Raw genomic sequence first — 124,421 nt, forward strand, 5'->3', positions numbered from 1 at the left:
GCCTAAGAATGACTAGCCCAAGATCAGCTGGCTTCATGTCTAAGGTGGGACTAGAACTCACGGTCTCCCAGTTTCTAGCTTGATGTCTTAACCATCACACCAAACTAGTCTTTAAGTCTTTCTCAAAATACTTCCTAACATTTCTAAAAATACAAAATAATCAGACTGAACATAGGGCTTTTTATTATAAATAAACAATGGGGAAAATTGCCTTGGGCCCCACAAATGAAGATGGCCCTATGAGAAGTATGGCCCATTATTTAAAACTACCAAATGGAGCAATACTTTTCATTCAAAGGTTATTCTTGGAAAAACCAAGAATTGTTTTAATACTTTGGTTCATCCTGCACTATCCTATGTTTTGGGCCTTGAAGAATTTGACCTTGAAGAACAAGAAACACTAGAAGAAGAAAAAAATACTTTAACAATAGGATGCAGTGAGAAGAAAAGGAGGCACTTTAAAAATGTTCTGCCCCCACCCCACCCCTGGGCCTTCAAAATGCTTTTATGGATGTCTGTCTTCGAAAAAAATCACGCTCAAAGCAATTTCCATTTTGATGTGGAAGAGTGATAAAAGTCATCTTCTCTTGCTCCATCTCCAAGTCACTATACATTCAGCTAGGAATGTCAGCTTTAGCTGTCCAATCTGGTGCTTCCAGCTGTGTGGAATTTTTATCATTAATGGCCATATTTACTGGGGTTTATGAAGTTCAAGTCTAACATGTCTGAAAGGCATCACATTCAGGAAACCCAGTCTACCAATGATTTCCAATTTTGGTTCCTTTTGGTCTTCAAAATTTTCTGTTCCTTTTACAGGAATATTTCTTAATTAGTTTCAGGATATGAAATGAATGGGCTTTTTTTGCCTAAAGCATTTTAAAAAATATTTTCTTTTGAGAAGTATTAATATTGGCCTTTAGACTTAGGGTTAAGTTATCACTTTGAGTGTAGTATTGACAACACAAAAATTATGTCTTGATTTGTAAAGGCATTGCTAATCTCACTTTTATTATTTATTAATTTATTTTGCTAATGACACCCTGGATGAATGTTAGTTCTCATCTTATATCAGAATTATACCTCATGCACTCAGTAAAAATCAAAGTAGAAACAATCTGGCTGTTGTTAAAACAAAGGATGGATGGAAACAAGACAGCCCATTTGAAAGATGGGGCCAGATTGCCCATTAGGTAGGGTAGGGCAAAAACTAAATGGAAGGAGGTTTGAGCCTTAGCTTTAAAAATAGGGCTGCTTTCTGATTCACTACAGTTGCTGAAATTCTTTTGGTATGGTTGCTTAACTTCCCTCAATAAATATTACTTGCTCTCAGTTTTAGATTCTCCTGTGAATGTACCTAAGTGGTTCCAGTCCTGCTTGAGTAGGTGAAGCCTGACTTATGCTTCTCTAGAATATATAACTGATAGTTACCAAGACAGCTAAGTAGAGTATTACCTCTATGCAATAAGATGGTGGAGTTATCAAAATGTTCTTGTTACAAAGCACTACAATATACCTGATGAAGTATATGGCAGTATTTACATTCACTCCAGTTTGGTTCTCATAATCAGATGTGATCATGGCTAATGAGAAATTAGATTTAGACCTAGGCTGTTCACACAGTGCTGTAATACTTTTTGATTTCAGTTTACTGTATTACATGAATTCAGCCATTGTGGTTTATAAACCATGTATTATAGTATAACATATCATGCTACCCTAATCAATTATGGTTTATTCAATAAACCACAGTTAAACAAACTGGCATAGTGTGCTATGTGAACTAAATCCAAGAGAAGATGTATTGAAATGAGAAATACATTAATCATTATCTACTTGACATTGATTAGAATGGTCCATGTAATCTACAATGGTCCATGGTCTATTGACATGGTCTATTATCTTATATTCTGTAAATATTTGATTACAATGGTCCATGGTCTATTGTCTTATATTTTGCCTGCTTATGTGTTGAAAGTAATCAGTTAAGTAGGATCTCAGGTACGACAAATACTCAATTACCTCCTTTAGCTAACTAAATTATAATACAGTAGTATTCTGTCATCAAAAAAAAATCTCACAAAACTGGTGATTTTCATGACAGAGAAAATACCATTGATCAGTGATTATTTACAAGCCTATTTTCACCAGAGACAAAAAATGTGTTTAATTGTCCTATTTCAGTCCCAAAAATATCCAGTGGATCAATCCTAAATAGAGTAATTCTAGATGTTCTTCAATTTTATTTTATTTTCCTCTTTTCAAAGTGAATTACCAAGCTTCACCTGTAAAACCAATTTTAAATGCACCCTCACCAACTTGCCCAATTCAGAATTATTTTCTAAAATTAATACCAACCAATAAACACAAACATACAGGAGTTTGCTCAATGGCTTTCAGTTCTTCCCAGTCTTAGAACTGAGGTAGCTATCATATATACCCGAGAATAAGACTTAAGCTCAAGTAATTATGTAGGATCTTCCATAAAGTAATGCTCACCCCTGTATACATTTTAAAATAGCAGATTGTTCTCACTCTGACCAAGATCCATTTCTCCATCTGCTTCTGGGAAGCACATATCTCAGCAATTAAAGAGAATTACAGATGTACGAATAAATGCTGAACTGTTGAAACTGTTCAAAAGAAATAAAAACAGACCTTTGAATATGGTGCAAAACAGAATTCTATTTTCTACACCTAAGCCTACAAATACTTATGATGTAAGTGAGGGTAAATTCCTTTAAATTTAGTGAGGCTTACTGTCAAATTCAGATCTGAAGGATTGGGCTCTAAAAATTCTCAACTCTAAATTTACCTTTTACTTGGGGATAAATGTATTATATCATGTTGTTGATCCTGGAAAAGGGGATAATTGATGTACTATATTGGCAATTTGTCGTATAGGTTATAATTTTTTTTTTTAAGTAACTTTAAGCTATTAAATAGTACGAAATACTTGGTCACTTGCTTCTATAACTCTCTGATCCAACCTCAGCAGCAACCAACTGTCTAACCAGCCGAAACAACAGGGCATATAAAGAAAGCTAGGGAGAGAAGTAATTGGAAGAATGGGGTGGGGGAGGTAAGATATCTGCTTGGTGGAAATTAGAAAAGTTGCAGAACAAATGAAAGTAAAACCTCTGTTGAGATGCTTTTAAAAATGACTTCCACCACCCTTCCCTAGCATCTCTACACATTGTCTGGCTCTTGAATTCACCTGAAGAATTGCTGCCATCTTATGGAAGAGCATTTGAAAAACACTCTTCCCTCAGATACTGTAAATCCTATCTGCACTTTTACCTCTCTTTGCTGGCATTTCTAATACCGCAGATAAAGTAGTTAACAAGCATTTCATTGTGACATAAGCACTTTGTCTCTAACTTTCTGGAAGACTGAGTTCTGTTCATAAGAACTGAGTTGGGGATTTAAAAAAAATATTTTTGATGAATTAATGTATTTCAAAACTAAATGAACAGCTATAGTTTCATTTTTTAATAGCCTACTGCAGAGATTTTAGCAGTGACACAGATTCTCTTCAGCTGTGATTGGGTATTTACATTTTTTTCATCTGGATTCATAATAATTGTCTACATATTTTGAGCCCCAAAATCTTTCCTGAACTGGAGATCCAGCTCCTTGGACTAAGAGGTCATATTTGATATTGTATTTTCACAAGGCATCTAGATGAGTTTTACAGCACATCTAAATGTGCCAGAATTTCATGACCGTGGTCTTTCTTTTTTCAAATAAAGAATTCCAGTGAATACCAGATTTTATATTAAAAAGGTAAAATAAGGAAACAACTTTTAGTTTCGAACACTTCCTAACAGAGCAGTTCAACCAGAACTAGCCTTAGAAGCTGCATGCATAGAGATTTCCATGTAGTTTCTTTCCCAGACAGATACAAGATGTTAGACAGCCTGATTTTAGGTATCTCCTTCTTGCCAGTATTGTCATCTTCTCAATCTGATGGACATCACTTTGCCAGAATTACTTCTTTGGGATCTTCTAAGTTTATGATCACATTATCAGTAACAGTATCCAGCCATCTGATCCTCTATCAGCTTTTCTGGTTCAGCTTCTGGTTCTTCATTCAGCCTGATGATCCAGCTTTCACAGCCATACGTTATGACTAGAAAAACAGCTTTGACAGTTCACATCCTTATTGTCAGTGTGATGTCTTTGCCCCTGAGTATTTTGTCTAGATCTGCCTAGTCTTTCTTCAAGTAGTAGCTGCCTCTCTATTCCATGGTTAGTTCATGGTTAGTCACCATGCCTGTGAACTTTAGAAGATCCTATTTCAAATGTTCTCCCCATTTGATTGGATTGGCATGGCCTGTTGACATAATCCACATTAAATAAATATTTTCGACACTAAATGACCCCACTGTTTATTTATTCCTTGCATTTTAAGAAATAAGCCTTTTTAAAAAATCCAAACCTGGCTTCAGAGAAATGTAGAGCATGTAATACTTTACATAATTGCAACTTCAAAAGCAGAAATGAATTGAATGCTATAAAAGGATCACAGTCAAAAAATCACACCCCTGATTTATGGGACTATTTAACCCAGTTAGCTCCAATCCGTATCTGCACATTAACAGTGCAGCAGAAAGGACTGTAGACAGCTACAGCTCCTATAATTGCAGAGTGAATTGACGAGAATCCTAATCCTTTCTAAGTATCCCCTTGTAAACCTAGCTTTTTGTGTGAAAACCTTTTCTCCATGCTTCAAATGCACAGACAGCAACAATTAGGGCAAGGAACAAGTTAGTATGTGTATTCCTTTAATGAGGGGCACCCTCCAATAGTCAATGTTTTAGAGAAGGGTTGAGGGGAAATTCTGAATGACACCATCAACACTCCTGAGCACAAGCCATGAGAACAAGGAGCCATGGTTTAGCAGCCTCTAAACGGGCAGATGTTTCAGAAGCTTATGCACAACTGCTAATGTGAGCAGTCTTCTCCCATGCTGAGGGTGGAGTCGAAAAGAAATTTTTCCTCTTGGTGAGAAATGCTCTTGGTGAGCTGTTTCTGCTGGTAAAAGAAGCTACTATGATCTTCCATAAATGTTAAGATTACATGAGTAGATCATGATCAAAGGATGGTACACAATGTACTCAGTGCCATTTTCAGGAGTTTTGCACAGTTCTGTCGGAAGAGAATATCATTTATTTCATTTCACACCAGCTATTTGGCTCTCTCTTTTAAATTTACAAAATGTAGAAATAAAGAAGCAACAAACCAAACAACAAATGTTAGAACACCATTTTGCATGAAATATTCACTTCGTCACACTCTGGGCAACTTCAGCTAGTGAATCAGAGGCCTCCACTCTTTATAGCCATGTTGGGATACTTGGAATTTCAACAGCATGTCATAGGGTCATTCACAAAATGGCTGCTATGATGGGCTGGCATGCAGGACTTCTAAATTAAGGATTGGGCCATCCTGTTTGTTTTTTTGAGATGAGGTGGGATTCTGAAGCATGCCAGCTTCACATCTTATTATTTATCAAACAATCACATAATAGATTTCCATCAGTTAATAAAACATAAAAACAGACTAATCCATGACAATAAATATCACCAAATCATAATATATGACAATAGCCTAATCCACTAAGCCAGGAGTGCCTTTCCATGATCCCTGTAAAGGCCTTCAGAACTATTCAGTGTTGACCAGCTTTGGAGGAAAAAATACCAAGATATATACTAGTCTGGTTTCGGGAAAAACGAGGGGCCATCACCAAAACACTGCTTCTGACGTTTGTTTCTCTTCTCTCCTCAAAATGAAGGCCCAAATTTTCCCATGAGAAGTATGTCCATTCCAGTAGGAAGAGGTGATCCTAAAGGTACAATAAGGCCATCTAGGTATTGCAGGTTAAAACCAGCACTTTGAATTGTACCCAGAAACCTATTAGATGTTGTGTGCTTGCAGCAGCTTTCACCTACCATTACAGGCCACTGCATTCTGTACCAGCTGCAGTTTCTGAGTAGTCTTCAGACATTTCAGTAAGTACTTTGAAAAGAAGGTAATAGTTCAACGTGAAGGAGGTAAGGACTTACATCCACATAAAAGGGAGTTGGAGGGAATGATCTGCTTCAGTGTAAAGACTCAAAATACAGTTGCCTTCATTTTTCTCCATGTAAGATAGAAGCAAGGAACCTGTTGCTTCAGTGATATTTTTGAAAAATGTAAGCACTTCGGTTTGTACAACCATTTGCATATTTTTCAGTGAGCATCCTCTCAGACCAAATCTTGTGTTACGCTAACTCGTTCACCGAATAGCAAAATGCTATGTTGGATTGCAGTTTGTGTACATTGCTCACAGATGTCTACATAGCAAAAGGATACAGCTTTGCTTATCATGTAGCTGTGCATACTATATTGCCTGTCCCTTCTCTGATTTGCTATATACTGTTTGTACAACCTATTTCAGTTTTACCTATCTTCACAGCTAAGAGACAATTATGGACAAGTATTTACTGCTCATGGCAATAAGTCAAAAATGTTCATCTTGCAGCTGTACGTCAATTGGCAAGGGAATAGATGCAGTATTCCCAGGAACTGTGGATTTCAGTTCAAAAAGTGGGTTCAGTTGAACTTTGATAAGGAAAGAACTCTGCAAAGCCAAATATTTAGAAGCTTTCTATGAGAAAGCAATTTTAATATTTCAAGATGTTAATTCATTTCCAGAAAAACCACCTTATACCACATGTCAATCGTAGTCTTAAATCATGCAATTATTTCAGATAGAAAACAAAATACTAGATTGAATCCAGTTTCTGGGAAAGACTTGAACAAGTACAGTAGCTCAGTTTCAACAAAGATATACCGAAGAGCCATAGAGGACTGAAAACCTTTGTGAAGCGACTTTTGTAACATAACTATCCATTTGATTGCACCGTTTTTCCTTACCGTCTAACGTAATTTGAATAGTTAGCTCCCCATACTTTTCAAAAAGGTGTTGATGTAAGCAACAAGTCTGCTTAAAAGGCCAGCCTTTCTTCCTATAAGCAAAGGGTACGCTTTTGAAGTGATCAAAAGGGTATCAATTTTAACCCTCTTTCAAAGATGCCCCTTACTTGCCCCATTAAGTCTTAATAAACTGAAATGAGTACAACTTTGTGGAGGGGTGGATGAATTCTGTTGGCTCAAGGGCTTCATCAGTCTCTCCACGGCACATTGAGAGTAAAATGGGCAAGGCCTAGAGTCATTTTGGGATGTAGCCTCTAGAGCTTAATGGATAAAATTAGTGCCTTAAGTAACTGTAAAGCTTCATCCATCAATTTTATTGCCCCAGCTCCCATTCCCCTGAATATATACCTTCTGGAAGAAATTCTGGTGTGGGGTTTCCGCATGGATTTAAGATTTTATCAAAATTGGATTCTCTCACATTCTCTCAGTGTGTATCCTGTTCACACTGAGGATAGGTAAAATGATAATTAACTGTGGTCTGCCCTTTTTATCTCAAAAACTGTGTTTATACCATGGTCAAGCAGACACAGGACATTTGTTGGAAAGAACAGTACATTTTCAACTTTGTATTGTCAGGTGAGATAAACCGATTTATTCTTAATTTCTACAGAGGTACTTCAGTGAGCGTCAGCAAAGGATCGTTACCTTGTTGTGGTGCTGGAGCTTGAGCACCTCAATGATGCCATGAGCTAAACCATGAAGGGCCACCCAAGACGGGCCACCCTCTCTCATGACAGAGAGGTCAGACTAAATGCGATCCCTGGGGAAGGTAATGGCAACCCACCCCAGTATTCTTGCCGTGAAAACTAAATGGATCAGTACAGCCAGAGATATGTCGGTATACCATCGGAAGATGAGACTCCCAGGTCGGAAGATGGTAAAAATGCAACTGGGGAGGAACAGAGGATGAGTTCAACTAGCCCCAGACATGATGACGCAGCTAGCTCAAAGCCGAAAGGACGGCTAGCGGCCGACGGTGCTGGTGGTGAACGGCGAATCCGATGTTCTAAGGATCAACACACCATTGGAACCTGGAATGTAAGATCTATGAGCCAGGGCAAATTGGATGTGGTTATTGGTGAGATGTCAAGATTAAAGATAGACATTTTGGGCGTCAGTGAAATGAAATGGACTAGAATGGGCCACTTCACATCAAATGACCACCAGATCTACTACTGTGGACAAGAGAACCACAGAAGAAATTATGAAGCAGCCTTCATAATTAATAGTCAAGTGGCTAAAGCAGTGCTTGGATACAATCCAAAAAACGAATGATCTCAATTCGAATTCAGGGCAAGCCATCTAACATCACAGTGATCCAAATATACGCCCCAACCACAGATGCTGAAGAAGCTGAAGTAGAGCAGTTCTATCAGGATCTGCAGCACCTACTGGACAACACACCTAAAAGAGATGTTATTTTCATCACGGGAGACTGGAATGCTAAGGTGGGCAGTCAAATGACACCTGGAATTACAGGTAAGCATGGCCCGGGAGAACAAAACAAAGCAGGACATAGGCTGATAGAATTTTGCCAAGACAACTCACTCTGCATAACAAACAGTCTCTTCCAACAACCTAAGGGACAGCTTTATACATAGACTTCACCAGATGGACAACACCGAAATCAGATTGACTACATCCTTTGCAGCCAAAGGTGGTGGACATCTGTATAGTCGGTAAAAACAAGACCTGGAGCTGACTGTAGTTCAGATCACGAACTTATTGCACAATTTAGGATCAGATTAAAGAGATTAGGGAAGACCCACAGATCAGCTATATATGAGCTCACTAATATTCCTAAGGAAAATGCAGTGGAGGTGAAGAATAGATCTAAGGGACTGGACTTAGTAGGTAGGGTCCCGGAGGAACTCTGGACAGATGTTCGCAGCATTGTTCAGGAGGCGGCAACAAAATACATCCCAAAGAAAGAGAAAACCAAGAAGGCAAAATGGCTGTCTGCTGAGACACTAGAAGTAGCCCAAGAAAGAAGGAAAGCAAAAGGCAACAGTAATAGGGGGAGATATGCCCAATTAAATGCAAAATTCCAGAGGTTAGCCAGAAGAGACAAGAAATTATTTTTAAACAAGCAATGTGCGGAAGTGGAAGACAACAATAGAATAGGAAGGACAAGAGACCTCTTCCAGAAAATTAGAACCATCGGAGGTAAATTCCAGGCCAAAATGGGTATGATCAAAAACAAAGATGGCAAGGACCTAACAGAAGAAGAAGAGATCAAGAAAAGGTGGCAAGAATATACAGAAGACCTGTATAGGAAGGATAACAATATCGGAGATAGCTTTGATGGTGTGGTCAGTGAGCTAGAGCCAGACATCCTGAAGAGTGAGGTTGAATGAGCCTTAAGAAGCATTGCTAATAACAAGGCAGCAGGAGATGACAGCATCCCAGCTGAATTGGTCAAAATCTTGTGAGATGACGCTGTCAAGGTAATGCATGCTATATGCTAGCAAATTTGGAAAACACACGAATGGCCATCAGATTGGAAAAAATCAACTTATATCCCCATACCAAAAAAGGGGAACACTAAAGAATGTTCAAACTATCGAACAGTGGCACACATTTCACATGCCAGTAAGGTAATGCTCAAGATCCTGCAAGGTAGACTTCAGCAGTTCATGGAGCGAGAATTGCCAGATGTACAAGCTGGGTTTAGAAAAGGCAGAGGAACTAGGGACCAAATTGCCAATATCTGATGGATAATGGAAAAAGCCAGGGAGTTTCAAAAAAACATCTATTTCTGTTTTATTGACTATTCTAAAGCCTTTGACTGTGTGGACCATAACAAACTGTGGCAAGTTCTTAGCGGTATGGGGATACCAAGTCATCTTGTCTGCCTCCTGAAGAATCTGTATAACGACCAAGTAGCAACAGTAAGAACAGACCACGGAACAACGGACTGGTTTAAGATTGGGAAAGTACGGCAGGGCTGTATACACTCACCCTACCTATTCAACTTGTATGCAGAACACATCATGCGACAAGCTGGGCTTGAGGAATCCAAGGCTGGAGTTAAAATCACTGGAAGAAACATTAACAATCTCAGATATGCAGATGATACCACTTTGATGGCTGAAAGCGAAGAGGAACTGAGGAGCCTTATGATGAAGGTGAAAGAAGAAAGTGCAAAAGCTGGTTTGCAGCTAAACCTCAAAAAAACCAAGATTATGGCAACCAGCTTGATTGATAACTGGCAAATAGAGGGAGAAAATGTAGAAGCAGTGAAAGACTTTGTATTCCTAGGTGCAAAGATTACTGCAGATGCTGACTGCAGTCAGGAAATCAGAAGACGCTTAATTCTTGGGAGAAGAGCAATGACAAATCTCAATAAAATAGTTAGGGCCGACCAAGGGCAAGGTGGATGGATGATATTCTAGAGGTGATGGACTCCTCCCTGGGGGAGCTGGGGGTGTTGACAACCGACAAGAAGCTCTGGCGTGGGCTGGTCCATGAAGTCACGAAGAGTCGGAAGCGACTGAACAAATAAACAAACTTGAGTGAGACTGTAATTCCTGTATTTGCTACATCCCACCCAAAGATTAGTCTTGTCCATTCATACATGTAGTGTCTAGGACAATTTCCAGTTAACCTTGGGATTGGTTTTGTATATTCATTGTATGCAGAAAGTTTCAATGTGCGGAGGCAAGCTTGGTGCCTTGGAAGATTTTGCATCTCCTTTTTACAAAGAAAGTAGAAAGTTTTATTATTTCTATAATTCAAAGGACTTCTTTTTTCAACATACAATTTGAGTTACCTTGGGGCAGAAAATGGGGCTTTATTTTAAAAAAAGCCTATTACTCAAATTTAATCCAAAACATCAAGTGGGTCACAACATTGGGGAAAAATATAAGCAAATAACCTGGCAATTGCTTTAAATGGGATATGTTCCTGCTTCACAAATCTTTATTACAATGTTAAAAACACACTTTTCTACAATAAAATTTCATCCTGCCCTACCTGCATTACAGAGAAATATGGCCATCTTTGCTGATCCATAATTTGCTCAGCAAAAGTGCTGGAAACAAAATGGCAATATATAATGTGTACTGCAGTGCATTTGAACATTTTCAGAGTTATTTTAAATACAATTTTTGGTTACAAGTAAGTTCTGTGGTTTCCTAAAACTGTAAAAACTTAAATATTTTAAATGAAGTGCATTTAAATGGCAACAGCAGTCTGCTTGTTGAAAAACCAACAATAGTTTGTAGCACTAAAGTATACAAAAACTAATAATATAAAGATGTTTCTGTATTTACAAAAAATTGCACAGTAGTTCCAACTGCCAACTAGATTATTAATTTCTAATAGTAACAGGGTACCAGCACAGCATGTTACAGAAACAGTCCTTGAATAGTGATTTACAAAATTCATCTATACATGAGCAAGATATTAGGGGGGGAAAAAAGAGTATTGTGGAAAAAATTTATTAAGAATACAAGTTCTCTGAAACAAGCCAGCCACTGGCTGATTGTTACAGCAAAACCTCAACAAAGCATATTCCTTATACAGACACACACATCCAGAAGACATTTTTAACAGTTAAGGTTCAGAACCAATAGCCACAAATATAGCAGCCATTTAATTCAAGCCTTTCACACATCAAGGAGCAATAGTTTTGGGTTACTGAGTCCAAATTACAATAGTAACACACAGAAACATTCAAAACTTGGCAAACTGATTTACAGTGGGATCCTGTGAAGCCCATAACCAAAAAGCACTCTCCTGCAGACTCGCACCATGAACTTTGTGGTGCAAAGTACCATTCCATACCTTTCAGGGTTAAAACTCCAATGGCTACTTACTGCAGGGATCATTTTAAAAGTTATCCTTTCCCTTCCCTTGTATTTCAGAAGCACCCAGGACAAGTTACAAGCTAGAAAAGGTGTTGCTTATAGCTAAAAAAAGATTGTATCATCATGCTGTTAAACAGGTAAGAAAAAGTATTTGCCAATAAAAAGTATCAGTTTTAATTCTATCTGCTTGCATCATTTGAGATACAGTCCTGTAATTTGAGTTGGAGACCAGTCAGAGTATATAGTCAACATACGATTTTGCAGATTTTCCATGATAAAGTTATGAAATCTGAGTGTGCATGTTCCTAACAAAATGTGATGCTACATATAAAAAAATCCAGAACATTGCAATTTAGGCATGCTTACCATAGCATTTCTCAACCAGAAAAGCTGCAGAATACATTTTCCTAGGAAAATGTTCACTGCCATACTACACAAATATGTGCAAACTGCAAGGTCCCTAAAATAGCAGATATGAGTTTATGTACAAAGGACATCTCCACCCTTTAAATAAGAACAATCCTACAGAGTTTATAACACAGAACAATAGCCACCACAGGCACCTCGATAGCCCTCTTCATTGTTTGATAACTTTACACCTCTGTTTTGGCTTTCACTTTCCCACAGTCCGGGAGTCTGAATTATTTTCTCAACAAGTTCTTCAAAAGCACATTGTACACCATCGCATGTTTTTGCACTTGCCTCTAAAAGGGGGAGGGGGGGGAGAGAAAGAGTGGAAATGTTAAAAAAAGATTTCACTGTACATTGTTGCAGCTTCTGTAACATGAAAGGATGCTATCCTCTAAAAAAGTAGCATTAAATAAGATGCACCACTACTGCAGGAAAACACACACCTTTTGGTAAAACTGCATTCTTTTTAGTGTATTTTTTCAAGCCAAGGAACTCAAGGTATACAGATCATGAAACAATGAAACAGTACCACAGACTTGATGCACCCATTTTAGTCTTTATTTTAAAAGGCAAGCAGAAGAGTGAACGAATGAAAACCCGTGGCTTGCCACTGAATTTCAATGCCACATTTTTTATTTATTTATTTATCATATTTTTATTACCACCCATCTCCCCCACTCGGGGGACCCTGGGTGGTAGTTTATAGGCTGCCAGGCCTTTACAAAGTGGCTGGAGCAATGTATGCAGGCTGCAGATTACCCATCTCTATTTATTTGATATGAGACTACCACAGGAAAAGTCTTGGTCAAATTCAAGACCCATCTGGGGAACAGGTTTGTTTCATGACAAACCAAAAATCTGTACTTTTTCCCCACAGATTAGATGTTATGAAAATTAGTGAAATATTTAATTTAGTTACTTCTACAGTTACCAACATTTCTGTTTTCAAGGACAATAGATTAATTTGCCATTAAAGCCACTGTATCGCTGAAGATTTAGAAACATATCTAAGGCACACATTCAGGTTAGACTACTTGGCTTCACTGGAAGCAATTTCATATTATCCATCTCTCAAGTGGCTATACATTGCAGGGGAAAATATCTGAGGACAAACTAAAAGGCAAGCTTCCTTGGTTAACGCCTTCCAGTCTTTTCCTGAGTGTTTATGGGTACACTTACGCTTTCATGACAGTTGCAAAGGATCAAGGCAGGTCCTGCCCTGGGAAGTTTAATTTAGACCTTAAAGAAAGTTCTAAAAAGGTATCAGTGAAACTGAAAATCAGAAACTGGAGGCAAGTAAAAACCATGAACAAATATGCTTTCAGCAGAATGTGTTTAGGCTTTGTTCCAATTCATCATAAGAGCCCGTTTCCAGGCTAACACCCATGAATTAGGAAGACAAAACAAAGTTTAAATCTTTTCTGTAGCAAAGGGGCTACAGAATCACAGAAAGGGTTAATACTCCAAAGATTGAACCTTTCTATCAAGCCATCTCACTGGGATTACCTTTGATTGCTACGGGGACGATGTATAATCAAAGCTGAACACTGCATGAAACCAGGAGACTGCTGTTATCACTAGTTGAAACATCCTGCTCTGAATACATATTATGGGATAGCTTTGTGACATCTATCAACTTTAGCCAAAAGGTCTGCACAGCAAGCCATGATTAAAGCAGCTTTATACTCTTCTACTGTGTTTTACAATTTAATACTTAGTTTTCTATCCAATTTCAACCTTATCAAAACTATCCATCTGATTCTGTCAGGCTGTAACCAACTAACATGGTCTAATGCCTTTTGGGATAGAAACAGATTGCTTATTGTTTTGTCAGAAGAAAGGAGCAAGTCTGTGCCTGGAAGAGACAACAATAAAATGCATTCTGCTATAAGAATATTGAAACCTCAACAGCAACTGTATCTGTGGATCTTTTTTGAACACCTTGAGGCTTAATATGTTTCATCTATTAATTTATGTAATTCAGTTAGTCTACACTATTGCTGCTACTGTACCATACAAGATGACAATAAAATCTGAGCCATGACAGCAGTATAAGAACAAGACTGTGATGATAAATTGCTTTACCATACTTCTTTTCTAGAACTCACCTATAAACAACATGGAATGTTTTCGGGCAAACTTAAGACCTTCATTTCTGTCAACTTCTCTGTTTTCCTATAAAAAAGTAAAACTATTAGATGATCATACACACATATACACATGAAGTTTATATGCCACCAGTAATTTTTAGATCTACCTACCTTATCTATTTTGTTTCCAACTAGCATTTTAACTATATCGTATCTTGTGCAGTATGTTTCCAATTCAGTTAGCCAATTGTCTAGTTTAGCAAATGTGTCTCTTCTTGTGACGTCGTAAACTGAAATAAAAATTAGCACGGCGATCAGTAAAACATTTCAAGTCTGTTAACGTAAGTCAGTCGCTTTCAAATTCATGCTACAATACCACTGCCTTCCTCTCCTGTTCCTCAACCGTTTAATTATTGCATCACCATCATTATCAAGATAGTCATTACTCAAAGCTATATAAATCCAACTAATCAGTTATACTAGAGGGTTTTATTAATGCCCAAAGCTCTTCTAAAATCAGTTTTATTATGAGTTTGAAGTCTAAGCTGCAAATCTAAGGCTCCCCTGAACTGCTTGATCTCAGTGAACAAAGCTAAATTGTGTTAACAACCAAGTATCTGAATAACTTCATGAAGCCATATGCAGGCACTGTCTTACATAATACACTGTTGCTTGTATATAGAGATTCCATCTCTAGTTCGCTATTCGATTTTCCAAGGTTGCAGAATCAGCAAACCTGAACCTAGCAAACTTCAAGAAGTCAGCAAATGAGACAGCGTGAGACGAGGCTGAAGCTGCCATTACCTAAAGATGGAGCAGACATGTAGGCAGAGAGGACAAAAGCCAGGAAACTTGTCTAAAAGATCCCTTCAGGGAGGTAGATAAGAAGGAAGCAAATTGTTAAGGAAACAAAGGAAAAATGTCACCTGAACCAGACAAAGGAAGTTGGGCCTGAGCGCATGGAGAACCACCCCCCAATCCCATCTACAGCTACCAAACTTGTGAATCAACAAAGCAAGGACTTTTGGGGATAAAAGGGGTCCCGCCCACTCCTCAAGTCATCTTTGGATCCAGACTTGGTGTCTTTGGATCCAAACTTGGCAGCTTCCATCCCTCTAGCTAGTGCCTGGCAGCTCAGTTGGACATGGGTAAGTGTGGATGTGTGTGTGTGTGTGTGTGTGTGTGTGTGTGCGCGCGCACGCATGTGAGAAAGAGCAATGCACCTTGTAACCAGTAAAGTTTTGCTGTTACCCTAAATTCCCTGGGTCTCCGTGCATTTCAAAGAACCTGTTGTGCCTCAGTGTTCGACTGAAAGTGATTTGTGTGTGTCCCTAATTACTTCCCGGCTGTTGCCCAGGGCTGTGTGTCTTGTCTGCCCAAGCTGCACCTATCTGAAAAACCCAGGTAGAAAGCAAGGGGAGCTGACAAGATCCACGTGCCTCAACAGCCTGTGAGTCTGTGAGCGAGTGACCATAAGCCAAACCTGGGAGCTTGTGCGTGTAACAACTGACAGTAAAATAACTTTTTATACCAAGATGACATTTTTTTTCAAGAAAGCAGCTACTACTACAGGAACACAAATCCCCCAAATATTAATTCTGAGGAAACTATGGTACAGATTCTATGCAATTCCTAACAATGCCTTTCTTACTATGTAAAATACCTGTCTGTACCTTCAGATTAAATGAATAACCATCAGAGAAGCAATTATTCCATCATTCCCTTCCAATTATTTGCCAGTCCCAAGTCTCCTCTCCAGATATGCGTATTAGAAAGGAATTCTGAGCAAGGAATTTGCTGAGAACTAATACCACCCCCATGTCAAACTGAAACCAACTGCAGCTGCTTTGCTATTTAAAAAAAAAAGCCTACTGCATTTGGAAGAACGAACCACCACAGGATGAGGACAGAGAGCAGAATCATGAACAATAGTACCACCTTCTAGCAATTCCCATAGGACTGGTTTACTACTACTTAACTTAATTTCTTAGAGTAATTAAGTATTAAATATCAAAAGACTGACAGATACTGTGCAGGAGTTTCATCCAGGCAAAAGAATTAAAAACTTAAGTCTTAATACAAATCAGAGTATTTCAGATAAGCAGAGACTAGTCACATATTTACCTAATATAACTCCTTGTGCTCCTCTGTAATAGCTGGGAGTGAGTGTTCTGAATCGCTCCTGACCTGCAGTGTCCTAAGGAATTTGGAAAGCTGGGTCAGTATTTGGTTTAATAAAGTATTGTCCTGCTCCGAGTTCACCTCTTTAAAAAAAGTTTTTCGTACACCTTTGAACTACAATGTTTTAGCCTAATATGTTATGAGAACCCAGCCTGTATGATTCATATATGGTTATGCAAACTCAGAAAACTGGATTCAGGAAACAATGATTACATGTAAACAGAGCTAGTATGAATCCTAATGTTAATATTTCCACCTTGCAAGATCTTTCAATTTATATCTATAAGAGAGAACTTAAGCCAAGAGCAAATAAGACAAAGTTCTATTCAGCAATCATAAATGGAATTTGGAACTATTTATTTCAGCAAGAAGAAAGGCAATATGGAATGTTAGTGTCCATTACTAATATGCTTTTCCTGCTTTCTTTTATTTACTTCTAAAACCTGTTACTGTACAACACTATATAAAAGCAATTCAAAAGAAGTCAGTACTTCTTTCTGAATATGCAAAAAACCATTAAGATTTTATAAATACTGTATGACTATTTGCAAAGATTAAAATCTTGTATTTACTCATCCCTTTTCCAGATTTACAAATAAGAAACACAAGAAAATGAGTTCTAAAAATGTAAGAGCCTCTGACTGCACCAAAAGAATATCAGAAGGTGCCAGATGATCCTCTTTGGGGAAACTATTCCATAATTCAAGTCCACAATTAAAAGGGTAAAAATACCCAAGGAGAATGGGCCTTCAACAGGAACCTTCATATGTATTAACAAATTCACTGAACTGGAAGTCAATTAAGATAATATCACATTAGGTAAGCACATAACATTGGTTTCATTACCCAACCTGTTTCATTTTGTACTGATATCTGCTGTATGCCTCTTCAAGAGCAATTTCCCAGATAGTATCATAAATAATCTAAACATCTGGTTACCACACTTGGCTCACTGATGCTAAGCATTATCTATGCTAGAAGAGTTATACCTAGCGAACCAGACTGATTTGGGAAAAAGTTAGTACACGCCACAGAGGTCATGTCAACTTCTAATGATAGAATAGATCTGTAAGTCTGCCAAATTATTAGGATAATCCTTCAGGGCAGAAGTCTTAAACTTGCAGCCTACAGGCCACATGCAGTCCTTGAGGTAATTTTCTGCAGCCGCTGCCTCAATGACACATATAGCAGGAGAGTACGGCAGCAGAGTGCTGACCATGGCTAGGCACTACAGGCTGTCTGGCTAAGAAGGAAGTGCAACTCTGAACCTAGAGCTCCAGGATGGAGAAAGCTGCTGCTAGCAAGGAAGTGCTGTGGGCGAAGCAGGCATCCCTACCTTCCTTTCAATTTTCTCCCCAGCAGCTTCCCTCCACCCATTCCAGCTGGATGGGAGGACACAGAGCAACCTCCTTGTGATCCTCTGCCACTAGTTGTGTGGCAAGAGAATGGCCATTCTGGAAAAGCAGTACAGGGCTGGGCAGCAACAGCAGTGACACCATCTCTCAGCAAATGCTGATGAACTAGGGCAGGAAAGGACCTTGCCTCCCAATGGGAAGGAGGGCAGAACACCTTCCTGCCCAAGGGTAAGGAACAAGGAGGCAGTCTTGGGGTGGCCTTTGCCAACCCATGCTCTGTCACTTGGGGCTGAGGTGAAGAAACTGCTGCATTCTCTACTGAATTCTCCTTCCCCTCTGCCTAGCAGCTGTGCCACATGGCCTCCCTGGCAAAATACTGACTTATCCTGTTCCTAACCCCCCATAAGCATATTCCACAGGGGATGCTTAGTTTCTGCCCCACTTTTTTCCTCTGACAGCCCTATAAAATAGCTAAGGCTCAGGTTCAAATCTTAAACCTGACTCAACCTACCCCAAACAAACCTCCATGTCTTCCTATTAATTAATTATTAAAATTATTAATTAATTAATTAATTAATTAGAAAGCGCCAAATGGACATTGCTTTTTTTCTGTGTGATAAAATAAGACTTTTTAAAAAATAAAAATCTGCTTTCCTCACTCTGAGGCATGAAAGCCAGCTGGGTGACGTTGGGCCAGTCCTTCCCTCTCAGCCCAACTCACCTCACAGGGTGGCTGTTGTGGGGAAAATAGGAGGAGGAAGGAGTATTAGGTATGTTCCCCGCCTTATTTATAAAAATAATAAAGGCAGGATAGAAAATAAAATAAAATAAATTACATAGGAATGGAAGAATAAAAAAATATCCATGAAAGAACACATTTTGAGTTATTCATATAACTTGTTGCAATCATGCTGAAATTCTGAACAACATGCTAAGTGAAAATACACAAACCCTCCAAATATTAAGTATTTCTGCTTTCCTTCAACCCAAACAAACTATGCATACTTATTTACCAGTGTTCTGAAATCTCACTTACCAAAATAAGATAAACTATTACTTACAGGTAAAACCTTTTATTAGCAATATATTCAGTTAGTAACCTTGGCATAAGCTAATGGAGTCACATGTATTATTATTAAGGCTTACCCAGATTGCTAGCTTAGCCTTATTTCCATCAACGGAGATTGTTTTCACTTTGAAGTCAACCCCTAAAATAGAGCACAATATGTTGCTTCAGACACAGCGTTCAGCTGAAAGGCAGGGGAAAAAAATTGAATATAACAGATTGTTATACACTAATTCTAATTCACACGTCCTTATCGTTCCATTGTTCTGGTATAATGATTCGGAAGAACAGAAAATACCACTAAAACGCTAGATTTAGTTTAACACAACACTCAATAGGAACACATCTTTTCAAGGAAATTCAGCCCTAAAGAGCTAACTACGGAGAATTATCATTTTTACAAACATCAATTCGACACAGGAAAAGTCTTTTAATTGCAAGCAACACATGGAGGGAGCTATGAAGTGACAGGAGACACGGCGCATGGTTTGCAGGATTCATGCTGCTTCTAACACAGATCCTTTTTATAATTTTGTGAGAAGCTGGTTCACAAATGAGCTATGGTAAAGGTATAAAACGACCAACTCTGTAGTTCTTGCCTTGCCACATCCATTCACAAAAAAGCATCTGACAAACTGATGCCCACTCATTTTATGAACCTCTGCAAGGCACGCAAATGAGAGCATGTAAAACCAGTACAAATACAGGGGGCAAAGCAGCCGCTTCATACACCATCTGTCCCATACAAAGTACAGCCCTGCATCCAAGTAAACGGTATGTCTTCTTGCAAATGTGTGCACCTACTGAGGGTGGAGCAGGGGAATGTTTCTTCATACAATCAGTTTAACCAGAGGCATTCTGGTATAAGGTAGGCAGGACACCAGCACATACAATGTATGTCACACCACCTTATTTTGCTTAGTTTGGTTTGGTTTAGAGTAAGAGATCGAGGTATTATATATTTGTATTCATATCTGCGTTGGAGAAGGTCAGAAGTTACTTTCTTTGTATTTCGTTCTAAGTATATCTGCACCTTTTTTGTCTTTCTTTTAGTTCTTTTCTCAAACTTGTCTATATTTTGTATTTTATCTGTATTTTGAAACTCTAATAAAGTTTTTAAAAAGAAAAAGAAACACTATAGAGGTTTGGGACCTGCCTTGTCTTTGATATATCAGATCTTCTTACAGTTGAAATATGCAATCCAAAGTCATTAACAACTTCACTCAATTTATTTGATTTCCTTATTTCTCAAATACTAAATATAGCTATTAACTCTGTATTGCTAGTGATATATAAACATGCAAATAAACTCAAAAATAAAGTCTATTACACTGTTTCAGAAATATTTACTTTAACACTTTAAAAACTTAGAAAATGGAATTGTCTTTAGAAAAAAACGTTTTTTCCCCTTCTGATTAACAGCGTCTTTAAGATTACAGTGCTCCTTTATCAAATGTGTCTAATTACAGTGGCAAACCCACTAGAAAAACAAAACTTTTCAAAGCACGATAGTCATCACACTGATCTGTCTTTGAATCAGATGTCCTCTTCCTGTTTTTGAAGTTATTGGACTTAATCATACGTATCTTTGCATCTAAAAAAGTGCTACAGAATTTGGAGACATTTATTTCCAGGTAAACATGAATAAGACTAAACTGTAAGAGATTTGAAAGGTTTGCAAACTATTCTAAAATGAAGAGCAGAATTTTCATTTGTTAACTATTAGCCAGGCTAGAGCTTTAATGAAGTATTTTTTTTAAAAGAGAGCCAGTTTGGTGTAGTGGTTAAGGCACCAGGCTAGAAAGTTGGAGACCGTGAGTTCTAGTCCCACCTTAGGCACAAAGCCAGCTGGGTGACTGTGGGCCAGTCACTCTCTCTCAGCCCTAGGAAGGAGGCAATGGCAAGCCACTTCTGAAAAACCTTGCCAAGAAAACTTCAGGGACTTGTCCAGGCAGTGGCCAGGAGTCAACATTGACTTGAAGGCACCAAATAAAATTAAAAAAAAAAAAGGTACTAGCTTAAAACTATGGTACCAGGCAGGAAAGCTTATCCTGTAAAGATACTACTTAATATTAATAACTTTTTTTTTCACGATTACAATAAGAATAGAGAAAATGGGCCTCTCAAGTATATTTATGCATTACTGCATTATCATCAAGAAATGGTAAACATATTAAAGTTGCAATAACATATAAACCCTCTTACAGTATGCAAATAATTAAGATAAAAGCAAAGGGCAAAAAATAGCAGAGTACCATTCTACATGCCGTTCAAAAGGTGCTTCTCAATGTATGTGAGTGCAAGTGAAACATCTCCCTTCAAATCATTAAAGTAGGCAGTTTTTCCATAACTGCATGGCTGATTTGGGACTTGCTCCAGGCTGTCTTTGCATGCATGTGCATTCAAGTCGCTCTGTGACTTGCATGCTTTAATGATCCATCAGATCGGGGAGGCACAGTATGGTACTGCTCTCCCCCCACCCCATTAAGGAGGTACATCTAGTGGGACTGAGGAGAAGAGCCTTTTCCATGCTGGCTCCCTCCCTGTGGAACATCATCCCCGCAGAGTAAGATTAGCTCTCACCTTAATACTCTTCCAAAAGGCCCTGAAGACATGGTTTTGCAAGTGGGCCTGGGGATTCCAGGTTGATGCGAAGCCTATCAAGTGGTTTGTTTGAATTGTATTGTTGCTGCCAGGGAGGTGGGGGTGTAGTGGGTTTTCTATTTGGGGTTTTATTTTTGTAAGCTGCCCAGAGTCACCATGAGTAAGTTCGGCGGCCATATAAGCCTCTCCAATCAATCAATCAATCAATAAAATGCCTCACACATGCTCCCACACTTTTGAAGGATTTTTACTCTTTGCAAAAACTTGTAGCATGTTAGCTAAATCTAAACAATCATGTTTGTTGTTTATTCGTTTAGTCGCTTCTGACTCTTCGTGACTTCATGGACCAGCCCACACCAGAGCTTCCTGTCGGTCGTCAACACCCCCAGCTCCCCCAGGGACGAGTCCGTCACCTCTAGAATATCATCCATCCACCTTGCCCTTGGTTGGCCCCTCTTCCTTTTGCCTTCCACTCTCCCTAGCATCAGCATCTTCTCCAGGGTGTCCTGTCTTCTCATTATGTGGCCAAAGTATTTCAGTTTTGCCTTTAATATCATTCCCTCAAGTGAGCAGTCTGGCTTTATTTCCTGGAGGATGGACTGGCTGGATCTTCTTGCAGTCCAAGGCACTCTCAGAATTTTCCTCCAACACCACAGTTCAAAAGCATCTATCTTCCTTCGCTCAGCCTTCCTTATGGTCCAGCTCTCGCAGCCATATGTTACTACGGGGAACACCATTGCTTTAACTATGCGGACCTTTGTTGTCAGTGTGATGTCTCTGCTCTTAACTATTTTATCGAGATTGGTCGTTGCTCTTCTCCCAAGGATTAAGCGTCTTCTGATTTCCTGACTGCAGTCAGCATCTGCAGTAATCTTTGCACCTAGCAATACAAAGTCTTTCACTGCTTCTACATTTTCTCCCTCTATTTGCCAGTTATCAATCAAGCTGGTTGCCATAATCTTGGTTTTTTTGAGGTTTAGCTGCAAGCCAGCTTTTGCACTTCCTTCTTTCACCTTCATCATAAGGCTCCTCAGTTCCTCTTCGCTTTCAGACATCAAAGTGGTATCATCTGCATATTTGAGATTGTTAATGTTTCTTCCAGTGATTTTAACTCCAGCCTTGGATTCCTCAAGCCCAGCTTGTCGCATGATGTGTTCTGCATACAAGTTGAATAGGTAGGGTGAGAGTATACAGCCCTGCCGTACTCCTTTCCCAATCTTAAACCAGTCTGTTGTTCCATGGTCTGTTCTTACTGTTGCTACTTGGTCCTTATACAGATTCTTCAGGAGGCAGACAAGATGACTTGGTATCCCCATACCACTAAGAACTTGCCACAATTTGTTATGGTCCACACAGTCAAAGGCTTTAGAATAGTCAATAAAACAGAAATAGATGTTTTTCTGAAACTCCCTGGCTTTTTCCATTATCCAGCAGATATTGGCAATTTGGTCTCTAGTTCCTCTGCCTTTTCTAAACCCAGCTTGTACATCTGGCAATTCTTGCTCCATGAACTGCTGAAGTCTACCTTGCAGGATCTTGAGCATTACCTTACTGGCATGTGAAATGTGTGCCACTGTTCGATAGTTTGAACATTCTTTAGTGTTCCCCTTTTTTGGTATGGGGATATAAGTGGATTTTTTCCAATCTGATGGCCATTCGTGTGTTTTCCAAATTTGCTGGCATATAGCATGCATTGCCTTGACAGCATCATCTTGCAAGATTTTGAACAGCTCAGCTGGGATGCCGTCATCTCCTGCTGCCTTGTTATTAGCAATGCTTCTTAAGGCCCATTCAACCTCACTCTTCAGGATGTCTGGCTCTAGCTCACTGACCATACCATCAAAGCTATCCCCGATATTGTTATCCTTCCTATACAGGTCTTCTGTATATTCTTGCCACCTTTTCTTGATCTCTTCTTCTTCTGCTAGGTCCTTGCCATCTTTGTTTTTGATCATACCCATTTTGGACTGGAATTTACCTCCGATGGTTCTAATTTTCTGGAAGAGGTCTCTTGTCCTTCCTATTCTATTGTCTTCTTCCACTTCCGCGCATTGCTTGTTTAAAAATAATTCCTTATCTCTCCTGGCTAACCTCTGGAATTTTGCATTTAATTGGGCATATCTCCCCCTATCACTGTTGCCTTTTGCTTTCCTTCTTTCTTGGGCTACTTCTAGTGTCTCAGCAGACAGCCATTTTGCCTTCTTGGTTTTCTCTTTCTTTGGGATGTATTTTGTTGCCGCCTCCTGAACAATGCTGCCAACTTCTGTCCAGAGTTCTTCCGGGACCCTATCTACTAAGTCCAGTCCCTTAAATCTATTCTTCACCTCCACTGCATATTCCTTAGGAATATTAGTGAGCTCATATATAGCTGATCTGTGGGTCTTCCCTAATCTCTTTAGTCTGATCCTAAATTGTGCAAGAAGAAGTTCATGATCTGAATTACAGTCAGCTCCAGGTCTTGTTTTTACTGACTGTACAGATGTCCGCCACCTTTGGCTGCAAAGGATGTAGTCAATCTGATTTCGGTGTTGTCCATCCAGTGAAGTCCATGTATAAAGCCGTCTCTTAGGTTGTTGGAAGAGAGTGTTTGTTATGCAGAGTGAATTGTCTTGGCAAAATTCTATCAGCCTATGTCCTGCTTCGTTTTGTTCTCCCAGGCCATGCTTACCTGTAATTCCAGGTGTCATTTGACTGCCCACCTTAGCATTCCAGTCTCCCGTGATGAAAATAACATCTCTTTTAGGTGTGTTGTCCAGTAGGTGCTGCAGATCCTCATAGAACTGCTCTACTTCAGCCTCTTCAGCATTTGTGGTTGGGGCGTATATTTGGATCACTGTGATGTTAGATGGCTTGCCCTGAATTCGAACTGAGATCATTCTGTCATTTTTTGGACAATCATAGTAACAGATTAAAAGCCAAACCGCAGTTATAAAGTTAATGCTTTTTATTATTCGTATGCTGCAAACATAGGGGAGTTCTCTAGTTAGTACATACTTCACCAGATTCTTACCATGCTTAGTTATGCCAGCTTTCTGTGAAACAGGTTAATAAGATATCCTTCCCAAATTTCCACAGCATCAGACTGTGTATTAAAAAACTCTAACAGATAAATATGCACAACAGGTTCATGTAAACAAATCAAGAATTAGATTTTGTTTTGGGATGTTTATACTGCATATAAATAATATGTAATAAAAAGGAATGCAAAAGAAGAAGCAAATACTAGTCATCCAACATCTGTAAGGAGAAGACCTAGGTACATTTATAACATGGCATTTTGGAATCAAGTTTAGTGATTTTAAGAAGAGACACATCAAAATTAATGGAACTTCTTTTAGATGAAGACTCACTGATTTTTGGGGGTCTATTCTAGGTATAATTAAACTTGGATACAATGATGTATGCAGATATTTCAAATAATGTTCAGTTTGCTAACAACCACTGTAAACAGAGAAGCTTACTAAGATAAATTACTACATGATAAAAAGATGAGCAAGCTACATGATGAATTTCTTTATTCTGTTAGAAGAGTAAAATTTTGTAAGGTTAATGAAACGTTTGCAGTCCAACTGGGTACATCAGTACCGTATTGCAAATATACTTGTATCAAGATGAGCTTTTTCAATTACAATGATTCATTTTTATCAAGCAACAGAATAATGTTACCAGCACTTCTTCCTATTCTATATTTGACCAAGCTAATACAATCAATACAAACTTACCAATTGTTGCTGCAAGTTCTGGATCAAATGTATTATCTGTAAACCGTAACAAAAGGCTGTACAAAGGAAAAGAAAGGAAGAGAGAAAAATGGAGTTTTACAAATTCGGCTGGAAATATTCATTACCAATTCAAAATTGTATTAAGCAATTATAGCTTTAATGAAGAAGACCCTCTCCTTCAAGGCAAACACTCTTCTAGAACCAGGGCCTGCATACATAAAGTTGCCCTGTAACCTGTCCATTTGGTGCCAGGCTATCCTGATTTGCATTATAAGTTTTAAAATTTAAAGGCAAACAGGAAGTTGGCATATTGTGAATAATCTTTCCCTTCCATATGGGCCCCCATTGCCATTCCTAGAAAATAAAATGCACCAGATGACTACAGCCAGTATTCTGTTTGGAAGTATGTTCACACACACCCACAAAAAAGGGGGGGGCACGCTGCAGCAATAGAGAACACTGTAGGGAGGAGAACAGGGTGTCCTGGAACAATCTCATTAGCCCGCCCTCTTAACTGTGATCTTTTTATGACTGGCCACACCTACCAAAGCAGTCATTTTGTGATTGTGCTCACAACACACTCTCAGCATTTCAGATGTGCCTATCAGTCTAAAAAGGATGGGGGATCTCTAAGATACCAAATTATATATTCTTTAAGTAGAAAAGGAGCTGCTCTTCTTTTCAGTAACACTGCTATGACTATGATCTGGTACAGCTTAAGGTTATGTCATCATACAGCATGGTTTTTCCTTTGTCTGTAGGATATATTTCTCACTTTTCCTCCAGGAATTCAAGGGGGTATATGCTGCACTCTTATTTTTTCCCTTCACAATAACCCAACAAGTTAGGCTGGGCTGAGAGGCAGCGGCCCAAATTCACGCCAGTGAGATTCCATGATTTAGAATAGATTGGAACCAAAGTCTTCCTGGTCCTAGCCCAACACCTTAGCCACTACACCACAACTTAGTGAGCTGTACAAGCCTATTCATAATGGCTTAGTTGTGTGTGCAACCAAGTTAGTATAGTTTTTCAATTAGCCAAGATTAATTCTGTAATTTAAAAAATACCAGCAAAGCAGCAACCTGTTGCTTTGAAAAGTCTTGTCCAACATAATCTTAGAATTTAATTCCACATTTCTAGAACTTGCAGAAGCATTTTAAGCTGTGATACATATCGAATTGTTTTTTTCAGTTTTATTAATTTTACAAGTACAACCAATGAGCAAAAGAACAAAGGAATTAAAAAGGAAGTGTTTATGTAAGAAAGACTACTTAAAATATCTGAAATCAGAATTACGCACTAGAAATTCAGAAACGCATGTTAGCATATCTCCATCTTCCCTTATCACAAAATAGCTGGTACAATATTATTAACATCGGCTTACTGTGTTTCTTAATCCAACCAGCAATTTGTGAACCTAGTCAGTATATTACTGTAATGTAATTACAATATTACTATATATTATTAAAGTACTGAGATCAATTTACTTTCTTTTTAGACTATAATTTAATATCTATTCAGAATTTTAAAACCCACTTATATTAAAACTTCACTGCATATTTACCAGGCAGTAGCAACAGCGCATCTGAATGTTAAGTTTTAAGATGTCAGCAATGAATCTGCAAATACCCATGGGAACAGAGTATCTGCAGATACAGTACTCATGGAATAGAAATAATACTGTGATCCTGGAAGTTCATATTGCTGATCCAAGCTATAAACTCATTCAATAGCCTTAAAAAATCACTTCAACCTCCCCATACCAAAGACATGCAGCTTATGTGAATCAACCTTGAAGGACTGCTGCAAAAAAAAAAAGTGCTGAGTAATGGAGGTTTACACACCTGCCAAAAGTTTGTTCCAGGGTTAGGCAATTCATTGCTCACTAGATCTTTAACACTAAAATTCCCATAAATCAGCAAATCCAACAACTAAGGATTGTAGCTCAGGACTCCTTAGGAACACCATGTTGCCTATTTCATCCCACTGGGAGTCTGCTGTTGCAAAATACCTAAGTTTCAGCTGCAGCAGAATCCAGGAGACCAAAAAAAAAAAGAATAAGAGATCATGTTTTACCTGTTCAATTATTCTCGACAACACCCCACGATTATATAAAAACACTCTGCATTAAAAAACAAAACAAAAAAACCCACTGCTTCTAGTCCCTTGCCTTTCATCTTAAAGAAATTAAAGATTCCACAAAGTATCTTAATTTTATACCTAATACAGTCTCAACTTACCTTCCAAGAGGCTCTGGAGCTTGCAGTATGCCTTGCATCACTTATTTACAGATAAACAATACCTTTCAAAATGTAAACTTTTAAAGTCATATACTTGGGGATGACCTAATCCAAAAGATATTCTGGAATTATGCCTGCCAGCAGAGCACTTGCAACATTTTACAGTATATAAAGGCAACGGAGGAGGAGGAGGGGAGAAAGGATACAAGTGTGCGTGCACATGTAGGTTCCCCCCCTTCTCTCTGGGTTCTGTAAATTCTGAATTGCAGTTTATTAAAGACTACTTAAGCAGCATATATTCTATCACATAACCAATGTCGTACTAAACATTGGTTATATTGCTTCCACAGGCCTAGCAAATAGACAACACAAACATCTAGGATCAAAATCCAACAACTTAACGCACATTATCAGATAAACTGATTATGGAGTTTATCACTGCTTCCAGAACATGTTGGCCCTCCCTAAAGCCTTAAAGACCTGGTTCTGTCCCCAGGCCTGGGGGTCAGCAGGTGGGGTTGATCTAGTGCATTGGCTATGTTAATTGTTATGGATGAATCTGTTTTCACGCAAGCTAGTGTTTTATGTTTGCTCTTTTTCTTTTTCTGTTCTTCATAGTTTGTTAACATTGTTAGCTGCCAAGAGTCATTAGCCTGAGATGGGTGACCATATAATATAGAATAATGAACATGAAATAATCTTTAACTGTAGTTATCCATACCTCTATACACCACTCTTATGACATCTTGTTTTGCATTGTTAGTTGTTGTTTTTCTTGAAAACCTGGATCAAGTACTGCTCACAGCAGTAAAGCTAAGCCATGTCATACCACTATGGAAATTACTCCATACCAAGCAATGATATCAAGGGGATTAAGAGAGATGCAATAACCTTTGCCTTGCTTGTGATGTAAGTAATCCAAGATTCACCAATCACATGTACTATGGACTGAGCAGGCAGCCCTGAACAAATCACCACCCCTCCCTCTCCCCAAAAGCAAGGCCACTCCTCTGTGAAGTCAGCAAGGGCAAAATTATAGGGAGAACCCCAAAATTACCACCGTTCACCCTACCTCCGCTAAATTAAGTGCAGCCTTCCACTGGCTTCCAAACGCAGCCGAGCAAAATAAGGACGTGCCAAAAGCGCAGTGCCTCTGAGCATTCGCAGAGTGCGACACTCCTCCGAGCCACAGGTGAGCTTCAACCGCAGAGAAGCGATTCGGGGGTGCGGCTTTCAGACGTGCTTGACCCCTCAAACCTTCCCTCCCCCCACTTTCCACACACCCCCATCCGACGCACCCTTAGTGAAGAGCGAGTCCCACCAACACTGAGGACTTTCTCGTGAGTAAATGTGAATGACCGTCGGGGAACAAGCTGCCCCCCCGGCACGATCCTGGCAGAGGAAATGCCCTCTAGATCGAAGGGGCGGCCAGAATGGGCCTAGCCGGGGTGGGGCAGGGAAGGCCGGCGGAGGGAGAAAGGGCGCTAGGACACGGCGGGCCTGAAACTGGCCCGAGCCAAGGAGGGAGTTACCTGGACTTGCCCACGCCGCTTTCGCCGATTATGAGGATCTTCAGCGTAGTCAAAATATCCTCGTCCATCCTGACCGACAACGACACCCAGCTCAGGCGGCGCCCCCGTCTCTACGCCAGCTGCCACGTCTTCTGCGCATGCGCCCCTCCGTATCCGCCCCTTTGCCTCCTCCGAAGTCCTGTTGTGCGCACGCGTCGAGAGCACCTTCCGCGTCTGGATGATGCCCGCGCCCCTTCTCCGGTCCTGGGTCAGGAGCTGGTCCGGGACTCCGGTGGCGCATGCGCACATTGGGTTTGGGGGGAGCTGGGCAGCAATTCCTTCGCTTGTTGAGACAGGCGGCGAAAGGTGGAGGAGGGGTGACTGGGGTGTCGTGTTTAAAGGAGGCTAGGGCTGCAGGTTAGCATGAGTCATGAGGCCGTTTTAGCAAGACCAGCTGTTACGTACATAAGTTGAGTTCGATTGATCGAATTATCTTACCGCCGGCAATTTCATCACCTATTAGTTAGGGTTAATTTGTTGCACTTAATTGTGTGTGTTCTAAGGTTTGTTAGCTTGCTTTGAAAGCATAGTAAAGGTTATCTCCTTGGTTGAACATCACCTGTATTGGACTTCTAATTTCCAGATTTGCCTGCCATCATGGAATGTATTACTGACATATTTGGAGGCCTCAGAAGGTTTGAACACACATAGTTTAAGACATTGACTGGTATCATTCTACTATTGCATTTTTTCTCTATGAGTGCAGAGCTGTTCTTGCATAGGTGGGAAAAAATGAAATTTATTAGAAGGTGGATGTATTAGGGAGATACCTGTAAAAGGAGAAAATACTACGTATGTTTATTTTTCATTGGCTTTCCTTCACATTACACCATCATGTGATGCCTTTCAGATGTGTTGAATCTTCTGTTCCCAACCAGCTTCACCAAAAGGCTGGCTGGAAGGTCTGAGATTTTCAATTTGTAAGTAATATCTTAACATAGATAACTTATCTAAAAAGATATGAGATGCCATGGTGTGTCTACATATACAAAGTTCAGAATTGTGCAGGCAGTGGTTTTCCTGTGGTACTCTATGGAAGTGAAACCTGGACTTTGAAGAATAGGATAGACAGAACATTGACACTTTTGAACTTGGTGTTGGAGAAGACTCCTGAGAATACCATGGATAGCCAAGAAAACAAAAGGTTCCTAGAGCAAATCAATCTAGAGTTCTCACTTGAGACACAAATGACCAGACTCAAATTATCATGTTTTGGACACATTATGTGAAAACCTAGTTCTCTTTAGAAATCTATAATGCTAAGAAGGAAAGAGAAGAAGACTATCAGCAACAAAATGGATGGACTCAGTCACAGTGATGATGGGTGCACCATGGAAGACCTGGAAGGTCATTGGGGACAGATAATTATGTGATTGCTAAGAACTGACACCAACCTGACCATACATGATCAACTAACTATGGAAGATAAAGGTACCTCTGAGTTAATCTGGACTCCTGGTGCCTATATCCATGCAAATTTCTTGGCAGTATTATGAATGTGGTTTGCCATTGGCCTCATCCAAGATGTATTTGTGACTTTCTAGTCTAGCCAACAAGGTGAAATTCCCCGGTAATTCCTCATCCAAGTGCTAACCACAGCTGACCCTGTTTAGCTTCTATATCAACCAAGATCAGCTAAATGATATTACCCCAAAGGCTGCATGGCAGATATTCCAATCCTACAATGGAAGACAGATGTCCCCAGTACGTTCATGGTGTTTTTTTCATTTCACCAGCCTGTTGCAAGCACCAAAAAAAACCCAAACACCCTGTGTGGAACTGTCCCTCCCTTGGAGAACCATGTTTTTGCTTTGGAAAGGGATGAAAAATTCAGGAGCCATGCTGCCTCCTTTAAGATTCTGTTCTTAATTATACAGGAGACCCCAAAAGAACCAAACTAGGCCTCCAATTGTCAAACATGGATCATTTTTCCCCACCTCAGAGTTTGGGTAACTAGATAACCACAACTGAAAGATGTCCCGGAAGAGGAAAATGTGGGGGAAAGTCTTGCTAGTTTTATAGTGAGTTGAGTTTGATTTGTGCAGTGGCAGAGCTCAGATCACGGAGAAGCTTTTTTTTTTGGTCCTTCCTCTATCCATTGGGAATCAAGTGGAAATTACCAAGGCACAGGATCCAGACTTTGGATTTCAGTTACTTGTTATTTTACGCTAGATTTTTGTTCAAGTAAAAAAATGGATTAAAAAGGTGGTGGGGGGGGAGATTCATTTACCAGAATGATTGCTTTTGCCCACATGAAAATGACTTCCACAAAATTAATCCTTCTAGAACATAGGTTCCATTTTCTTGAAAACCTTTTATGCTATAGAATAAATGGATAAGTATAGGAAATAGCCAACTTACACATTGAGTTAAACAATGAATAAGTGTGTTGATTTGTAACACTTTCTGAAGCATTTTTCTTCCACTGTTAACCTTGGCCTTGTTTTCTTCAAGGAATATAATTACCAATTAATTGCACTACATAAGCACAATAATTATGTTGTATGAAATAATGGAGACGTATACATTGCTTGAACATTCACCAATAGCAAATTGTGAAAGAAATATAAAGGCAATGATGATAAATCACATCATAATGTTGTCCATCCAGGATGCACAATCCCATAATAATAATAAGCTGAAGGATTTAAGCAAAAATGGAAATACATGCATATATGAGTTTTTAAAATTGTATGTGTGCTTGTATGTATGTATATATAATTTGCGTCATTCACCTTTCTCAAGAATGAAGTACATAGTGTATTAAAAGTGTGGTATAATTATTAAAGTGTTGGACTTCTGTTCTTACCCATGGAAGCTAATTGAGTTTGGACCCATCATCTCGCAACTCACCCTGCTTCATATGGTGATGTGGGGATGATATTGTTGTGACAACTGATACTTTTATTTTCTTCACAATGACCATTGTTCATTCCTCTAGCCCTTACCTTTATATTGTGAGAGCCTCTTTTGTGCAGTATATATAGATATATAGAGACTGAAATAATTTAGAAGGCTGAAGAGGTATACAGTGCATGCTTCAAGTATCTGTTATGTTTTGGAATGATGGTCCCAAGCTACAAGAGGAAGATAGATTGCAAGTTAAGACAAAGTTCATGACAATAACAGAAATTTGATAGTAGAACTAATTAAATACTAAAATGGTGGGCTGGATATGCTCAGGTAGAGGTTAGACAATCATTTGTTTTGGATGCTTTAATCTGGATTATTGCATGAAATGGAGTTGGGTCAAATTGCTTCTTTCAGGTGTGAAGTCCTTTAGATCTTTCTCAATTAACACTCTGATTTCAGGGCAGGTCAGAATGAGGGATTTGTGATAATTGCTTGTCCTCTTGTTTTGGATTCTTTTCAGTTTGTGGCTCTCAAGGATGTGGGCATAGTGAATAGAGAAAAAATGTTACCATTTTTTAAATCAACTTCTGACTACATCAGTTTGCCAGGGATCAGTTTGTCCCCATCATTAAGGGAGGTAACTAATGTTCCTTGTGAGAAAGAGATAATAAGGCAATTATTTAAGAAAACTTCCCTTTTCTTAAAAAATCTGGTCTGTAACGCTTTTAGTCTTTCTTATCAAGCCAAATTAGGGAAGTGATGCTACTGGGGGTTACTCTTCAGCATCTAGGCCTCTACCACCTTTATTATGTCAGGGCAGCCACGCTCCAAATAAACCACAGACTCACTTAGATAGTCTAAGGATTTCAGGATTTATTAGGACGGATTGCATGCAAGAAAAAAGACGGGAATACTTGTGCGTTGACAGGTTGCCCTGTTTATACTTTGTTGGCGGACGTTGTGCTTCTTCACCCTCGAGCCAGGACTCGATGGGTGCTTGAGGCTGTAATGAGTTGGTTGATGGGCGATGCCGGTGCTTTCCTTTGTCTTTCTGCCTTCGTCCGGATCAGATGTGTTCAGTGAGGAAATGTGGAGATGTTTCCTTGATCTTTTGCTAAGTGTTTAAGTTCTGTCTGATGGGTGCCCCCATTATGTGAGATGTGTGACTGTGTCCCCTGTGAAATGATGTGTTGGTTCCCTTGTCTTTTTTAATGGTTGTTAATATGATCCGAGGGTCTTCCCTTTTGTGTCGTGATTTCCTTCCAGACATGGGTGCTTTAGGGATTATGCTTTCCTCTTCCTATTATGCATGTTTCCCGTTTGTGATGCCCATAGGCCTTGCAACGGGGAGCATGACATATTGTCCCAGAAAGTTCCTTATTTTTTCCTGTGCTAGTCAATATTTATAGTGCATATATTGAATCATTGGGATAAGCGCTATCAATGTGTTCCAGTTCTGCTTCTTGCTGTCAAATTTCAGGAAAGCAATTAGTACTCTTGAGAAATGCCTAAGTTCAGTCATAGAATGGATGAAGGTAACGTGTGGGCGGGTGGGTGGGTGTGCGTGTGTAGAGGCCACAGAGGCCACCCAACTCCAAATGACTCTTGAGTAGCTTACACTTTAAAGCAAGAAACAATTTTTAAAAAATTGTCCCTAGGCAAGATTGCAGCACAGCTGATCAATGGAAAAGGAACTCTGGGATTAGAATTCAATGAATTCTGGATTGGGCAGCCTTCCCACTGAAATAATAGATCTACCGTCTGGGAATTTGAACTAATACAATATAATTTGATTAATATTCATGTGTTTTTGAATACATTTCATATTTTTTCTTAATATATAGTTTTCCAGAATTTTCCATTGGCAATCTATTATTTCAATAGTAATAAAATTAATATTAAAAAAAATTAATTTCACTTAGGGTGGTTTTTTTTTCTGATAGACCATTACTTAGCGGTATGTTTGAATCCTGCAAATGCTTGTCATGACGTTCCATTTCCAGATCTTCAAATGCCACTGAATTAAGTAAAGGAAACAAGTGACCAGCTGTGATGTACTTAGAAAAGTAAAACAAAACCTATGCTAACAAGCATTGACTGAGGCTTTCATTTTTTTTTTACAATAACACATTGTTCTTTCTTCCACCTGTTACTATGTTTCAAATTTAAGCTGCAGGCTACGCAACAAAGGTTTGGTGAATTTAAGACTGCACTGAATATATTCACACATTACAAGGTTATAAGTCTTTCTGGTTGCAAAGAAAGGTTGCTCAGTGTTAAATGCTGAGTGTCAGAACAATAGCAAACTGATCTGACTTTTGCTGCCTCAACCCCTGAAGGCACAGTGGTTTTTGGATTTCAACTGTGTGAGCCTGTGGTTAAGGTGCTAGGCTAGAAACTGAGAGATCATGAGATTTAGTCTTCCATCAAACATGGAAGCTGGCTGGCTGGGTTTGGGCCAGTCACTTGCTCTCAGCCCAACCCACCTCACAAGCTGTGATGGGAATAATAGGAGGCAGGAGCATTACGTATGCCATCTTGAGTTTGAAGCCATTAGCGGACAGCAAGGTCCACTGAATGGAGCAGAGCTTAACACAGTGGAGAAACTGCACACAGAAAAAGAATATTATCTTAAATAGCTTTAATGAGCACATCAGAGAAATACAGGTTATTGATCTTACACACTCAGCCCTCCCAAGCATAAAGAACCACACACTTAGACAAAGTAGATTTAAAAGTAAAAAGAGTCTTACTGATTTTATTCTTGGTCCAGTTATATCCCTCTTTGGTGGAAAAATGATTCTTTGTTTCTTCTGTTCCCTAAACGTAATGAACTCTTAGCCCTCATAGCTGCTAAGAGCTGCATGCAGATGGGGGCAGAATCCTTCCCTAGGCCAAGGTAGAGGGAGCTGCAAAACATGCTGCCTCCTCGGTTGGTGGAAGAAGGGGGAAGAGTGAGGAAGTGGGAGTGGCAACAAACAGCTTCCTTGCACATAGAGAATTGCATCATGGGATCAACTCATCTATATGCTAATGAAGCATGCTGATTTGTTTACATCTCCAACATAGTTGTGCAAAATAAAGGTGCGATATAGAATGAATGAATTAATGAATGAGAACCATATATTGGTAATCACAGGAGAAATGAGTGCCAGTTAGGTGGCAGCCCCTGATTGCTTTTGAAAAGCTAAGCAGAGTTTGATCTAGTTGGTGCCTGGAGGGGAGACCAGCAGAAAATCCCCAGGTGTAATGACTGCCTATTCAAAATGACAATCAGACTCACACAGGTATTCTATGGATATCTAATTTAATAATGAATAGTATGCAGAAACACAGGCAAAGCTGAGAATATTAAAAGCGCGGGATTTCTCCCAATTAATTCCCAAGCAATCTCAAACCCCTCCCCCCAGAGTCAGTACAATTCCATCCCCCTGCAGGTGTTCCTAATGGTTGCCAGCAGTCTTCGGGTAATGTCCTCGACCAGTTAAGATAGCCCTAACATGCATTCCTCTAGACTCACATCATCCAGCTCGCTGCCTGGCACCAACGAGCAGTAGCAGCCCCCTCCTGTACAACAACACGTGTCAGCACCGGCATGGCATAGGAACGCGTTGCAATGTTTCAGGAACATTGGAACAGGAACCATGACACCAGGCTTTAGGCTAGACATGGAAATCGACAAAATCTCCTGAAGGAAGGCAATGGCAAAATACTGCTATATTACTGCCAAGAGAACTGCATGGATGTGCCCAACAAAGTCACCAGGAATCAGGCTTGATTCAAGTGAGGCATTGCCTTTGGTCCACTTCTGCAAAAATGTAAACAACCCTTAGGAAGTTTTCACAGGTGATATTTTGAAAAGCATTTGAACTGAATGCATTCTTAACATAGGAATATCACTGGGAAGTCATGCAGTGTGGAATGGAGGCTTCACCACCACGATCACTATACTTTCTGTCTTCAAAACATGAAGAGTGAATCCCTCATCACCAAGTGGTGACAGGCATGCAGAATTTTCCCTTCTATCCAACAAGCAGCCCATTTATTTGGATCCATCAAAGGACCGACATCTATAAAAGCCTTGGCGTTTGCCATTGCAAAAAAGGAAGACTCCCTGCTGGAATTATACTTCTTGGAATTCTTATTTTTGGCCTCCAAGGACTGTAGGAGGATGTGATGTCAATGAGGTGACACCACCAGAGGATGGGGAGGGGGCTGAAAAGTAAAATAGGTGCATTTCAGCCCAGTGAAAGCTGCTTTGCTTCCTGTTTTTTTTAAACAACTGGAAGAGCATATTGCTGAATTTCTGCAGTACAACTTGGGGAGAATCTGGAGTTTGCAAAAAATTGAGTTTTTCTTTGAACAGTTGGCTAGACTTGAATTAATTTAATTTATTGGTATCTACCTTTTCTCTTGGAACTCAAGATAATGCGCACAGGGTCTCTGCTAATTTTTTCTTCACAGGAACTACATTGTCCAATAGGCTGAACTTTGAGATAGAAGCCTTCTTAAAAATCACATGGAGATGAATACTGTATTCTAGTTGTAGATTCTTACAAGTTAATTTGAGGAAAAGGGGTTGTCATAAAAGAGGAGAAGCAAATCATGGCCTATAACTTTTGGGTGGAGGCCTAATTTTGAGGGATGCAAAGATGCTTTTAATATTGTTGTCTATTTGGGACCTGGGAGAACAGAATACCACAGTTTTAGAAGAAATTGAACAATTTTTAATATTTTTTTTCTAAATAGTTTAGAGAATAGCTGAGGCACCCAACATAGGCTAGCTATTCTCTAAACTGTTTAGAATTTAGTTGGCTATTTCACAGGTACGCTGAAATTAACGTACAGAAATATGTATAACTTTCCACTGAATGGTGGCTGAAATAAACAACTTTAAAAGCAACTTCAGTTTGATTAAACTGTATAATGATCCCAGGGATTATATTTGTCAGCATACCCCCAGGCCTCTTGATTACTGTTTCAACTACTGTCAACTAGTCTCCTTTTTATAACATTCAACCTTGTGTCCTCCAGACAGAAAGAGGTTATGATCCAATTTATCTAGCAGGCCCAGGTTAAGGAACTCTGCATCACACAATACCATCTTCTAAACTAAATGAGATGAATTCAGGATGGATGAAAAGGGTTATATAGCTACCCTTTTAATCATAATGCTGAGAATTTTGTCTTCTAAAGAAATTTGTCGCAAAGTCAACATTGCCAACTTCATGAAGCCCTAGAAATATGTTGCTGCTTCAGTAAGAACAGCTGCTGAAGGTGCTACATAGAAACTGGAGTCCAAAACATGTTTACCACACTGGACAACTGCTTTAAGCTATCCGATACATCCTGCCCTGCAGTTCCTGGAGTTAGTAGTTAACACTAGACCATATAACTGCTCCCTTGGAAAACAGATTTAAATAACTCTTGTATGCTTCAGCAAAGGATCGTTACCTTGTCGTGGTGCTGGAGCTTGAGCACCTCAGTGATGCCATGAGCTAAACCGTGAAGGGCCACCCAAGACGGGAAGGTCATGACAGAGAGGTCAGACTAAATGCGATCCCTGGGGAAGGTAATGGCAACCCACCCCAGTATTCTTGCCGTGAAAACTAAATGGATCAGTACAACCAGAGATATGTCAGTATACCATCAGAAGATGAGACCCCCAGGTCGGAAGATGGTCAAAATGCTACTGGGGAGGAACAGAGGATGAGTTCAACTAGCCCCAGACGTGATGACACAGCTAGCTCAAAGCCAAAAGGATAGCTAGCAGCCGACGGTGCTGGTGGTGAACGGCGAATCCGATGTTCTAAGGATCAACACACCATTGGAACCTGGAATGTAAGATCTATGAGCCAGGGCAAATTGGATATGGTTATTGGTGAGATGTCAAGATTAAAGATAGACATTTTGGGCGTCAGTGAACTGAAATGGACTGGAATGGGCCACTTCACATCAAATGACCACCAGATCTACTACTGTGGACAAGAGAACCACAGAAGAAATTATGAAGCAGCCTTCATAATTAATAGTAAAGTGGCTAAAGCAATGCTTGGATACAATCCAAAAAACGATAGAATGATCTCAATTCAAATTCAGGGCAAGCCATCTAACATCACAGTGATCCAAATATATACCCCAACCACAGATGCTGAAGAAGCTGAAGTAGAGCAGTTCTATCAGGATCTGCAGCACCTACTGGACAACACGCCTAAAAGAGATGTTATTTTCATCACGGGAGACTGGAATGCTAAGTGGGCAGTCAAATGACACCTGGAATTACAGGTAAGTATGGCCTGGGAGAACAAAACGAAGCAGGACATAGGCTGATAGAATTTTGCCAAGACAACTCACACTGCATAACAAACACTCTCTTCCAACAACCTAAGAGACAGCTTTATACATGGACTTCACCAGATGGACAACACCAAAATTAGATTGACTACATCCTTTGCAGCCAAAAGTGGCAGACATCTATACAGTCAGTAAAAACAAGACCTGGAGCTGACTGTAGTTCAGATCACGAACTTCTTATTGCACAATTTAGGATCAGACTAAAGAGATTGGGGAAGACCCACAGATCAGCTAGATATGAGCTCACTAATATTCCTAAGGAATATGCAGTGGAGGTGAAGAATAGATTTAAGGGACTGGACTTAGTAGATAGGGTCCCGGAAGAACTCTGGACAGAAGTTCGCAACATTGTTCAGGAGGTGGCAACAAAATACATCCCAAAGAAAGAGAAAACCAAGAAGGCAAAATGGCTGTCTGCTGAGACACTAGAAGTAGCCCAAGAAAGAAGGAAAGCAAAAGGCAACAGTGATAGGGGGAGATATGCCCAATTAAATGCAAAATTCCAGAGGTTAGCCAGAAGAGACAAGAAATTTTTAAACAAGCAATGTGCGGAAGTGGAAGACAACAATGGAATAGGAAGGACAAGAGACCTCTTCCAGAAAATTAGAAACATCGGAGGTAAATTCCAGGCCAAAATGGGTATGATCAAAAACAAAGATGGCAAGGACCTAACAGAAGAAGAAGAGATCAAGAAAAGGTGGCAAGAATATACAGAAGACCTGTATAGGAAGGATAACAATATCGGGGATAGCTTTGACAGTGTGGTCAGTGAGCTAGAGCCAGACATCCTGAAGAGTGAGGTTGAATGGGCCTTAAGAAGCATTGCTAACAACAAGGCCGCAGCAGATGACGGCATCCCAGCTGAACTGTTCAAAATCTTGCAAGATGATGCTGTCAAGGTAATGCATGCTATATGCCAGCAAATTTGGAAAACACAAGAATGTCCATCAGATTGGAAAAAATCAACTTATATCCCCATACCAAAAAAGGGAAACACTAAACAATGTTCAAACTATCGAACAGTGGCACACATTTCACATGCCAGTAAGGTAATGCTCAAGATCCTGCAAGGTAGACTTCAGCAATTCATGGAGCAAGAATTGCCAGATGTACAAGCTGGGTTTAGAAAAGGCAGAGGAACTAGGGACCAAATTGCCAATATCCGCTGGATAATGGAAAAAGCCAGGGAGTTTCAGAAAAACATCTATTTCTGTTTTATTGACTATTCTAAAGCCTTTGACTGTGTGGACCATAACAAATTGTGGCAAGTTCTTAGCGGTATGGGGATACCAAGTCATCTTGTATGCCTCCTGAAGAATCTGTATAAGGACCAAGTAGCAACAGTAAGAACAGACCACGGAACAACGGACTGGTTTAAGATTGGGAAAGGAGTATGGCAGGGCTGTATACTCTCACCCTACCTATTCAACTTGTATGCAGAACACATCATGTGACATGCTGGGCTTGAGGAATCCAAGGCTGGAGTTAAAATCACTGGAAGAAACATTAACAATCTCAGATATGCAGATGATACCACTTTGATGTCTGAAAGCGAAGAGGAACTGAGGAGCCTTATGATGAAGGTGAAAGAAGAAAGTGCAAAAGCTGGCTTGCAGCTAAACCTCAAAAAAACCAAGATTATGGCAACCAGCTTGATTGATAATGGGAAATAGAGGGAGAAAACGTAGAGGCAGTGAAAGACTTTGTATTCCTAGGTGCAAAGATTACTGCAGATGCTGACTGCAGTCAGGAAATCAGAAGACGCTTAATCCTTGGGAGAAGAGCAATGACAAATCTCGATAAAATAGTTAAGAGCAGAGACATCACACTGACAACAAAGGTCCGCATCGTTAAAGCAATGGTGTTCCCCGTAGTAACATATGGCTGCGAGAGCTGGACCATAAGGAAGGCTGAGAGAAGGAAGATCGATGCTTTTGAACTGTGGTGTTGGAGGAAAATTCTGAGAGTGCCTTGGACTGCAAGATCAAACCAGTCCATACTCCAGGAAATAAAGCCAGACTGCTCACTTGAGGGAATGATATTCAAGGCAAAACTGAAATACTTTGGCCACATAATGAGAAGACAGGACACCCTGGAGAAGGTGCTGATGCTAGGGAGAGTGGAAGACAAAAGGAAGAGGGGCCGACCAAGGGCAAGATGGATGGATGATATTCTAGAGGTGACGGACTCTTCCCTGGGGGAGCTGGGGGTGTTGACGACCGACAGGAAGCTCTGGCGTGGGCTGGTCCATGAAGTCACAAAGAGTCGTAAGCGACTAAACAAATAAACAACAAGTATGGATCTTCTTATATTTTCAAAAGCTTTAGGCCATGTGGCTGAAGTATTTTTAGGGTACCCAAATCATGATCCCTGTATCAGACCTCAGAGCTAAAGACCATACAACCAGATTTCGGTGCAAAATCCCAAGTCCATTCATAGCTGAAGCCCCAAATGACTGTTTCCCAGTTTTAACAGAGAACACTTATTATAGATAATACGCTTTTTAAATATCCAACCTCCCGATCCATATTGGTTTAAGCTTAAAAGTAGATTATAAATGAAAAATTCACTTCTGTGTCATGTAGTTCATGTGTTATGAATTCTAGTTCAGACTCTGGGACTTGGCCTTTGTAAACAAGGTGCTGTGGTTAAATAATTTCCCAGTCTGTTGGGGTTTTTTTCATGTCAGCAAGCCTTCTGTTTAGTGCATTGCCTTTCAGCTCAGCAAGAGGACTGTTGAAGTGGGTGAAATAAGAGATTTGTCCAGACAGCTCCAGTTCGTTTTTTGCTAAAGATGGGAAATGTTATAGGTTCATAAATTGTTTCATACATATTGAATTGGTCTAGTGGTAGACTGCCTTTGGGCAGGATGGGGGGGAGGAGATAGGATTTTTCTCCCTCTTCTCAATAATTCTTTCCTTTTTGCTTCCATCCCACACTGATTGCAAGCCCAGACCATGGCCTGTCTCCCTCAAGTTGAGAAAGGGAGAGAAATTCCCCCTAGTGCTCATAAACAGAAGTTTCATCTTTAATGTACGACATCACTGAGGACAGAATTAGAGCCATTTTCTGACAGAGATGTTTTGTTTTGTTTCTTTGAATGTCAGCCACACTGATTTAGTGTGCCCAAAGCCTGCAGCTTACACAGGAAATATGAAATCTGAGATAGGATAAAGTCTGCTCAGTCACATATTCTGTAACATTCCTCAGAGGAAAACAGACTAGGAAGCATTTGATGCTCTCCTATCAAGACCTTTCACTATTATACATTGCGGGACACTGGATTTCTGCACACAATATGAACTTACTTTGCAATATCAAGAACTAATATGCTTTGGTGCTTATCTGCAAGGACTATATGCAACATTTCTTGAACTGGCCATATTCAGGCGAGTTGAGGAACACATCTGGACACTGAATGTTACAGCAATCTGATAGCACATGTGCTCCTGCTGTTCCTATTTAACAAGTACAGACTTTGTATTCTTGCATACTTTTCCCCAATTCAGTGCTGTCCAGATATTGGGGCTATAGTCCCTAATCATTCCCCAGCTAGCATGGCTGTCTTGATTTGGAACTCGGTGGGATTGGAAGGGCATCAGACCTGGGAAGACTCCAATAATATCTATCCCTGATAAGTCACTCCTTTCCTTATTCGTGCTTTAGGGAATTTGTTATAACTTTGTGAATTGCTAAATTGCCATATTTCAGGGTTCAGTCCTGGGGTCAGCTATTGCAAAGGATCACAGACATGGTAATTTCTTATACAGAGATTCCCATGGAGATTCTGGTTTTGTTCTGGAGAGGCAACTCAGTAGAATAAAAACTAGAAGAAATACCTGGAACAAAGAGAGTTTTGTTTGTGTTGATTTAGCAATGGGCATCTTTAAAATTGAGGAAAGACTACATGTCTTTACTCTCTGGCTGAGTCTGCATATCACAAGAAACCACAGTGTGGTTTAATTTAGCACAATACGTGAACACATTGTATGGTTTTATGTTACATGCAATCTAGTCTGTAACAGGCAATATAAGCATTTAGAAATTCTCATTAGGTCAGAATGCATCCACAATTCACCTATAGACCTATCCCTTCTACCTTTAGTAAAGTTGACTAATCTTGAGCAAGCCCAACTCTCTGCCCTTGAGATCAAATAGTAAGAGAGGAGTTTGCTGGAGGCTATTTATTTATTTATTTATTCAATTTCTATAGCCACCCATCTCAGCAAGTGACTCTGAGTGGCTTACAACAATAAAAACTATAAAACAATTAAAACATTTCAATTAAAACAATTAAAATACAAAATAAATATACATAGCCACCAAGTAAGCAATGCATGGATGTTAATATAACCAAGAAACGGGACCATTCACACGCTCAGGGCCCCAGACCTGGGCACATAACCAGGTCTTCACAGGCTTATGAAAGGCCAACAGGGTCAGGGACATCATGTAGGGAGAATATTCCAGAGGGCAGGTGCTACGGCAGAGAAAGCACACCTTCTAGTTCCTGCCAACCAACATTCCTTGGCTGACGGGACCTGCAGCATACCCAACCTACCAGATCTGATTGGACGGGCAGAAACAACTGGGAGAAGACAGTCCCTTAGGTAACCCGGTTCCAAGCTATAAAGGGCTTTAAAGGTGACAACCAGCACCTTGAATTGCACCTGGAAGCACACCGGCAACCAATGCAGCTCACGTAGCAGTGGTGTTACATGAGTCAAATATCCAACTCCATGTACTACCCGTGCAGCCTCATTCTGCACCAGTTGAAGCTTCCAAATGCTCTTCACGGGCGGCCCCATGTAAAGCACATTGCAATAATCCAGACAGGAGGTCATGAGGGCATGAGTGACTGCGAGCAGAGCCTCTCAGTCCAGGTATGGGTGCAATTGCTTTTTAACATTTCCCCAGGATCTAAAAAATAAATCTGATGTGCAATTGAATCTTATTTAGAAATTATTTCTGGACTACAATCATACATGGAATTATGCCACATCCCAAATTTGGGTTCTAGAATTTATATCTTAACCTAATATATGGTCTACACATTATTTACAGTATTCTTTCAATATACTGTTTCTTATTTATAGCTTTTCTTTTTCCTCTTACTGATTTCAATTGTGCCAACCAAATATTTTTGCAGTTCACTCAAGATACCTCTGGACTAAGAAATTGGTATGAATTCTCTTATAGTACTCTAAATTGTTAATGGTGTATTAGAATATATTAGCCATATGATACTTTAGATCTGCTGGTTATTTGAGATTTGTTGATCATCCACCTGTATTTTATTGCTTATACAGGTAGGTCACGATTCATATGAGTTCGAATAGTGTGAAATTCGATTTACTGTGCTTTATAAATTGATACCAGGTGTGTTTAATGTGATCCAAAAATCAGTTCGTGCGAGGCTAGTGCACGCTCGTGCATGCGCAGTTGCTGTTGGGGTTTTAGACTCTAACCGTTGTTTGTGCAAAATGGAGAAAAAGAAGATTCTGGTCAAGGAAAGCTTAAAAAAGAAGAGGCATATTTTGAAGAACTGCAGCAGGAGATAGCAGGTACACTTTGGATATGGGTTTATCCTCTTTTACTGTTATACTGTATTTCATTAATAAACATATTAAAAATTATGTTTAAACATTTTAATTGCCTATTTCCATCGAGTTGGAACCAGTTACCCTGTTTTCCATAGAAATATCTTTCCGAATAGTGCAAATTTGAATAATGCGATCATTTTGTGGGATTTATTAATGCACTAATCGAGATCTATCTCTACTGGGGGTTTTTCTATATTTTCTATATTCTTTCAAAGGTGTATTTGTATCAGCATTATTTCTATTCCTTTTTTCAATGGAAGAAGGAGAAATAATAATAATAATAATAATAATAATACATAAAACTAAAAAAAAATAAATATATGTTTTCCCCAAAAGTTGTAAGATGGCTGTGTGGGAACGGAGGGAGGAAAAGGAATCTAGGCTGCCCATCTCCCAGTTATGGAGTGGTATCTTAGGCTACCTTCCCTGCACCTTTCCAAGCATTCGAAATGTCTATATTGGTAATGGTTGCTCAATTGCAGCCTTCATTTTTGAAGCTGCATTCATGCTCCTTGGCAAATATGGCATGATGTTCAAACATGGAACAAACTGTGACACAGTCCATTCTTTCTTCTTTCTTCTGTATCTCCCTTTTTCTTTTTCCCTGGCTCCCACATGGTTGAGTAGCCTAATCTGCTAAAGTCTAATCGTGCCATGCCCAGGAAATAGTTGATCATGTGTAAAGATGATAAATCTTTACAAATGAATGAATGTGTAATAGATGCCTGGTTTGCCTAATGCAGTAACCCTGAATATTGACATCTTCTGTGTATGTTTGGTATTAGCAGCTGTATTGGTCCTAATCTGTTTCCCCATCAGAATTTACCAGTGAAAGACAAAATGGCAGCTGTGTCATTCTGTGGACCGTAGTACAGTAGATCAGATTGGTATGGAGTCTAACCAGCAGTGGCCCTCACTGATGGTCAGATACTGTCTGCTGCTGTATCAGGCTACCTTGGCAGAACCTACAGCTTTTTCTGCTGCCCCCTCCCACCTGCCTGAGGCAGCTGTCTCATTCTAGTGGTACAGTCCATACTTTTCGGCCCCCTCCTCTGGACTTGAATATTAAATGTCTCCATATCCTGATATTATCCTTAGCACGCCAGTTTGTCTCTGTTGAGCATGCATGTAAATACACAGTCTTACACGGGAAGGTACCATAGAAAGTATAATTTGAATGAGTCCGCAGAATCTAGCACTTCCACAAAAACGATGAAAGCAGTGGTGTGCTGTCGCACTGCAAACTTAGTCCCTTTTGTCTGTGTCAGCATGTGACATCATGATAGACATACAAAAGGGGTGGAGCTTGTGGAGCAACAGCTCACACTGCTTTAGTCATTTACTCCCCCTGAGGATGCCTCTGATTTAAATAGTAAATAATGTAAGACAAATGATTCACAATATAGTAAAGTGGCGGTACTAAAGCTACTGATGCAAGGACTGAGTCAAGGGAGCCTCAGATGGTTTTAAAACTAGGAGCCATGGAATTAAGATTCAGATTCAAAGTATCAGCCAGGGCCAAATGACCAAGCCAAAAAGAACAAGCTGGAAACAAATCTGGATGTAAAGACAAAGGGTACACCAAGAGATGACAAGAAGCCCACTTTGCTGGCACTCCTTCAAGATAGACCAGACTAGGAAACTAATGCCATGTAGGTCAGCATTACTTTTATTGTAAAGCTACAGTAACAGAACCTTGCAAATCTGAGTGTGCCTCCCCCTCTCTTCCTTCATCTTCATGAAAACTAGGGGGGAGCTTGTATGAGACACTAACTCACACTGCCCTCTACATCTACTCTTTGCGGTTCAGGAGGATCCAATATCCAACCAAAGTTTCGGGGAGGGGGTTAGAGAGTAAGTCCATGGCTTAAGAAAAGTAAACTGTTTATGCAGCACTTGCAACACATGGTTCAGTAGCCCATTCTTGGGGCAATTATATAGGTACCCAGCATTCCCTGTTCAAATTCAAATAGTTCTTGACAAGAGCAGAGAAAATGTATTTAACTTGCATGAAGAGTAGAACCTTCAGCTGCTGGGCGCTGGAGAAGAAGTTGTCCATCCCTAGATAAGCAATTAGCACAAGAAAGTTCCCACCCTTCAGAGCTGTATTTCAGAAGTTATCCTCAAGATCAGCTGGGGAATCTGCGTCAAGGGCGGGCCTGATCTTCACTTCACTTGTTTTTATGAAAAAGAGTTTCCATATACCCAGCGTTCGACTGTCTCGATGAGCAGAATGTCATTCTGTGAAAATTTGGTGCCAAAATCATGAAGTTTCATTTTTCTCTGACCTTGATTTCAGCATTTTCTTACTCGCCACGGTTCATTTCATATTTGTTTTGTTTTAAAATCTGGAATATTTTGCATTTCACCTTAATAGTTCCACTCTGTTTGAAATGTTTATACAGTGTGATTTACTACAATATGGATGTGTAATTATGTGATGATTGGACAAAACATTTCTGACAAGAAAGGAAAACAGTAGTTAATAATGTTTTCCATCTGTCTGGTAGAACTTTGCTGAAATAGCAGCCCTTTGCATGGACTAGAGTCCAAGGTTACACCTAGATGAGAGGCTGGAGATGTTGTACCACCTCCATAAATTCATTCTGATCACTGCTCACATGTTTTGGAAAGCATTACCATCTGTTTTGCAGATAAATATTACAATAATTAATGTCAGCATATGTTTACATTATAAAATCTTAGAAGACGTCCTCCCTTTCCTCTGCAGAAGTAACGATGCCTTTTAAATGACTGAAATGAAACACACTGTCATTATTAGGTAAAATGAGTCTGTCAATAATGCCTTCTTTTATTGCACTACTATGAGACATTTAGAAGTTTCTGTTCTCCATTTAGACCAGAATTTTTGGCTGTCATTCTTGTAGATGGACAAAAAAGAGCCAAAAATCTGCAGACCTAGCAACTAACGCTGCACCATCTGTGGTCCCCTGACCCCACATTTGCAAATCTTTTGCATTTTTGTTTCTCCACAGAAAACTGACCTGAGGGTGAGGAAGGGAGAGTGTGCACCTTCTTCAGGCAGGAGTTCATTTCCTTCGAAGACTGAGTCTTTCTAAGGGGACCTTCTTCACCTAGTGCCTGCCTGCCTGCCTGCCTGCCTGCTGTGCTCAGGGCCGCAACTGGGGGGGTAACCAGGGCATGTGCCCTGGGTGCCACACTGGGGGGGTGCCAAAATGAGCTCGGGGGGGGGCAAAATGAGGGGGGGTGCCCAAATGGGCACGAAATCCATGTTTGCCCCAGGTGACACAGACCCTAGTTGCGGCCCTGGCTGCGCTAGCCAGGATGTGGGGTCCAATCTCCTTTGGAGACCACCATGTTGCAGAAGGTTCCCTAGGACATCTAGATGATGCTCTCTGTGCTATCATAACCATTTTAACCAAAAAAGGAGGGTTAAGGTTTGTGAATTGGGTTCCTGAGTCCTCTCTTTCAAAGAAAGGAACTACTGGCAATGTGCACTGGGTAATTCCCAGAATAGTTTATCATTCTCTTGACTTGGAAATCAACACTAAAAAGCCAACCTAAGGCCAGTAGTATATGCAAAGGGTGCTTCTAAATGAGTCTTCAGTTGTGTAATTTCTGTGTTTCCTTCATTGAATTGCATACAATGCCTTCCATTAATAAACCTCCATTGTTTTACCACTGTGTGTGGTGGCGCTGCGGGTTAAACTGCTGAGCTGCTGAGCTTGCCGATCAGAGGGTCGGTGGTTCGAATCCGCATGACGGGGTGAGCTCCCGTTGCTAGTCCCAGCTCCTGCCAACCTAGCAGTTCGAAAACATGCAAATGTGAGTAGATTAATAGGTACCGCTTCGGCGGGCAGGTAACGGCGTTCCGTGTAGTCATGCCGGCCACATGACCACGGAAGTGTCTACGGACAAACGCCGGCTCTTCGGCTTTGAAACGGAGATGAGCACCGCCCCCTAAAGTCGGACACAACTGGACTTAATGTCAAGGGAAACGTTTACCTTTACTTTAGACTAGCAGAGGAGGAATCACTGAGAGGGTTGATGATACCCCTTTCACCCTTTACCTTCTATCATTCCATAATAAGGATGGCAACATATTGGAATTTTTGCTATAGGAGCTAGAAATGGCCATGAATATGAAATGACTCATCCAGATTCCTCATCCTTTCGGAGGGAAAGAGACCAAATGTGTTCAAAGAGAGGCTGCAGTTTTGAGATCTAGGTTTCTTGTATGTTTCCTCTTTATTATTTCATGCTCAAAATTCAAGGGAGTGTTCCAGATAATTTTAGGAGACAGGAGATAGTTTTTTCCCGTATCAGTGACCAGAGACTGAAATACTCCCTCTGCAATTCAGAGTAAAATGTATCTGGATATTTCATTTTCAACAGTTTCTTAGTACAACAGATGCTAGCCAAAATTTAGCTAAAATCTAGGGGAAAACTGGTGTGAGGGAACCATGGTTGACAAAAGTTCCCTTTGTTTTATATACATAATTAGGTAGCATCTTCCCTCTTTTTTAAAAAAAAAAAATGTTTTTAATAGAAGAGTATAGCTTCTAAAAATGGCTATTTGACCACACAAGACTTGTCATCATTTGAGAACTGATCTTGCAAATTTCCGGTCCAGTTTTTAATTGAAAAAAAAAATAGACTAGAAACTTGCCAGATGGGAAACCATTCCCAGAAATGGAGTCCTGATGTACTAATCTTAAAGGGTGACTGTGTCCCATAGAAGATACAAAGAAGCACATGCAACTATTATGACAGAATCTCATGGAGAAAGAATGATAAGTTGATGACCATTTTATGTAAGGGCAAAGAAAGGTGGAATTTATTATTTTTTTCAGTTCCTCCTTTATTATTTTTTCCACCAACGGGTGTGTGTATGCATTTCTTTTGCCCCATTTTCTTCTTTATAATTAAGGTTTTCCACTGAATACATGAGGCATATTTATAAATGAATATTTTTGCATCTGGAACATCCTGTTCCAGATGCAAACATACATGTCTTGACAGTCTTGAAACAACATTTTATACTTGGTTCTTAATAGCCTCTTTGTCCCACAGAAAAAAGAAAGTCATCTCTGATTTTTTTTTCTTTCTTTGCTGTTGAACTTTTGTGCACCTGTTGAGGAAGTGAGATGAATTTTGCATCTAAATAAGTTATTCTTACATCACACACCCAGTAAGTAAATTGCCAGTTTTGTCCCGCCTTTCATACCAGACATGCAAATCTTTGAGGTCTTTGTATGTTTTATTAGCATCTCAGCTCTTTCCAATCAGTTTTTTTTTAATTTGTAAGAGTAATGCAGATAGAGTCTTTTGTTGAATCAAGTCTAAAGTTAGGCCTCTCCAGAGAAAGTTAAATCTATTAATGTTACAACTTGGTGCAAAAAGAGCAGCCAAAATCTATTAATGCTACAACTTGGTGCAAAAAGAGCAGCCAATAGATTTTTCCTGGACAGTTTCCACTATGGATTCAGCAGACAAAGGCTGTAAGTAGCCATCTGATTTTCCATTAAGGTAATTGCTGATGTGATTGTTTGCAGAGAAAGGATGCATGATACACGTTTCCACTGGAAAAATTATAGCTTTGGAGAGATTAGGCAAAGAACTTCACAGCATACCCTTTTTGTAGTTAGTACCGAGTTTTACTGTCAGTCTGATAAAACACAGGAGCAATGGCATATCTAATGATTCTCCACCGCCCCCTACTGGCTTCTATCAAAACAGAAATTCAGAAAGAGAAAGATGGAAACATTTTTCCGATCCAGAATTGTCAGGGCTAAAATAGACTAATAATGTCACGAAATTGCAGCAGAGATATCCACAGGGTATGGTTAAAAAAAACCTCAAGATGGTGACTGCAAGGGTTCATCAAAACTCCACCCATTTTTTAATGTGCTTTGATTGCACCACTGTCACCTTGTCTTTTTCGGCCACACCCTGTGGACACCCTGCACGGCGTTAGTTTCACTTATTTATTTATGTATTTATTTATTTAATTTATATCACCACCCATCTCCCCCAATGACATATCTAATGATTCTCCACTGGCCCCTATATGCCGTGCAAATCCAGGAAAAGTTATCCATGGATATTATTATACCCCAATAATCCTTCCATTGTTTATAACTGCACTGAAACTCACTCCACAGGTTATTTTTCTTCTTAATCTAATCCTTTTCTGCCAGATTCAAGGTGTTTAAAAACCTGTAAGACTTCAACATTGGTTATCTTGGAAATAAGGTCTGGTGACCTGTTCTGGGAAGGCTGGGAGGTGTGTAGGAACGCCCTCTCCCTTTCTGGGCATAGCCAGCCACCCCTGTGGCCATTTCTCCCCCAGGATTTGACTTCTCCATTTTATGTATGAGCAGGTATTTATGTTAAACACATGCCTAGTCCCAGAACTGGCCTATGTGCTATTTTGGTGGGGGTGAGGGAGAAGCATGTCATTATCTTCTAATGGATAATACATATGAAGGGATGATGCAAGAGGATGGCCAGAATTTTTTTTTCAAACCACCACCACCACCACCAAGTCTTCAACTGGTTCTCTACATTCCTTCAGAGAGAAGAATTACAAGTAGTCCTCGCTTAACAACCACAATTGAGACCAAAATTTTGGTTGCTAAGCAAAGCAGTCATTAAGTGAATCCAATCCAATTTTATGACCTTTAATGGTGGTCATTAAGCAAATCACAAGTTGTTAAGCAAACCATGCTGTTGTTAAGCAAATCACGTGTTTCCCCATTGATTTTCCTTGCCAGAAGCCAGCTAGGAAGGTCAAAAATGGCAATCACATGACCACGGGATGCTGCAGCAGTCATGAATGTGAACCAGTTGCCAAGCACCCAAATTGTGATCATATGACTGTGGGGATGCTGCAACGGTTGTAAGTGTGAGCACCGGTTGTAAGTCGGTTTCTTCAGCACCGTCATAAGTCTGAACTGTTACTAAACTAATGGTCATTAAATGAGGACTACCTGTACTCAGCTTGTTATAACTTTTTTAAAAAAGAGCGAAGGGCCTTTTTATAGCTTTTAGATGGCAGCAATAAAGCAGGACATGCATTCAGTTTTCTGCTGTGAAATACAGGATATTTTAAAGGGCTTCACTTTGCCTGGATCATCCCACGATAGCAGTCCACAGAGGTCTTCCTCTAATTAAATATGCATTGAAATTTTACATACTGTCTGATCTGGATCCCTTTCTGAAGGATCTACTTGTTCCTTGGATAGTTTTTATCTACATAGGTACCCAGAATACTTTTGCACAAGATGGCCATATTATTTATTTTTACAAAGCATGTTTTCTAGTTCGTACCTGAAAAACATACTACACTTCTGAGAACTAATGCCATAACTTTATTTTATAACACCATATGACACTGAAACAGCTGGTTTGATATTCAACATAATATGTGTCTGCCCAGTATAAAAAGAATGATGTCACCCTACAATATAGGTTTTAGGGTTCCTTGAACAATATGGAAAAAGAGAGCAGGAAGTAATCATTGTAGCATGTACTTTAAGAAATATAGAACTTTCCTAAATACTGTGATGGAAAGCAAATTACGGGTCAGCGTTACACCCACAGATAATACCATTCCAGCCAATTGTTTTCCTGTGTGGTTCAACTGGGATTTTCGCACCAATATGGTGTAAGAGAGGGATGAGATCCAATAGTAATTATGGCAGGGTGGGGGGAGAAAGAGAGATTCCAATTAAGTGAATTCATATTTTAAATGTAAAAACACAAACTAGATTCAGACATTATGCTAAGATATAGTTTGATTAATGGAGCTGTTTGAAAAAAACACTCTAGCTGTGTTCACAAAGCCCAGAAGTCATAAAACATGGTTTACAAACCTCACACAACACAGTCCTGGACAAAGAAATCACTTTGCATGGCCAATGTGAAGTACAGTACACTGCTTGGGTAATGTCATCTTGCATGTGATGTCACCTGCCTAGCTCCTCCCCCGGAACACCTTTTGGTGTATCTTCCTAAACTGGATAAGCAGGACCGCTCTTAGGGCAGCCATGTTCCCCTTGTACTCAACCACAGCACAGGGATTCCTTGACAATGTCAGTCTTCCCATCCCACCTGTCTCCCAACATTGTCTTCTTCTCATTCCCAGCCACTGAGTGAGACAGGCTTAAGCTGTACCCTTATTAAAGTCATACATTCCCCTTTATTCAAAGAACAATGAAAAATAGAGAAGTAAAGTCTGAGACACATCATGCTTAACAGAGAATGTTGGGCATTTGGTACACAAATGTGCATGCTACTTCCATCAAGTCCTGACTGAAGTGCCTATACAGGTAGTCCTCGACATACAACCATAATTGAGACCAGAACTTCAGTCGCTAAGTGAGGCAGTTGTTAAGTGAGTCACACCCGATCTTACAACCTTTTTGCCATGGCCGTTAAATGAATCATATGGTTGTTAAGCGACTCTGGCTTTCCCCATTGACTTTGCTTGTCAGAAGCTGGCTGGGAAGGTCACAAATGGTGATCACATGACCCCAGGACACTGCAACTATTGTAAATACATGCTGGTTGCCAAGGGCCTGAATTTTGATCACATGACCACAAGGACACTGTGATGGTCGTAAGTGTGAGGTCTGGTCACAAGTCACTCTTTCCAGCACCATCATAACTTCAAACGGTCACTAAACAAATGGTCATAAGTTGAGGCCTACCTGTATCTGTTTGCATTGAAGAAGATGTTCCTATTTGTTCCAGTGCAGGCTTTCCTTCCACTTGATAAGAGCAGTCCTTGAAAGCTGTTGGTTGGAATTGCAGTAGAAAGCAAAGGGTTAAAGCCTCCCTTCTCATTCCTCCCGTCTTCCAACATCAGAATCCTGAACTGGATTGGACCCCGTATGGACAGCATCTTAGTTAGTTTACCCCTCAGCAGTAATTCATTCGATGGAAGAGCCATAAAATTTTGTGGTAGTTTACCTTTTCCCCTTCATGTATCTCTTCCAGGAGTTTTACCATTGTCATCTATAATTGCCATCTAAGAAATTGGCTATAATTTCAAACATGATTGACTTATTTTTCATTCACTCTTTCTGGATATTTTCCTTAGTTAATCTTCTCTGATTTGAATTCCTAGCCTGAAATTTAAACAAGCAAGGTAGCTACTGCCAAATGCATACTCACACATGCAATTTCCATTAACTCCAATCAGAGTTCCAGGAAGAAAATGCATATTTTCTAATGTCATGAAACATTTCCACAATTTCTATAGCTCAAATAAAATATTTGAGCAATGCTATCAAAGAAACAATGTACAATATAAAATGTCATGCAAGCAAAATTTACCAAGTGAGATTTCAGAGGAACGAATGGATCCATGTATTTATTTAAAATAAAAGCATAGTTTCAAAACACGATCACCTTAGGCATTTTATTACTATTTTTATACTCAATGGTTTAGCAGATTTAGCTGACTTTTTGTGGCTGCTTCAAGGCTTCTGCTAACTAATAACTAGAAATCAAACAAATAAAAGCAATACAGTACAGTATTAAACATCTCTAGTGCTATCGTTTTTCTTTTTCTTTTCCTCTTGGAAAAATGAAGAGACATATTACAAAAAAATTGAAAAGAAAAATAATCCAGTGTCAAAAATAAAAGCAAGTGGACAAAAAAACTTGAGGATGCACATCCATATATGTATGGATGTACATTAATATGTGATCTTAATGGGAAATGCAACATTTTAAATACCCATGTCCATTATTTGTCCAGAGATACGTGTACAGGGGAAAAAATTATATGCCCAATAATGATAAAGAGTTTTGAATAAAAAAATGTTCTATTATTGTGGGGTTTCTTAGAGCTCTGCTGTTGTGTCATTTTTTGTCAGCCAAAGTTATTTCCCCACTCCAAGTTTTCCCTGTCCAATGACAGCTGGATTTTACCTTTCTAAGATTTTGCAATGACAAATCTAGCAATAGGAATTAAAAAATTTTTATTTATTTATTATTCAAATTTTGTTACCGCCCATCTCCCCCAAGAGGGATTCTGGGCGGTTTACAATAAAATTCATACCACAACAAAAAACATTAAAATCTGATAAAAATAATGTATGTATGTAAATAATGATGTGTGTAAATAAATGGATGCATTGTGTTGCATGAATTTATATTTACTGAAAAAATGGAACAATAATCTACCCTTTTGAAAGGATGGAGATTGTCTCAATTTCTTCAATTTTTTCAAAAACGTCCAGGCAACAGGACTAATTGAGTTTTGTCATCAAAGACAGTTAAGTGCCAATTTGTTTACAGGCCTACCAAAATTATCTAGAAATACTGTTAATATCATTAATAATAATAATAGTTAATATACATCAATTCAGTACAATTCAACAGGGGAGACCACCACTAATAGATTATCCCAGTGACTTGCTGAAATATACTTAATAGAATTCTTTGCCACAAAGAGTTCCAATCAGTTTCAAAAACGAAATCATACTCTCAAAGTTTTAAAAAGCATTTCAAGGAGACATGCAATATGAATATTATATCATAGTGATGAGATTCCCTTGTTTGTAAATGAAGTAGACACACAAATCTTCAAATGTTGCTATGGATGAAATAATTTGTGCTACCTGGAGTAGACATTTTAGGGTAGAATTATTGAACTTGGTTCATCTGAAACTAGTCTGGCAGTAGTGACCATTCCTTTTGTGAAACATATTCAGTAATAGCAGGACTTCCATCAATAATTATATCTCTGAGTTGATAATATCCTCTTTCTTCCCATTCCATGTATTGAACAAAGTTATCCTCATCAAAAACAAAAAAAAACACAGATGACCAAGGGAAAGAGGGAAGAAAAGATCAGGAGCTTAATGTTGTTTGCACTTTCACTAACTTCTAAATAAGATTTAAATATGGATTTGCAGTAATTGATAATAAGTACGATTGCTAAGTAAAATATTAATTAAAATTAATGGATATTGAAATGTCAGTAAAAAAAATGTCACCATCCTAATCCAGTACTAATCAGAGTATTTGATTTCCCAATAATGTGAATCAATTATCTTAGCTGAAAACCATAAAATTAGTGTTTTTTAAGTAAGGTGCTACTAAACCATTCTGCTTTTTTAAAGATTGTTTAGTTTGCCTAATCCTAGTTTTTTTATAGTTACAGTATGTATAAATGAAAAGCTCTTTTTGCACAAAAAAAGGTCATACAGTCATTAATATTTTAAGTTTAGAGTGACATAAGTACATTGTAATAATTATTCCAAAATATCTCATTCTCCCTGGACCAACATAGAATCTTATAACTTGCTTATGCCATTTGCTTGATTCTTTATTACTGTTAACAGACATAGCAGAAGTTTAATCAAATTAATTTCTAAATCTGCCACTTCAGAGACAACTCTTTTCAATGGTGTTCTTCATTAATCTGATAATTTTATAAACATCTGATGACATGATCAATACATTTTCAGCATTGGATTTTTTTTCATTTAAATAAAAGTAGAGTTTTTCAAATTATGTTCCATGGAACCTAGGTTTGCAGAAAAACTTAAAGGGCCCTGTGACAAAAAACAAAACCAAAAAAATTTCCTCAAACCTGGCCAGGGGCACCCATAGCGGAAAGGTTGGGGTACATTCACCCATGAAAAATGCCACAGCCACCATTTTGCAGATCAGGAGTTCTGGGGATTTTTTTTTTAATTAATACTTAACTAGGTAGTACAGCTTGAAAAAAAGTTTGCAAATCTGTGGTCTAAAATAGATGCAGTCAAATCTTAAACATACTTATTCAGAGGGGAAAGAAAAACCAGACTGGGTTGAATGAGATGGACATCCTGTGAAAAAAAAATTACAATGAAGACAAGGTTAAACATGTTTTTTTTTTAAATAATAAACTTGCTTAGCATTGCAGTCTTAAATCTGCTTTTTTTTGCCACAGTCACATCGGCTATGTTTTCTCTAGTTGATAGCGATATTTCCTACGGCAAAGCGTATGAACAGCAGCAATCCCTGCACACACACCAAGAAACTGCAGTTCACCAGGTGTGTGTATGTGTTACCATTGCCATTCACAGGTTTTTATTTATCAGAATGGGATATACCAGTGTTTCTCAACTTCAGCAACTTTCAGATGTGTGGACTTCAACTATTTTTTCACCGAAGAGAGTGTGATATAGTGATTAAAGTGTTAGACTAGGACTGTGAAGCCGCAGGTTCAAATCCGCCAGCCACCAAGATTCACTGAGTGACTTTGAGCCATTCCTTCTCTCTCAGCCCCATTTTCCTCATACGGTGGATGCTGTAGAGAAAGGTTGGACAAGGAAGTGCTACACAGGCCACCTTTAGCTGCTAGAGCAGTGTTTCTCAACCTTGGCAACTTAAGAGGTGTGGACTTCAACTCCCAGAATTCCCCAGCCAGCGTGGGGAATTCTGGGAGTTGAAGTCTACACATCTTAAAGTTGCCACGGTTGAGATACACCGGTATATACATTCCAACTTCCCTTAAGCTCTGAGAGAGAGAGAGAAAGAGAGAGAGATGTTAGCTTACGTCCCGGTGTATGAGGTTTTCCATGACTTCCACCCCTTGCCCCTTGGAGGAGGAGGTGGGGGGATTTCTTTATTTTTACCTAGTGTATATTCTGTGTGGTATTTTTACCTATACAGATTACTGGGAGGCAGTACATGATGAAACCGATCATGTACTGCCTCCTGGTGGTCTACATAAGTAAATTCACAGGTTTAGTGGTCTAAAATTGTGATAATCGCTGGAAATATTGCTCCAGAAAATAAGATCATTTCTACTCCTCTTCTATACACATCTACTTAGAAATAAGCCCTGTTGAGATTAGCAGGGCTCCGGTACACAGCACTATAGCCCAACAGCACAATCTTGTTATTTCCTACAGTATGTAATCAAGGAGCCTTAGTTCCCTATAAGGCTGTCTAAGATCACAGCCATAAGACTTGAAACCTCACCATTTCTGCTCTGGTCAGGGTTTTTGTGGATCCTCTGTGCAGTCTCATGGAACAATAATGCCCAAAGGATTCCAAGCAAACTAGACCATGCTTGCAACACGCAACTAGAATTTGGTGAACGGGAATAATTTTTGAAACTTTTGAATCTACAGGGAAGGGTATTACCACAATATTGTTCCAGTGAGTCTTTGGCCCTTAGAATGGAGGCTTTGATATACCAGGGTTGTTTTGTTTTATATATTTTTTAATTTGTATTATTTCTGTTTTAATTTTTTTTGGATTTTGTTGTGTCCCACCAGAGTCCCTTAGGATTGGGGCAAGCTATAAATATTCTAAAGTAAATAAATCTTTACCCAAGGACAGTGTTTCTCAACCTTGGCAACTTTAAGATGTGTGGACGTCAACTCCCAGAATTCCCTAGCCAGCATGGGTGCTCTAGTAGCTAAAGGTGGCCTGTGTAGCACTTTCTTGTCCAACCTTTCTCTACAGCATCCACCATGTGAGGAAAGTTGGGCTAAGAGAGAAGGAATGGCTCAAAGTCACTCAGTGAATCTCGGTGGCCGGCGGATTTGAACCTGTGGCTTCACAGTCCTAGTCTAACACTTTAATCACTACCACACTCTCTTCAGTGAAAAATAGCTCTGAGTGGCTTAGAAATGCTTTAAGTGATCCTTCTTAATGTGACCCATTATGGTGTAAGAATGGTTCAGAGGTAGCATGCTGGCTAGAAGAAAGGAGAGAGCCCAAGATAGCTGGTCATTTAGCAGAGTTAGCAGACTATCTCTGCTTCTCTTTTCTCCTGTTTTTTCTGCTGGAACAAATGCTTCAAGGAGCCTTTTTTCCCAATTGCAATCCATCATTTTGTAACCACTAACTGTGGGGAATGATGCACATCAATTATGGGGTGTGCCATGGTGCATGCTACATTTCCTTGGCTATCACTGCCAGGAAAGTCAAAGAATGTGAGCACCCTGTGTCCAGTAATGATCAAGCAAGGGTGGAAATCATAGTCTAAAGAAATGAACTTGTGATTTTTGTAGCATTGGGATCCACAGGGAAGGGATGTTCAAAAGGTCAGGATAGTGGCCGTGGCCATACAATCAAAGCCACAGCCACTATCCTGACCTTTTGAACATCCCTTCCCTGTGGATCCCAATGCTACGAAAACCACAAGTTCATTTCTTTAGACTATACTAATAGGACAATAAACTATCGAACAAAACTGATCAAAGTATATAAAAGCTGGATGATAAACCTTTAGTGGTATTTTACAATTCCTAGCAGTATGTCTCAGCTGATTTAAGAGCTGTTTCTTATCTCCTCCATTTTTAATATTGACAGTTTGAATGAAAAAACATACTAATATTTCTTTATCATTGAGTTCAACATTCCACTGAGACTCTGGATTTATTGAGAACAAGGTAGGTAAATTTGCAATGAACTTGTTACAATCATCTATATTTAGAGAAAGGCGTTTAGCAACTGTCTGATAAATTCTCAGCCATGACTCTGACAAAGACCTGTCTAGGTCCTCCATGCATTCCTCAAAATCTCTGCATACCAAGGGGTCCCAATATGCTATGCTTTTAGTCACAATGACCATAACTTTCGGACCATACTTGGAAAAGTGTTCATCTTCCCAGTCATAATATGAAAAGACATAGCAATTGTCTATAGCTACATTTCGAGGATTTAGTCCTTCTGTAATTTGAGTACATCCATAAATGCTAGTACCCAAGTATATGAGATATAGCACTACAATAAATACATTTGTCCAGGTGTGCGTAAGAAATGGACCTCAATTTCAGTTCCAGTGGACTCATCAAAAAATCCTCCTACACAGCACCAATTATACATCAGGCTCCAAGTATCTTGAGGCTCATGCTTCACTTTCATGAATGTCAACCAGTGTTTGTTGCTTTCTTCTCTTCTTCCATTTAAAGCAAGGACAGCTCCAAGGAAAGTCAAGTTGTATATGAAACAAAACATGAAAGCTGTTCCTGTGTACATGCAAAATTACTGTACTGAGACAAAGGAAGCCTTACTTCCAATACAGAAGGCTAAAACATCAGTCAGAGTTGTGATGGCAAATGAAACAGCTGCCTCGGCATAGATGTCAGCCATTCTGTCCTTGACACTATCCTTCACTTTTGTTTGTTGCTAACAGGACACAAGGATGAACATGTCATCAACACCAACTCCTGGAGAACAGAAGAAAGATAATGTATCGCTTTTTCATAGGCCAACAACAAAGGTAAAAAAAATTACATCAGAAATACAGTTTCACATCAACATTTATTAGGGAAAATGTAGGATTCACCTGAATCAGACTACCTGGGATCAATTATTTAGCCCCATAAGCTGAAGTGAAATCTCTGTCTCAGGACCATCATAATACAGTATGTAATTCAGTGCTACTGCTTTTTTGGATAAAAGCACATCTAGTATAAAAATAATCATTAATATGAATGACACAAAGTAGTAGTTCTGGCCATTCCATCTGTAGGAGAGATAGAATTGATCAGAGACCTGATGTCACAGTGTGAAGGCATCTGATGAAAAATATACACAAAAGCCAATCATGCTTTATAGACTGTGAGCATTTTGTAATTACTTATGGACCAAGCTACAATAATAGTTTGACTCAAACTATTGACTCAATACAATAAATAATACAATAAATAAAAATACAACAGACTCAATCCATAAATAGACATTCTGGGCGTCAGTGAACTGAAATGGACTGGAATGGGCCACTTCACATCAAATGACCACCAGATCTACTACTGTGGACAAGAGGACCACAGAAGAAATGGAGTAGCCTTCATAATTAATAGTAAAGTGGCTAAAGCAGTGCTCGGATACAATCCAAAAAACGATAGAATGATCTCAATTCGAATTCAGGGCAAGCCATCTAACATCACAGTGATCCAAATATACGCCCCAACCACAGATGCTGAAGAAGCTGAAGTAGAGCAGTTCTATGAGGATCTGCAGCACCTACTGGACAACACACCTAAAAGAGATGTTATTTTCATCACGAGAGACTGGAATGCTAAGGTGGGCAGTCAAATGACACCTGGAATTACAGGTAAGCATGGCCTGGGTGAACAAAACGAAGCAGGACATAGGCTGATAGAATTTTGCCAAGACAACTCACTCTGCATAACACACACTCTCTTCCAACAACCTAAGAGACGGCTTTATACATGGACTTCCCCAGATGGACAGCACCAAAACCAGATTGACTACATCCTTTGCAGCCAAAGGCGGCGGACATCTATACAGTCGGTAAAAACAAGACCTGGAGCTGACTGTAGTTCAGATCACGAACTTCTTATCGCACAATTTAGGATCAGACTAAAGAGATTAGGGAAGACACACAGATCAGCTAGATATGAGCTCACTAATATTCCTAAGGAATATGCAGTAGAGGTGAAGAATCGATTTAAGGGACTGGACTTAGTAGATAGGGTCCCAGAAGAACTATTGACAGAAGTCCGCAACATTGTCAAAGAGGCGGCAACAAAATACATCCCAAAGAAAGAGAAAACCAAGAAGGCAAAATGGCTGTCTGCTGAGACACTAGAAGTAGCCCAAGAAAGAAGGAAAGCAAAAGGCAACAGTGATAGGGGGAGATGTGCCCAATTAAATGCAAAATTCCAGAGGTTAGCCAGAAGAGATAAGGAATTATTTTTAAACAAGCAATGCACAGAAGTGGAAGAAGACAATAGAATAGGAAGGACAAGAGACTTCTTCCAGAAAATTAGAAACATCGGAGGTAAATTCCAGGCCAAAATGGGTATGATCAAAAACAAAGATGGCAAGGACCTAACAGAAGAAGAAGAGATCAAGAAAAGGTGGCAAGAATATACGGAAGACCTGTATAGGAAGGATAACAATATCAGGGATAGCTTTGACGGTGTGGTCAGTGAGCTAGAGCCAGACATCCTGAAGAGTGAGGTTGAGTGGGCCTTAAGAAGCATTGCTAACAACAAGGCAGTAGGAGACGACGGCATCCCAGCTGAACTGTTCAAAATCTTGCAAGATGATGCTGTCAAGGTAATGCATGCTATATGCCAGCAAATTTGGAAAACACAATAATGGCCATCAGATTGGAAAAAATCAATTTATATCCCCATACCAAAAAAGGGAAACACTAAAGAATGTTCAAACTATCGAACAGTGGCACTCATTTCACATGCCGGTAAGGTAATGCTCAAGATTCTGCAAGGTAGACTTCAGCAGTTCATGGAGCGAGAATTGCCAGATGTACAAGCTGGGTTTAGAAAAGGCAGAGGAACTAGGGACCAAATCAAAGCACGCAAGCCAGGACTTGGGCAGCCAAGGGAGGGAGACGGATCCCCGGACAAGCGATCGCCGGGCAGGGCCGCCTCCATGCTTTGGCAGCGGTCAGATTCAGGGCGTCCAGCGCTTGGGGGATGCACTCCAGAAAGGCCTCCAGCCAGAGCGCGCTGGTCGCCCGCTCCGAGGGGTCGTCCTCACTTCCTGCAAGGAGTAGCTGAGGCGCAGCACTCGGGCCGCGAACAGCGGGCGCGCAGGCTCAACGCCCGGGCCCAGCGTGACCCCCTCCCTACCAAGGAAGAAGCCCAGAAACGGCCGCCCACGGAAGACCGGGAAGGTCAGGTGGGGCAGCAGCGCCTCGACCTCGGCCGGGGTGCCGCGGACGGCGCTCAGGAGCCGGTCGGGGCTGCCGCAGGAGCCGTCGCTGGGCGCACAGAGGCGGTCGAAGGGGAGCCCTGCCGCCCAGATGCCGCGCACGGCCCGGGCCAGCAGCTCGGCGAGTCGCCGTCTCGGGCCGCCACGGCGCTGAAGGACGCGAAGGAGCCCTCGTGCTCAGCCTCTGCGCAGGAAAGCGACGGGCCTCGTCGGATGGGAAGTACGCCTGCACGAAGCGCCCTTCCCTCTTGGCCGAGCCGTCGACAGGCGCGAATTGCCTCTCGATGTCGGTATCTTTACGGAGGGGCAAGACGACGAAGCTGCTTGCCAGGGCGCCCGAAAGCAGCAAAGGCCCTAGGGGGAAAGGCCCCGGGCGGGAACCCACAGAGGCGCCAAAGGCGCGGAGCGCGCGTAAGAGGGGCCTCTCCGCGCGGTCGGTGTGGCAGCCGCAGGCGCGGGATGGTATCCTCTCCGTTTCCTGGAGTCGCCCTTCCCAACTATTCCAGCCAGGCCGCTCCCTTGGGGCTTTATTTTTATACTCTTACCATAATGCTGATAGCTGTGCCTTTTTGCGCTAAGTTAAAGTGGTATCCATTCGTCCTGAAGTCAGCATGAGTGCCAACATAAAATTTGCTTTCCCCATTTCCATTCCCTGTCCTGCCTTGTTGACATGTTACTGTTGAAAGGGGCTGTCCTAATTAGAGAGACTATCACTAGTTATAAGCTACAACCTGATTATCCCCTTATTAATTGCCAGAGTCCTCTTGCTGCAGAACCCAAAGGATCAGGTGCTCTTTTTGCCATGAGCAACTCTGTGACTGTCTGTGTCCCCCTTTACAGACATCAAAACAAGCATAGACCTCGCAGAAACTCTGGAAAAGTCTCAGCAGCAACAGCTTTGGTAGGTCAGGAGTGGAGAAAGGGCAAAAGGTTGCACCAAAATTCCTAAAGGGTTGTCGGTTTCCCCAGCTAGGTTGGAATAACGTTAACATGATTTTTTTCATCTTGTTTTTCTCCCCATGATCCAATATGGCAGGTCACTTGTTTTACTTCCCTATCCAGACAAAGAATTTGATAACATCTCTAAGGAAGTGATACCACTGTATTTCTTGACCATACTCTTTTCAATTATGTCATGTGCAAGGTAATATTTTCATTCTAATTCACAGAAGAAAATTACTTTTTTCTTTAAGCAGATTAGTTATATGTCTTCATTAATTATATCATTTCTTCTTTCCAAACTTTATTCAATCTCATCAGAAAAAATACTATTAAGTAATAGCTGTAAAAAGGTTCTGTCTTTGTTGGGTCCAGCCCAAGGACAAGTCAGTGCATTCAACTCCAGTTCTTTATTAGCTCTCGCTGTACAGACAGAATGTTGCCGGACTAAAACTATCCTAACTAACCAAAGGGGAAACTGTTGAGGTTTTCCTACTAATAGATTAAGCTGCTATTGTACCTAATCATTTTGGCCGGTGAAGAGGTTGTATTTGATTGTCTCCTCTCAGGTGCTTCATGCAAATCACCTGGGGGAGGAAACCTGCCCGGACTTGTTCTCACTTCCTTTTTTTTTTTCTCTGCCGGCAATGTAGCCAAGCAAGGCTTGCTCCAAAGGAGCTAAGTCCTTTAAATATGTTTTGTTTTTGTTTTGCTTTCTGTAAATAAATTATTTTTATAGAAATGCTTGGTGTGTGACTTTTTTGACCTCTCCTGGGCTAAAGGCTTTCCCAGCATCTGCCAACAGAAACCACCAGGGAGACTCTAGGGCAGGGCTATTCTCTGTGTCTCCCTGCCAAGGCTCTCCAGACTTCGAGTCCTCTTATCTCCTTGGAATGCGCTCCCTCCTTCCTGAGAACCAGCGGCAGCTTCAAGAATCCACCAAAATCTTGTATTCCTTCCTTCCTTCTTTCTTTCCTCCCTGCTGCCCATTTCATTACGCTAAATCTCCCATCCAAAAGCTATTTGTGTGGGGAAAGGGAATTAAAGGGACACATGCATAGGGGGGCCGTGTACTTGGCACTAACTCCCTTGTGTTTGGAGTTAGCTGTCCTGTAGCATCCTTATGTTTCTTTTGAACCTGAAACAAAGCATTGCATCCTAGAAGTTTCTGCTGAACTGTTTGGGATCAGCTGTGGTGCAGCAGAAACAAAACCCAGAATGTTTTGGAAATTGGAGGGATCCTGGAGTGATTTTATGAGGTGAGTAGAACAAGGCTAGTGCCCATCATTCCTTTTCCAATCATTCAGAAACAATACTTCCCTGGCATTGCCATAGCTTCCTCTGCATTGTGAACATGTTCCTCTCTGTAACGGTTTCAGCAGCTCCCAGCACAGCATACCCGTTCAGCCAGCCTTTCCCCTGTCTTCTTCCCCTTAGCTGCTGTTGCCCTGATGTCTGTGTTTCAAAAGAGCAGAGGGAACTCTGTGCCATGTGGGGGTAGCACATAGCGCATCCTTGATATTACAAACAGCCACATGACAAGCTAGCCTTTTTTTATCTTTCACTGTTTCCTCCATCGCCAAAGCATCATTTACACACCATGTAGTGAAGGAACTCCCTAAGCTGTGGCTGTTTCCTATGCTTATTCTCCTGCCTCCACTGCTCAGAACATCCATGTTTCAGCCTGTCCAAATCAAAATAGACCCCTTTCATTCCATGTACAAAGCAAAACAACTGGAACATGTTTTTGTTCACACGCAGACCACTGAAACAAGCTTTTCGAGGCACAGAATAGTTCAGGCATGAAATGTTTTACATATTCCTAGCAAAAAGAAGGTTAAAAGTTTAGAATGAGGTTGGTGAAGCATACTAAGAAAAAGGCTGCTTTATTCTTTATGTTCAGAATATAAGATAAATGAATCAGTATACCAGATGCTCCATAATGACGACAAACTGCTAATACTGTAGGTAACAAAGGAAAGGCAGTTACTCAGATCCTATTCTGTATCAGTCTTCTCCAATATGAGGCTCCTGTATTGCACCAAGCATTTATGAATAACAAAATGAAAAGGAAGAATTGAAGCCTGAGACTGACAGAAATGTAGTTAGGCAACACTTGTCTACTTTGAATGAGTTTAAATCTTCAGGACCAGATGAATTGCATCCTAGGATAGTGGAGGAACCTGCTGACAGTCTGGTTAAGCTTGTATCACCTTTGAGAAATCCCACACTGCTGAAATACCAGCTGAGAAGAGAAGCCAAGTGGCAAACCATTTCTGTATTATTGCCAAGAAAACTACAGAGATGAATCCGTGAGGTCGCCAGGATCTGAGCCCAATTCCAGGGAGATTTTACTTTTTCTTAAGAGTGTACATTTGCTAATTTCAGTGCAGTAAAGGAACAGCATGTTACTTCATGTCAGGTGTACTCTGTGTGTGTGTATTTCTGCACAAGAGTGAAAAATAGGAAATTTTTTAAACAACCAACAAAACTGCTGAAAAAATAAAACCAAAATGGACAGAAGAGAAACTAATAGTCTGACTGTACAATCTCTTTTTCAGTTTGTTGCCTATTAAATAAAGTTAATTTAATTTTGTAGAGTAGAACTAAAACCCTTCATTCTTCTTGGTAGGTTGTCTGGATTAGGAACTGGGACACACTGTTTGATGGTACTGTTAAACAAATTTAGTGACTCTTCACCCCCTCTAAGGTTACAAACATGTATCTCTTCATCCCATATCCCATCTCTCATCTATAAACAAATCCATAAAGCATCATCTTTTCAGTCCTGATGTCAGCAGAAAGTCCATAAAGGGTTGCCAGAAGTAACAACATATCTTGTTTTAACCTTGATCAAATAAACCAACTTTATATTCCTTCCTTTTACTTCCAACAGTCTTAATCTTTAGTTCATTCAAATATTGTCATAGGATTTAATTTCTCTTCATTTGTTCTTTGTCCCATTGTGCAGAGTTCCTCTCTTGTATATCCAATAGGAAAAAATTATCCAGGTCACTCTCTTGGTTTGTCATTTGTATTTCTTTTCTAAATTTTAAAATCTCAGCCAGTTTCTTTTGTAGATCCAGTGAAGCATCTTTTTCTAAGTCATTCTCTTGGCCTGTCAGTTGTAAATCCACTTTTGATACCATCTCTATCTTGTCAGATAAAATTTGTTCTACATCTGGCATTTCTTCAATAATATCTTTTGGACACAGTCTCCATAGAAGCAGGCATCATTACTGACATTGTTGATATGCAGCTACTATTTTCTGATTCCATTCTTCAAAAGTCTCCTTCAGTATTTTTATTGTTATAATGTTTTGCATCATTTTATAGGCTCGTAAATCTTTCCCTTATCTAAAAACCTAAGTCCACTCTAGTGTCATTTTTGAAATCATGAAATTGCTTCTTTGTTATGTCTTGTTAAAAACAAAACAGAATCTATTTCCACTAGAAGCTGTTTGTTCTTTATACTTAATTGCAAAATCTTACTGTAAAAGTTTCAATATTTCAATTTTATCTGGACCCATTTATACATTTCTAGGATCAAAATCTTATTTAGTGTGAGGTTTGAGCCTGCTTCTGACTCTGAAAACAAAACTTATCTTGAGTCAGAAGGGGAAAACGAAACTTATCAGGAAGGATTTGGAAAACCAGAAGTAACTCAGCAGAGCAGGAGAAACCAGAGACACTGACTGGACAAACTTTGGAGGGAGGTTTGAATCCTCCAATCAGTGCCCGAGAAAGAAGAGCAGAGAAGCGCGCTAATCAAAAGGCAGCTCAATTGGCTGCAGGTGAGAAAAGGTGCCAAAAGGATCGTTTTGAAGGGCAGTCGCACCAAGAGCAAGCTGCAGAAGACAACCGATCCTTCAAGCTCACAGCATCTGCAGAGGAGTCCTTACCCCAGTCAGAATCCTTGCCTGTAGCCAGCGTGGAACCAGAGCCAGCCCCTTCTGTCATCACAGACCTACTTCCTGCACATGCTGCTCCAGTCGAGCCTCTCCTTGCCATCCCTGCCGAGCGCAGCCTTGCATCTAGTTCCAAGCCTCGTCTCGTTGCTCCAGCCAATTCAGTCTTGCCTCCAGCTTCAAGCCTCATTGTGACGTTCCTACCAAGTCCAGCCTTGTCTCCAGATCCAAGCCTTGCCTAGACGCTTCAGTCCAGCCTTGCCTAGCCTCTGTGCTCCAGCCTAGTCCAACCTGTGCACCCATTCACACACTCGTGCCTCAAGCCTCCTCCTTGCCACATGCTCTAGCTTCACTGAGTCTTGCAGCTTCAATAAGAGAATTAGCTAAGTTCTGCCTCGCTCTTTTGCCACAATCTGAACCTGCAGCCTTGCCTGGTCATCCTTTACTGCCTGGGTGGTCCTGATTGAATTGCATTGCCTAATCTATTACAAGGACTTTTTGCTGTTGTAAATAGTTATTGTAAATAAAGAATTTAATAATGTAGTAATTCTGCCTGGCCATCTCAGTTATTGTAAACAAATAATTTAATACAATATTAATTCTGCCTGGCCGTCTCATAGTCTGAACAGGACATTTAGCTTTTTGCTGTTTATTTCAAATTCTTTAAATTCTCAAGCTTATGATTAAAATTTTCTTTCATTCAGGATTGAAGGCAGACTCACCTGGCATTTTCAAACTTGTTATTCCGAAGGTTTCTACTAGCTTAGAAGTAGTTAATGAGCAATTTCCAAAAGTGATTAGAACGTGAGGTTTGCAAACTTAGTGTCCTTTAAAAGGCTTTGCTGTGGTTGCAAGCAAGATGGAAGACCCCTTCATCTCTCAGTGCTCAAACCTGTGGGAAACCACTCCTAAAGTCTCTTTATGGGGAGCAGCCATCTGGAGCACATGTGGACAATCCCCTGTCCTCTACTTATCTGGAGAGGTTCCAAGGGACCGGTCTACTCACCTGTCCCTTGGTCTTTGCCGCAGCCATTGGCTCTGCTTTTGTGGAGCAGTCTTCAGTTTGTCATACCTCCCCTGGAAGTCTGGACCATCCGTCTTCTGAAGGAAAAACACATTCTTTCGTTACGCTGCTGTACAGTTTGCTGGTGGCTGCAGAACTCCCAAACATGCATCCTCTCATCTCCACCCACACCTGTGCTAAGGTTGCAGCTTTATTGGCAACTCTGCTGTGCTGATGCTGGGGGAAAGGCTCAAATGGGAGAGAAAGAAGGCAGCACAAGTGCCTGCAATTTTGTTCAAGCAACCTGCTCTTCCACATCCAGCTTCATGGATCACAACTGTATGTGTATTAGAATGTTCATCCTTTGAAGACAATACAGTCCAAATTCCTTAGGGTCAATACTGGAGTGCCTAATGTGTTCTTAATGTTGTGTTCTGGATAGAATTGGGAAAAATCTATTAAGGCACTTAATCACTTAATTACTCACCAGTTCCTCGGTCTTTCCTGTGGTCTTCGGCTCTGCTTTTGTAGAGCCATCTTCAGTTCAGCATACCTCCCCCAAAAGTCTCTTCCTTACTAGTCTTCAAGCTTCAAACAGTACCTCTGTTTCTGAAATCTTTACACAGCATAACCATCATGACTAACTCCCTTTCACAAACTAGTCTAATCTGAAGCCACTCTTTTTTGACAACAGAATAGTTAATACAGGTGTTTCTTAAACTTTTTTCTCTCAGGATCCCTTCCCACTTTTAAAATTATGGAGGACCCCAAAAGAACTTTTCTTTGTCTGGGTGATATTTACCAATATTTACCATATTAAAAATTAAAATTGATGCCGCTGCTGCTTCTCACAATTAGTTGATTAGATTTTAATATTGTATAGTTTTTCAACATAGGCTGGCATATAATTTTGATTTTACAGACCCCTGAGAGGGTCTTGGGGAATCCTATGGGTCCTAGGTCCACACTTAAGAAACACTGGTTTATACTATGCACAGGATGTAGCCTGTAATCAGCATTACTGGATGACCCTATTAATATTTCCAGCTGGCAGGAACAGGGTGAAGGAGGAGTGCTCAAGATTCCCCACCTGGAGAATTTAAAAATAAATGTATCTGTACAAGAACTACCTAACCAGGGAGCAGAGTGGGCTACAGGCTCTTTCTCCAAAGGCCCGGTTACTCCAACCCAATTTTCCCGCCCGGCATATTTCACCAGCGCGAGGGCAGCCGCGCCAAATGGAACGCCCTCCGCTCCTGCGGGTAACGGTCGCTCCGCCAGAGAACGGGAGAGGAGACAGAGGCACGGAAACGGTCGCGCCGGGTCCTGTGGCAAGACGCCCCGGCTCGGAAGCGGCCGGCGACGGCGCAGATGGCGCCCCGCGGCTGCCAAACCGACTGCGCGGAGAAGCCCCTCTCACGCGCGCTCCGCGCCTTGGGCGCTTCCGTGGGCTCCCACCCGTGGCCTTTTCTCCTGGTGCCTTTGCTGCTTTCGGGCGCCCTGGCAACCGGCTTCATCTTCCTGCCCAGCCGCCAACCCAACGACCTGGAGGAGCAATTCACCCCTCTCCACGGCCCGGCCAAAAGCGAGCGAAGTTTCGTGCAGAGGCATTTCCGGACCGACGACTCGAAGAGCTTCTCTGCAGAGAGACTGAGCACCCAAGGCTCCTATGCCACTTTAATCGCCGTGGCGGACCGAGACTCGCTGCTGACGCGGGCGGCTTTCGCCGAACTGCTGGCGCTGGACCGGGCCGTGCGCGGCATCCGGGCGGCGGGGGTCCCCTTCGACCGCCTCTGCGCGCGCAGCAACGGCTCCTGCGTCAGCCCCAACCCGCTCCTCAGCGCCGTCCGCGGCAACCCGGCGGAGATCGAGGCGCTGCTGCCCCACCTGACCTTCCCGGTCTTCCGCGGGCGGCTGTTCCTGGGCTTCTTCCTGGGGAAGGTCACGCTGGGCCCGGGCGCTGAGCCTGCGCGCCCGCTGCTCGCGGCCCGAGCGCTGCGCCTCATCTACTTCCTGCGGGAGCACGACCCCTCGGATCGGAAGGCCAGCATGCTGTGGCTGGAGGCCTTTATGGAGCGCATCCCCGAAGTGCTGGGCGCCCTGAACCTGACCGTTATCAAGGTATGGAGGAATTGGGAAATGCATTTCCCTCATCCTCCCTTCTTTTAGTTTGAAAAGAAACCTGCGTACATACTATATCGTGCTATTCCATTTGAGAACAGGCAGGTTATGGAAAACACTTAACAATTCCTGAGCAGTATTCTTGTGAACCTTCCTTGCCTCCAACACCCCGTGCATACAACAGTTGTGTATTGCCTTTTGTTCTTTAAACTTCTCACCTCTCTTTCTGAGGATCTCCTCAGTCTGTGCAAAGTTTCTCATCCTCTCCACCCATTCACTTGACTTGCTTCACCCTATTCACTCTTTCTTCATGTATTTTTTATAGTTCTATTCTATTTACTGTCCCTGTATAATAAAACCATCTCAGCACCCATTTCTTTAATGCTGGTTGCACGAGAGCAGCTTCAGTAGTGAAGAGATGAAGATGCTTCTCCTTCAAACAGAGACAAGCCTCCACCCCTGTACATACCTGATCAACATGTATAACATCATCAAAGCATTCCTGATACACCTACCCAGAAATATATTAAACAACAACATCTTTGTTATACTCCCTGCTCAATGTCCTACTACTCACTAAGCATTCCATTTAGACTGAAATGCTTTACTTCCATAATTCCAGCATTCATCAACCAATCAGCATCCTTTGTACAAATGTTCCATCATTCAAGCCTATTCACTTCCTCATATGCTTTCTCTAAATCCACAAATGTGGAGCAAACTTTCTCAGAACCATACATTTCTCAGTGATCTGTTGAAAGCCAACATCTTGTTTGTGCATCTCTTGCCTGGTCTAAAGCTACACAGGCACAATAATGTCATTCTTCCAATTGTCAGGCACAGATGCAGTCTTTATACGGCTATTTTATCAAGAGCGTTATTTGAATTAAGTATAATGGGCAGAAGAAATAACCTTGAGGAACAGGAGGAAGAGCCACAACCAAGACAATGGTCAGATAAAAGAAATCTGACTCCAGGCCAGAACTGTAATCTGAGAAAGCATCTCAGACAAGACCCTCCCTAGTTCTCACAAAGATAAAGGAATGGAAGGGGGAAGCACATTGAGACTTGCAAGGTTGATGTCAGCCCTTCAAGGCAGACCAAACTAGGAAACCAAAGTCATGCGTGCTAATACTATTTTTATTATAAGGTTATAGTAAAAGATATTGAAAAAGATTTCAAAATCTTGAAAGTCTGAATACGCTTTCTCTTCATTACATCAAGCAACATCTGGATCCAGTAATTACTTGGAGTCTCTGTTATTCCCTCCCCCCTTTTGTTTGCAATGGAACTGCCTAAGTACATACATTTATGCCTCATTAAAGTCAATCCATTGCTATTTTCTTTCTTGCCCCTATCCCCAAGTACAGGAGACCAGCTGCAGTGCTTATACTGTTCTCACAATTCCACTTTTGTACAGCCTGATGAAAGCATGATAATTCCAAACTACAGAGCTGTGAGGGAGTCCTCCTGCACAAGATAGAAAAGGCTCAGGAAGCACAGCATTCAGGCTCCTTGGAGAGGACATGCAGGTTCAGTGGCAGACCCAGTGTAACACCCTTCAGCCCAGGAAGAGTAGAAAAAAATTAACAAGCAATTCACAAGAATCAGACTTACATCACCACTGCATTCTGTAAGCAAACTACATCTATATTTAAACATTTGTCCAGTTACATCATCTAAGCCTACAGTCTTAGCATTTTTTAACATTCTCATATTTATGAAGTGCTTTTCATCCGTATTTTCTCTGTCATTAACATTTAAACCATTTCAGTTTTACTGTTCAATATATAGCTATCAGTGCTGTATAGATGTCTAAAATATTCTTCCAGCATTTTATCATTTCCGTTTCATCCCAAATAATTTCATTGCTTTTATTTTTAATTCCATTCATTTTGCTGGAGGCTACTTGTTCAGCCTTCTTTACCCATTTCCAAAACAATGAATTACTTCCATCAAAATCACTCTCCAGTTTGTCTGCTTCTTCTAAGTGCTCTTTGCTCTCTTTCACTGCACTCTTTGCAACTATATTTTCAGGGGCATCTGAAGAGGGGTGAGTGTGTCAAAAACAGAAGTCCAAATGGCAGCCACAACTTCACACTCTTTTCTTAGATGAATCTCACAAAAATGCACATTGAAAAGTGTGGGGGAGGGGCCTTAATCTCACAGTAATGGCTACCTTGTCTTCTGTGTCTTTTCTTAAAACACATCATGCAATATAATTCTTCCTTATTTTTTATAGCAATCAATTTCATATTCACATTTTTTCTCTTCCATCATATTTTGCAGTTCATTATTTCACCAATACTACTCTCCGTTAATGTAACCTCACATGTTTCTGGGACACTTGACAACATTGCTCTTTCCAGTCTGTTTCAGACAGCTTCCACATTCTTTTTCCTTGTGACTACTTTCTATTCATTCACTTGATTAATCAGTCTTCTCATACTATTTTGTATAACTCATTTCCCTTTCTGTAGTTGTTCAACTTTCATTTCTTTCACTTTTTCTTCTGTATCCTTTTTCTTCCTGAGATCTACCCTTGACAATACCAAAAATGGACTGTCTTACATTCAGAACCTCTCACCACCTTTGTATCCTTATTAATTCTCTCAATCTTCCGTCATAAATTATCGATCAGTTATGTTTTTAATTTATATTCCTAGTGTGGTGTAATGGCTAAAATGTCGGACTAGGAGTGGGGAGACCTAAGTTCTTGTCCACCCTCAGCTCTGAAAGCTCTGAAAGTGACTTTGGGCCAGCCACTTTCTCTCAGCTTAAACTGCCTCACTGGGTTGTTGATGCAGGGAAAAATAGGAGTGAGTGCTCTGTATGTCATCTTGTACAATGTGTATGCATGTGTATGCATGAATAGTCTTATGCTTAAACCATCTTTTCCAAACATTTTTTTTTCTAAGCAGATACTCACCAGTCACCATTCTCATTCATGCTTGGGATTCCAAATGGCCCAATCACTTCTTTTGTGTTTTCTTGTCTCTTTTCTACCCTTCACCGATGTCATTTAAGGGAATACAATTTCCCCCAGCACATTAATTCAGAATGTCACCCAGTTTTTACCCACATTCACCCCAAATCCTTTCATTATACCATTCACTAGAGTATAACATGCAGCTGTCATCTGTCTGTGCATAATAATCTGGATGACATTAATTCATACTTTCCAATATAAATTTTAGCCTTTTTATTCATAATGAAAGTTATATCATCACCTCCATGTCTACAGCAACTTCATTCATCAACTTCATTTCACAGGATTAAACTATCCTCATTCATCTATTATATTGTTCTCTTTCTTGGTTTCACAAACATTCCCATTGTTTCTTTGTTAATTCAGAGATATATTCATTCACACACACATTTATTCATCTTACATTCCAAATCACAATCTTCCATATGCCATGGCCACCCCCAGCTGAGCCCATTGATATTGACCTCTACTGTCCATCATAGCTTTAGTCAGTTGAGACATTCACACAGCGGTTTTTAGTATTATGGAAAAGGCATAGAGCGGATCACCAGTCTTAGTCACACCTGTGCCACATGTAGCCAGTCCCTGCTACTGGAATGGAAATTACCAGCCCGTTTGATCATATTTTAGCCAGTATGCCCTTAGCTCTGCCAAACGCACAGTTCTATCCCAAGCATGTTCATGTTTTATGCAAGCTAAGAACTCTAATCTACAGACTATTCTGCAAGTTAACATACTGTTACTTGCATCCCACCTACTAAGTATGCATACTAAGTACATACTAAATATTGACATACTCAGGAAATGAAGCAATATCAGAATATACAGATTTCTTTAAATATTCTAGCAGTGCAGGGCTTTTTTCCCTATGGAAAGATATTTTTACATTTTATGTAAAAGTTTCCACTAACTATTCTTTGTAATATGTTAATGCACACTAAAAATGGATAGTAATAATGAAATTTATTTTATCTCAGCCTATTTTTAAATCCTCTGGACAATTACAATATATTTTAGAAGGTAAAATAATGGAAAGCTTATCTTCTTCCTTCTCTCTCTCCTTCCCCCTCTAACCTGGCAGGTAGCCCATTTTACCTCACTGTCAAGACAAAAAGAATTTGAAAAACTTGCTACAGGTGTGATCCCATTGGTCTCCATCGCATATATTTTAACAATATTATTTTCAATTGTTTCATGTACAAGGTAAATTTTACCTCTCTCCCGCTCTCATTATCTTTGTATGTTTTTCTCACTGAATAAAAAGTTTTCATACTTTCAAAAGTCTACAAATATATATATTAATCAAATTACATTATTATAGATAATTATATCAAAAAAGGAAATCTAAAAACTATCAAATTGTAATTGTTTTTGGAGCAAAAGATACACTTTCCATTAATATTTTTCAACAGTATTGTTAATAAAAAGTATCCTGCCAGTATAATTATATATATGGGTTCTTAGAAGCAAAGTCAGTAGAATTCAATATAACTTATTCCCAAGCAACTGCACACATAGCAAGACATAATTCTTGATCCTGTAAAGACTTACAGTATTTCCCAGTAATCCTTATAATTATAAACAATAGGACTGCATCAATTGGTGCAACTGGTGTATGAGTGGCCCTAGATCTAGCAGATGTACTTGTTAAAAATAGACAGTTACACCCATGCAGATGTAGTTTATTTGCCCATCCCTAATCCTAACCTATCCCAACCTCAAGGAATGCAATCATAGCTCTTTTCTTAGATTTCTGGCCAGATTGTACAAAGGGTATAAGCCAGAATGTGATGTGAGACAAATGAATAATGAAAGAAGGGGACAGGTACTGAAGAAACTGTCAGCCCCACTAGGTAGACCAGACCAGGAAATCAACTTCATGGGAAGGTGAAAACTACTTTTATTGAGACTGACTATAATAACAGAATCTTGCAAATCTGATTGTTCTGTACCTCTTCCTCCATTTAACATTTAATATTCCAGTGAATTAAAAGGGTTGTCTGCCTGAGCCGCTTCAGTCCCTTTTGCCTGGGCAACAGATCTGTATATTTCCTTCAAGGTCATCTTCCTTACTCCCTGCAGAAACAAATGAAAGAAGATGGAATCCCAAGTGCAAGTTTAAAAAAAGCTACTATTCAGCCAAAGTGTTGTAGAAAGGACACTATATTAACAGAAACAAACTAAATTTATAGTTATTTGCTTTTCTAATAAATATTATTATAACTTACGTTTGCAATATATTTTAGTATTTATGTCATGTTCACCGTTTCAATGTGCTTGGTACATCGTAACGTTTTGCATGTCATTAGCCTGATACGTGTTTGATCTCCGGGGGGAGGACGATTCCTGTTCAGGGAGTTCTTATCTGTTGGCTGCGGGCTTGGAATGTATTTGGGTTATCTCATGTATTCAAGGTTGCTTTCCCAGGCTGGATGGAAGACGGTTACGAGCACCTGGGATGGGGGGTGATAGCTCTGCTGGTAGGGGGGAGGGATTACGTTTGCAGCCGAGGGTTTTTAGTTTGTATTTGGTGCGCTTTCTGTCATTCTCAGCTTTCTCTGTATTTGCCTTAGTTTCCTTAATAAATCAGATTTCATTTAGCAACCTCTTGTGAATCTGAGTGTTTGGGATAGGCAACCATTACATAAAGCTGAGAATCCAAAATTTCAAATCCCGCTGGCCCCTTTCCAGGAGAAGACAGGTTGCCCGACCCTGTGAGGGGGAGTGCCAGCGATGATCGATCCCGACGTGCTACTGGTGGAGAGTGAGGGGTCGAGTGAGGGAGAGCCCAATTCTACCGTGGTGCGCCCCGACCGACCCCCCCTGGGCGAACTCTCAGCAATTCGGGAGGAGGCGAGCTCGGGGTCGGAAGGCGAAGCTGCGGGCATGAAAACTGCGCCCGAAACCACGGTGACCACCCCGAGGGAACTGGTCACCTGGGATGAAAGCCGGGGGGACTTCTCGGAGGTGAGGGGTTCGTCCTGGAGGCAGAGGTACCCGCTATCGCCCACGGTCGTTCAGGTGCCGGCGAGAGGGGACTCCCCCACTCCAGACCGAATCCGGGTGCTGGAGTCGAAGATGGACTCTCTGGAACTTATCCTGCAGAAAATGAGCATGGACCTGAATTCGCTGAAAGAAGGGCAGGAGGGGTCAAGCCAGCGGCATTCGACCCCTTCCTCCCAGGTGCAGTCCCCGGAACGGCGAAGGGCAGCGCGCCCAAGAGAAGGGGACCGGGCTCACCGAGTGGAATTAGCCTCGCCACCCGTTCCGAAGCGGAGGCAGGCGGGAGCTGTCAGAGCAGCCGAACCCTCAGTGGGGGGGCGCAGCCCGTCGGGCGGTGAATTGAGGGACTTCCCTGTCAAGTTCGACGGGGACCCAACAAAACTCTCGTTCTTCCTAACGAATGCCAAGGCATACATGGAGGAGTGGGGGTCGCTTTTTCGATCGGAAAAAGCGAGGATCATAACCATTGCTACCAAGCTGAAAGGGAGGGCAGCGGACTGGTATGTACAGATGTGCCAGTCGGAAGCTCCCGAACTGGAGAAGTTTGACGAATTCCTCTGGGCTCTACAGCATCATTTCGAGGATCCCTTAGCCAAAGAGCGGGCGAAGCGTGCCTTGAGAGAACTCAAGCAGGGATCGAGATCGGTGGCTGACTTCGCGCTGGAGTTTAAAGCGCTGGCGGGGAAGGTGGAAGACTGGTCACAGGCAACGGTCATAGAACTGTTCAAGGATGGCCTAAACACCGAAGTACTGCGCTGGTCGTTGAGACGAGATGACCCTGATAGTTTGTACGAGTGGATCCAGCTCGCTGGGAAGGCTGAGCATGCCCATGAGGTGTTTGCGCAGAGAAGAGCAGCGAAGTTGGGGCGAGACGGAAAATCCAGTCGCCCGTCGGGCTCCGTGGGAAGATCCGGGCAACGGTCCTGGGAAGAGGAGAAGGAGCGTCGATATGCGAAGGGGCAGTGCCTGCAATGCGGTAAGGAGGGGCACCGCGCGGCGGCGTGCCCGAGGGCAAAGGGTGACGACCAGCAGGGGAAGTCGACTGCGAAGTCCCCTTCCCTACCGAGGAAAATGAAAGCAGCGGTGGCCGACAGTGAGCTGGAAGGCGTACCATTCTACGAGGACGAGGGGGAACCCGAATTGCTACAGCCGGTGGGAAACGCCAGCCACCTGCTCTAAAGGGCGCCGCAGGGCAGGTGGTGGAGGAAGGGCGCGAGCCTGTGTCGGTGAGTGGCAGCTATCGCATTCTCACGGTGAAGTTAAAATTGGGATCCCGGTCGAAGACGATAGAAACGTGGGCAATGATTGATTCGGGGTGTTCACGGTGCTTAATGCATCCCGACGTGGTAGCTGCCTTGGAGCTACCTACCTTTCCGTTGCAAAGACCCATTGCGTTTACCCAACTGGACGGGTCCATGGCTGGGGGCAAACCTGTCACGCAATTCACCGGGCTAGTGGCCCTGCAAATGGGTACCCATCGGGAAGGTCTGTCGTTTGTAGTGGCTCCGGTGGGGGGTCCGTTGGTGGTTCTGGGTGTCCCATGGTTGGTCCAGCAGAACCCACAAATAAATTGGGTTTATCGAACTGTTACCTTTAAGGACGGATTTTATCAAGCACCAGAGGGATGTGAAGCCACAGAGGAGGTGGTGGGGGTAGCGGCAGCTGCGACTCCGCAGTACCTAGCCCCTCCTCTGGAGGGTCTGCCGGAGGAGTACCAGGCATTTGCTGATGTGTTTGGGGAGAAAGAAGCGGATCAACTGCCCCCCCATCGGAAAACGGACTGTGCCATTGAGCTGGTGCCTAACACCCAATTACCTAAGCCAAAGATTTACTCAATGACTCAAAAGGAACTAACTTTGTTACGGGAGTTTGTGGACAAAAACTTGGCACGAGGGTTCATCGAACCGGCTAACTCACCAGTGGGAGCGCCGGTTCTCTTCCGCCCAAAGAAGGACGGGACATTAAGACTCTGTACCGATTTCCGTGGGCTCAATGCAGTATCAATATCCAATAAATATCCCCTGCCTTTGATAAAGGATATGCTAGCACATCTGGCCAAGGGGAAAATCTTCTCAAAACTGGACTTAAGGGAAGCCTATTACCGGGTACGGATCCGGGAGGGGGATGAATGGAAAATGGCATTCAATTGCCCATTGGGAGCGTTTCAATATAAGGTTTTACCCTTTGGTTTGGCTGGGGCCCCTGGGGTGTTTATGCAATTGATCAATGAGGTACTTCATGAACATCTGTTTAAAGGGGTATTGGTGTACTTGGATGATGTACTGATTTATACGGAAACTCTGGAAGAACATGTATACCTGGTTAAGCAGGTGCTTCGCAAGCTCAGGAAAGCTGAGTGGTATGCCAAACTGTCTAAATGTGCCTTCCATCAAACACAAATTGATTATTTGGGGTACAGGATCTCAGATCAGGGCATTGAAATGGATCCTGAAAAAATTCAGGCTATCTTGGATTGGGAAAGACCCCGCACCCGCAGGCAACTTCAAAGTTTCCTGGGGTTCAGCAATTACTACAGGTTATTCATAAGGGGGTTCGCTGAAATAGCCTTGCCACTAACTGAGTTGCTTCGGACAAAAGGGGTGGGGGAGACTCGCAGAGTAAAAAACCCAGGCGCGCTGCTGAGATGGACGCCGGCTTGTCAGGTGGCGTTTGATAAGCTGAAAGAGTCTTTTACCCAGGAGCCGATCTTACAACACCCTGACCCCTCTAAGCCGTTTGTGGTGCAAGTTGATGCCTCTGATTATTCCATTGGAGCCCTGTTGATGCAAGCCGATGAGGCAGGGTGCTTAAAACCCTGCGCCTACCTATCTCGTAAATTCTCTGAAACCGAAAGACGTTGGCATGTGTGGGAAAAGGAGGCGTTTGCAGTTAAAGCGGCTTTGGACTCTTGGTGCCACCTGCTCGAGGGGGCTAATCATCCGTTCGAGGTGTGGACTGACCATAAGAACCTGGAAGCCCTTAGTACCCCCCGCAAGCTGAGCCCTAAGCAAGTGCGGTGGGCTCAGTTCTTTAATCGATTTAATTTCAAACTGAAGTTTATCCCGGGGAAAAAGAACTTTCTAGCAGATGCATTGTCCCGGCAACCCCAAGATTCTGGCTCAGCGCCAGAGGTGGTCAGCACACTGTGGACTCAGCCACATTTGGGAATGCAGGCTGTGACTCGCAGCCAAGCCCGTGCTCAGCAACCGGCCAGCAGTGATTCAGCGCCGTCAGGCACTTTGTCTATTCCCTCTCAATTGCAACAAAAGTTTCTAAAAGAACTAAAGACTGACACTTGGTTGCTAGCTAATAGAGACAGTGTTACTTTTGCCCAAGGTTTCGCTTGGAAATCCAACCGTCTCTACGTCCCTGACAGTTTGCGAAAAGACGTGTTGCTCCGTTCGCACGATGATAAGGTTGCGGGACATTTTGGGTTTGTGAAAACCTTGCACCTGGTTCGCCGACAGTTTTGGTGGCCCACACTGCGCAAAGATGTGAAAGACTATGTGGCTCTTGTTCTGTGTGCGCTATGTCAAAACGCAAAGTGGGCAAACCCCAAGGACTGTTGCAACCGGTGGCTAGTCCTGCTTGCCCCTGGGATGAGGTGTCCATGGACTTTATTGTGGAGTTACCCGCCAGTCAACGTAAAACTGTGATTTGAGTCGTCAAGGACTATTTCTCTAAACAAGCCCATTTTATTCCGTGCGTGTCCATTCCTTCTGCACAACAATTGGCCCGCCTCTTCCTTGTACACGTGTACAGGTTACACGGATTTCCCTCTCGCTTGATTTCGGACAGGGGCACACAGTTGACCTCTCAATTTTGGCGCGCATTCCTAAAACTACTGGGCACTAAGCAGGCATTGTCCACGGCGTGGCATCCTGAGACTGACAGAGCCACGAAAGCTCTCAACTCCACATTGGAGCAATATCTGCGAGCTTTCGTGAATTATCAACAAGACAACTGGGTTGACCTCCTCCCTTTCGCTGAAGTTGCCTACAACAACGCTGTTCATCAAAGCACCGGTCAAACCCCTTTTCGCACTGTACATGGCAGGGATTTTGTCCCTATCCCTGATTTGCCACAGCCTTCCATTTCGCCGGCCTCGCCGGCCGAATGGTCAACACAGCTGGCGGACTCTTGGCCGGTCATTCAGCAGGCACTAGCTGACGCTCAGTCGGATTACAAACAGTATGCTGATAAGCGTGCCCCTCACCCTGCCTTTCAAGTGGGGGACATGGTATATCTGTCTACTAAGTTCATCAACTCCTCTCAACCGTCAAAGAAATTGGCTCCTAAGTTTGTGGGTCCTTTTCCCATTGTTGCCCAAATCAACCCTGTGACTTTTAAACTTGATTTGCCACATAACCTAAAACGCTTACATCCTGTCTTTCATTGCAGTTTGCTCAAACCCCTTACTCGCTCTGACCGCTGGCATGATCAACCTCCACCTCCGCCTCCCATCATGATTGACGGGCAACAACACTTTGAAGTTAAAGAAATTCTGGACTCTCGCCGCATTCGCAACATGCTACACTAAGTTCGCTGGAAGCATTTCCCTCATCCTGAGTGGGTAGCCGCTCGAGATGTGGCTTCTCCTATCCTTGTTACCCGTTTCCATACTGCTTACCCCTCTAAACCGGGTCCTTAAATTTTTTTGGGGGGGCGGTATGTCATGTTCACCGTTTCAATGTGCTTGGTACATCGTAACGTTTCGCATGTCATTAGCCTGATACGTGTTTGATCTCCAGGGGGAGGACGATTCCTGTTCAGGGAGTTCTTATCTGTTGGCTGCGGGCTTGGAATGTATTTGGGTTATCTCATGTATTCAAGGTTGCTTTCCCAGGCTGGATGGAAGACGGTTACGAGCACCTGGGATGGGGGGTGATAGCTCTGCTGGTAGGGGGGAGGGATTACGTTTGCAGCCGAGGGTTTTTAGTTTGTATTTGGCGCGCTTTCTGTCATTCTCAGCTTTCTCTGTATTTGCCTTAGTTTCCTTAATAAATCAGATTTCATTTAGCAACCTCTTGTGAGTCTGAGTGTTTGGGATAGGCAACCATTACATTTATTTTTTGTTTCTGTTTACACAGCGCCCTTAAAAAAGAATACATTTTCCAAAACATGTCATACCATTAAAGCTTATTTACTGACCCTTGGGATTCCTCCCATTCTCTTTCATTTAATGTGAGTGAAAGGAAGAATTTCCAGTTCATCATTTGGGCGGAAAATGTAACTTTTACATTTCCCCACAAGAATTTACTTTTGGAATTGCTGCAGATGGGTGAAATATACATTGTCAGCACAATTCTATACAGATATGCTTAAAAGTCAGTCCCACTGAAATCAATGTGATTTAGTCCCAAATACACATCAGTACTTTTGAATATAATCACCTATACTTCCTCTTTTCAAGAGAGCAATGGATGGTATTATGAATAAGTTGGCTTTCCCACAACCCTATGTGAAATTGAGGTTCTGTGAATCCTGGGCATGGAAATAGTGTCAGAAATACATGCTCTGTGAGTCCTTTTCATGATCTGAATTGCAAATGCTTGCTATATGCACTAGAGGCTACAAATAATTCTATGAAATATTTTCATTACCTAAAGCAACTTGATATATTTCTGAGAATGTAAGTTTCCATTTCTCACATTAAGTATATTTCCGCTTATACATGTTCTGCAACATTTCTTTAATATTTAATACCTGCATGTGGTTCTCTAATTTTGTTCAAGCTGGGAGATATTAGAAATGCACAATGAAACTCAGATCTACTGAACTGTTCTCCATCCATTTTATAGGCTAGATTGTGTCCGAACAAAACTCTGGGTTGCATTGTTTGGAGTGATTTCAGCAGGCTTATCTGTCATCAGCAGTTTTGGATTATTGCTGCTTTATGGGGTGCCATTTGTCATCACAGCTGCAAATTCACCATTTCTTATACTTGGTAAGTAGTAAATGTATTTCTTGCTTTGAGCTTTCAACAGGTAGGTATGAACTAGAAGTTCCATCTCTCCCAACTATATTTCTCCTTAGCTCTGGTAGGCATTCCAGATTTCTCTGTAGCTTTGTCAAGATTATCCTGAGGTTACAGTCTTATATATGAAGTAATTTTTCCTGACATAATCTCTTTTGAGCTCAGTTGTATATAATTCTGTGAACATCTCAGTGAGAGATAACTGTTACTCATGAATTGTACCACCTTGATTTCTTACTTTTGATTCGCTTACCACAGAGTCTATGACAAATTGATCTTTTTCTCATCTGTACCTTTCTGTTTTCCCTGGTTTCATTCTGCCCAAACCATTTCCTCTTTCATTACCCACTTACTTTCATCCAAATTGGATGTTTTCTCATTTCCTGACTTTTCACTGTTGAAATAGAATTTTTTTCCTTCAGTCACAAATTGTACTCAGATTAGTTATGAATGTTGGCTGACTTCTACTCAAATACTATATTCAAAGAGAACCATAGCATTTTTGATACTAAGTGTATCCAGGTACAAAATACATACAGGTAGTCCTCACTTAGCAACCATAGTTGGAACCAACAACTGTTGCTAAGTGACATGGTCGATAAGCAAGACATCACATGACCATAACTTGCAATTTTACTGCCAGCTTCTCCATTGACTGCTTGTCAAAGCCGGCTGTGAAGTGCACAAATGGCAATTGTTGTAAATGTGAGGACCAGTCATAAAGCTACTTTTTCAGCACTGTCATAACTTTGAACAGTCACTAAACAGTGCAGTTGTTAAGCAAGGTCTACCTGTACAGCTTTGGGAAATATGAATGACACTCATGCCCATATCTTAAAGCATCCTTCAAAAGACTGAGAATGGAAGTATGTTTATTTTCTACAAGTGGGACAGGGAGTGGTCAAGTCAGTAAAAAAATAAGTGTGTTATGGGCAAACAGGTAAGAGGACAAGTGGTAATACATGTAAGAAGATGAGGGGACAAATAACAGAATAGGCAAATGAGAGAAAGGCAGATAGGTAAGACACAGGTAAGTAAATATACAGACAATACATGGACAAACAGAAGAGGCAAGTGGGCAAGTGAGTGAGCAAGATGGCAAGTGAAATAACTAGTGATCAAGAGGGCAAGTGACTGAATGGGTGAGTTTGAGAATATTTGATCTTGTGTTTGTATGCATCTTTGTGAGAATGTAGAGTCTAAAGGACAACAGGTACAAGAATATAATTATTGCTATGTTTTGTGGGGGAATCCATTGCTGTCTTTTTTTAAAAAAAAAATGGTAATCTGGGTGAATGGCAGCAATTGTAGCCATTCACTATTTGTAAAAAAATATTTTCCCCCATTTTTTTAAAAAAATGGCTTCATTATGCATTTAAATGATTTGTGTTTATTGTGGCTAAGGGACTGCATCTTTTGCTTGGCACTCATGATGAGGTTTAAATTATGCTTAAGTTAATATGCATATAGGGTTTTTATTGTGGAGTAATGCAATCTGGAAGCTAGGATGTCTGCCATGGAAGTGGTCTTGCAGCAGGTATCGAGAACTCTGGAGACCATGGCATACCCCTTGGCAGAAATCTCGACTCAGCTGTCGAGAGCAGAGTCGCAAATCGGGTGAGGGAGACGGTGTACCCTAACCCCAACACGGGATTTCGAATCTCCAGTGAGATGCAGGCGGAATGGAAGCCACCCAGAAAGCCAAGGAGATGGGGGAAAAGCGCTATCCAGCTGGGCAACCCAGGGCACAGCCCCAAAGGATATACAGGTCAAGTTTGATGGCGACCCACGACAGTTGGCATTTTTCCTGACCACAGTTTCCATATACATGAGGGAGTATGGTTCCTGTTTCCCCACGGAGTACAAGAAAGTCAGCCAAGTGGGTGCCAGGCTCAGAGGGTGAGCTGCTGAGTGGTTTGTGCAGCTGCACAACGCAAATGCCCCAGAACTGGGTAGCCTGCGGTAGTTCATGAAAGCCGCTTCGAGGACCCACTGGATAAGATGAGAGCAAAAACCGGCATCCAACAGCTTAGGCAAGGAGGGCGAACTGTGGCAGAGTATGCCATGGAGTTCAAAGCCCTTGCTGGAAAAGTTATGGACTGGTCTGAAACCACTAAGATTGACTACTTTAAGGGGGGATTGCAGCCAGAAATGCTAGAGTGGGCACTCTGCCAAGGAGACCCCCCCCCCCTCTGAAAGATTGGATCTGCCTTGCAGGTGAAGTAGAGAATACCCAGTACCAATTCGGCAGGCAGCTTCAAGCTCAAGCAATGGGAAAAAATACAGCAGCGTCAAGTCAATTTCCTTTTGCCCAGCAAAGACCTTTCCGTGAGACGGATGATCGGAAAGACAGAACCGGAAAGAAAAGCGCCTGTTTCAAGTGTGGGAAGGACACACACAGAGCAGCCGAATGCCCAGAAGCCATAAAAGGAGCAACTAAACCAACTAAAACCCCACCACCCAGATGCAAGGCAGCAGCTGCAAGCGCGCTGGCTCGAAAAGAACCCGAAATGGAAGCTCAACTGGACTCTGGAGAAGACTCTGAACAGTAAGTTCGGGAGCCGGCAGGAAACGAGTTTCACCTGTTCTAAATTGCGCCCGCAAGCAGGTGGCAACTCCAGGGCGCAACGCACCTATTTCTGACATTGATGACAAAGAAGACCCTTTAGTGAATGATGATTGTCCCACCTTATTGGTAAAAGTAGAATTTAAAAACTTAACTCGGCACAAAGCCATTTTGACGGCAATGTTAGACTCTGGGTGCACCAAATGTTTAATACACCCTGCCCTCCTTGACACTCTGAGCCTAAAAACCAAGAGACTTAAAAATCCTATTATTTTCACGCAGATGGATGGCTCAATTGCCCACGGGGGTCCCGTGGAATTCAGGACAGAGACTTTAGCCATGCGGCTGGGGGGGGGGGCATAAGAAAACCTTGCAGTTCATTGTAGCCCCTATTGCCAAGTACTCTATCATACTGGGACTCCCGTGGCTGAAAAGCAGAAAGCCACAAATCGATTGGGACTCAGGTGCTTTATTGTTTAACAAAGGAGTTGGCAACCTTTTTTTTGGTACTCCAACAAAGGGGGGAGGTGGCTGGAACCCTTCTTAACCACTCCCCCTTGCCTGAAGTTTTGCCACAGTCTGGCATTCCACCTGAATACGCAGACTTTATTGATGTCAATGAGAAAGAGTGTGATCTCTTGCCTCCTCATAGAAAAACTGTGCCATTGAAATAGACCCAAAGGCTAAACTACCAAAGCCTAAAATGTATGCCATGTCCGAGACTGAAAAAAACGTCCTAAGGGAATTCATTGACAACAACTTGGCGCGGGGGTTCATTGAGCCTGCCAATTCATCTTTGGCTGCCCCTGTGCTTTTTCAAGTGAAAAAAGATAGTTCTTTTAAGACTTTGCATGGACTATCGGGGAATAAATGCCATCTCAATTACCAATCAATACCCTCTCCCACTAATGAAAGACATGCTTTCGCACCTGTCCAAGGGGAGATTGTTTACCAAACTTGACCTCAGGGAAGCCTATTTCCGAATTCGCATTCAGGAGGGGGATGAATGGAAAACGGTGTTTAACTGCCCTCTTGGTTCCTATCAGTACAAAGTCCTCCCATTTGGGTTGGCAGGAGCTCCTGGCATCTTTATGCAATATATCAATGAAGTCCTTCACAAGCATTTGTACAAGGGGGTCCTGGTTTACCTAGATGACATTTTAATTTATTCTGACAATTTCAGGGACCATGTTAAACTTGTGAAAAAGGTTTTGACCAAACTGAGAAATGCTAAACTGTATGCCAAACTTTCTAAATGTGAGTTCCATAAGTCACAACTGGACTATTTGGGCTACCATATATCCTCCAAAGGGGTTGAAATGGATCCTGCCAAAGTCCAAGACATCATGGGTTGGGAACCCCCACGCACCCGCCACCAACTTCAAAGTTTTCTCGGTTTTGTCAATTATTATAGAAATTTTATCCCCCAATTTGCTCAGATTGCTTTGCCTCTCACTGACTTATTAAAAACCAGAGGGAGGGGAGAAACCTGCAAAGTTACCTCCCCTGGGGCCAAACTTACATGGACTTCTGACTGTCAAACAGCTTTTGACAATTTGAAATTGCTTTTCACTCATGAACCTATTCTCGCCCACCCAGACCCAACTCGCCCTTTTATTGTCCAAGCTGATGCTTCTGACTCAGCTATTGGGGCAGTTTTAGTGCAAAAGGATGACACAGGTTTTCCTCGTCCTTGTGCTTATCACGCAAGTTTTCTGACGCTGAGCGCAATTGGCCAATTTGGGAAAAAGAGGCTTTTGCTGTAAAAACTGCTCTTACACACTGGAGGCATCTCTTGGAAGGTGCCCTTTGTCCCTTTGAAGTGTGGACTGATCATAAAAACCTCCAAGCCTTGCAAACTCCCAGAAAATTGAATGGAAAACAGATTCGTTGGGCTCAATTTTTTAACCGTTTCAATTTTACCCTTAATTTCCTTCTGGGGAAACGGAACTTTTTGGCTGATGCGCTTTCTCGCCTCCCTCAATATCACACAGCACAAACACAAATTGTAGACACTGTTTTCTCACAAAAGCAGCTTGGAATGGCGTGTGTAGCGCGCAAACAAGCAGTAGCTGGGAAAGTGAACGTGCAGGCTGACTTAAAAGAGGAACTGCTTCAGGTGCTGCCTAATGACCCCTGGTACAATGTAACAAAGTTCAATTGACTGAAATTGACAACGTCTGGTACTCTAACAGAAGAATCTATATTCCTGAGTGTCTTCCCAAAACCATTTTGCAGTGTTCCCATGATAGTAAATCTGCAGGTCATTTTGCCTTTACTAGAACTCTGCACTTGGTGAGACGCCAATTTTGGTAGCCCTCCCTTCAGGCTTGACGTGCAATCATATGTCACATCATGCCACGTCTGTGCCCAGGCAAAGAGGAAGGGGAAACCGCAAGGACTGCTTCAAACGGTAGCCTCCCCGAAGGCTCCCTGAAAGGAGATAGCCGTGGATTTCATTGTGGATTTACCTGAGAATAAGAATAAAACTGTAATTTGGACTGTCATTGACTTGTTTTCCAAACAAGCTCATTTTATACCATGCACTAAAATCCCAGCAGCTCAGCAATTGGCCAAGCTCTTTCTCACGCACATCTATACAATTCACGGGTGTCCCATGCATGTAATTTCTGACAAAGGCGTCCAATTTACTTCTAAATTTTGGCACGCATTTTTGAAATTAATTGGGGTCCAACAATCTCTCAGCTCATCGAGCCATCCAGCCACTGATTGGGCCACTGAACGGGCTCAATCTACTCTAGAGCAATTCCTTTGCTGCTACATTAGTTTTCAACAAGGCCACTCGGTCGACCTTCTCCCTTTTGCTGAGGTTACTTACAATAATGCTGTTCACCAAAGCACCGGGTTTTCTCCTTTCCACATTGTTTGTGGCCAGGACTTTGTTCCTATACCTGAATTCCAGCTGCAGTCCCTGCCTGACTCCTCCGTGGCAAACTGGGCTGCACAAATCTCCACTAATTGGCCTGTCATCCGCCAGGCACTGGATCACATTCACGAGACTCAGAAAAGATTCGCTTACCGCCACAGATGCCCTGAGTGGAATTTCAAAGTGGGAGACTTCGTTTACCTCTCCACCAAATTCTTGCACTCCCAACAACCTTCGAAAAAGCTTGCTCCCAAGTTTGTTGGACCATTTCCCATTACTAAGATTATTAACTCTGTAACTGTTCAATTGCAATTACCCCCCACCCTAAAAAGACTTCACCCTGTTTTTCATTGCAGCTTGCTTAAACCTGCACCGGACCATTCTAAGTGGCACCAGCCTGCAGTAACCCCTCCACCCATCATGATCGATGGTCACCAACATTTTGAAGTTAAAAGACATTCTGGACTCATGTTTCTTTTGCAAAACTTTACAGTATTTAATTCAATGGAAACATTTTCCAGATCCTGAGTTTCTTGACTGTGTGTGTGTGAATGCTCGAATAAGCAGGTGCTGACACTTGTATTCTACTATCCCCTAGTATTGCCACATCAATTATCCACACTTCCTTCTTTTCAGCCACTGTTAAATCTGCTGTATTATGCGCCAAAACTTTATCAGTTTGTATTCAGAAATCCCACAATATTTTAACCTGCTCATTTTTTTAAAAAAGAACTTTATTGATTTTTAAAGTAAAGTTAAAATACAAAATACAGAGTATAGATAAGATAGAATACAGAACTAAACAAAAAAGAAAAACTAAAGAAAAACTATAAAGGTGCAAATATTTTAGCCTGCTCATTGTTGACTACTTTTTCATTTATATGTTCCCACCAATTTTTCATTACTGGCACATGATAATTTTTACAGATGTTCCAGTGAATCATTTTGGCAACTGTGTTATGTCATTGTTTATAATCAGTTGTGTGATCTTGCACTAACTGGGTATATTATCTACTGTTTCTTCTGCTTCTTTGCACAATCTGCACTTGGAGTCATTTGATGCCTTTTCAGTTCTGGCCTTGATTGCATTAGTTCAAATAGCTTGCTCTTGAGCAATCAAAATCAAGCCTTTAGTTTCTTTTTTTAATGTTCCAGTTGTAAGCCATTGCCAGGTTTTATCTTTATCCACTTTCCCCTTGATCTTTTGTAGACACTGACCATGTAATACTTTTCCTTGCCAGCATTCTATTTCTGTTTTTATTACGTTATTTCAATATTCATGTTTTGTTTCCTGTACATTCAGTAAGTCCCAATTTTTAACTTGCATCAATGCTTGTTCTTAGCTGTCTTTTACATAATCAGCCAATGCATGCTTTTCTTCTTTGACACTTCATTTGACTTGAAGTAAACCTCTGCATCCATTTCTGCAGGGCAGATATAATCTATCAGTATCACTACAGGGATGTAATGTATAATGAATAGTCATCAGTTTTCTTGCTTTTTGGTCCAAACTGTCCCGTTCAGCTTGCGTCCAGTTAATAATTCCAACAGTATATCCTATCACAGGTATGACTCAGGTATTGATAGTTTTGATGGTGTTTCTACCATTCGATTTTGTCTGTAGCAGTCTTCTCACTCTTTGGATGTATTCTTTACTAATCACATTTTTAACTTGTGCACACTTGATGTTATTCAATTGTAAAATGTCCAGATACTTGTAGGCTTCGTCCTGATGGCTCCTGATGGTTTGGCCATTTGGCATTCCAATTCTGTTACTGTTCATGATTTTACCCTGATTTATTGCTACTGTAGCACAGTTCTCTAGGCCAAATTCCACTGCTACATCTATGCTAAAAATTCTTACAGTATATGTCAATGACTGGATTTTAATTTCTGATTTTCCATAAAGCTTCAGATCATCCATATAAAGCAAATGTGAGATTTTATTAGCATTTTTTGCTGTTTGATAGCCAAGATTTGTTTTCTTCAAAATCACTGAAAGTGTGATCACGGCAATTACAAATAATAAGGGTGATAATGAGTTACCCTGGAAGATGCCTCTCCTGATGTTGACAAGCCCATATTTTTCATTTCTAACCACCAGTTCTGTCTTTCAGTGCTTCATTATTTTTTCTACAAACATTTAATGTTTTTACTGATACCAGTTGTTTCCAATTAAAATGAATTATTATTATTATTATTATTATTATTATTATTATTATTATTATTTGTTGTCAAATTGGTAAAATAAATCTGGAATCATGATTGATAGTGTATAATTTTTCCTGAACTGTGGGACATGCTTTAGCGTATTTCAGGCTTCAATACAAAAAGGGAGAAAGGCAAAATAGAAATAAGTGGGTGAGCCAGGATAAAAAGTAAATTTTATATTGTATCATTTAAATATAATTATTTATAATTACTCTGCATATGTTTACTAATTGCAATGATTATTAATCTCACCTTAAAAATTACAAGTCAGTGATAACTAGAGGGGGAAACAGGTGCCTCATCTAAGTCTCTGTTGAGCAGCATGCAACAATAGAACTGCAGATTTGTACCACTCACCTAGTCTTCATGATTCTTTGAAAAATATGGAACAATAATTACTTTGCCAACTGCTTTGAAAACTATGTATAAATAAAAATTAAATACTGCTTCTCTTATACTTTTTCCTTTCACACAGTTCATGTGAGAATCAACTGAACCTTTTTTTTTTTTTTTTTTTTTGCTATTCTTGAGTTGGGGTTGATCACGCATTCATCCTGGTATCATGTTAGTAACACACAAATGGTTTGGAATCTCAGTATCTGAGGAGCATTTCTGCCTGTTTACACTTTCCTGAGTAATAGGATCTCCTGGGATAGTCTTTTGTCTGTACCAGAAGAGAGGGCAGACAAGTGTAAGACGGCCTTCTTGGGTTTGCAACTCTGATTATAAAATGTTTTCCTCCGTAGAGCTGGACTGCCACTCACGTGTTTTTCCTTCCTGCACCCAGTGAAACTACTGGAGCTACTGAATTGATCACAAACAGCTTGATATATCTTAGGATTTGTTATCTTAAGAAATATCAGTTGCAAAGCATGTTCCATGTGTAATTTGCTCTTTTTTGTTGCATGTGAAAACTGACACAACTTTTCACTATTATCTAGGAGTTGGTGTCGATGATATGTTCATCCTGGTATCCTGTTGGCAGCATACAAAAGTGAAGGATAGCGTCAAAGACCGGATGGCTAACACTTATTCAGAGGCAGCTGTATCAGTTACCATCACAACTCTGACTGATATTTTAGCCTTCTACATTGGGATTGCAACTTCCTTCCCATCAATTAAGTCATTTTGCATCTATACAGGAACAGCTTTCGTTTTCTGCTATATATACAACCTGACGTTTCTTGGGGCTGTTCTAGCTCTGAATGGTAAAAGAGAAGCAAGTAACAGGCATTGGCTGACATTCATGAAAGTGACAGCAGAGCCCCAAGATTCTCGGAGCAATATGTATAACCGATGCTGCACAGGAGGACTTTATGACGAAGCTACTGGAACTGAGAATGAACATCCCATGAATGGTTTCTTTAGAAGGTATTATGGTCCCTTCCTTATGCACAATTGGAGTAAGGTGATTGTGGTAGTGCTGTATGTCACATACCTAGGAACTAGTATATATGGGTGCGCTTTAGTCCAAGAGGGAATAGATCTTCGAAATGTAGCAATAGATGATTCTTATATCATTCCATATTATGACTTTGAAGATGCATATCTTTCAGTGTATGGCCCAAGGATTATGGTAATAGTTACTGAAAGTATAGCGTATTGGAATGCATCGGTTCGTGCAGATCTTGAGAACTGTATGGATATTCTAGAAAATGCATTCCATGTGGAAAAGAATTTTACAGAGTCATGGCTGAGAATTTATCAGAATGTTGCTAAAGTCATGTCTCTGGATTTAAATGATCATGATGTATTCATTGCAAATTTACCTTCCCTGTTCCAAGTAAATTCAGAGTCTGAGTGGAATATTAATATCAGTGCAAAAGAAATAATAGCTTCTCGGTTCTTTATACAGACAGTCAATGTTGTATCTTCAGTGGATGAGAAAAATATCTTAACCCAGCTAAGACGTATTGCTAAGGACTGTAAGATACCACTAATGGTTTATCATCCAGCTTTTATACACTTTGATCAGTACCTTGTTATAACTAGTAATACCATTCAAAGTGTTCTGATTGCAACCGGAGCCATGTTAGTTATTTCTTTGCTGCTGATTCCCAGTCCTGTTTGCTCTTTGTGGGTAACTTTTGCTATTGGCTCTGTGGTTGTAGGTGTGACTGGTTACATGGCCTTCTGGAATGTGAATCTTGACTCCATATCTATGATCAATCTTGTTATTTCCATAGGATTTTCTGTAGACTATTCTGCTCATATATCTTATGCCTTTGTTTCCAATAGTAAACTCAGTGCAAATGATAAGGCAATAGATGCCCTTTTCCACCTTGGTTACCCAATTGTGCAGGCATCTTCCTCCACCCTTATAGGAATTTTAGTTCTTTCTATGGCAGCCACATATGTCTTTAGGACTTGCTTTAAGATAATGTTTCTTGTTATTATTTTTGGGTCTGTTCATGGTCTCGTATTCATTCCTGTGTTTTTAACATTTTTTCATTATTGTGCTTGATTGTCAAATAGACACTACCAAAACAATGGCCAGTACTCTGAAAATTACTCAGTGTAGGAAGGAGCTTGTTTTAAATGAAAACATGGGACTGCTAATTACTAATAGAGAAAAATAAGCTAAAACTTCCTCCATTTCAGGAAGATCAAATTGCCCCTAACAGTCTTATGAGTTGTTGTATATTAATCAGAAAAAATGGATGGAGAAAGCCTATTTTATAATAGGCTGTTCAAGATTAATTAGAACAATTCTTATGGCATATTGTATTTATTTATGCATAGTGTGGTATACTCAAGATTAATGTAAAGTGGGATCAGGATTGTTCAGATGCCCATAAAATGAAAGTATTCAGTTTAATGCCATGTGGTGGTGATTGTCACCAAGTACATGTGGAAGAATGAAGTTAAGCACAGAAAGAAAAGTGTGATGCCTGGTAGTATCATGACCAGAGGGCATGGCAAGTCAGATTTGTAAAGAATTTAGGCTCATCTGATATTGAGGTAAGGCTTTGTGCTTAGGGAGTATATTGTAAGCTTTCTCAATTTGTACTTCATGCCCATCAGTAATGGGAAGAGGACAAGCAGGCCATATTCTGGCAACAAAGCAAGCCTAGCTTTTATTGCAAACATTGCAAACAGCTGCAGACCACCCATGTGTTGTCTTATATTTCCCATGTCATCAAATTTTTCTGGATGAAATACACCTAAAGTGAATCCATGTATTTTTTTTAAGTTTCTCTCTGCAGCTTGTCTTGGCTGAAAGAAGCATTGTACCATATTTAGGTAATGTGGTAACTACAAATAAATAACAAATGGATAGTTTGTAGCCACACAGAATGCATGGTGGGAATTTCAGATACATTTATAGGTAACTGTACTGTAAACCAAATTGATATATTATCCAAAGATGTTCTCAGGACAAGGTAGCAGATGGAAATATTGGCAAGCATCATAGACTTGACTCCTTATATGTTGAAGATGTTAGATTAAGAATACCCTATGCAAAATAATGAGCCTAGTATCAATAGAGTAGAATTTTACATGAATCTGAAAGCTGAGATAGGTTATTCAGCTTTTCATGATAAATTTCATTTTGTTATTTATTTCATTTGATATTTGCATTTTCCTCCCTCTCTTTTCAAAGGTGAATGAGTATTAGCTGTCTAAACACAAATACCACTAAATGGTACTGTGGGAAGAAGATATGAGCAAGAAAATAGCTGCTTTTTGGTTTTCCCCCCCAGTATTGTGTGTGGCCAGGCTTCCTATTTAAATATCATTCCAGATACTTTTTTGATAATGGAGGACTGACTCTTCATTACCAAAATACTTTACACACTGTAATAATGATTCCACTTCAAGAAAAGTTGTAACAGCTTTTGTTTGTTTGTTGTTTGATTTCTGTCCTGTCTTTCATCTGAGAGCTCAAGGCAGACTTATGTGAGGACATATAAGCCTGCAGGCTGGTGGTGGTGGTGGTGGTGGTGGAGAGATACCACATGGATCATGATGTCTGTCCTGTCTTTCATCTGAGAGCTCAAGGCAGGCTTATGTGAGGACACACAAGGCTGCAGGCTGGTGGTGGTGGTGGAGAGATACCACATGGATCATGATGTCATTGTGGTTTCTGCTAGATGCCTCTGCGTGGAGACTTCCCTTCATGTTATCCCACAGCAGAACCCTGTGACTTAGGAAAGTCACATTTTTGTCATTTATTAACATATTTACCCTACCCAACAATAAAACAGAAAAAAGCCAACACATCATTTAAAACATAATGAAAACACAAAAATCTTAATAAAGCAGAACTTGTTCAACCAATTTAATTGTTTAGCTAACATTAGCTAAGTTTATCAACCAATAATTTGCTGCATTAAATGTTGGCAGAAGGTTAACAAACAGGGAGCATGCCTGATTTTCATTGGCAGGGAGTGGCAAGCACCAGAGAGAAGGCCTGCTTTCCCACAGGTGCACCTCTGATGACCAAGGGCTGTTGCCAAAGGCCCATGGAGACCCGCCACCTGAGGCAGGAGGGGCTTTTTGCTGCTGTTTTTCTACCGCTGCCTTGATGTGCTTCTCGTATCTTCTTTCCTGGTGGTGGCAATGCCACCTCCCACCCTCCAGCTGGCCATCTACAGAGGCTGCTCTGAGGCAACCATCTCACAATGTTTTTCCTGAGGCTCCCCCAAAGCAACCAACTAGAGGGTGGCCAGCAGTGCAGCCAGCTGCTCTGGAGAACTGTCCCATAGGTACAGTGAATCAGCTGCTCCAGGTAGCAGACTGGGAAGACGGCACATAGAGGGCTTGGCCCAATTCATTGCCCATTCATCCTGGTGTGCCACTGGAAGCTCCTGCCTTATTTTGCCAAATAGTAGGATCAGCCCTGCCTGCAGATCTTAAAGCTTAGGCAGTCCATAAAGAAGGGCATCATTTTCCAAAAACAGCTTTAAAAATGATGATCAACTGTAAGGTGTGCCTGTAAAAAAAATAAATTAGCCAGGACAGGTTGCATATCTAGTTTAGCTAGACGTAACTAAGACATACATTGCCATGAGTATATCTGACATTTATGGGAATGCACAAGTTAGCATGCTAGCCTTTGCTGCATGGATGCATGCTTATCCAGCATCAAATCTAGGAATTCAGACTTTGAGCTGAATCTAACAGTATCTTCCAACTATGAACATGGCTCTTACTGAGAAGGTGCATGTGGTAAAAACCTCTACAACACAGATTCCTTGATCTGCCTTCTGGCTTACAAGAAATACTCCTGTCTTACCTCAGTTAAGCTTCACATAATGTACAGTATATGACATTAATTGAGTTACAATGGAATCTCAAACCTGGAAAACAATCTCTTCTTCCTTCATGCCTGACTATGGTGAAATGCCATCTGCTGACATGTCAAGAGGTATTTGTATCTTCTCACACTGCAGGAGAAACAGGTGGGTATGAGGGAATAATTTTCACTTCCACCTCCTTCTCTCTGCACAGCAGCCAAACGAGTTCCCATCTGTATTTTAAAGTAAAAGAATCCAGAAACAAGTTTCCTAGTTTAATGAGCACCAGAAGTGAGCAACTTTTCAGTTGGAAAAGTCTGAATGGGCAAGAGAGATACCAACTAACTTGGATAGCCAGAAAAGATGAAATTCAGGGAAGACCAAATTAAAGGCATATAAAAGAAACATTAAATAAAAATTTACTTTAGGAATTGCTCTTTCTCACAGGGTGTCAGCCACTTCTGGCTGGAGCTGCTTTCTCATTGAAAGAACAGGACCATAGCTTGGGGATCCTCTTTAAAGTAAAGGGGAGCAATGCCGCTTCTCCAGCAGATGCTGTGCAGTGAGGCCGGCTGCGCTGAACAGAGCTTGCTACCCTTCTGTGCACAACACTGCGGGGCATCTGACAGCATGTTGGCTATCGCAAGGAAGGCTTCCAAACGGGGGGGGAAATCCCTTCTAATCTAGGATTTAAAAAGCAGTCTCGTTTCGGGTTCCTGGGAAATTCCCTCAGGAAGGTAAATGTCACCGGAGGTGAAGCGGGAATTGAATTAGTTTGACTTTGGCTCCCTCCTCCACATTTCTGGCGCATCCACAGCCTGCCAGCAGAGCATTTCCCCAACGACGAAGACAACGCTCAAACCGGCTGCCTAGCTGGGCTTTTCCCCGTCTTTCCTACGGCCGTGGCTGTATGACTGCAAAAAACAGCGGGCCGCTTCCTCCGCCAGAGTGGGAGGAAAAACAGTAAAAGAGCAGCCCTTACCCAGGCTTATTCCGAAGTCGCTGCGCAGCTTCACGCCGCTTCTTGTGCACCGAACTGAGAGCGCCCCTTCACCGGCCGCGAAGTCCTGGTGGTGGCACCAGCCCGAAGTAGCGCCGGAAAAGACGCTGCCACACCGGCTGCGTGCAGCGGCCCCTCTCGCGTGCGCTCCGTGCCCTGGGCGCCCTGGCACCACTCGTGGCCCTTCCTGCCATTGCCCGGGGCGCTCTCGGTCGCGCTAGGCACCCGCTTCGTCGGCCTGCCCGGCCGCGCGGTTGACCGCCTCGAGGAACAAGTTCGCGCCTGTCGACGGCCCGGCCAAGAGGGAAAGGGCGCTTCGTGCAGGCGCACTTCCCAGCCGACGAGGCCCGTCGCTTTCCTGCGCAGAGGCTGAGCACGAGGGCTCCTTCGCGTCCTTCAGCGCCGTGGCGGCCCGAGACGGCGACTCGCTGCTGACGCGGGCGGCTTTCGCCGAACTGCTGGTGCTGGCCCGGGCCGTGCGCGGCATCCGGGCGGCGGGGCTCACCTCTGACTGCCTCTGCGCGCGCAGCAACGGCTCCTGCGGCAGCCCCGACCGGCTCCTGAGCGCCGTCCGCGGCGCCCCGGCCGAGGTCGAGGCGCTGCTGCTCCACCTGACCTTCCCGGTCTTCCGCGGGCGGCCGTTCCTGGGCTTCTTCCTTGCGGGGGAGGGGGTCACTCTGGGCCCGGGCGTTGAGCCTGCGCGCCCGCGGCCCGAGCGCTGCGCCTCAGTTACTCCCTGCGGGAAGAGAAGACGATCCCTCGGAGCGGGCGGCCAGCGCGCTCTGGCTGGAGGCCTTTCTGGAGGCATCCCCCGAGCGCTGGACGCCTGAACCTGACCTCAATCCAAGTAAATGATGTCTTCCTGTAGCCTCACTCCATAAGGAACTAGTAGGTACTTTTTAGATACGGTATCGATCGTTATAGAGCATGCATACAGTTACCTTCAATTGAAATAAAAGCCTCCTATGGTTCTTTCACCTATGGTTCTTTCAGATTGAAAGAAGCACTACAAATTATCAGCAAACAGAACTTTCTTTTCATTTCTTTAAAATTTGGCAGGATTCATCTCTTTAGAATAATATTTTTGCCTGGAAATTCCATCTCATTTTGTTGAAGTTTTTTCTTTCTTAAAGGGAAACACAGCCACATTTCATATTCCCATGGAAGACACAAAACTGAATTTGATGCTTATATTGCTCAAATAAAGCTTTTAAAATCTACCAGCAATCTCCTGTTATTACTGGGTGATTTTCACTGACTTTGCTCTAATACTGTATAAAACGAATCCTAATTCTATAGCAAAGGGCAAACCTCTTGTACCATAAATTTGTAGTAAGGGTCTAGAAGGAAATCAGTGTCCCAACCATAAAGAGGTTTATAGATACTCAACAGCATCTTGAATCGGCCCAGAAGCCAAGTGGCAGCCAGTGCAGCTCCTGCAGAAGGACTGGGTTTGGTTTTTGTAAACCAGCTAATCTGGTCAGGAAACAGGCCGTTGCATTCTGTTCCAGTTACAGCTTCCCAGTAACCTTCTATGGCAGCCCCACAGAAAGCAAATAGTAGTAGTCTAACTGAGAGATGAGAAGAACATGAGTTAGTGTCCAGGAAGGGGCATAACTGACAGACCTACATTTTTTACTTAATTTTAGGTAAAGAAGCAAAACATCGGGTGGCAAGCAATGTTGTTAAATCCTTGTTGCCATTTCTTCTAATGTTTGTTATACAAAACAAAAACAGGAATTATAAAATATATTCAAGGGCCCGCAAAATCAAATTTATTTGCCAGATGTTGAAGATATTTGCAAAAATTTACAACAGTGTCACTCTTCTCATTATTTTTTATTTGTTAAAAATATATAGGTTTTTTTTTCATGAAAAATATTTTATTTATGTTAATATCTAATGAGTTTCATATTGTTATTTTTGTTGTTGTTGTTTATTCGTTTAGTCGCTTCCGACTCTTCGTGACTTCATGGACCAGCCCACGCCAGAGCTTCCTGTCGGTCGTCAACACCCCCAGCTCCCCCAGGGACGAGTCCGTCACCTCTAGAATATCATCCATCCATCTTGCCCTTGGTCGGCCCCTCTTCCTTTCGCCTTCCACTCTCCCTAGCATCAGCATCTTCTCCAGGGTGTCCTGTCTTCTCATTATGTGGCCAAAGTATTTCAGTTTGGCCTTTAATATCATTCCCTCAAGTGAGCAGTCTGGCTTTATTTCCTGGAGGATGGACTGGTTGGATCTTCTTGCAGTCCAAGGCACTCTCAGAATTTTCCTCCAACACCACAGTTCAAAAGCATCGATCTTCCTTCGCTCACCCTTCCTTATGGTCCAGCTCTCGCAGCCATATGTTACTACAGGGAACACCATTGCTTTAACTATGCGGGCCTTTGTTGTCAGTGTGATGTCTCTGCTCTTAACTATTTTATCAAGATTTGTCATTGCTCTTCTTCCAAGGATTAAGCGTCTTCTGATTTCCTGACTGCAGTCAGCATCTGCAGTAATCTTTGCACCTAGGAATACAAAGTCTTTCACTGCTTCTACATTTTCTCCCTCTATTTGCCAGTTATCAATCAAGCTGGTTGCCATAATCTTGGTTTTTCTGAGGTTTAGCTGCAAACCAGCTTTTGCACTTTCTTCTTTCACCTTCATCATAAGGCTCCTCAGTTCCTTTTCACTTTCAGCCATCAAAGTGGTATCATCTGCATATCTGAGATTGTTAATGTTTCTTCCAGCGATTTTAACTCCAGCCTTGGATTCTTCAAGGCCAGCTTGTCGCATGATGTGTTCTGCATACAAGTTGAATAGGTAGGGTGAGAGTATACAGCCCTGCCGTACTCCTTTCCCAATCTTAAACCAGTCTGTTGTTCCGTGGTCTGTTCTTACTGTTGCTACTTGGTCGTTATACAGATTCTTCAGGAGGCATACAAGATGACTTGGTATCCCCATACCACTAAGAACTTGCCACAATTTGTTATGGTCCACACAGTCAAAGGCTTTAGAATAGTCAATAAAACAGAAATAGATGTTTTTCTGAAACTCCCTGGCTTTTTCCATTATCCAGCAGATATTGGCAATTTGGTCTCTAGTTCCTCTGCCTTTTCTAAACCCAGCTTGTACGTCTGGCAATTCTCGCTCCATGAACTGCTGAAGTCTACCTTGCAGGATCTTGAGCATTACCTTACTGGCATGTGAAATGAGTGCCACTGTTCGATAGTTTGAACATTCTTTAGTGTTTCCCTTTTTTGGTATGGGGATATAAGTTGATTTTTTCCAGTCTGATGGCCATTCTTGTGTTTTCCAAATTTGCTGGCATATAGCATGCATTACCTTGACAGCATCATCTTGCAAGATTTTGAACAGTTCAGCTGGGATGCCGTCGTCTCCTGTTGCCTTGTTATTAGCAATGCTTCTTAAGGCCCATTCAACCTCACTCTTCAGGATGTCTGGCTCTAGCTCACCGACCACACTGTCAAAGCTATCCCCGATATTGTTATCCTTCCTATACAGGTCTTCTGTATATTCTTGCCACCTTTTCTTGATCTCTTCTTCTTCTGTTAGGTCCTTGCCATCTTTGTTTTTGATCATACCCATTTTTGCCTGGAATTTACCTCCAATGTTTCTAATTTTCTGGAAGAGGTCTCTTGTCCTTCCTATTCTATTGTCTTCTTCCACTTCCGCGCATTGCTTGTTTAAAAATAATTCCTTATCTCTTCTGGCTAACCTCTGGAATTTTGCATTTAATTGGGCACATCTCCCCCTATCACTGTTGCCTTTTGCTTTCCTTCTTTCTTGGGCTACTTCTAGTGTCTCAGCAGACAGCCATTTTGCCTTCTTGGTTTTCTCTTTCTTTGGGATGTATTTTGTTGCCGCCTCCTGAACAGTGCTGCCAACTTCTGTCCAGAGTTCTTCCGGGACCCTATCTACTAAGTCCAGTCCCTTAAATCTATTCTTCACCTCCACTGCATATTCCTTAGGAATATTAGTGAGCTCATATCTAGCTGATCTGTGGGTCTTCCCTAATCTCTTTAGTCTGATCCTAAATTGTGCAAGAAGAAGTTCGTGATCTGAACTACAGTCAGCTCCAGGCCTTGTTTGTACAGATGTCCGCCACCTTTGGCTGCAAAGGATGTAATCAATCTGATTTCGATGTTGTCCATCTGGTGAAGTCCATGTATAAAGCCGTCTCTTAGGTTGTTGGAAGAGAGTGTTTGTTATGCAGAGTGAATTGTCTTGGCAAAATTCTATCAGCCTGTGTCCTGCTTCGTTTTGTTCTCCCAGGCCATACTTACCTGTAATTCGAGGTGTCATTTGACTGCCCACCTTAGCATTCCAGTCTCCTGTGATGAAAATAACATCTCTTTTAGGCGTGTTGTCCAGTAGGTGCTGCAGATCCTCATAGAACTGCTCTACTTCAGCTTCTTCAGCATTTGTGGTTGGGGCGTATATTTGGATCACTGTGATGTTAGATGGCTTGCCCTGAATTCGAATTGAGATCATTCTATCATTTTTTGGGTTGTATCCAAGCACTGCTTTAGCCACTTTACTATTAATTATGAAGGCTACTCCATTTCTTCTGTGGTCCTCTTGTCCGCAGTAGTAGATCTGGTGGTCATTTGATGTGAAGTGGCCCATTCCAGTCCATTTCAGTTCACTGATGCCCAGAATGTCTATCTTTAATCTTGACATCTCACCAATAACCACATCCAATTTGCCCTGGCTCATAGATCTTACATTCCAGGTTCCAATGGTGTGTTGATCCTTAGAACATCGGATTCGCCGTTCACCACCAGCACCGTCGGCCGCTAGCCGTCCTTTCGGCTTTGAGCTAGCTGCGTCATCACGTCTGGGGCTAGTTGAGCTCATCCTCTGTTCCTCCCCAGTAGCATTTTGACCATCTTCCGACCTGGGGGTCTCATCTTCCGATGGTATACCGACATATCTCTGGTTGTACTGATCCATTTAGTTTTCACGGCAAGAATACTGGGGTGGGTTGCCATTACCTTCCCCAGGGATCGCATTTAGTCTGACCTCTCTGTCATGACCTTCCCGTCTTGGGTGGCCCTTCATGGTTTAGCTCATGGCATCATTGAGGTGCTCAAGCTCCAGCACCATGACAAGGTAACGATCCTTTGCTGAAGATTGTTATTTTTACATGATTGAATAAATATTCTACAAATGCATCAATTTTAATTTTTTAATTTGGTAAATATTAATAAATATAACTCATGCAAACAAAAGCTCTTTGGGCATCTGCCATAATTTTAAAAAGTGGGAAGGAGTCCTGAGAGCAAAAAGTTTAAGAAACACTGCCCTAGCGACATCCTCTCTGGCACAGAGAGAGTAGATAAAGTGATGAACTTCTTTCCTTCCCTTCTGTAGCTTAAATGAGCAGGAAGATGCTGTACAAAGGTAAAAGTCCTTTCAGTATGAGAGTGCTGAGTCAGTAAGAATTCAAGTCTTTAATATGTATATCAGGATTAAGGAACTTGATGAGAGTTAATGATGAAAGAAGACAATAAAAAAGAAAATAAGATTGTCCCAGCCACTACAGTACTTCATCAGTCAGGAGCACATTCATACACAGAAGAAAGTCAGTGTCCTGTTCAGACTATGAGACGGCCAGGCAGAATTACTATTAATTCTTTATTTACAATAACTATTTACAATGAAAGTCCTTAGAACAGATTAGACAGTGCAGTTCAATCAAGTCCACCCAGGCAGTGGAGGAAAACAAGACAAGACTGCAGACTCAGAAGTAGAAAGAGATCTTGGCAAAACAGGCAGAACCTGGCTAATTCTCTCAATGAGGTGGCAAGACCCAGTTTAGCTGGAATGTGTGGCAAGGAGGAGGCTTGAGGCACAAGTGTTAGGCTTGGCACAGAGGCTAGACTAAGCTTGGCAACGGAGGCTAGACTAGGCTTGGCAACGGAGGCTAGGCAAGGCTTGGCAATGGAGGCTAGGCAAGGCTTTACTGGAGCGTCAAGGTGAGGCTTGGATCTGGAGACAAGGCAGGACTCAGCTGGAATGGCAAGGCTTGAAACTGGACGTGAGGCTGGACTTGGCTGGAGCGGCAGGACAAGGCTTAGAACTGGAAGCAAGGCTATGCTCAGCTGGAACAGCAAGACTAGGCTTGACTGGAGGAGCGTGTGCAGGAAGCAGATAGGCGACAGCAGGAGGGGCTGGCTCTGATTCCATGACGGCTACAGGCGAGGCTCCCAACTCCAGTAAGGACTCTTCCGCAGAGGCTGTGAGCTCAAAGGATCAGTTGACTCTGGCAGCTTGCTCTTGGTGCGCCTGCCTTTTAAAACAATCCTTTCTGTGCCATTTCTCCTCTGCAGCCAATCAGGCTGCCTTTTGCTTCACACGCTTCTCTGTTCTTCTCTCTCGAGCACTGATTGGAGTTTTCAAACCTCCCTCCGAAGTTTGTCCAATCAGCGTCTGCAATTTCTCCCGCTCTGCTGAGTCACTCCTGGTTTCTATTTCCCCAATTCCCTCCGGATAAGTTTCATTTTCCCCTTCTGGCTCAAGGTAAGTTTTGTTTTCAGAGTCAGGATCAGACTCAAACCTCACAGTCAGAATGGATTAGAACAAAGGCACCACAGCTCAAATCAGCTTCCATAAAATACCTAAAATTCTAATCCACATTTAGTTTGCATTAGTCCCTAGGCTGCTATATTTTTGCTGGCTTTCCAACCTCAGATTTCTGGGGATTAGGGCTTCTGCTTATCTATCTTTGATTCAAACTGAGAAGAGATTTTCCTGCTCCTTCTGTGAGAGAAAAGGCAGAAGATGAAGAAAAACTGGAGCAATTATTTTTTCTTTTTAAAAGCCCTCCTGATAGTAGAAACATCCCACTGCTGATGGACTCTGTAGCAATTGATTTTCCCATGATTTGATTCTCCCTGTCCATGTGTTAGTCTGATAGCTTAGATTTGATTGAGGTATCAAGTTTAGGTTTTGCTTTAATTGTTTCAAATCTGGGCTTCTTTGGGTGAGATCCTCCACCTTTATTATACATACATTGTGTTCTATATTATTCATGTCTGTAACTAGAATATTATGTATGTCAAGATCCTATCATACATAGAGGTTTATTTCCACAACAATAACTATTAGCATGGTAATTAAGCTATTTTCGAGGTTTAAATTTAATTAACTGATAAAACATTAATTCAGCCATAGCTGAATTAATTTGGAAAAAAGACCAGGAAAAGGATTCCTATAACCAGCTCCCAGCATCAATATCTTCACCTACATTAGAATCTGTTTTTTGCAAATTTTCTTTCAAGAACAAGATTAACATTGATACAGTTGAATGAGGATCAAGTAGCTTCACAAGCGGTATCTCCACTCCCTTTTCCACAAAGATACGGTGCTGCAGAGTAATGGCTAAGATAGAATCTATACCCAGTGATGAAAGTCGTGTGCGCATTGAAAAGCCACCAGGTGATGTATTAGTCAAGCTTTTCAAAAGTGAGATAATGTAATCTATAGGTCCTAGATTTGGGGGTATAGTTTCAGAAGTAAATTCAGAATTACTACCCATCTCTTCAAAAATAAGGCTGCAGAAACGGTTCTTCAGTGACAAATTCTGAGATGAAGTATGGTCAGCTAAGGTTTTCAAATTCAGTTTCACCACTGCTTGCTGACAGTTGTTTAGAATTAAGCTTCTTTTGAGCTGTTCATGAATGTCATTTACTTGAAGTTCCTCTAAAACTTGGAGTTGTAACTTGTGGTGCTGATCGTGACGATGACCATGTAGACTTCCAGTATTTATATCTCCCCAGTTAATGGACTGCCCTGCAAGGCCAGAGTTTCTCCTGTAATGGCAGAAGAGATCCAGAAAAGAATTGGCAGCCGCGTAGTTTGACTGTGTTGGGCTTCCAAGAAATGATGAAAAAGATGAGTAGCACACAAAGTGGTCGAGGTCATGGCCTCTCATGACATGATGAAGATTGATTGCTCCTGCTATCTTTGGACTTAGAACTTCCTCAAAGTGAGACATTGTGAGGGTTTCAAGACGGCCATTATTTAAAACCATAGCACTGTGGAATATCCCTTTGACTGGACAGTTTGGAAAGATTTTGCTGATAGATTTGATAGCCTTCTCAACCTCAGAACTGAAAATCACATTGCATTGCAGGCTGATTATTCTGCTCCAGCCACAGTGATCCTGAAGATCATTTATTTCTTTCTGCACCTGAGGACTTGATTTGCCCCGTGAAAGTATGACAACGTGGCCTCCACCATTCTGAGCTACAAATTTTACTGTTTCAAAGCCAAGTCCAGTGAGTCCCCCTGTGATTATATAAATGGCATTCTGTTTAAACAAACTTTTACCTGATTCAATGATTGATATATCTGAGATCTCACTGTTCTCATTCCTTTTCAGTACTGCAATGGGGACTTGTTTACAATTGAAATAAGATGTTTCAATATCTGATCTCTCTGGCATGCCTGTATGCTGAAAAATGGAGGACGGAAGATGCTGTAATTGTTTCATATTTATTGATTTAAGCCAATAGTCAATCTCCTTCTGAGACCGTATCAGAGATGCTTTCTGAAAAATATTGATCAGGTTGATACTATGGAGGCGGATATTTTCATGATCAATCAGATATTGCAAGCGTTCAGGCTGTTTATTACCGTAAATCAGTACAACATCTTGAAGATGGAAGAGGCAGCTTAATCCCTCCTTAAAGATACCATTCAGTGGAGGTAGGAAAATCAGAGCACTGCTCTGATTAACACGTTGCCATAGTCCAGCCATATGGTCTGTAACAATAGTATGCCATCCGGATTCCTGGGCTAAAATGGTAAGCACTTTGCACAAAACTGACTCAGGCTCAGTAGAAATAATACCTAACACCTCACTATGTTTGGGCACTGGCAGTCTTTGGAGCAGAATTTCCCTTGCTAGCCAGAAGAATGACATGCATGGTGAATTTCTAAAACAGGAAAATTTTTGTGTCCTGAAACACACTGCTTCAGGAATACTAATTTTTGTAGCTGCAGAAACTGGGTAGCATGAAACAATATGGTCCCCTACTTTTACTTTTTTCACTTCAGTACCAATTGCAGTTACAGTCCCACTAAAATCTAATGCTAAAACCTGATGTTTGCCTTTTGTGTAGGAGTTCCAATACAAGGTTTCCCTGTATTTACAGCTGGACACACTAACAGGAAAATAGTCTTCTGAATGAATGGTCATTTTGTCCATTTGAATCTCCACGCTGTGACTGCCAAGCTGAGTATGTGGACTGGTGACTTCTGCTGAGAGCTTGTTTATAACATATGGATCACTGGTGTACAAACTGCACAATTCTGAATTCTGAAGTGACTCAAAAGGTACATCGAAGGCAGTGGATTCAGTCTGGGTGCGCCTGATTTCAGAACAGTAAATTCTTCCTTCGTCAATCCAAACTTCTGGGTAATCTTGAGCTTTATATTGTACTAAAACATCAGCTAAAGCTGAGATATCTATTGAGTTTGTAGAGCTGATATCAACTATCTGAAATGTGATTTCAGGGACTTCAACCATACAAGTTCGAGTCATACCATACAAAACAAAACCAGTATTTATGTGGTCTACTTTTCTTCCTGATGTCCTATAAGTGATTACTGTAATGGAACAGTGGGACTTCTTCTCCCTTAATGCAATAACAACTTGCCGAAAAGCCTCACAACATCGTACTGAATACTTCACCACTTTCTCTGGTAAAGATTCATTCAGTTTTTGGATACCCCACATAAACAAAACATTATCATATCTTTGCAGATCCATCTTCATTTTAGCTTGTGCACTGGTGTTTGTTCTCTTGGCTAACAGTAATTTCTCCCATTCCTGGTATGTAAGAAATTTAGATTCACTATGTAAATAATTCTTGAGTTGCTGTGCAATTCCAAATTTGTCAGTGAACACCACAGCTCTGGGTGCTTTGGGTAAATTTTGCATAGTTTGATCAAAAGTTATTTCTTTCCAATTATTTTCAAACAATGTATCATTTTCTTTCTTAGGAATTTCCTTTATAAAAGTGGCCTGGACACATTTCAGTTCTGCTAAAACAGATCCATTTTTATCTGTAAAGCAACCACAAAACTGTAAGCAATTATTGGTGGACATGCTTGTTTTTAAATATATAACCATTTCCTCCTGTAGACATTGAGCAACTACCAAGCTGCTTATGCTGGAAGGAAATACTATTTTGTTCTTGGAAATAAGTGAAGCCAGAACACCCACCATTTGTAGAAAACAGTCTAAGAGTACTGGATGGATATAATACTCATGCATTTCTTCAACCATTTGTGTGTTCAGCTGAACAGTTGTTACAACTTCTTTCAAGTTTTCACAATAAAACAAATCATTCAGCTGCCTAAAATGATCGCCATAATGGAGCCCCAGCTGTGCCAATGCTTCATAAACCTCATCTTTGTTAACAGAAGAGCTACACCTCTGAAAAATATCTTTCAGATAAATTTCTTTTTCTTCAATCAGTGTTTCTGGAGTTTTTGTGACTTGTCCAGATGCATAAACTTTATGACCTGATTCAGAGTGTATCCTGAATACTGACCAGTTTTGCTGTGGCTCAACTTTTATCTTCAAAGCTTGTGAATTTTCATGTAAAATACATGACTCAGTAAAAATTATATTCATCTGACAAAAACGTAAGGGTACCTTTGGTTTTGAGCTGGTCATCACAGCTGCCAAAGCAAGTTCCACAAAAAAAGAATCAGGAATTAAAGCTCTACTGTGGTGCTTGTACTGAAATAAATATGGCATGAGGGACTCAGAAATGGTACAGATGAATTCTGAGTTCTCTTCATTTGCCCTGCTAATGAAAGGGTGACTTGAATTTGGACTTTTATAGCTTTCTTGCTGATTAATGCTCCAACGTGACAGGAACTTCTGATGATCGAACTGATACCTGGGAAAAGCTGATGGTATGCTTTGATACCCTTCATAAAAATGTTGCCAATCTACATTGAATCCAAGTTCAAAACAATCTTTTACTAGATTAAGAAGGGCTTCATATTCTTGGTCAATTTGCATGGAATGGAAAACCTTGGTTTTTGATCCTAATGTTTCAGTGATGTAACTCTGCAATACACTTTGGGAGCCAATTTCTACAAATGCAATATCATCCTTATCTTTTGCTAATGTAATTAAAGCATCTGCGAAAGCCACAGTATCACGAGCCTGTCTGGCCCAATAGTTGCCAGTAACAAAATCACCATTTGAAGCCGCCTTCCTGGTTGCTGTAGAAATTAGTTCAATGGCTAACTTCCCTTTCTTTAATTCAGATAGACTGGCTTCCATCTCTGTTAGTACTGGATCCATCATATGGCTGTGATACGCAACCGGCACATTTAAAACATGAAGAAAGGGATTTCTTTTGCTGAATTTTTCAGCCAGATGTTTTTGGAGGGCACTGATGGACTCTGCCTCTCCTGACAATGTACAAGACTGAGGGCTGTTAATGGCTGCAACAGAGATTTGTCCTGAATATGCTTCAAGGGCTGCTGACACCTGCTGAATGGGGATATTACCCACCACCAGCATCTTGCCTCTGGTGACCTTAGCCTGTAGCCTGCTCCTGTGATAGATGATTCGGACAGCATCCTCCAAGGAGATCAAGCCCGCACAATGGGCAGCAGCCACCTCTCCAACGGAATGTCCCACAGTGGCAACAGGCTTAATTCCCCAGTGCCGCAGAAGCTCAACCAGGCCCACCTGGAGCATGAAGAACAAGGGTTGGGCAATTTCAGGTCTGGACAAATCCGCGTCTGCGCTCCTTGTTAATTCAAAATTTGGAATGGGTGTCAACTGTTGATATAATTGTTTTATTTCAATGCACTTGTCTCTGAAAACTGGCTCCAGTCTAAGCAAGGTTTTGCATATCCCTTTGAAATTCAGCTCATTACTGGAGAATGCAAAAATTAGTTGTGGAAGCTTCTTTAATGGAACTGTTTCTACGTCAGCACCAGAGACCAGCTGATTTTTTAAGTGCTGAAGAGAGGATGCCACAAATGCTTTTCGATATTTACAGTTTTTGTGGCTTCTTCTACATGCAGACGTATAGGCCAGATTTGGGAGAGTTGTTGAGTCATTTATGCTGAGGTGTCTAGCAGTGTCTGCCAGTGTCTTTCTGAGAGAATTAGATGAAGCTGCTGAGATTACGAACAATTCCGTGGGTCTTTTGACTAGAAGTGAATCCTGTGTTTGTTTAATTTGTCTGACAACCACATGGGCATTGTTCCCATTACTTCCAAAACAGTTGATCCCAGCTATTCTGCCAAACTCACCCGAGTCATCCCAGTTTTCCACTCTGGTTGGAACGGAGATATTTAATCTCTCTATATTTGTGCTATTCATTCCTTCCAGAAAGCGCACGGATGGGACAATCTTTCCATGGTGCATCATGAGAAGAACTTTAATCAATCCTGCTGCTCCACAAGCTGATTTTGTGTATCCTATGTTCCCTGTAACTGAACCAATCTTGAGAGGGGGAAGATAAGGAGATCTTTTTGTCCCAAGATAGTTGCCTAGTCTGTCTGCCACAGTGGCATCTTCAGCAAAGTTTCCTGTGCTTTGTGTTTCAATGTACTGAACTGCTGATGGATCAGTACATGCTGGATAAATGCTGAGCAATAACTTTTCCTGTTCTGTTGGATTTCCTTGGGTGGCTGAAGCAACACATCTTCCATTCTGACTGACTGCACTGGCGCTGATGACACCCCAAATTTTGCTGAATTCTTCTTGGGCCTGTTTTTGATAAGAAAATTGTAAAGAATCCTTTATGTAATTTTTATTTTATTTATTTATATTCGAATTTTGTCACCACCCATCTCACTCAAAGAGCAACTCTGGGCGGTTTACAATAAAACTAAAAATAAATACAGATGAAAATACAATAAAAACAGTATTTCTTAAATATAAATGTAAATATAAAATATAAAATCCAAGATGAGGATATTAAAAATTCTTAATTTAAATTCATGTACTGTATTTTTTTTATTTGACTATATATTGACATTTATTAACAGTATCAGCATCAAATTACTAAAATTCATCCTTGTCCTTTTGCCCAGTATAGTATTTTCTTTCTTGTATTTATCAATTTGTATCATATTTTCTTTATTTATATTATTACCCAGATATATTACCCAGATATATTCAAGGCATTTGTCTCAAAGCATATTGGAGCAGATGGTAATGTATGTTATATATCTAGTATTGAATACTGAAGGCTCCCATGTTTAGGACAAGAACACAAGTTTAAGGATATTTCACCTGCAGGTAGTCCTTGACTTACGACCATTTAGTCAGCAACTGTTCCAAGTTATGACAGTGCTAGACAAATGGTGCTTATGACTGGTCCTTGGAGTCTCCGCGCCCCTGAGGTCATGTGTTCACAATCTGGGTGCTTGGCAACCTGTTTGCACTTATGACCAGTTGCCAAGCACCCCGCAATCACATGCTCACCATTTGCAAGCTTCCCTGATGGCTTCCCCAGAAAGTCAGTGGGGAAATCGGCAGGGAAGGTCACAAGTCACTGGGGTAAGTTTCCCCCACCCACGTACCCTCCCACAGCTGCTCTGTGCTCGCACTGTGCTAGCCACTCATGCACACCTGCACACCCTCCCTGACCGGCATGGCACCTCTCGCGCACCCTCTCATGCCCTCTCCGACCAGCGCAACACCTCATGCAACCCTCACGCACTCTCCCCAACCCACACGGCACCTCTCGCGCACCCCCTCACACCCTTGCACCCCCTCCCCAACCTGTGCAGCACTTCTCACACACCTCCTTGAATCCTCATGCCCCCTCCGTGACCTGCACAACACCTCTTGCACACTTCCCTCATATCTCACACACCCTCTCTGACACCCGCACACCCACACACCCTCTTGCTCCCTCCCCCACCCAGCAGCAGCCACATACCTGCCTGCAGGCCTGGGACTTGCAACTTGCAGCTGGCTTCCCCACTTCGGTTGTGAGAAGCCGGCAGGAAGTTCCCTCGCCTAATGACCATTGGATTCAGTTAATGACGGCAACCAGGACTGCAGTGATTGCCATCACTAAGCGGATGTGGTCGCACTTTACAACCACATCACTTAATGATGGAAATTCCAGTCCCAGTTGCCATCGTAAGTGGAGGACTACCTGTATGTGCGTTAGACCAGGATTTTCAGTTAGTCTTTCTTGTTTTGGGGAGAACATGGAATTTTAGGAATTTTCTTTGTTTTTGTTTTTTTCAAGTAGGTTAAACTGAGTTTAGTTTCCATGTGTTTCTAGACTCAAACCACTAGGAAATCAGATGACTGATTTTCAAGGGGCCAGAGAGAGTTGTGGGGGCTGCCAAAAAAAGGGCCACCTTCAACCCTCACAATTCTTTATCCTGTGATATAGTTGAGAATAAATGATTGGCCCAAACCATGCAATGAACTTCCATGGCTTAGGAGAGGTCTTAAACCCTGGGTTTTACAGTTCTGCTATCATACTATTCACTACAGGATACTGGTTTGGACTGAAAGGGGAGAATTTTGGGATCACATGCAAATGTGTTGGTTTGAAAGCAGGTTTCTCTATCTTAATACGTCCTGCTTATACCTATTTAAATAAAGAAAACATTGAAAACATTGCAAGAATATAAAGTTATGATCTTTGGGAAGAAATTCCAGGACCATTTTCTTCCTGATTTCCTGTTTGAGATCAGGTAGAGAGTTCTGATCTCAGAAATGAAGATCAAATTTTGGATACCAACTTTCACCACCACCCTGCCAAGCTTCAGAATCAGTTGTTTTCTGGAAAGCCTGGTTGTCACAGTGGGAACAAAATAAACCAGCCAGGAGCTAGAACGGTAGGATTATTTGGAAGGGTGTAGGATCTGTTGGATCCAAAGCTCTTTATGGTTTGTGATGGGAGAATATACAAGGTTAAAAAATTGATAAGGGAAGGAGAAACCTAAACCTTGCTCACTTTTCCCTGTCAACAAAAGGGGTTTCAGGACTTTAGGAAACTCAGAAACTCTTTGTTCAACTCTGGGATCAACTCAGCCAAAGGAAAATCAGGGTACTTCCACATGAGGATTTGGTACCATTTAGACAATATTTCCAGTCTTCTGTAGTACCATTATGTCAGCTGTGTTCAAAAGCAGAGCCAATTTATTCCTACCTCTGCTGTGGTGTATTTGAACCCATGATAAAACTAGCCTTTTTAGTTTAAATGCTGTAGCTCTGGGGAGCTTCAGGATGGATTGTTTCCTTATTTGCAGGAACCCCTGTGTTACCCCAGCTTCCAGCTGTTGAACCTCAGATCTTTCAAGGGGAAAGGTAGTTTGACAGCTTTGCAGCTTGCCCTCATGGGAACCACTTGGATATTATTATTACTATTACTATTATTATTATTATTATTATTATTTGCACAATCAGAGTAACACATACATATGAAGTAACAAAGTGTGCATTACAGAATGCATCTCTGAAGGGGGAGGTGACGTGGTGGATTTCGGTAATGCCACTGGTTCTCAGGAAGGAGGGAGCACATTCCAAGAAGGGGGACAAGATAAAAGGAATCATAGTCCAGGAGGCAGTTGTGGGAAAACTAAGAGATTCAGAATAGCTCTGCCCTAGAGCTTTCCCAGGTTATTTCCCCTTAGGTTAGGTAGAGTTGCTTTAGTCTGGCAAGATTCTGTCTGTACGGTGTGAGCAAATAAAGAACTGGAGTTTGGCTGGACTGATTCTTTGTCATTCTTGAGCTGGGCCTGACAGTGTGTGCAGGGGTGGGGGTGGTATAATATAAACATCTCTATTTTATTTGCTTTTGCACGGAGTGGAGATGAGAGGATTCTTGTTACTGTAGGACTTGAAGGGGCTTAGGACAGGGCAATGATCTGGGCTCATACAGTGTTTTCATACTGCTTAGGTATAGAACTGCTAAAAGTTTGTAGAATATTTCTGAGAATTTCCTACTTTTGGGGAAAATGGGCAGTCCAAAATAACTACCTTACCTTTTTCAGTGGTTTTAACAAAAGAATGCCACAGCCTTCTCCTATTTCATAGTCATCTGTCTTTCTGAATAATGGTTTATTGGTCCTTTCATCAGATACTTTTCCTTTGTTAAGATACAGAAACTTCCCAGGATCCATAATACAATTCACTCCTCCACAAAGTGCAGATTCACAGTCTCCTGTATGTACACAAAGCACAACAGAGTTTTAACATCAGCAAAAACGAAACACTGTATCCCATTTGTATTAACACATGGCATGATGACCTTTTCTGGTTAAAGTTTTGCAAGATTAATTTTTGCTACTTCTCAAGATCCAGCTCATCCTCAGACAGAATTTTAAATAATCAAGAAAGTTTTGAACTTGTGTCTTGTCAGAGCTGTATAGCTGTATTAAAAAGATCAATCATTCCACTGAACTTAACAGTTTTATCTGCTCTCCTACAGCCTTGCATTAAGAATTGCAATCTCAATGTACCAAGAGAGCATCAAAATGGTGAAGGTGAATGCTTTCCTCTCCGATGTGTTCCTTTCCAAACAAGACAGAATGTAATGTAACATACAGTCTCACACCTAACGCTTCCTTTAATATCTGTCAGTAAGTCTACCCCATCGCTCTGTTCATTCTTTCCTCCTCCTCCTCTCTCACCTTGCAAACAACAGCTGTGTTGTGCAGATACAACACTCCTCTAAGAACTTCACGCCACACATCTGATGAAGGGGATTGTGATCCACAAAAGCTCATGTGATAATAAATGCGTTAAATTTTAGGGTGCTACAAATTTGCTGTTTTTGCTAAAAACTTCTCCACTAGGAAGTCTAAGCTCAAGGTAACCCAGACAGTGTGACGACCAAAATTAAATTTTTAAAATCAATATTTATGTGTTCCCAACATGCAATGAAATGTTGCAGTACAAAGCACAGTTACTGTGTGCTGCATTTCACATACAGATATTTCATCTTTGTCTTTGGATGGGGTTGTTGCACTCTCTAAGCCGCCTGCTCAAGGTGTGTTCAGAGGCCATAGTCCCTTGGCTCTTTGGCATAGCCACTTCAGGGGCCTCCTTATATTGTTCAATCATGCATGTACTTGGACAGAAGACATTTTGCTGGGATAGCCACAGTCTACTGCAGCAATCCTGGTAGAAGAGTGAATGAGTGAGTGATTAAATTTATATAGCTGCTTATCGCACATTGTGAATATGAGTAGTGTACAGAGTAAAAAAAAACAAAAAATCAAAACAATTAAAAACAGAACCATTAAAAATACAATTAAAACAGTTAAAAACTATAATAAAATATGGGAGAGTGTATTCTGAACTTAAACATAATGCAATCATTTAATGGGCTCCACACTTCCATGGGATCCCCGGGCTGGATGACAAAACTAAGATTTAAGGGCCTTCCAGAAGGCGACAGGCTTGGGGCCAATCTCACCTTGGGGGGGAATGATGTTCCAGAGGGTGGGTGCCCCAGCCGAAAAGGGTCTCCTCCTGGGTCCTGCCAAAAGAAACTCCTTGGCTGACTGGACCCACAGCATGCCCCTCCTGCTGGACCTAATGAGATGGGTAGATGGAACTGGGGAGAGGCGTCCCTCAGATAACCTGGCCCCATGCCATGTAAGGCTTTAAAGGTCATAACCAGCATATCTAAGTCTGTTTATATATGGCCATGCATGCTCAGACTATGTTGGCAGGGGAGGCAGTCAAAGTGGCTATGATTTCATAATGAGAGGACGGGGCATATGGATGCTTTTAACAATGCATTTGACAAAGCACCTCTCTGAATGGTTTGCGTTAATATTAATGCTACTAAATATTAAATTGTAAGTATAGCTATTAAACAACAGAACTATTAAATGCTGTAGCTATTAAGGAGTCTCAGTTTTCCCTGTGCTAACCTTCCATCTTCCTGTTTTTTCCTAATTTATTTATTTTTGCTGCAGATCTATCACTTCTGCATAGGTGGTGTTATTTTACTCACCGACTGAACAGTGGAAATAGAAAAAATGATATGAATGAAAACATGCAAGAATAGGGCACACTTGTGAAGCTGTCCCCCAACTGATGGTTCCCAAGGTGTCATAGCTGAAGATCTTACAGTATCCTGAATGCAAAACACAACAGCTGATTAGCGTTCTTTAGGTCTCTATTCCAATACCTTGTTTAATGGCTTTGCAGCCAAAATGTAAAGCAGAGAGGAATGATGAGCAAACTGTATCAATAATTAGCGACGGTCCAGTCAGATTAAAAGTGCATGAAATCCTGTTAGCTGTTGTGCTTGTCAGTGTCCTTGTACCATCATCGTGATTTCCTTTGGTAACTGCCCTGCACCCACAGTTTTCATTCATTAGACCTGTAGGTAGAAAAATCACCATTTTTAAAATCAGTATGAAGCCAGCACAAAATCTATGTGTAGCACTGTTGTTTTATTCTTGATTTTCACTTCTCATTTCAAATGGTTTATTTTGTGCATCCTTCCACTAAAAGATTTGAGCAATGCAATCTTCCAGCACTCTAATCTAAAGGATTCTCACGATAAACCTGTAACTTGGATTTTGAAGATTACAATACGTAAATGACTCATTTTTAATCCCAAGAAACGGGGTTGTTTTTCCCTACTAAATAGTCAGAGGAGAGATGAGTTTTACCAGATCCATGATGAGAGTTGATTTTAGACCTCTGCTCCTTCTGTAACATTTGAGCCAGAAATCCACCATTCCTTCCACGTTGCTGTTTGTGAGGTTTATTCCAACAGAGTCCATGGTAAGAACAACTAGCTAATGCCTCACTCCCTATGCAGTGGGTCTAATCCAGCTTCCTACTTCACTGGCACCCAATCTTTTAAAAAAATGTTGAACACTAGTGCTAAAAATGTAAATAGTTAAAAATCTAGTTTGGCACTCATAGATCATGGATCTATCAATGTTCAAGTAGGAGAGCTTAGCCTCCCCCATATTAAAATGGTGAAATTAGACAAGCCTTATGGATCAGAATACATTTTCTTACCAAGAAAAACCCCTGTTTTGGTGCCACTGATCTTTTCAGTAGGAATTCCTGCATCTTCGAGTGCTCGGTAGGTACATTCCAGGAGAAGCTTTTCTTGAGGATCCACGTGCTCAGCTTCCTCATTGTTAATGCCAAACAGTTTATTGTCAAATGCATTAAACCTTTTTTTAAAAAAATCAAAACCTGAGACATTACATGATATATCACGTACACATAAGTGGTCACAATAGGACATTCTTGCACTATTCAGTATTATTTGACAGCAGCGTGTTGCAGCTTTTTTGAGCCACCAATAACCAGATTGACCCAGACTCAAAAGACACACAGCACTGGAAATACGGACATTTGCTTGGGTTTTTGTATCTCCCTTCGGTGGCTGGAGGAGATACTTTTATTTTACAAAAGGAAAGCTTACAGATAAAAAAGGAATGATAAATTATATGTCTCTTCAACTAGTACAGAAATTAATCTTAATAAAAAAGTATTTTCTACTTTAACTATTTTTATAAGCTCTTTATCTACACTATATTCTTTGAAGTCCAATTTTACTATATTTTCATATCTTTCCATTCTGTATCCCCAATATATTTGTTCATGGCTGATGTTTACATTTTTGTGGTCCTAATCTCTGTTTATTTCTACTATCACTCTTTGTAGAGCCAAACTCCTTTTTTCTACAGAGTTCAATCTGTTTTTTATCTTTTTTAGCTTCTGTTTTCTATTTCTGTTCTGTCAAAGTCTTTACTTCTTCTTCTTTCTGCTTGTTTGCTGCTGGCTAGGCTTCTTGATTCTTCTCTTCTTCCAAATCTTTGCCCCATCTGAGGGCAACATCTCAAAGATACACTCTGGCTTGATCCTTCCGATCAGGCCCAACCACATAGTTTTAGGCCCATGAGTACCCCCTATGTTTCTCTTATCTGCCTATCCTTATGAAGCTGGGAAATTATATGTCCTGTGAGGGCTTTTCATGTTCGTTTTTCTGCAGCTGGAAGCCAGGGAGCCAGACAGAAGAAAATGCTAGCCTTACAAAGTTTCCTTCCCCAAGTACACATGAGTTGTCCAACAGCAGCAAACTACATTTCGCTGCATTGTACAATGTTGCTTTCATTGACATCTCAAATAGCACATCTAATGTGGATAAAAGTAGTTTTACACACACACACACACATGCACGCGCACATGCACGCACAGTATACATATAGTCTGTTTTGTACAAGCAATTATACAATCTATTCAAAAAGAAACACATGGACCATTTTCTGTCTGCAAGCTTACAAGGCACAAATGATTTTTTAAAGTATAAGACTTACTCTTCAAGAAGAGCAGCACAAGGCAGACCTATTTTATTGTGTCTGCCGTCATCACCAAGCTCATGCCGCTCTGTAACATTAAATCTTTCACGAGGTATTTCTGTAGCACAATTTTTGCCACTTTCCAGGACTCTCCACAAACGGTTGTAGCCTTCACCTAGGCCATGAAGATTCAAAGACACACGGAGAGAAGTAATTAAATATATTGACTAATTGCCATCTCAGTCTTGTCCCTGCTACCTGAATTTTTAAGGGAAAATAGGTGGGGCTTTGATATCCCTGTCCCATCCCTGTTCCAGGTGGACACCCCTGCTTCCAATGCATCTGGAATCACCCCTTTTTCTCAGGGGGCACTCTAAAATGTAACCCAGAGACCAGGAGGCCTTGCTTTTTGCCCTGTCTGAAATCTATCAAGCGTTTGAAAATATACTAATAAAACATTACGGCAAGATTATTAAATGCACAGAAATGGAAACATTAAGAAGCCCCAGATGTTGAAGATTGGATATTTAAGGTTATGGACTTGGCAGAGATGTCTAATGAGAGAGAGATCTACAGAGGCTTTTATTAAAGACTAGAGTCTGTTTATGGATTATATTACAACAGTAGAGAAAAATAGCTTGATGATAAAGGGTTGTATAGATTAAATAAAGGGAGATAATGGAAAATTTAAATAGTGATTACAATGGTATAAAAGAATAAGAAATGATTAATGGATTGGTGAGGAAATTGAAGGGTGGAAGTGGACTATATGGATTTTTTTTAGTTAATGTTTAGTTTTGTATTTGCAGGTTTATGTTTCTATATATGTTTCTGTATTGTGTTTTTTATTTTTATGTGTAGAATTTTAATAAAGTTTATATAAACAAAGAAAATATACTAATAAAACATATTGAGCATAAATCCATACCAGAAGCTGCTTTGTTTTCCTTGCGATTAAAACTGGCTCACCTGTGCTTCACAAATCAAATCAAATCAAATCAAATTTTTATTTGGTCATGGACCAGCAGATAAAACAGAAGATTCACATCTAATTAGAATAAGAGGAAAAACACTTAAAATTCTAAAAAATCTAAGAAAAATTAGAAGAGATACTATGGTATCTACACTTGTACTGTACGAACTATAGAACAATACTTGGCTGTGGTCAGTGAAATAAAATCAGATTGGTCTGATAGTAACAACTTAAGATAAAACGAATCCAAATGACCTGGATGTTTAGTAAAGAATGGATATAATAATTCCTGGTGAGCATCTACATAGAGAGGACAATACAAAATGCTTCACAAATAAATTATGAGTTCATGTAGTGGCAGCTGGAATTGTTTTCCTTAAGAGAAGCCCTCTCATATATTCTGCTCTAAATCTTTGCTAATAGGAGAGTGGATATGGAAATGAAGCTTTTGCATCACCAAACTAAGTCTTGTGGTTGACTTCGATCGCAGGAGATCATGTGCTATGACACTATTATTCAGGGCACTTCAGACAGTTCACCCTTAGCATGCGTGTACACACACAGATTAGAAAAGGAAAGGAAGAAGGAATGTCATCTGATTTGGATGATAATTGTGAATCAAATACAATCTCCAAAGAAATAAAATTTGGTCACATAAACCAATTATGCTGGAAAGTCTTATGACTCGACTGTCAGCAAAATTGGCTGAAAGTATCTTATGTTTCTTGGCCTGGCATCTAGTAGCACTGAAACGAGAGCCAGAAAGGATAATAACATGTCAAAGTCATTAATTTATTGCATATTCCTTACATAGCCGATCTGCAGAAAGTGACAGATTATTGTAAAAAGAACAATAGAAAAGAAGGCATAAAAATCTCACATTTTGAAAGTATGATTTCTCCTATATTAATTTTTAAATATCTTAATCTACCTTCAGAATGTATAGTTTAATCAATATGCTTTGACGGACTATGTTTTGTTTGGGGAAAGAAGGTAGCTATTATCTCAGGACAGCTGCCCATGAGATATGAACTAAGAAAAAGAATAAATAAGAAAAAGTATAAAATGGAATGTATACAGAAGCTATTTTAGCTACCTGAAAAGGGCAAATCATTCCATTTTGCTTGTACCTCAAGTAGTTTTGATTTTAAATGAAATACTGTGAGCCTAAGAGATAAATATCCCACAGCTGTAAATGACAAGCTATTGGGAAATGAAAAGCTAAGGCTTGAGGTAAAACCAAGTTGTGTTAGATTTTTTGAAGAATGATATGTATCTTGTACCTCATAACTTTGCAGTAGAAAAGGCATAGTGTTTAGGTGGCCAATCCTTCCTTTCCTTCCATAGAGGGCTATTACATTACCAAATGTGAAACTCTGGGCCCTACATTTCAGAAGACGTTGTACAGCAGTTCAGTTTTGATGAACTCTTAAGGAACCATGTTCTTCCTTGGGGGTCTTGTCGTCAAAGATAGCCCAAAGTGCTTCCTCCTCCTGTTTTTCCCAACAACTTTGCGGGGTAGGTTGAGCCAAGAGAAAGTGGCCCAAAGACACCTTGTGAGCTCCTGTGGCTGAGGGTGGACTAAAACCTGGGTCTTCGTGGTCACTGTGCACCACACTGGCTCTCAAACCATGTGTTTGATCATTCATAATATGCAGGATGTTGGAATATTACCACTTGTTAAAATATATTGTGGTGAAGCAAAGGTTTCGATCACAGGTAAAACTGAAGCATTAACGAGTTTTCCAGTAGTAGAAGTGTACTTTGGCACATATTTTGGCATCAGAAGGGAACAGACTTAAGTTTCTTAAGAGGCTGTCAATCCCACTGTCAGCTTCCTTTTTAAAACATCTCATATTTTTTCACTACAGTAGAGTTAGAAGCAGAAGGAGTATTCTTCCTTCCCTAACCTTTTTCTGAGAGTACCATCTTAAGTGGAAGAAAGATAGAAAAATTAGTATCCACAATTAATTTTACTGTGGAAGCAAACCAAGTACTTGAAGCAAATTTTAAAAAGTTCAAAATTTCCAGATTTATAATGGAACAAATCCAGTGGAATTTCCAGCACGCTTAACAACTGTTTTCAAATGTTGCAATCATTCATCCAACTACATGCCAGAAACAATTTCTAAAAAGTATTGCAGCAGCTCTCAAATAATGCTGGACTTTTGTTTTATTATACTTAACTTCATAACCATAAGTCCTTCTGTAGATAACCTGCATGTCTTGTTTGTAAAGAACAATCTGAAAAAAACACTTACAGCTTTTGTTAATGCACATGTTGTATAATTTTTGGTACAATTTTTTTTTAGTGATTCTTACCTCCAGAAAAGTTACATCCTATCCCCACAATAGCTATTTCATTCTCATGTGCCATTTTTTCCCTTGATCCTTCTATTTATGCTGAATACTGAATACAGCAGTTTTCCTGATGGAGAAAAAAGGTGTTTTAAGTAGTTATTTATGTCACTTTGCAAATTCCTCTGAAACATAATATAAATTTACCAGCAGAAATGGTCTAGATCAGTGTTTCTTAAACTTTATTCTCTCAGAGCCTCTTCCCAGTTTTAAAAATTATGAACTCAAAAGAGATTTTGTTTGTATGGGTTATATTTATCTTAATAAATATTTTAATATTTACTGTATTAAAAATTAAAATTGATGCATTCACTGCTGTTACCACTTCTCACAATTGATTGATGGGATTTTAATATTGTATTATGTTTCAACATAGGCTGGCAATTAATTTTGCTTTCAAGGACCCTTGAGAGGGTCTTGGGGACACCCAGATGTCCTAGATCCATACTTTAAGAAATGCTGCTCTAGATTATAACACCTGATCAAGGATATTTGAAATAGCCCTTTCAATCATCTCAAATAAGGCTAAATTCAAGCAGAGAAATTGTGAAACATTGACAGTAAAGAAGTATGCCAATTACTATCTTTAAGAACAAAATTTTATTCAGTGTTTTATTCTGCTTATAGCAATTAATATGTTGCTATCTAGAGTTGGGGTGGAGTCCCGCTGTGGCTGAAGCGGACACCCTCTTTCATTCTTGTGGCACCCCCTGGCTCCCCTTCTGTTTTTGTGGCATTGTGGCAGATTCACAACTAGAAGGCCCCTGAAGTCCTGGTTTGCAACTTGGATTAAAACATGTATGCAGATAGTTTCATTACAGTTTAACACTTTAGCACTTAAGTATTATATTTAACTAATATTAAAATTAAAATTTAGGTTAGCTATGAGATCTATATACAGAAATAAAAATAAATGATCACAGTTAAAGAGTCTAGAGATTTTGTTTTTAGACTAGCTCAGCAGTGGCTCCAACTGGCCAATCCTGTCTTGTATTGGAAGCTAAACAGAATTGAGCATAACTAATGTTAAATGGGATTCCTCCATGAAATAATACAGGTAGTCCTTACTTAATGTCCACTCATTCAGCAACCATTCAAAGTTACGACGGTACTGAGCGAGGATTACTTACAATGGGTCTCATAGTTGTGGCTGTCAACAGGGTTCCCAAGGTCACATGATTGTGATTTGGGTGCTTGGCAACTGACTTGCAATTACGATGTTGCAGTGTCCCACAGTCATGTGATCGTCATTTGTGACATTCACTACCAGCTTCTGATAACCAAAGTCAATGGGGAAGCTGGCAGGAGGTCGCAAATTGCGATCACACGACTGCAGGACTCTGTGACTGCATGGGATTTGCCTAACAACAGCAACTGAGGCTGCTGGAATTGCTGTCCTAAGTCAGCAAGGTCACATGATGTCACGCCTTACAACCACGTCACTTTGTGACAGAGTTCCTGGCTCCAACTGGTAGGTGAGGACTACCTGCACAGTAGCACACTGAATTGGGAAGCCAGAAGACAGCCTGGAAGAAGGCAGAGGCCATACCAGAAAAATCTGCCCAGAAGTGTCCATGAAGCCATCAGGCGTTGCACTGCCTGAAGGAGACTTTACCCTTTTGTATTTCCAACCTGGCAAATCTGGTGCCTTAGACTGGTATTGCCATAATTGCTAGCCATATTTGCGCAAAAGTTATGGGAACTGAAACTCAGTACATCCAGAAGGAACAAGATGGAAGATTCAGACTTAAAGAATTTGAAATCTGAAATAAATTCCAATGTGGTGCCAGTACTGTGCCTGAAGTTAAATAGCTCAATTAATTCTTATTTAAAGAAAATAATTTAAATTCTGGAGGAAAAGGGGGATGTATTCATCCTCATGTTTTTATTATACCATTTTCAATTACTTTTACAGGATACACTTGAATATTTCCATTGTCTTTTTCACTTTTTGTACATCTTATGTACTTACTGTTAATATCACAACATTCAGGACACAAAATCCCACTTGTGCCTGGTACTCCCTCAAGACAGTAAATACAAAAACAGATACAAAATTAATTAATTAAACAAATAGCTAAGCATTTGTCACTTTTTCATTACCCTGACTCTAAGGCCATATTCTATATCCAATTTCTATAGAGAAGTCCTTTGATACTTGGATCTGACTCTAACTCTCAGCTTGAATATAAGCCCCACAAAACAGTTAATTATCTATACGATAGTATCTAAATCAAGGTGTGATGATGTCCAAATGGTAACACATGCGTTATGATATCATTGCACAAAGGATGCTGCTTAGTACTTGTGTCATGTTGTCTGCAGTGAATATATAGGTTGCATCATTTGCAACATAATGTGCATATTATCATTTGCCAGCTCTTATTCCCCTCCTCCCCTTTGCAGACACTCATGTACAGAAACCAGGATACATATTAAAAATGAAATACTGGAAGTCATTCTTTTATTTCTGTAAAACCTATTAGGGAATAATGAGAACTAATGGCTAATTAATATTCCATTTTGTGTTACAGAAGCAGATTGGTAGAACATGAAAAAGGTAGTATTAAAGACTGAGAAACTGTTTTTTTCCTTGTGCAGAAAACACCACAAATTGTGATCAGCTTGATTATTACTATCACCAGCACCAGGACTCTGTCACATATTCCAGCATTGTAAATCTGTTCCTTTCTGAGATCCATGGTGAGCATTTGCTCAAATTAAGTCATTAGTATCCAGTTTATGTTGCATTCCTCTTGATTTTATCACAGTAAAAGGGAACTTCCTTTTATAAAGCATTCCTTTGTTCGTAGCTGCCTGCATTCAAAATGTTATCCCCACCTACGTAAATTCCTACTTCTTACTCCTTGATGACATTACAAACCAATTAATTTGAGTAATGATCTTGATTGTATAATCACAAATTTAACCCAGTATTCATTAGGAAAATTTTGCTATAGTGAAAGTTATAGCTGAACTTCTTTGAGGCCACCTCATTAAGAGATCAACTGACGATTTAATAAATAGATGCAAGTTTCAGGTGTATGCATTTATTTTGTAAGCTTTTGGTAGCCTCTTAAAATTATTTCCTCAATATCAGTTTGGATCCTAACCACCACCACCATCCCACTCCATATGGTTACTGTAACACAGGTAAGGTTTATTTTTATGCAAATTATAGTTGAATATTGCTTCACTAGAAGAAGAGTTTGTCATTAGAATCAATCTGCACAATGAGATCACAACAGTTTAGGAATGCAGTGGATCAGCTTGGCAACAGTAGGAAAGGAAGGTAACCTTCATTTTGATGTAATGCACAGGACCTCTTCCTACTGATTAACAAAACAATTACAGTGTAATTAACATGGGAATCCCGGCAACTCCCAGGCTTTAAAGATAATTTCATAGGAACATAAGAGCTATTAGCCCAATGATTTATCACTATCAGAATTCTATTTCAAGCAGAGCAGAACCAGATGCTTCTAGGCAATTTGCAAACAATATGTATATTAGAGATAGACTTTAGACTTCAAATCATAAACCTCCTGAATGTACGGATGTTCCTTTGAGTTATTTAAAGTATTTGTATTGCCTATTGCCCTTCATGATGATGATGATGAGCCATCAAGTCATTTTGACTCTTAGCAACCACACAGATACTGTAGATTTTCTCCATGATGATCTGTCCCTAACCTGGTCCTTCAGGTTTTCCAACAGTGTACTCATCGCCACTGTAACTTGGTCCATCCACCTTGCTGCTGGTCACCCTCTTCTTCTCTTTCCTTCCATCTTTCCCAGCATTAGAACCTTCTCCAGAGAACTAGGTCTTTACATAATGTGTCTAAAGTAGACAATTTGAGCCTGGTCATTTGTGCCTTGAGTGACAACTCAAGTTGATTTGTTTGATGATCCATTTATTTCTTTTCTTGGCTGTCCACAGTATTCTGCAGAGTCTTCTCCAACATCAAAGTTCAAAAAATGCCAATACTCTTCCTATCTTGGTTCTTCAGAATCCAACTTTTGCTCCCATAGAGTGTCATAAGGAATACCATGGTCTGCATGATACTGATCTTTGTAGGCTTAGACACATTTGAATATCTTTTTTCAAGACCTTCATGGCTGCTCTACCAAGTGCTGGTCTGCAATGTATTTCTTGACTGCTTGTTCCTTTACTGTTGATGGTTGATCCTAAAAGGCAGAAGATATCCACCACTTAGATATCTTCATTGTCAATTCTAAGGCTGGTTGTTGTACCTGTGTCGTTAGTTTGATCTTTATATTTAATTTTAGTCTCATTTTTTCACTGTGCTCCTTGACTTTTATTACTGGGGCTTGCAGATCCTTTCCATTTTTGGCTATCAGGGTAGTGTCATTAGCATAGCACAGGTTATTGATGTTTCTTCCTCCAATCTATTTTGTTCTTTTAAAATCAACTTCCCCACCACAATATTTACAGCACAATTTCCATCTCTCAATCTATCTAAAGCTTTGTGAAGCTGACCTGTAACTGTCTTCATTCCCACTGACTTCAAAAGATGGATCTCAAAAGGTGGAAGACAACATCCACAGCAAGAACGAACAGGCAAAGTGAGATGAGAATTCCTACCAGTAGGAAAATGGTCTGTCCAGAAGCTCTGCACAGCTGCATAGCTTCAACAACAACAACAACTAAACTAGGTTTGCTGTGATCTCATATATAACACAACAAACATAGCAGTAGATTAATTCTGTTTCCAGACACAGCCAAAATTGTGAGAATGGCTGGATTGGAGCTCAGTTTGAATTCAAATGTCCTGAATGAGATGCCCTAAAACAGTGGTATTATTACAGAGTGTGACAGTAAGTTAATTTGCTTAACTTTTTTTTATAGGGTAGATTATAATATAACAGATAAATAAATGTTCAAATAACATGTAGTTTTATTTGCACCCATATGATTCTAGATCAGAACTCTAATCTCTTTTAGTATACTAGTAAAGGTAAAGGTTTCCCTTGACGTAAAGTCCAGTCGTGTCCGACTCTAGGGGGCGGTGCTCATCTCTGTTTCAAAGCCAAAGAGCCGGCGTTGTCCATAGGACACTTCCGGGTCATGTGGCCAGCATGACTCACGGAACGCCGTTACCTTCCCGCCGAAGCGGTACCTATTGATCTACTCACATTTGCATGTTTTCGAACTGCTAGGTGGGCAGGAGCTGGGACGAGCAACGGGAGCTCACCCCGCTGCGCGGTTTCGAACCGCCGACCTTCCGATCGACAGCTCAGCGGTTTAACCCGCAGCGCCACCGCGTCCCTTTTAGTATACTAGACCAATGTTATAGTCTCATGCCTTCTGTCATTCTCAACTCAATGGTACCACCACAAAATGATGAAAGAATTTGTGTGACCCCATCATAAATAAATGGAAAGAAATAAATACACTACTTTCAATAATTAAATTTTAATAT

General features: G+C 40.9%; 3 protein-coding genes and 1 pseudogene across 3 annotated transcripts; 1 reads left to right on the plus strand and 3 right to left on the minus strand.

Annotated features, from left to right (window-relative positions):
• Positions 1–10,866: 10,866 nt before the first annotated feature.
• On the minus strand, positions 10,867–29,140 carry RAB18 (RAB18, member RAS oncogene family). Its single transcript, XM_063303480.1, has 7 exons — positions 28,991–29,140; positions 25,219–25,274; positions 18,973–19,034; positions 16,415–16,487; positions 14,462–14,580; positions 14,309–14,375; positions 10,867–12,493 (listed from the first exon to the last, which is right to left on the minus strand). The coding sequence occupies exons 1-7, from the start codon at positions 29,056–29,058 to the stop codon at positions 12,321–12,323; spliced, it is 618 nt and encodes a 205-aa protein (XP_063159550.1). The 5' UTR covers positions 29,059–29,140; the 3' UTR covers positions 10,867–12,320.
• On the minus strand, positions 29,082–66,528 carry LOC134496076 (patched domain-containing protein 3-like; annotated as a pseudogene).
• A 2,107-nt stretch (positions 66,529–68,635) lies between these two features.
• On the plus strand, positions 68,636–91,559 carry LOC134497672 (patched domain-containing protein 3-like). Its single transcript, XM_063303483.1, has 4 exons — positions 68,636–69,462; positions 73,533–73,654; positions 81,256–81,401; positions 90,037–91,559. The coding sequence occupies exons 1-4, from the start codon at positions 68,713–68,715 to the stop codon at positions 91,557–91,559; spliced, it is 2,541 nt and encodes an 846-aa protein (XP_063159553.1). The 5' UTR covers positions 68,636–68,712.
• Positions 91,560–101,983: 10,424 nt separating this feature from the next.
• Positions 101,984–119,042, minus strand: LOC134497669 (uncharacterized). Its single transcript, XM_063303481.1, has 6 exons — positions 118,942–119,042; positions 115,665–115,821; positions 114,355–114,515; positions 113,507–113,701; positions 111,348–111,526; positions 101,984–108,099 (listed from the first exon to the last, which is right to left on the minus strand). The coding sequence occupies exons 1-6, from the start codon at positions 118,994–118,996 to the stop codon at positions 102,556–102,558; spliced, it is 6,291 nt and encodes a 2,096-aa protein (XP_063159551.1). The 5' UTR covers positions 118,997–119,042; the 3' UTR covers positions 101,984–102,555.
• Between the last annotated feature and the right edge of the window lie 5,379 nt (positions 119,043–124,421).

The sequence above is a fragment of the Candoia aspera genome, chromosome 4 (genome assembly GCF_035149785.1).
Source record: "Candoia aspera isolate rCanAsp1 chromosome 4, rCanAsp1.hap2, whole genome shotgun sequence".
Lineage (NCBI taxonomy): Eukaryota > Metazoa > Chordata > Lepidosauria > Squamata > Boidae > Candoia > Candoia aspera.

Bases quoted from the DNA above. Each gene is read 5' to 3' on its own strand.
- RAB18 (XM_063303480.1), bottom strand. From the start codon at position 29,058: ATGGACGAGGATATTTTGACTACGCTGAAGATCCTCATAATCGGCGAA. The intron at 25,275-28,990 runs GTAACTCCCTCC...TCCTTTGTACAG, and splicing joins AGCGGCGTGGGCAAGTCCAG to CCTTTTGTTACGGTTTACAG. The intron at 14,581-16,414 runs GTAAATATGTGA...TTTTTATTTCAG, and splicing joins AGCACAAGGAGTTATATTAG to TTTACGACGTCACAAGAAGA.
- LOC134497672 (XM_063303483.1), top strand. From the start codon at position 68,713: ATGGCGCCCCGCGGCTGCCAAACCGACTGCGCGGAGAAGCCCCTCTCA. The intron at 73,655-81,255 runs GTAAATTTTACC...TCCATTTTATAG, and splicing joins TCAATTGTTTCATGTACAAG to GCTAGATTGTGTCCGAACAA. The intron at 81,402-90,036 runs GTAAGTAGTAAA...ACTATTATCTAG, and splicing joins TTCACCATTTCTTATACTTG to GAGTTGGTGTCGATGATATG.
- LOC134497669 (XM_063303481.1), bottom strand. From the start codon at position 118,996: ATGGCACATGAGAATGAAATAGCTATTGTGGGGATAGGATGTAACTTT. The intron at 113,702-114,354 runs GTAAGAAAATGT...TTCTACCTACAG, and splicing joins CAAAACAGGGGTTTTTCTTG to GTCTAATGAATGAAAACTGT. The intron at 111,527-113,506 runs GTATTGGAATAG...GTGTACATACAG, and splicing joins CTGCAAAGCCATTAAACAAG to GAGACTGTGAATCTGCACTT.